This window comes from Schistocerca gregaria, chromosome 2 (genome assembly GCF_023897955.1).
Source record: "Schistocerca gregaria isolate iqSchGreg1 chromosome 2, iqSchGreg1.2, whole genome shotgun sequence".
Classification (NCBI taxonomy): Eukaryota; Metazoa; Arthropoda; class Insecta; order Orthoptera; family Acrididae; genus Schistocerca; species Schistocerca gregaria.
In genome coordinates, this window is record NC_064921.1 from 409,224,441 (window position 1) to 409,358,770 (window position 134,330).

The 134,330-nt window shown below is 42.6% G+C and overlaps 1 protein-coding gene across 1 annotated transcript; it reads right to left on the reverse strand.

Annotated features, from left to right (window-relative positions):
• Positions 1–20,213: 20,213 nt before the first annotated feature.
• Positions 20,214–67,683, reverse strand: LOC126322854 (invertebrate-type lysozyme 3-like). Its single transcript, XM_049994589.1, has 4 exons — positions 67,601–67,683; positions 47,786–47,965; positions 35,712–35,785; positions 20,214–20,507 (listed from the first exon to the last, which is right to left on the reverse strand). Exons 1-4 carry the CDS (start codon positions 67,668–67,670, stop codon positions 20,334–20,336), a joined length of 498 nt encoding a protein of 165 aa, XP_049850546.1. The 5' UTR covers positions 67,671–67,683; the 3' UTR covers positions 20,214–20,333.
• Between the last annotated feature and the right edge of the window lie 66,647 nt (positions 67,684–134,330).

Consider the following 134,330-nt stretch of genomic DNA (forward strand, 5'->3'; position numbering starts at 1 on the left):
TTGTGTCAGCAACATGTCCTATCTGTACAGTATACTTAATATAAAATAATAATACATATTTATTTAGTTTTACTTTGTTTTAGATCCGAAGGTGACCCAGAGAGGTCGAATATGTTATGCATTAAAATATGTGAAACTTAGACTGAAGAATAAATTAGAAGTAAAATGCATTCATGAGAACCGAGACATCTCAAGCGTATCGTCAGCCGCGTATGGCGCCCTTAGCGTGCAACTGCATATGGCCTTTTATACATGTAGCCTATCGGTAGTCGCCCAGCATAGAAATGGTTCATAATGCTCGTGACGTGCAGATGATGCGTTGCTGAGTCAGGGGAGATGTTATTTTACTAGATACGCCAGTTGTGAAATAAAAAGAGTTAGGGGTCAGTGGCTAAGCGCTTACTGTTAAACTACAGATCCTAAGAGCTGGGCCGCTGAATCCACTGTCAGCCTGTCAATTTTTTTCCTGTCACTTACCGCTTCTTTCACCTCTGAAAGTGATTTGTGGGCAATGACAATTGCACCGTGCCACGGAATGCACATTAATCTAGAGGTGCCCCAAGAACTGGTGGGAAAAGTCAGTTTAGAAGTGGAGGAACTGAAGGGCATTCCACCTCTAACAGGACCCTCTCAAATAAAGCACTGTTGTGCTCAAATTAACGTACAGGTTGAGGACAGCTTTCGTTTTTCAACTTTCAAACTGTTAACCTATCAGTATGTTGCTACGTAGAAAAAAATGATAATATCCTTGAAGAGCATTTATCACACACATTTAAGGAAGGCAGTTAAAAAATTGTGCCATACAGAAATTTACTCATTAGCGGCAAGAATATAGAAATGGTGGTTGGTACAGTTTAACAAAGGAGTCTCCATTTCTATTACGTTCATCCTTTCTATTGCGGCCTAAGGCCATTTGCGATTATCACAAAACGCCGAGAAAGTCGCACAGTGAGATAGTTAGTATGATCTTACTTACGAGGACAGTGGCGAATAATAAGTCACAGCTGCAAAATACTAACGCGAATTCTTTACAGACGAATGGAAAAACTGGTAGAAGCTGACCTCGGTGAAGATCAGTTTGGATTCCGTAGAAATATTGGAACATGTGAGGCAATGCTGACCTTACGACTTATCTTAGAAAATAGATTAAGGAAAGGCAAACCTACGTTTCTAGCATTTGTAGACTTAGAGAAAGCTTTTGAAAATGTTGAGTGGAATACTCACTTTCAAATTCTAAAGGTGGCAGGGGTAAAATACAGGGAGCGAAAGGCTATTTACAATTTGTACAGAAACCAGATGGCAGTTATAAGAGTCGAGGGACATGAAAGGAAAGCAGTTGTTGGGAAGGGAGAGAGACAGGATTGTAGCCTCTCCCCTGATGCTATTCAATCTGTATATTGAGCAAGCAGTAAAGGAAACGAAAGAAAAATTCGGAGTAGGTATTTAAGTCCATGGAGAAGAAATAAAAACGTTGAGGTACGCCGATGACATTGTAATTCTGTCAGAGACAGCAAAGGACTTGGAAGAGCAGTTGAATGGAATGGACAGTGTCTTGAGAGGTGTATATAAGATGAACATAAACAAAAGCAAAACGATGATAATGCAATGTGGTCGAATTAAGTCGGGTGATGCTGAGGGAATTAGATTAGGAAATGAGGCACTTAAAGTAGTAAAGGAGTTTTGCTATTTGGTGAGAAAAATAACTGAAGATGGTCGAAGTATAGAAGATATAAAATGTAGACTGGCAATGGAAAGGAAAGCGTTTCTGAAGAAGAGAAATTCGTTAACATCGAGTATGGATTTAAGTGTGAGGAAGTCGTTTCTGAAAGTATTTGTATGGAGTGTAGCCATGTATGGAGGGTGAAACATGGACGATAAATAGTTTGTGCAAGAAGAGAATAGAAGCTTTCGAAATGTTGTGCTACAGAAGAATGTTGAAGATTAGATGGCTAGATTACGTAACTAATGAGGAGGTATTGAATAGAATTGGGGAGAAGAGGAGTTTGTGGCACAACTTCACAAGAAGAAGGGACCGGTTGGTAGGACATGTTGTGAGGCATCAAGGGATCTCAAATTTAGCATTGGAGGGCAGCGTGGAGGGTAAAACTCGTAGAGGGAGACCAAGAGATGAATACACTAAGCAGGTTCAGAAGGATGTAGGTTGCAGTAAGTACTGGGAGATGAAGAAGCTTGCACAGGATAGAGTAGCATGGAGAGCTGCATCAAACCAGTCTCAGGACTGAAGACAACAACAATAACCATGACAGTGGCGAATAATGGCGCAGTGGCGCGATATAACTGTCTCCATTATTATCAAAGCACGACAAGTCTGTAGTTATCGTCGCTGTAGAAACTATAACATTTTTTTAACACTCAAGATCCCTCCCTACTCTATTTTGTATATTCAATCAGCGACATTAATTAAACTACTCCTTCAGCTTACTGCGTCACTGAGTTTCGACAGTTACTGACGACAGGATCTGCTCTCTTTCAACCCTTATGACGATTTCTCCAAACAAGGTACAGCTACCCCTATATGTAAAATATTTCCCATATGTGACATCAGATTAGCCAGTTTTCTTAGGTCACCCACCCAAATTAGTTCTGTTAGTACCAACTTTTATGAACTCTTATTTTTACTCGGATCAGCTATTTTGATAATTTTACTGTGTATTTATCTTTCAAACGTAGAATTACTGACACAGTGCTTTGTGTGTCTCCCACTTCGGGGATTAGGACGAGCCTATCACTTTGGAACTAAGGTTTATACCTTCATGCAAACTGCGTCTTATTTTCCTTTTCGCTGGAAATTTATTTACATGCCATCCCTGTAGAAGGTTTGAAAAGCCGTATTGGAACTTTCACGTGATGCAAATTGCACCCAAACATTTTTCCATGAGGGTGTTGTCCATCGTGTCTCACAGTGGGGCAAACGTGTTAATAGTTGTGGCAATTACGTTTGGAATGGTAAGTAGTTTACTTAATTCTTCCATGTCTCGTTTCCATTTGACTGTCACTTGTAGATCTATGCACACCTTAAGACAAAGCAGTGACATTTCATACCCATGACCACGCACATTACCGATTGTAATATTACAAGATTATGCAAGTTTACTTAAAGGGTAGGTTATTTTACATTAGGCTTCCAAATATGCAGCAGAAAATATCCGGTTCATTGATCAATCAACATATAACTCGGATTCTTGGTTTGAATTCTATGCAGTTATGAAGGCAGTGAAAAAGTGGAACTCATGGTTGGACAAGGCAGCCCTGTTTGCTGCTGTTCCGAGAGGCACAAGGAGAAATGGCCAGACTAGCAGCAGTGACACTGGCATGGGTGGAAATTGGATCACGTCGAAGTTCCAATGCGGCTTTTCGAACCTTCTACAAGGATGACGTGTAAATAAACTTCCAGCAAATAGGAAAATAAGACGCAGTTTGGATGAAGGAATAAGCATTGGTTCCAAAGTGATAGGTTCGTCCTAATCCCCGAAGTGGGAGACACACAAAGCACTGTGTCAGTAATTCTACGTTTGAGAGATAAATACACAGTAAAATTATCAAAATAGCTGATCTGAGTAAAAATAAGTGTTCATAAAAGTTTGTACTAGTAAAACCAATTAGGGCGAGTGACCTAACAAAACTGGCTAATCTGATGTCTTTGAAACGATTTTGTATATAACCATGCCAGCCGCTGTGGGCAAGTTATTCTAGGCGCTTCAGTCCGGAACTAAGCTGCTGCTTCGATCGCAGGTTCGAATCCTGCCTCCAGCATGGATGCGTGTGATGTCCTTAGGTTAGTTAGGTTTAAGTAGTTCTAAGTCTAAAGGACTGATGACCTCAGATGTTGAGTCCCATGGTGCTTAGAGCCATTTGAACCACATAACCATGGGTAAAAAAAATTCAGGGTGAAGCAATTACTTTGTTTCCATCTATAGACTAGAAATTCCAGTACAGTCGTTCTTTTGAACATGAACTGTACTTTCCTCGGCAAACTTTTTCACTGAGTGTCTTTGACGTAAATTATATGTTCGAATTTACAGTTTCCTGTTTTTTACATCCAGCAGTAGAGTTTAAAGCAATTCTACGTTCAGAATTACAATAGAGGCCAAAAAACTTCTGAAGAATTGATTTTTTACTGTCGTACGTCCGAGCTTTGTATCGGCACAGTGAGTATATTAATGTGTGCAATATTAGCTTACCACTTAGCGTGCAAATGGACAAAACGTTTGAACTGTCTTCTCAAGCCCAGGTTGTCAAAAAGACATTCTAAATAAATATGACCCTGGCTCTGTAAGTAAACCAATATCAGGCGTGGATTATAACAAAAATCATTAGAAATGCTGCTGTCACGTACCTAGAATTCATGAATTAATAAAAGTGAAAGTTTGGGGTCTATTCCAGAAAGACAAAATAGCTATTCCCCTTTTTATTCTAAATATAATTTATCACCTGTTGCTTTCAGGGGTCAAGCAATAAACAACAATCATGTTCAATTACTTTTGACACTCAATAACAAAATATTTAAGTAATGGACATATTGAAATGATTATTATTAAAATCGTTATCTCTACATATGAAAATTTTTATCACCAGAAAGAATGATTATTAAAAATTCTCATCATCTCATTTAACTACATTGTCGTAGCTGGTCAGTGCACTAAGTTGATGGGGAATAAATTTAATTTTTGAACCAATGAGCCGGCCGCGGTGGTCTAGCGGTTCTAGGCGCTCAGTCCGGAGCCGCGCGACTGCTACGGTCGCAGATTCGAATCCTGCCTCGGGCATGGATGTGTGTGATGTTCTTAGGTTAGTTAGGTTTAAGTAGTTCTAAGTTCTAGGGGACTGGTGACCACAGATGTTAAGTCTCATAGGCTCAGAGCCATTTGAACCATTTTTTGAACCAATGAAAAACAAAACTGATGTACTCAATGTGAGGGTAGGTTAGTATCCTAGCTTTTGATATTCAATGGCCAAAGTATATGAAAGTTGGAGTGAGAAAGTTACTGTGGCTTAATGCGCGATAGTACTTTAGCAAGTGGCATCTGCAATGGCCTTGTTTCCGTGCTGGATCTGGAATGCTAATTCCCTACTCTGGCCTTGACTGAATTCACTCAGTCGCAACGTTCTTGAGTTCCGTAGAACATTAATGTTTCTCTAGTTGAAATAATGGCTGTTGCACGCTCGCTGTGGGTTGTAGCATCGTGCACGATTTCTTTGCTCCCAAAAATTCCTCTAGGATAATTAACTACCACTTTGCTATCTGTCGCCACAATAGATGAAGCATATCGTCCTGATTTCGCAGAAAGGAAACTCTGAACGCCTTAGCGTATTACCACTCACCTCTGTGTGTGTGTGTTTGTGTGTGTGTGTGTGTGTGTGTGAGAGAGAGAGAGAGAGAGAGAGAGCCTTAAGGTCTCAAAGTGGTTTTATATAATAGGGATTTCCCTACCGTGTTGTGTCTGCCTCACCATGTATGGCTTCAGCCAATCTCCACCTCACTAATTTTTACTTTTCTTGATGCGTCACAGCCTAGCCCTGTTAATGATGTGCAGCCGCTTATCCTCAGTCCCAGCCTTATTTACGTTAAAAGGATTAGTGTATTGTTCTGGCCTTAGCCCTTTCTGTGCTGAAGCTCGCTGTTCTCTTGCTAAATGAGAGTTTTCGATATCATTAACCACCTGCTTGGTTCGTCTTCAAAATGCGTTTCACTGTAACTTGTTTGTGCATGCCAGTCCCATATATTAGAGGATATTGTTTTATTAGTTCATGAGATTAACAACAATTGCCTGGTGTTGATATAATTATTATTTTCTGAGGATCTCATACTGTACCGTCCTGTCGTAATGGATCATGCTCATGTAAGGTCCGCAAAATCCGGTCGCCTTACAGGATTCTTTTATTTTTTATTTCTTTGCGCTTTCGACACGTTTTAAATTCAATAGAACTTGCTTTGCTGTCTGTGGAAGTGTTCATTAAATATACTTTCCTTCTTCTTACTGTGGAACTGCTCTATTTTTCTGCATGAAACTTTCTCTTCGCTTACCGCTTACCTTTGTTAATTGCAGTCCTCAATTTTCCTTCAGTAATTTACCTTCTCTTTCAAGATCTTGAGAGAACTATTCCCCAAATTTAACAATGTAGTATATTGTGTATCTAGTTTTTATGCCCTGAATCTATACCCTTTTGCAACACATTCTATCTGTGCATGAATAACAACAGAATCTGGCTACTTTTAGTGAAATTTGAGGTAGTGAACCAACTTTCATAACACGCTGGGCCTTTAACTGAAGATGAATTACAATTAGGATCGTCAACTGTCCTAAACCACTTAGCAGTGTTAGTGTATCACTCCTTAGAGGAGAGACGTGCATTACAGACGTAACTGCACATGGTATGTTGTAGTATATAACTAATGGAAAATAAATCGTTTGCAGCTCGTGTCTTGAAGATCACTGCAACTCGCACTTACCTTAGTTAGCTGAAAATTACTTAGAAACAGGAAAATAACATTGCTTCTGAAGGCAGTTTCTGGAAATGCTGTCTCTGCCGAGGGCAGATCAACAAATGTTTCAAATAGATTGCACCTGAACAACCACCATTCATAAACACAGCATGAATGTACATATGTGTTAATGAAAATTAGACACTGTAAGATTGAAAAATTATTTTCTAGAAAAAGAATTCGTGGAGGTATAGAATTTAAACTTTTATTGTTCAGAAATAAGAGATAAAATCTCATGAATAAGACACAAAAAGTCCGCTTACGAGCCATGTCGCTGTACTGAATCACACTTTTATAAAGGACTAAAAAATAACTCCACATTCGTGATAATTGCCTTACTATTACTTAAAGAGTGGGAAATTAATGTGCAAAGCGACCAAGATGCTCAGATGATCCCGTGTAAAATAGATATTGATCTTCAAGTATTCTACCAAAGACATGAATCTATCAAAGAGCTGTTACGGTTCAAGCGAATTCACAATTGAAAAGTACGTCCTGTAAATGAAACTGAAAAATCATGTAACATAGAATTATGCCGATGAAGTGAGAGAGAGCAAGAGCCTCACCAAAAAATTCTAGACGACGTAGCTTTAAAATGCCTATCTCAGTTTCACAAGACAAATGTTAAAAGCCGGCACAGGCAGGGCGACGTTCATTGTTTCAGACGGAAATTAAGTGCTTTGTTTGCCCCCCATGCTGCCCTACCGAACTAGAAACTCGGCGACAAACAATACAATTGACCAGCTAGACCTTACGTTCAAAATGCTGTCTATATACACTGATCAGCTGGAACGTTATAACCTACCTACCTAATAGCCGGTTTGACCACATTTGACACGGATAACATTGGCGAGGCGTCGTGGCATGGAAGCAATGAGGCCTTGGTAGGTTGCTGGAGGGAGTTGGCACCGCATCTGCACACACACAACTCACCTTATTCCCGTAAATTCCAGGGAGGGGGCATTGAGCTCTGATGCCACGCTCAATCACATCCCAGATGGGTTCAATCGGGTACTTATCGGGCGAGTTGGGGAACCAGCACATCAACTGGAACTCGCCACTGTGTTCCACGGACAACTGCATCATACTTCTGGCCTTGTGACATGGCGCATTGTCTTGTTGAAAAATGCCATTGCCGTCGGAATACGTGATCGTCATGAAGAGTGTACGTGGTCTGGAAGCTTTGTACGATACTTCTTCGCTATCATTGTGCCTTGCACGAGCTCCAGCCCTGGATACCAACTTGACTGTTCCCAAGAGCATAAAGAAGCCACTGCCAGCAAGTGTCTATCCTGCAGTACAGGTGTCAAGGTGTTGTTGCCCTCGAAACGACGGATTCGCGGTCTCCCGTCGGCATGATAAAGTGGGTATCGGGATTCATCGGACCATGCAACACTCTTCTACTGCACCAACGTCCAATGCCGATGGTCACATGCTCATTTCAGTCGCACTCGCCAATGTTGTGATGTTGCCATTGGCACATGCATGGGTCGTCGGATGCGAAGGCCCATCTTTAGGAGTGTTCGGTGCAATTTGTGTTCAGAAACACATTTACTCTGTCCAGCATTAAAGACTGATATTAGTTCTACCACAGTAGGCTGCCCGTCCTGTTTTACCAGTCTGTCCATCCTACCACGTCCGACATCTCTAATGAGGGGTGGCTGCCCAATGCCACGACGCCTAGACGTCGTTTCACCTTGGTTTCGCCACGTGTTTAAGACACTCACCACAGCACTCCTCGAACACCCGACAAGCAGTACAGTTTCCGAAGCGCTCGTGCCGAGCCGCTGAGTCGTCACAATCTGCCCTCGGTCAAACTCAAGACAGATAGCGCGCCTTCCCCTTCTACAAGCGGACAGCTCACTCGCTGATGTTACATGCACCGCGCGTGTGTCTGATTAGCAGTCATTCCTCACCAGGTGACGCTGCTGTCGCCTGGACGGGTTATAGATAGCACGTCGGTGGTCATAATGTTCTGGCTAATCAGTATACATGCCTTGCACTACTCATCAAAGATAAGGCTGCTCAAGCAAACGAAAACATTGACTATAGAGTTTTTTTGAGTCATCACAGTGTTGTGCAACGTATTTTAACGTCACGTGCAATATCGACACCCGCAGAAATTGCCATCGACTTTGTGATGAGGGAGAAAATTAATTTTATTGCTCCCTATTTCATTCTGAGAATTTAAATTGTCCCCTTAGTTTTCCCCCTAACCTCACACTCGGAAATCGATACGTATTCGGAAATAAAGAGTCAAAGATTTGTGAGGAAGAAGAACGTTAATTTTATTGCTCTTCGTATCACTCGCAGCAATTTAAGTTACTCTCTTGGGATCCTGCCTAACCACATACTCCAAAATTGCCAAATATTTATTTCACCCTTCGTTCTCTAATCGGTCGAAAATGTAAATAACACCGAATGTTGCACAACATACATGTATTAAATTCGTAAGAAAGTCCCAGAAAGTATTAACAACGCTAAGATGAAATAAAACAAGGATATAGTACGATGCCAACCCACATAATTTAGGAGCGCTGTTGTCACAACGACATCTTATGCAGGAGAGATCGCATGCGTTTATTGGTTTCATGGAACATAGTCGCCTACTACAGTTCAGCGACAGTGTCTAGGTTCGAGTTCCGTCAGATGTGAAGAGCATCAAAGGATGACATGAAAAGTTGGAAGAGACTGGTAGTCTTGACGACAAGACCAGAAGTGGTGGACCTGTAGTGAATGACGACACAGCTGATTCCGTGCGTGTAGCATTTCAGCGCATTCCACGGAAGCCGACACGTCGTCTTTCCAGAGAAAAATGCGTACCTCAGGGCACTGTGATGAAGGTTTTGCACAAACGGATGCATTTCGATGCATACAACGTGCAACTCCTGCAATCTTTGGAGCCAGTTATGGGCCCTGACGTGCAGAATTTATATATGAACATGCTGGAACGAATCGGTGTAGACAATATAAAATTTGTTTTTTGTGATGAGACGACTTTCCATATCTCCGATAAAGTAAGTAGCCATAGTGTTTTGATATAGGTGTCGGAGAATCCACGTATCGTGGTACAGCATACAGCAGGTAAGGGACAGCCTGAAAACGAATGTGTGGTCGCGCCCGGGTCCCGGGTTCGATTCCCGGCGGGGTCAGGGATTTTCTCTGCCTCGTGATGACTGGCTGTTGTGTGATGTACTTAGGTTAGTTAGTTTTAAGTAGTTCTAAGTTCTATGGGACTGATGACCATAGATGTTAAGTCCCATAGTGCTCAGAGTCATTTGAACTATTTTTTTGAATGTGTGGTGTGGCTTAACGCATATCAAAAATACTGAAACGTTCTTTATTACTGTGCCTACTACCATTACGAGAACAGTTTTCCAGGACAAGTTGGAACTTTAGGGGTTGTGCTTCGCGTACAAGAATTTCAACCGCGATAGTATTTCGATAAGATTGTGATCCGCCACGTTGGGGTTCATTTGTTCATAAGTTCTTGGATGGATCCGTAGCGATGGTCCAATAGCCAACAGCATGGCCATCACTTTCACTAAAGATAACCGCTCCTTATTCTTTCTTATGGCTACATTACTGATAAAGTGTTAATTTACTGAATTTTCCGTCGGTAGTTGACAGAACATGATGGTAACATTAAATAGGAAACACTGCCTAATGTTCAACAAAATTATATTTATTTGTCAGACTATACACCTGTCGGCCGTCTAGTTTCCAACTTTATTTTATTTGGCAACCAGTTTCAGCGTTCTACTACGCCATCTTCAGGTCCCTGACCGACGTGTAGGTAGATTCTACCTCGTTTATGAACAAAAAGAGGGGCCAGTAATACTGCAGTTAGTAAATTTTTGCAATAGCGACCACTTCAGCCTCATCTGAACAGTCGGCAGGTGACGGACGAAGTGATCGCTATTGCCAAAATCTACTAACTCCAGTATTACTGGCCCCTCTTTTTGTTCATAAACGAGGTAGAATCTACCTACACGTCGGTCAGGGGCCTGAAGATGGCGTGGTAGAACAATGAAACTGGTTGCCCAATAAAATAGAGTTGGAAACTAGACGGCCGACAGGTGCTTAATTTGACATCCTGTATCGAACAGCCGAGTCCCGCTTCCATCTCTAAAGAAAATGGACATACAGAGACTTATATTCGTTTGATCGGCAACCGACTTCCGGCTTGTTAGACCATCTCTAGGTGACAATTGAAGGTCGCAAACACAGGTAAAATGATTTGTGACTTACATAGATGTTAAGCCCATCCGGTTAGCCGTGTGGTCTAACGCATTGCTTTCCGGGTGCGAAGGCGTGGCGGTCCCCGGCACGAATCCGCCCGGCGGATTTGTGTCGATGTCCGGACTGCCGGTCAGCCTATGGATGGTTTTCGAGGCTGTTTTTCATCTGCCTCGGCGAATGAGCGCTGGTTCCCCTTATTCCGCCTGAGTTACACTATACCTTGATTACTCTACCACGCAAAAGAGACTTTCCCGGTTGGGAAGGGGGGGGGGGGGGGGGTTCCACTGGGGGCCGAGCCGCACAAGGCGGGGACGAAGCCTCTCCGTCGTTTCTATGTCCTCAGTTCACTACAGTACTACAATACAAATACATAGATGTTATCTGCATAGAAGATACAAAGATAACGTTGAGTGTTCTCGCAAGAGAACCTTTTATTTAGGTCATCTGAACATGGCAGAAGCTGGAGATCAAGGAAGAAAGATTCTACCTTTGCCGATCGTTTGTTAACAGAAAACCACTCACTTGATGCAGAACATGAAGCTTTACATTATATTAAGAGAAGGTGAAAGATGGCGAACAAATACCCCCCTCCGCGCCCCTAGTACTGGAAACCAACAAAGATATGACAAAGAATGCCAGAAATCATCAGACTCAATTTCCTTTTTCTCCTTTGTTAAATTAAGTTTTCGTTACAAACACTAGATTATTTTGGGTAATGTAAGTATTTATATGTGACAAGAAAATGTAATTTAATGTTTTCCTTTCTAAAGAATACGTAGTTTTTTGTGTCCTCTGTACAAATTACGTCAGCGACAACGTCCGTGTAAATTGCACATCATTCTATCTGTGTTTGCGACATTAAGTTTCACCTGAAGACGCCATAAGAAGCTGAACGCCGCATCAAGACCAAGTAAATATAATTTTAATTAGGCCGTGTTTCCTATTACGAGAGGAATAACAGAAACATTCTACGGGCAGCAAATGGATCACATGTGGAAGTATGTCCATAAACTTTATGAGTCAAGCTATCATTTGCAACAAACCACCTACGTGGGTGTAACATAGTTCCTCATAAATAAATTTTTATAGTGACGGGAGCTTTACACTGACGACGTATTACTGCTATCACCTCTGTTTCGAAATTTCAGAGGGACACAACTTCTGTTCAGGTGGAGAAACCTTCAGTACAGGGACAGTAAACGCAAGCATGTCCTGTAGTGCACACAGCGACCTCTGATGGTTTATCTGTACATTACGTTCAGTACATGCAAAACAGCGAATTCGTCGGATTCTATTAGAGGAACAGCTACGCCAGCATGTACCGCCCGAAAAACTTTCATTAGCAACTGGCAATTTTCCAACAGAATTTCTAGAACGCCTTGTAATTATTAATTTGGCGTCCTATACATGCCATAGTGCGTGATTACACTTCCGGCAAAACAGTACAGAAGACAAGCTTTGACGGCCAGTAATTGTGATACGGGTGATATTTGTCTTATGGGCATTCGGCCCTGGTCAAAGGCATAAATCTCAGATTGACGTTTCGTCTTTCAGTGCTGGAGACATCATTAGAAGCTTTAACGGCGTAGAAGGCTGTTACAGACTCGAACAAGCTCACAATAGCAAGCTGACCTGTTTATATGGGGTGGTCAGAAACAGTCGGAAAAGCTTGTAAGGGTGTTGCAGGGTAGATTGTGCTGAGAATTGTTAAGAAAAAAAATTAGATACGTTGAGCCGCTTCCGAGTAAATTTTCGTTGAAGTTAGCCAGTCAGGCAGGCCGTTGCGCACACAAATTCAAACGGCCTGCCAGAGACAGTGTCGCCTAACGTGTTGTTCGTTTGGTTTCGTAAAACCGAACAAGAAAGCAATACAAGAACTGGATATGGGACGGTGGTAAGGATTGAATTCGAGCCACAGGCTGAGCAGTACGGTGCGCTTTCATCTACGCTACGAGAACGGATGACACAACTGTATCTCTTCAAAAGAATTCGCAATTTCGAGTGAGGATTACCATGAGCGGTAGAGTGGAAGGACGACAATGAAAATTTGTGTCAGACGGGGACTCGAACCCCGATTTATCACTTATCGCGTGCAGTCGCTTTACCATTCAGCTGCCCGTGCACGAGTAACGGCCCGGCCCAGTCTTCCATACGCCCCCAACCACACATCCATTATGTATATTCCCGTTCAGGTCAGACGTTGTACTTGAAAGTCGCTTGCCCGGTATCGGCAGATAAATACGATACTGCAGCGCCTGTGTTTTCTGATTACGATGCGAAGCATGCATGCAAGCATGCATATCCAAAGGAACTTTACATCGTAATCAGAATAATACAGCCCCTGCAATGTCGTAGCTAACTGAATCTGGCGATCCGCTTGAATCTGAGTGCGCAACGGCCTGATTGACTAACTTAAATGCTAATTAACTGAGAAACAGCGCAAAATATCGAATTTTTTCTTAACAGTTATTTCTCAGTACAGCATACCTTGCAACATTTTTACAAGCTTTCCAGACTGTTTGTAACCACCTTGCATATAAAAGCTGTTGCAACAGCTATTTCCATCTGACGATGTCTCGAGCGTCAGAAGACGAAATGTTAGGCAGGGAATTATGCCATGGACCACGACCTAATACCCATAATGCAAATATCAGCAACAGTGTAAGACAAGTTTGAAAGATGTGGTCTTGGCTGACGACCTAATATCTTGACATGCCATAACTTAACCATGCTCCAAAACTGGAATCCTAAATTGTTTTGAGTATGTGGACGACTGTTATCAATTAAGTCACTCCTGTATTTTCATCCACTAGGAGTAAATATGCTTCCTCAATGAAGCGCTATTTCTTAAAAAAAAAAATGGTTCAAATGGCTCTGAGCACTATGGGACAACATCTATGGTCATCAGTCCCCTAGAACTGAGAACTACTTAAACCTAAATAACTTAAGGACATCACACACATCCATGCACGAGGCAGGATTCGAACCTGCGACCGTAGCAGCAGCGCGGAAGCGCTATTTCTTTGAGATAGCATTTTCGTCGCAGTCTGTCATCTCTAAACAGATGAATAGCTATGCCAGACATATAACACGCGAAAATGTGCTTCAGGTAAGAAACAATGCTGCAGTCATCTAGTACGCTCACGCTATATTTAAGGAGTCGTGGTCCGTGTAGCTATAAAATATTCTTACTTCCAGCAGATAATTTAAATATTTAATCGCTAAATAAATACTGAGAAGTTCCTGTACCAAGGTGAGTAATTCCTATCGGAAAGAGAAAATTTCTTTCAAAATAAATGAATAAACAATAGGCTTCCAAATTGAATCCTGTTTGTGTGGGACTATTCCACATATAACGCAAGTTCATTCTTCACATTTCTGTAAGTTAGTAGCACTCACAGCTACAGATTTTACTTACCTTCTGCAAACAGTTATGTTGCTGGTGGCGATCTGTCGATTTTCCTTTCGCCACTATTTGTACTTGCTTTCGGATTATCGTGTAGAAGAGTTTAGTTTCGTGTAGTGTATTCCAAATAATGACAAAAGAAAATGATGGCACTGATCCATCTTCGTAATTTTTGCAGTTTCTGGACGAACCGCTTTTACATTACCTTGGCATCTTGGTGCCATCTGATGGAATGACATATCCCAGAAAAGAAATTTTCGGAGTACTTAACATAGACCTTTGAAGATTAATTCTCCGACGGTATATTCGCAAAACAACGGAAAATTGTCCCAAGTATTCCCTTTCTGAACCGGATGGAGTTAGAACGCTGTATATGGAGGGAAAACAGTAATATAGTCCTTGAAGTGCTTCGTTGAAAATCACTGAAAAATGCTAGGTGCATTCCGTAATCCGAAAAAGCAGGAAATGAAATTCATATAGGCCATACTGAGTTATTATTATAGATATTTGTTTATCTTCCACGGGAACGGAGTTTCATAACAAGCTTTTTAAGACAGTGTTTTTTGGCACGAAGGATTAAGTAAACAAAATGAACAGAGATATGTCAGGGTGCGATCATTTACACGACAGTAATTTCCACGAACAAGTAAACAATCGTATTATTACTGTTGTGTTTTCACGCCGAAGGCAGAGCTTCACAAGGTTGATCTCCAAGTCCTTTTGTCTGAAGCTGTTCTCTACATTTCCAAGGAGCTTACACTTCCTTTAGTTTCATCCACGATTCTTGTGTCTTCTCATTGCTTCCAATGCATTCAGCAGTCTCGTCTCAACATGTGACTAAGCTAACTCTTTTCTTTTTTTTATAACTTACAATAATTCTGCTCTATTCTTTCCAGCATCTCTTTATTAGTCACTCTCTGCACTCATCTAATTGTTACCATCCTCCTCCACTCCTAAAAACGATCTGGTTGTATAACCATATGTAGGAGATGGGCCTTCTGCGATTTAAGCAGTTCAAAGAAGTGGTCTAACAAGTATTGTAATTCTACCTTCTCATTTTTTAATTCCTGTGGGTCTAATCCACGAGGCTTGCACAAGAATGAAGGGCTGCTAGATGTTGCGACGTAATGCTTAACATCATACGATATTGCAGTGCCTCTTTTGTTCGGATGCACAATGCGATGTTCCTACGGGGGAGCCGGCCGCGGTGGTCTCGCGGTTCTAGGCGTGCAGTCCGGAACCGTGCGACTGCTACGGTCGCAGGTTCGAATCCTGCCTCGGGCATGGATGTGTGTGATGTCCTTAGGTTATTTAGGTTTAAGTAGTTCTAAGTTCTAGGGGACTAATGACCACAGCAGTTGAGTCCCATAGTTCTCAGAGCCATTTGAACCATCCTACGAGGGGGGGGGGGGGGGGGGGGGAGGATGAATAGTACTTCTGAACGACACAGGCACTACAGTATCATGTGGAAGTGTGGGTCTGGCTGTGAAGTGTGCTCGGATAGCCTAATAGCAAGGCAGCTGCTCGTGATAAACGAGAAATCCGGGTTTGAGTCCCGGTCCGGTATAAATTTTCACTGTCGCTATTCCCTTATACAGTTGATACTTACCCATATTCGCAACTGCGAATACATTTCGTGTAATGCTTAACATCAGGTTTAATGTCTTGTGGCATGACATAGAATTTGGTTAAATCTGGATTCTTTTTTAAAAAATTTCAGGAAATGAACTGTAAATATGAAAACAATTTACTGTCTCAACTGTTTCAATACATGATACACCCCCTTTCACTTTCAATTGAGTGTCATTATCAATGTCTTTTGAATTTTGGATCAATAGGAAGGGGAAATCATAAATGTAGTAGGCATCTAATATGTCTGCGACAATTATAGACATTGAAAACTTGATTTTAATCCTGATTACATCCAGTAATTTTCAATCATTACATAATCTGGGAACTATTCTTTGCAAACGGGTTGTATTCAGTGTTTTTTTTTTTAGTATTTTGTTGTTAGTTAGGCAGAGAGCTCTGCCCCACTATTTTCGAAAACTACTGCTCTGAGTTAAATCTGTGATAAACAAACGATACCGGTTGGCTGCACAGACATACATCGCTAGACTGGCAAAGATGCGTCTTTTACTGAAGCCTGAGTTTGGTGAGGTAAGATGGCGGCTTCAGCAAGTTTCTATATTCTACTACCAAGATTTTCTGAGACAAAATGACGTTGTGCCTTTACAAGGTTGTCTAATAAAGTCCTGCAGTTGAGCAAATATTTGTATACTAATTGAATCATACATTGTAGCATCCTGTTATGAGAAGAACATGGAGTTGCATGTGCATGCTTTTAAAGCAGACTATTCAAATGAATAAAGCACTTGTTCTCAGCGGCAAATAGCACGTTCTACTTATAGGAGCACTTTCATGAGGAGCATACTACTCGAAGAAAAGCCAAAGTTGGTCAGAACTGGTTAAAGACATATCATTAAGCTACATCTGTTAATAACAGATTTATGTAACACCCTAAAATGTACATAAACTATTGAATCATTGCCAGTATTTCCGATAAGACAAACTAAAATGTAATTATTTAGGATTACATGCAGCATAAAAGCAAAAATACGTAAGATATTTCTAGTTATTCTTCATTGTGACATGTTCCTTTCCTTGTATCTTCCGTCTGCTATACCAGAAATTACAACCAAGCACGACGCATGTAATAAGCATTTTGTCAAAACTCTAAAGGTAACGTAGTTATATCAGTTTATCCCCATTTCTTTATCTCAGTATATAAACTAATTTTTAAGCGTCCTTTGCGCTTGTCGCTGAGTTGCTAACCTAAAGTGATGGCTTCAGTAACGCGGATGGTACTGTATGCGGTGTTGTCAGTCTGTTAATGTAGGTCTGTGGCTGCCTATGATCATCTGCGGAAGAATATTTGGCCGCTATTATATCTGCGTCTTCTAGTTTCCGTAATCAAGCGAATCTAAACGTTGAACACTTTTTTTTTTTGCCTACAGTCTGCATCGAAAGGACTTCAGCTTCTACTGCAAGAATATGGTCATGTCTTTTTTAGATAACTTTCTCTAGTTCTTCGCTTCACACAGTAAATCGTGTAAATGGATTGCTGACACATTCATCCACCAGCTGGGGTACTCAAAGTTGCATGCCCAGTGGGTTCTCGCACCTTTTGGCATCAATCTGTTTGGACCAATGAAGGATGCAGTCCGCGGGAAGTAATACGTGGATAATGGGCAGCAAGACGTTGGCTCCGATGTCGATCAATACAATAGTACTGTGCGGCCATACAGACTCTCCCAGTTAGGTGGCGTAAAGCCGTCGCATTGAACAGAGGTTGTGCTGAAAAAATAAGGTTTTGTAGCCAAATGATTGGGGAACAATATGGCGTATTGGAATTCTGAATAAAAACAACATGCTTTCAGGAAAAAAGTGTTGCGTTATTTACTGAACGACCTTCGTACATTTTATGGATGGGCCAACATTGTAGATTGCATACAGATCCAATGCAATATGGAGAATAAATAAGTACCTTCTTTCATGTGAGATGCAGGACAGGTTTAGCAATATCACCTCTTCGCTGCAGACGGGAAACCGTGATGGTTATACTGACTTCTGTTCAGATGTAACTGTGGCCACTCATGTCGCTTAAAACGAACTTTTCGGAACCATGAAGTTCGATATTGTCAGAAAAGTCATTGTTTCTAAATTCGTGACCAATATTACTGTTATAACCCCACTATTCATTATTACCGGGAAAAGCATAGTACACTTTATTAAAATTACTTTTTTGTCACTGAGAGTAACAAATTATCTATTTTCTCTCTTCCACAGCACAGCACAATTGCTGCTGGACACTTTCTTGAAAACTAGCACTCACTTTCATAATCACGATTCTATTGAGCGTAGTATATTCTTACTGTGACTGCAAAAACTTTCCGTATGTATTAGTTAATAATATTCTTGTAGAGCTGTAGACCAGACAAGAATATTGTAGTATATTCTTGTTTACTGTGATAGTGTGATACTGGTACGCATGCACATTTGTGAGTGATTCTCTTATGTCTTGTTTCTGTCTTCTTAACTGTTATTCTTGCTGAAACCTGTCTTGTAAATGGGCAGCTGTAAATATTGAATGAGAGCTTGGGCAGTCTGGTGCTTCAGTTCCTGTTGTTTCAGTCTGCTTACGAGTCATATGACGTGCTTAGCAAGCTATAGATAGAGCTCGAGGACTCGTGTTATCTTGCACCTTGCTTAGTGAAGAAGATGAAGCGGACTTCAGCGAATAAGAATGTGACGGAGGAAAATAAATATTTTTATTGTCCTAATTTTTCCTTTTTCTGTGTCGCCTCAGTTGTGTTTATTGTTTTCAGCTTTACAAGCTATCGACTTCAAACACAACTAAGAAAGAACCCTCAACATATAAGACATAGAAATCGTTAACACGTAAAAATGGATGAATAGAAGGAAAGAGCAGAATAAAAAGTGTTTATCTTATTCATTTAGATAAAATGATATCGGTTCAATGCAAGTCGAGCAAAGTAGTATAGACATCAGTTCATTACATGAGGGCCGTGCAATAAGTAATGTAACACGTTTTTCTGAAAGCAAGTAGGTTTTATTTAGAATTGTATTACATCACATTATTCCCCAATCTACTAGCTACAAAATCCTATTTTTCAACATAATCTCCGTTCAATAGAACGGCCTTACCCACCTTGCATTGTTTTGTATTGTATATTAACTGGGGGTCTAGAAACGACGGAGAGGCTCCGTCCCCGCCACAGCCGCTGTGGTCCACAACCTCTTGATGACTACCGCAGTACACTTCACTCCTTCACCGTCCCACACCGAACCCAGGGTTATTGTGCGGTTCGGCCCCCAGTGGATCCCCCCCCAGGGAACGTCTCACACCAGACGAGTGGTAGGGTAATGTTGGTGTAGGCGTATGTGGAGAACTTGCCTGCGCCAACATAGTGTAGCTGAGGTGGAATAAGGGGAAGCAGCCCGCATTCGCCGTGGCAGATGGGTAACCGCCTAAAACCCCTCCGTAGACTGGCCGGCTTACCGGACCTCGACACAAGTCCGCCGGGCGGATTCGTGTAGGGGACCAGGCGCCCCTTCCCGCCCGGAAAGCCGCGCGTTAGATGTTGAAAAATAGGGTTTTGTAGCCAGAAGACTGGGGAATAATGTGATGTAATGGAATTCTAAATAAAACCTACTTGCTTTCAGAAAAACGTGTTACATTACTTACTGCACGGCCCTCATGTGCGTTAGACGGCACGGCTAACCGGGCGGACTACCGTACCTTATTGGGGGGTCTATGTGCCCACATGGTACCACTCTACTGGTCGACGTCGGAGCCAATCTCTTTGTGCGTCAATAACCACCCCATCATCGACATACTGCTTCCCACGGATTGCATACTTCATTGGGCCAACAGATAAAAGTCGAAAGGTGCGAGATCCGATGGGTAGATGATGAAGAACAGTCCAATGAAGTTTCTTGAGTTCCTCTCGGGTGCGCAGATGTTCAGTTGCGCAGTTCGAATGAGAGTGTTCGCATGTTCCGATATTGCATGAGTCACAGCTGTGTGTGGTCGGCCGGCACGCTGCTGGTCGAACAGGTAAGGGCGACCTAGTTGCGATGATGACAAACATGTCTGCCAACGACGAACCATGCTTTTATTCGCTGCCAGGACTCTGTAGACATAATGCAAGAACCTATGAACTTATGCGATGCTCTGGTTTTCCGCCCAAAAAAGAAAACTCAATGACGGCCCTCTACTTAGAACGCATCTCTATAACAGACGCTAGTTTGGAGTCTACGTATAATGCCGCCACCTATCGGAACTTCATGAAACTACAGGGGTAGTAGCGGGAATATTCCACGATGTTCCACAACGGATTCTGTATTTTTTCAAGTGAAGCTGGCCGAGGAAATAAAGAGTTGCATTAGCCATTGAACACCCCTCATATTAACAGGTGAGCCATTACGTTCGAATAAGTACTTCGTCGAGTCATCCACTTTTTCCTCTGTGTCGTTGTGAGCTTTCTTTGCATTGTGATAGGGTCAATATACTTTATTTTTTGTGTACATGTAATTAAAGTTAAATATTATTTCGTTACACTAATGCTACATAAGAAAAATATAATGTAGTCACTACTAATTAGGCAGTGCTTGACTAGTGCTATTGGACGACTGTTTTTTGTACGAGTCCCAGCAGGATCTGAATATACCGATTGGCCCCTGCGTTTTATCTCCATCACATCCTCCAGGTCCATACAGGTGTATTAACATGAAGTCCATACAGTCCACTTGCCCGTCACTGTTGCAGTCCTGACAAAATAAAAAAAATACATGTCATTATACCAATATTCGTGCAACATCAAAGGTAAATGATAAAATGCTGAAAACCACCCAAATAAAATCTAGGAAGTATACAGACATTGCAAAAAAAATTGCCAAAAGTCTGAAATCCAAGTTTACTAATCGGAAATACTATGGTTGGGAAAGCAGTGACAGTTGACGGAAATGGAAGTGAACTAGAAAGTACTCTTTTCACTTTCATTTAGGACCAGTGCCAGATAAATAACAGCATAGACCTTTTGGCTTTCTGTCGGCGAATCTTGGCATGTGGTGCCTTTAAGCAGTCCGAATGACTCCCAATCTGGCCACCCCCTGAAAAAGTTACGTATTTATGGACAGCGATGTGTGGAGTAGAACTAGGGGAACGTTGATGGTTTGAGTGGGACCGATAGGTGTAGACAGATGGACAAGAGGGTACTCAGTGTTCGAGAAGAGTAGGTAACAGTGATTGCGTTCAATCCCAACACATAATCGTGATTCTTGTAGACATTCATAGCAATTTTAGGAAAGTTTATATTTTGTACTTGGTCCCTGTGGCATTACACTACATCTGTCCATGTATGAAACGGCGTCTATGGGATATGGAAAGGAAGTCAAAGACGTACGTTTTATGTACGTGCAGTATAACTAAATAACTTAACATTAAGGAATTTTATTTCATTACAGTGCTAATTTACTTCTTATAGGACCGAAAACATTGATTTTAGATGTTTCTCTGAGCATGATTTTCAATGGAATGTTTGCCAAATTCGGTCTTCTCCATAAAATATCTATAAGGTACAATCTAGAGCGAGCTTAAGTGCAATGACCGTATGACACAAATAGTAGAAAAGGCAGATGCCAGGCTGAGAGTCATAAAAAAGAATCTTAAGGAAATGTAACTCATCCACTAAGGAAGTGACTTAAAAGGCGCTTGACAATTGTTCATTAATATGGTATTCTTACGAAGTAGGACTGACAGAATAGACAGAGCATCACAAGAACGCTTAGTCCGCGCGCGAGAGTTACAGAAATGCTCAACAAATACCAGTGGCAGACCTACAAGAGAGGCACCACTGTGAGGTTTACTATTGAAATTTGGAGAGAGCACGTTCCAGAAGGAGTCGGACAACATATTGGTCCCCCCCTCCCCCCCCCCCCCCTTTCCCAATATACATCTCGCAAATAACCATGACGAGAAAATTCGAGGATTACCGACAATCGTTCTTCACATGCGCCATTCGCGAGTGGAACAGGGAAGGGGGCCATCTGTTGGCGGTGCTAGAAGTATCTTCCACCACAGGGCGTTAAGTGGCTTTGGACTATGATGTTGACGTGGATTCCGCTACACTGCCAGAAGACATTAAATACGCTCTGGCAACTAGTAGACTAACTGTGTACCCATGCATTCCACTGGCTTTTGCATTACTACCATGCCCTCGAAGTCTTTTTATATGTTGTTTTTCGTCTTGATATTATATTTGTGGTTTTCAAATTCTTTTCAGAAAACGAAAATATTTGTGAAATTTCATCTTCTCCCAGGGTATCGAATGTTCAGATAACTTGCGGAAACGCAGCCGAGTAACGTCCCCGAAAACGCTGATATTTTGACAGTTAGTTAGTTTCATGTTTCCATGGATCGTTTGTACGAGAAATCTTAATGATCCGGAGCAAGTATCTTCCATTCACATCGCAACTTAATTTGTAAATATGGCTAAATACTGGAAATTTAGAAGTTTTTCTTTTCTGTTATTATTATTATCATCAATAATACATGGAAGTGACTTAGTAATTCCTACCCATTACATTTTAAACATCACAATAACAGAAATTCTTCTACGGAAAGAAGAGAGTGGTCAATGAGCAACTTCTTAAGTTTGTTTCTAAATATTACTTTACTTTCTATCAGACTTTTTATATCCCTAGGTAAGGGATAAAAATTTTAGTTGCAGCATTTTGCACCCCTTTTTGTGCCAAAGACAACAATAACTTGCAGTAACGAATGTCATGTTATCTTCTGAGACTTTAATTATGTACGTCATTTTTCCTTTTGAACTGCAGTGGGTTATTTACAATAAACTTCGTGAGGGAATAATACTGTGAAGTCACAGTTGGAATGCCCAACTTCTTAAACAGAAGTCTACAAGACGAGCGTGGCTGATCACCACATATTATTCTTGCAGCACGTTTTTGAGCAATGATGGCTTTCTTTCTTAAAGATGAGTTACTCCAGAAAATTAATCCGTAGGACATTATTCAATGAAAATGTGCAAAATATAACTGATTTGTCTTTCCTCAAGATTTGCAATGATTTTAAGTGCAAATGTGGTTGAACTAAATTTCTTAGGAGTTCCAGAATGGAATTTTTCCAGTTTAAAATCACATCAATATGGACACCCGAAAATTTTGAAGTTATTTCCTCGCCTTGTATTACACATATAGCTGGTGTAGCACCGCTAAATGTGCGGTAAGGGTGCCATGCTGTATCTTTTTAAAACTGAAAGTGAGATTATTTGCGGAAAACCATTCAATGACACTCGTAAGAACATTGTTTACCAATTTTTTTGTTGCTTACGTACGCTTGGACTGACTACGATAGTAGAGTTATCCGAAAAAATTCTAATACTGATTGTTATAAATAAGATGGAAGGCGTTAACATATACACCGAAGAGCTTACGAAACTGGTACAACTGCCTAATATCGTGCAGGAAACACAAGCACAAATTTAGTGGCATTTGCGCATTCGTTGTTAATTAATACTTCACTATCGAAAATATCTGCAGTGGTTAGAACTTCGTGTTAGCATACTCGAGTTTGACGGTTCGATTCCGGATCCAGGTATATATTTTATAATCTTAGACTGAGAGCTATGATATCTGGCTTCATCATCGTTATAGACAAATTACACCAGGTCTTATACAAAACACTTCCAATTACTTAATATTAGTACAGGAAAGCATAATATTTTTAATATTCCAATTTATAAATGAATTTTGCGTTTAAAAGTTTCCTCTTTTATTTGCAACGCGCCATACCCCTCCATTGCTTCTCTTTCCTTCAATTAACCCCTGCCCCTTAACCTAAAAAAATCCCTCTCCTTCTTCGACCATACCTTCTTCTTTTGTCCCAGGTAGTTCCCCTGCAACAATACGAATCGGAAAGCTCCAAGTGCATTCTTTCGGATTGCTTCATCAACCCAGTTTCCAGTACACTCTCCCCTGCCACTTGTTCTAACAACTAGTACCAACGTTTAACCCTTTCTTGTTCATTACAGTTCCATATGACATCACACAAACAGTATAGCTAGCAAACCGATTCCCAGGTAACTGCCAAACTCTGCTACTGAAATCACTATCATCATTATGTAACAACTAATTACGCCTTTCACCTTTCAGTCCATTAATATTGTCTACATTGATCGATACGTGGTAAGATCTTGTCTTTTAACACTGGGAAAACGGCGTAGTTGGAATCTTACACTTTTCACAAGCTGCTTCCTGGACTCAGGTAGGCGCGCCAGCCCCGGATCGAATACGTCTAGTGGATTACCGACGAGGGCTGGTGTACCGGCCAGCCTGGATGTGACTTTTAGGCGGTTTTTCACATTCCAATAGGGGAATACCGGGCTGTTCCCCAAGTCCCGCCTAATTTTCACGACTCGCAGACATTTGAAACACGTTCGCACCATTTCACGATTTACACTAGACACAGACGCCTGGGGTACACTGATTCCATCCCTGGGGGTACAGGGTGGTGGCAGGAGTGGCATCTGGCCACCCCTTCAAATTAACCATCCTAAACTGTGGGATAAAGGCGTAAGCAAAAGAAAAGAAGTTTGATTGATTAAGGCAGGACAAAAACTGTGTTTCTATTATGAAAATCTTTATATCGTTGACACTGTCAAAGAATGAGATGCTACTTGAAGTCTAGTTCGAAAAACTCGGAGTTGATCTCCATGCCGCGTGGGATTAGCCGAGCGGTCTAGGGGGCTGCAGTCATGGACTGTGCGGCTGATCCCGGCGGAGGTTCGAGTCCTCCCTCGGGCATGGGTGTGTGTGTTTGTCCTTAGGATAATTAAGGTTAATTAGTGTGTAAGCTTAGGGACTGATGACCTTAGCTGTTAAGTCCCATAAGATTTCACACACATTTGAACATTTTTGATTTTTGATCTTCATAAATCCTTATGTAAGGACCCCTGCATAAAAACCTGTAACAAAGTTTATGCGCGTTAGGAACGACGACCCGCTTCGACGAATGACGCGTTTACATGCGATTTTCCCCTGGTAGGTTATACGGTAGTGGCGAGCAAAGTAACGCGCAGTTCACATATTCTAATGTACATCAGCACACATATTTTCTTCGTGAGTTTCTCGGTAAACAGTGCAGCCGGTAATATAACATACACATAAGTACACTACTGGCCATTAAAATTGCTACACCACGAAGATGACGTGCTACAGACGCGAATTTAATCGACAGGAAGAAGATGCTGTGATATGCAAATGTTTAGCTTTTCAGAGCATTCACACTAGACTGGCGCCGGTGGCGACACTTGCAACGTGCTGACATGAGGAAAGTTTCCAGCCGATTTTTCATACACAAACAGCAGTTGACCAGCGTAGCCTGGTGAAGCGTTGTTGTGATGCCTCGTGTAAGGAGGAGAAATGCACACCATCACGTTTCCGACTTTGATAAAGATCGGATTGTAGCCTATCGCGATTGCGGTTTATCGTATGGCGACATTGCTGCTCGCGTTGGTCGAAATCCAATGACTGTTAGTAGAATATGGAATCGGTGGGTTCCCGAGGGTAATACGGAATGCCGTGTTCGATCCCAAGGGCCTCGTATCACTAGCAGTCGATATGACAGGCATCTCATCCGCATAGCTGTAACGGACCGTGCAGCCACGTCTCAATCCCTGAGTCAACAGATGGGGTCGTTTGCAAGAGAACAACCATTTGCACGAAACGTTCGACGACGCTTGCAGCAGCATGGAGTATCAACTCGGAGACTATGGCTGCAGTTACCCTTGACGCTGCATCACAGACAGGAGCGCCTGCGATGGTGCATTCAACGACGAACCTGGGTGCGCGAATAGCAAAACGTCATTTTTTCGGATGAATCCAGGTTCTGTTTGAAGCATCATGATGGTCGCATCCGTGCTTGGCGACATCGCGGTGAACGCACATTGGTTACACGTCTCGGCCACTTCTTATTCGCGTTGACGGCACTTTGAACCGTGGACGTTACATTTCAGATGTGTTACGAACGGTGGCTCTACCCTTCATTCGATCTCTGAGAAACCCTACATTTCAGCAGGATAATGCACGACCGCATGTTGCAGGTCCTGTATGGGCCTCTCTGGATACAAAAGATTTTCGACTGTTGCCCTGGGAAGCACATTCTCCAGATCTCTCACCAATTGAAAACGTCTGGTCAATGGTGGCCGAGCAACTGGCTCGTCACAATACGCCTGTCACTACTCTTGATGAACTGTGGCATTGTGTCGAAGCTGCATCGGCAGCTGTACCTGTACACGCCATCCAATCTGTTTGACTCAATGCCCAAGCGTATCAAGGCCGTTATTACGGCCAGAGGTGGTTGTTCTGGGTACTGATTTCTCAGGATCTATGCACCCAAATTGCGTGAAAATGTAATCGCATGTCAGTTCTAGTATAATATATTTGTCCAATGAATACCCGTTTGTCATCTGCATTTCTTCTTGGTGTAGCAGTTTTAACGGCCAGTAGTGTAGAATATGTACATCGACTTGGTTTCGGTCCTTTGTGCAACTGATAACAGGAATATAGTTGCTGCCCTTGAATATGCTGCCAGTATCCTGATCGGGACCATCATTGAGTAGAGGAAGCACACTAACTGGTGCACGAAGTAGCCGCACTCTGGCTGACGGATTAGCCATTCCAGAAGCTGTGCATCATGACCCCCTGCGTAGTAAACGTGAAGTAGCAAGGCATGTCTCGCAACACGAGGTCTTTGACGTGTTGCTCTATGAAGGGCTGTACGCGTTTCATTATTCATTAACGCAACATCTACATCGTGCGGTTTTGTGAGTGGTTTCAACAATAACAAAAAGCCATTGTTGACACCATAAAAATTGTAATACGGTCTGATGAAGCTGCGTGCACAAGTGAGGGTCTCTCCAATAGATAAAATGTCCGCAGTTAATATGAAATGAACCTGATCGTCCCCTGCGACCGTGGATATCAGTCCCGCGTTTGCATCAACTTACAGGAGGGAATATTGAGGGACCATGCCTTGGGTGTTCACACGTTGCCGGACCAGTTGACTGAGCAAAGATGTCACGCCGTTCTCTCAAACAATCCGCATGAAGAACTAGAAGAAATTTCTCTTCACGTTCGGTAGAGGTTGTGGTTCCACCGTGGTGATACAGTCTAATGAACACCTAGAGTCGCGACCTTCTCTGGTGCGAAAGCTATTACGTTTGGCGACTCGAGCGGCAGGGGCGCTCCAAGTGCTGAGGAAGCAGACATTCACATGCCTAGTAAGGATGCATTTGTTTTTAGTTACATTTGCACTTAAGTAACGAAGTAATTGTTATATATTGGCGGTCTAGGCATTAATAAATCAACAAGAGACATGAATTATCGCAAAATAAACATAAAAAACAGCCGAATCTCACTGATTCAATGAAAACAAAATCAACTTATTCATGAAGAAATATTTTCAAATGTGTGCGTAACCGTCTCTTACTCTCCTGACAGCAACAGAATATAAACACATATTTTAGGCAGGAGAAGCATACACTATGTGATCAAAAGTATCCGGGCACCCCCAAAAACATACGTTTTTCATATTAGGTGCATTGTGCTGCCACCTACTTCCAGGTGCTCAATATCAGCGACCTCAGTGACCGTTAGACATCATGAGAGAGCAGAATGGGGCACTCAACGGAACTTACCGACTTCGAACGTGGTCAGGTGATTGGGTGTCACTTGTGTCATACGTCTGTACGCGAGACTTCCACACTCCTAGACATCCCTAGATCCACTGTTTCCGATGTGGTAGTGAAGTGGAAACGTGAAGGGACACGTACAGCAGAAAAGTGTAGAGATCGATCTCCTGTTGACTGATATAGACCGCTGATAGTTGAAGAGGGTCGTAATGTGTAATAGGCAGACATCTATCCAGACCATCACACAGGAATTCCAAACTGCATCAGGATCCCCTGCAAGTACAAAGGCAGTTAGGTGGGAGGTGAGAAAACTTGGATTTCATGGTCGAGCGACTGCTCATAAGCCACACATCGCTCCGGTAATGCCAAACCACGCCTAGTTTGGTGTAAGGAGCGTAAACGTTGGACGATTGAACAGTGGAAAAACGTTGTGTGGAGTGACGAATCACGGTACACAATGCGGTGAAGCGATGGCAGGGCGTCGGTATGGCGAATGCCCGGTTATCTACCAGCATTTGTAGTGCCAACATAAAATTCGGAGGCGGAGGTGTTATGGTGTGGCCGTGTTTTTCATGCAGGGGTTTGAACCCCTTGCTGTTTTAGGTGGCACTATCACAGCACAGGCCAACATTGATGTTTTAAGCACCCTCTTGATTCCCACTGTTGAAGAGCAATTCGGGGATGGCGTTTGCATCTTTCAGCACAATCGAGCACCTGTTCATAAGGCACGCCTGTGGAGGAGTGGTTACACGTCAATACCATCCCTGTAATGGACTGGCATGCACAGAGTCCTGACCTGAATCCTATAGAACACCTTTGGGATGTTTTGGAATGCCGACATCGATCCAGGCCTCACCGACCGACATCGATACCTCTCCTCAGTGCACCACTCCGTGAAGAATGGGCTGCCATTCCCCAAGAAATGTTCCAGCATTTGATTGAACTTATGCCTGCTAGAGTGGCAGCTGTCGTCAAGGCTAAGGGCGGGCCAACACCATACTGAATTCCAGCACTACCGATGGAGGGCGCCACAAAGTTGTCATTCATTTTCAGCCAGGTGTCCGGATGCTTTTCATCACGTAGAGTATATTTCTTTTCTTAATATCATATGCACTTTCCTTGACATGTAATTTTTTTATGGAATCTAACTGTCGTAGCAGTGATGCAGTTCGGAATTCCTGCGTGATGGTCTTGACAGATGTCTGTCTATTACACATTACGACCCTCTCCAATTGTCGGCGGCCTCTGTCACTCAACAGATGACATCTGCTTTCTGACACACGAATATTTTTACAATACAATTATTTTTATTCCAAAAGCGAATGAGCTTAAGATTCTTGCCTTTTGTGTCTCAGATAAAGCGACAATTGTAGAAATGCTACCTTCTATGGTTGGAAACACTTTTCTTCCTTTTGAGGTTTTGTTATAGGTCTTTTTTTAGTGTTTTTCTCTTTAGGTACAGTTGTTGTGGCTTATTTGGTACGTTAAATAATGTAAACATTACGTTCTCTACATGTTTCTTACGTTGCACATTCGCTGATTTAGCTGTAAGCGTAACGAACAAAAACTGGCGTCATTGGGTAGATATAAAACAATTTTTAGATATAAGACATGTTACAGATCAATATAAGCGTTAGTATTCGAGCTCATCTGATGTCCTCTTATGTTAGACTGTGACGATGGTGAACCTATACACTTTGAAAAAAAAAGTGCGATAACACCTAAGCAGAGCCATTACCGCGAAATGGAGGTTCTATTTTATGGCATCCGCTTTCGCCTCACTTAGTCCCCCGCATTTCTTCCTGTGGGACACTTGAACCAAGGCGTTTATTCTACTACACCGAGGCATGTCGAAGATCTGGTTGAGAGTCTGTATGGTGATCTTGTAACTGTGGATTCAGTTATGGTGCGAAGAATTCAGAGAAGCATGGTCCAGCGAGCTGCGAAATGTTTGGATTTACAAGGAGGTCGCTTTGAGCATCTGCTCTGAAGACTATATACGCTTTGTGAAAAAGACGCTGTCACTGATAGTGTATTTAAAATTTTCAAGCCGCTGTTCTTACTGAATGTGGTACATACGTTTAACATCTGCACATGGATAAGTTTTATAGTTATTTCTGTACAATGAAAGATAATTTAATTTTAACTTTTCATGAACATCACTGACGTATCTGAACATTAACTGTTACGTTCCATGTTAAAAACGTTATAGCTTTAGGGTAGATATCGATTAATAAGCAGTGCATACTATAGCGTTATTGCGCAGATAAAAGATAGTAAAAATAATTACACCTATGTAGATTCAGAATTGCTAGAACAAGAGTACTGTAATGCAAATCTCTAGCCACTGCGCCAACTAGGCAGCGCTGTTACATAGCACTGAATGAAGATAGGTACAGTACTTGTGACTAGAGCGACGCCAAACAGCGTCTCTTTGGACACGCGCGGGATAAAATTTTGCTACAAACTTTTCTGTACTTTTAGTATGCATGGAATCGCGCCGTAGTGTCTGAGTGTGCCCATTTCGGTCCATGTTGTACATGCATGATGACTAATCGACGGGTACGAAGTATCAAACAATTTACGGATAATGTTGAAAAAATGGTTCAAATGGCTCTGAGCACCATGGGACTTAACAGCTTAGGTCATCAGTCCCATAGAACTTAGAACTACTTAAACCTAACTAACCTAAGGACATCACTCACACACATCCATGCCCGAGGCAGGATTCGAACCTGCGACCGTAGCAATAACGCGTTTCCTGAAATGTTGAAAGGAAGCGAAAGGCTATGTACCATTTTCCATATAACCCAATATTCATTAAGATGTCGCTACTTTTCTGTGGTTCACAAACGACATGCAGAATGACCGAATTAATTCATAAGTGAAATGATGATCTTATAAAGAATTCACCGAGCTCCTTTGTCTAAATGAAGTACGTTGGTTGCAAAATACCGATAAGTTTCGATCGTGAGTGCGCCTGTTCCAAAATCTGCGTTGTTCTTGCCACATGAAGTTACCAAAGTCGCAGCTATGTACAAGATACGTTGACATTATTTATTAACTACACTGTTGTCAATCGAAGAACTGAAGAGGTATTTTAGGCTGCAAGTTACCGATATTTTCTGCAAGGACTAATCTGTGCATTCAAAAGGCAGTCTGTATCGTGAATCAGTTGTCAGAATAACAACTGTTTCGAAGAGGTCTCTGAAAGATGCTCTAGACCATGGCCAGCAACGGCGTGACGTATCGTACGTGAGCCGCACAAGCGGGCTTTCATGGTCCTTCTCGGAAATACCCAGTACAGCGCGACATTTCATATTAGTATTGGGGTGTGGCACAACTGTCTTCCGTTCGACAAAATCGCGGTATCCGCGCTGTTTACCCTTCGCTACTTCTTCGTGGTGTGAAGGACGTTCACAGGTTCGGTGGCTGTTTGCGGTCCAGAGATCTATCAACACAAGCCATTAAAACTGAATAGGAATGACGGAAGAAAGGGATTAAAATTCTCAATAACTATTATGTAGTCGCGAAATCGACTGGTGCTGCAAATTTGCTATGAAACGACGTTATAATGCGATTTAGAAACAATTCAAAGATCTACAGCTACATGGATACTCTGCAAATCACACTTAAATGTCTGGCAGAAGCAATAATTCTCTGTTATTCCAGTCTCGAACGAATACCTATATCTTTCGTTGCGAGCTCTGAGTTCTCTTATTTTGTTATGATGATCGTTTCTCCCTTAGTAGATCGGCGTCACCAAAATATTTTCGCGTTAGCAGGAGAAATTTGATGAGTGAAATTCCATGAGAAGATTCCGCCGCAACGAAAAACGCCTTTGTTTTAATGATGTCCGACCCAAATAATCATTTCAGTGACATTCTCTGTCATATTTCTCGATAATGCAAAACGAGCTGCTCTTCTCTGAACTTCCTCGATGTACTTCGTTAATCCTGTCTGGTAAGGATTCCACATTGCGCAGCAGTACTCCAAAAGAGGACGAACAAGCACAGTGAGGCAGTCTCTTTCGTAGACCTGTTGCATCTTCTATGTGTTCTGCCAACAAAACACAGTCTTTGGTTCGCTTTCCCCACAAGATTTCCTATGAGTTCTTTCCAGTTTAAGTTGCTCGTAATTGCAATTCCCAGGTATTTAGTTAAATTTACGGCCTTTAGATTTGACTAATTTATCGTGTAACCGAAGTTTAAAGGATTCCATTTAGCGCTCATGTGGATGACCTCGGACTTTTCGTTATTCAGCATCGTTTGCCAATTTTCGAACCATACAGATATCTTCCCAAATCTTTATGCAATTTGGTTTGATCCTCTAATAACTTCACTAGACGATAAACGACAGCATCATCTGCAAACAACCTAAGACGGCTGCTCAGATTGTCCCGTTTATACGGATAAGGAACAGCAGAAGACCTGTAACACTACCTTGGGGAACGCCAGAATTAATTTCTGTTTTATTCGAGGACTTTCGGTCAGTTACTACGATCCGTAATCTCTGTGACAGGAAATCACGAAACCAATCACGTAACTGAGACGATGTTCCATAACCAGGCAATTTGACTATAAGCCACTTATGAGGTACAGTGTCAAAAGTCTTATGACAATCTAGAAATACGGAATCAATTGGAAATCCCTTGTCAATTGTACTCCACACTTCAAGTGAGTAAAGAAGTAGTCGTGTTTCAGAAGAACGATGTTTTTGAAATCCGAGTTGACTGTGTGTCAATAGACCGTTCTCTTCGCGGTAATTCATAATATGTGAACACAATATACACTGAAGGGCCAAGGAAACTATCGCACCTGCATAATATCGGGTAGAGCCCCCACCAGCACGAGTAAGTACCGCAACACGACGTAGTTTGGACTCGAATGATGTCCGAAGTAGCGCTGGAGGGAACTGACACCATGCATCCTTCATGACTTCCCGTAAATCCGTAAGACTACGAGAGGGTGGAGATTCTGAACAGCACGTTGGAAGGCATCCCAGACATGCTCAATGATGTTCATGTCTGCGGAGTTTGGTGGCCATGGGAAGTGTTTAAACTCAGAAGAGTGTCCTGCTGGAATTGTCCGTCGGAATGCACATTGGACATAAATGGAAGCAGGTGATCAGACAGGATGATTACGTACATGTCACCTGTCAGAGTCGTATCTAGGTGTACCAGAGGTCACATGTCACTCCAACTGCGCTCGCCCCACGCCGTTACGGAGCCTCTTCCAGCTTGAGCAGTCCCCTGCTGACCACGGGCTCATTAGGTTGTCTCCATAACCCGTACGGGTCCATTCGCTCGATACAATTTAAAACGAGACTCGTCCGATCAGGCAACATATTTCCAATAATAAACAGTCCAATGTCGGTGTTGATGGGCCCAGGTGAGGCGTAAAGCTTTGTGTTGTGCTGTCGTGAAGAGTACGCTAGTGGCCTTCGGCTCCGAATGCCCATATCGAAGATGATTCGTTGAATGGCTCGCACTCTGACACTTATTGATGGCCCAGCACTGAAATTTGCAGCAATGTGCGGAAGGGGTGCACTTCTATCACGTTGAACGATTCTCTTCAGTTGTCGTTGGTCCTGTTCTTGCAGGGTCTTTTTGTGGCAGCAGCGATGCCAGAGATTTGATGTCTTACCGGATTCCTGATAATCGCGGGACACTATTGAAATTGTTGTACGGGAAAATCCCCACTTCATCGCTACCTCGGAGGCTTTGTTTAGTAACTATGCTTTGGCAGCGCTGTCATCCGCAGTATTTCCATTGGTATCGCGCAGACAAGACATTGACTGTATCTTACCACTAGCATATTTTATATATGACCAGAATCTCTTTGGAATTTTTACCAGGTTTTGAGATAAAGTTTCGTTGTGGTAACTATTAGAATCATGTCACATTGAAGTCCGCGCTAAATTTCGAACTCCTGTAAAAGATCACCAGTCTTAGGGATTTTGTGTTCGTTTAAATTTGGCATGCTTTTTTAGTTGCTTCTGCAACAGTGTTCTGACCAGTTTTGTGTACTAAACGGGGTCAGCTCCGTCGTTTGTTAATTTATTTGATATAAATCTCTCACCTTCTGTCGATACTATTTCTTTGAATTCAGGCCACAGCTGGTCTACACTTACATTGTTAATTTGGAAGGAATGGAAATTGTCTACCAGGAAGTCGTCAAGTTAATTGTTATCTGCTTTTCTTAGTAGGTATAGTTTTCGTTTATTTTTGGAGGATTTGAAAGTTACCGTATTCAGTTTCGCTACTGAAGCTTGTGTTCACCAATCCGTGTATCGGTTTTGATGCTCGTTATTAGCTCAGGATTATTTGTTGCTAAGAGTTCAACTTTGATTTCGCAATCGTTTACTATTCGAATGGGCTCAAGAACTAATTGCTGAAAATAATTTTCAGAGAATGCGTTTGGCACAATTTAGGATGATGTTTTAGACGTGGCTAAGGATGTGAACATAAGAGTTCAACTTTGTTTTCGCAATCGTTTACTATTCGAGTTAGCTCAACAACTAACTGCTGAAAATAATTTCCAGAGAATGCGTTTGGCACAATTTAGGATGATGTTTTAGGCGTGGCTAAGTATGTGAACATGTATTTTTGCCAACATATGGAGGGTAAATTGAAGTCACCACAAAGTATAACTATATGACTCGAGCACGTGTTTGAAATTAGGCTCAAGTTTTCTTCGAATCTTTCAGAAATTGTATCATTTGAGTTGGGAGGTCGGTAAAAGGACCCAATTATTATCTTATCCCGATTATCGAGAATGACCCCTACCCATACTAACTCACAGGAACTATGTACTTCAATTTCGCTACAAGATGAACTACTTTTAACAGCAACAATCACGCCACCGCCAACTGTGTTTACCCTTTCCTTTCTGAACACGGTTATGTCAGTCGCAAAAATTTCGGCTAAACTTACGTCCGGCTTTAGACAGCTTTCGGTGCCCATAACGATTTGAGCATCAGTGCTTTCTATTAGCGATGGAGCTACGACAATTTGCAACTGTTATATCGATGTTCCCTGGATCTACGTTTTTATTGTGGTCGACCTGTACTCTTTGAGACTGAGACCCTTTTTATGTGTCCGTGAGACCACTAGCCTAAAAAAAAACACCCAGCTCCCTGCTACCCGTGTAACCGCCTCCTTCGTGTAGTGGGCTCCTGACCTATTTAGTTGACAATGAATGCCAAAAAGATTAAAATCGTCAGATGGGATTCGTTGTTCCGTACATCAAGAAGCATTGGTGGTACGAATAGTAAAATTTATGAACTCGCACGCATTATTCCAGTTTGTTGTAACAGTTGTCGAGGGAGCTGAATAGAGAGTATGGAGACTATATATTGCTGCAAAGTACGGTCGTGAAGTTAAGGGGCATGCGTGGAACAATTTTTCGGCTAAAAATTCGCTATTGTCGAATTTATGAAGGGAAAAGGAGTCCTGGAACGAAAATTAGAACATCCGGGATGGATTGCAAACCTTGGATTTTAAGTGGACTTGAGTGCACGCTGCCCACAGTAGGACAGTGCAGGGTGAGAAGCAACTTGTTTCTGATTTGATGGGGATACATTTAAAAACAAAACAGCATTGTACAAGGAACAAAGCCCGGCAAACACAGTCCAGTTCGCTAACCAACTGGCGTTAAATAAAACGGAGAGTTTGAAGAATTTGATGTGGCCTTGAAAGAATTACAAGAGTAGTTTTCTAAACGTTTTGAGGACGCTGCCAGTCTCACACCTGTGTTAGAGCTGTTTCCGAGACCGCTTGTGATCTTTGTTGTTGAGAAATACAATATATAAACCAAAATCGTATGCAGTGTGATTGCGTAGCCACCTAAATATCGTGAGTTCGCGGTTCCCCCCTCTTGCCCCAGCACGCACTCAGTGTGGTGTGGCGGTAATGTGCAGACAGGCTGAGAGGTATGGCATGTGAGCCAGGGCACATGTTTGAATGCTTCAGATTTTCACTGCCTGATATTGTGTCATCAACGTGGAATAGATGCATTCTGCTTTCTATCATGCAGAGAAGATAAAATCCATGAAGCTGCTGTTATCCACACTATTTTAGATTTGAATCAAGAATGTCAAGAACGAAATTTTCCCTCTGCAACGGAGTGGGGCTCATATGAAACTTCCTGGCAGATTACGTCTGTGTGCTAGACCAGGATTCGAACCCTGTCAAAAGAGTTAGGCACGTGCTATGATTATATCAGCATTAACGAATCTTACAAATTAAGATACCACCTACCTTTTGGTATCTCGTCATGTAAGCTTCTACGGCCTGGGCAGAACAAAATGGATCATCAGCACACCTTTCAAATGCTGTAAAGACAAAAATAACAATTGACATCACAAACAAAATAGAAATTTAAGGAAGAAATTTACGAAGAAGTGCGGAGAGAGCAAAGTATGAGGATTTCGTTATCAAGTAAACGAAAGTGGCCTGTAATTAATAGGGATTAAGTATGTGAGAAGACTTTGAAGTATTAAAGGAAAACAGGAAAAGAAAGAAACAAAAAACAGAAGAAGAAGAAAACCTACGACTGTTTTTTTTTCTTTTTTGGGGAATGCTACTTTCTCTCTTATTACTATATGAGTTACCACAATAAGCTCGGCCCTACATAAATATTTTAGCTACAGCAGGGAATATTAAAGTGCGAATCCATACAGAGTCACTACCACTTGGAATTTATGGAATGAGCATCAGTTAACTTGTTTAAGCGTGCCTTCGTAGAATGTATTAACAACATTCTGCAACTAAGCTAGTAATGAATTTTTAAAGGGTACTATAATGATGGAGCGCCAAACAGTACCGTCGCTCCCTCCTCCCATTCCCCTCGAAGGTCAGACATCCATGGACGTGGAACAGCGTCAAAGATATCTCTCTGGATTAATATAAAACTGCTCATCCTCTAATTACGTAGTAACGGAAAAAGGTTCTCGGTATAGCAGGAAAAGACTGAATTTATGGTCAGAAATGCAGTTGTGTTTCGGAGTATGTCCCTTTCAGATGACATTTTATCCAATGTTGCTGCTGAAAGTGAGTAAGTGTTTAAGGTGACCAAACAGCTGAGGTAATCAGTAGTGTACACAATCTGACTACATTCAGAGTAGTTCTTTGTACAAATTTGAGAAAGTTTTTTAAATGTTTGTGTAAGTTGTATCTGACGCGGAACGAGAACGAGCCCGGTATTCACTTAGTGGAATGAAGGAAACCACCTGACAACCACACTCGAGCTGGCCGGCACGCTGACCCCTCGTCCGTTAATCATCGAAGAGAGGGTGGGGGCGGGGTGTTCAATCCGGGGCGAGCATACTTCCCTATCCCAGAAGCAGTCATGTTAACACCCACGGCTACCTGCTGCAGCTTCTGACCATTTTTTCTCCCGCTGTATATCGAAGAAGTAAGTGAATGAAGTGAAGACAGTTTAGGAAGGGCACGAAAAATACTGAAACTAAGGATCACAGAGGACGTAGCGTGTCTGGGGTGATGCGGGGAAGACGTGTTGAATGGAAAGCACAGAATATGGATCAATTGTAAACAAAACAAACACGAAAAGTCGTACAGAGCGTAGTAACTATTTGCGTAACATTAAAACTAGAAATGAAACAGTATTAGAAGAAGAGAAGCAATCGCTTAACTCCGGGGCCGGAATGGTTCATCTGAATATGAAAAGACTTTCACCACACTTCCCCAATTCAAAATTTTTCTCTGTCACTACTGATCTAAACGCTAACCTTCCTTTCTTCCACCAAGCTCTTCATTTGAGTTAATATCGGTAATCTGGTATAACTGCAAAAGCCAAGCGAAAGCAACTAAAAAAAAACAACTGATATGCCAGTATAGATTTTGCTGCGAGTGCATCATGGGTCCAAAGAGTATGCGCCCGGTCCAGAAGAGGTACAAGAGTGGTGGGCTCTTAAGCAGTCCAGATCGCTAGATCGCTGAGAGGGGCTCTCTAGGAGGTCTCAGAGCGAAGGGAAGAGAGCGCTGATCGGGAACTGTGTGGATGGTCATCACTGTGACAGTTGCAAAGGAGACACCTGTACAACGTGAGGGGGGCAGACTATACTCGACTGATGGGCCACTCGGTAGAAATGTTGCTATCTGGCGGAGGCACAACGCGACCTGCTTTGACCCAGGTGGTGTCTGAACTCCCTTTTCTGGTGGCCAGACCGGTCGTTTAAATAGTGGCGGGTTTGGACTGTTAAACTGTCGGACCATTTGATAGAATTATCCGGTGCCATGCGCGTCTGCTGATGAGGTGAACCTTCTTCTGTAATGTACTGGGGTTTAGGTAACACGGTTGCTTTAATATGTGCCATGGTTAATATGTACCATGTCGCCGGCTTGAGATTTGCAGTTAACGAAAGATGTTGTCGACATTTCATCCCTAATTGACGTCGTCCAGCGTTACTGTCAGCTTAGCAAATTTGTATGCCTAGAAGCTGGCCCCTCGGCAGTCGGAGAACCCTCAATTGGCATATTATTAACTGGACATTTTTCTATTGTAGAAATTTACACGTGGAGTTGATGTAACACTGGTCTTCACGGGAGACTACGCAGGCGTGGGCCGGGTTCGGATCCTTCAGTCGTGTACAACGTACCAGCCGAGAAGCAGAGACCGTGTAGCTTCAGCCCCAGGGCAGCTCCAGAACACTACTGTACAAGTAGTAAGAACAGGCGGGTAAAAATATTAATCTGTTAATTAAATTCAAGTTGTTCTAGTGTGTGTTTCATAATGATGTGTGACTGTCTTCCACACACAATTGAGAGAATAGTTTGACGTATGAACTGGTTGAATTCTTGGGTTTTGATTTGTATCACGCATGCAGCCTGGTAAGAAACTGTAGCTATTATCTATAGAGGGTTTTTTTTTGTGTAGCGTGGGTCGACTTGCAACTGATGTTCGCGATGCTGCGGTAGCCGGCCGGAGTGGGCGAGCGCTTCTTGGCGCTTCAGTCTGGAACCGCACTACCGCTACGGTCGCAGCTTCGAATCCTGCCTCGGGCATGGATGTGTGTGATGTCCTTAGGTTAGTTAGGATTAAGTAGTTCTAAGTTCTACGGGACTGATGACCTCAGATGTTAAGTCCCTTAGTGCTCAGAGCCATTTGAATCATTTTTGATGCTACAGTGCCCGAAGTCTAGGTTACTGGTGCTATTCTCCAAGGACAAACTTGTCTGTTAAACTGATTGGGCTTGGTATAATACTTTCAAGAAAATTATGGAAGAGGGATTTCAGGGTACTGAGATATTTTCCAAATGTCAATTAAAGTTGGTTAGTGTCTTCACCTTATATATGTTGTTGTGTGGTCTTCAGTCCTAAGACTGGTTTGATGCAGCTCTCCATGCTACTCTATCCTGTGCAAGCTTCTTCATCTTCCAGTACGTACTGCAGCCTACATCCCTCTGAATCTGCTTAGTGTATTGATCTCTTGGTCTCCCTCTACGATTTCCACCCTCCACGCTGCCCTCCAATACTAAATTGGTGATCCCTTGATGTCTCAGAACATGTCCTACCAACCGATCCATTCTTCTGGTCAAGTTGTCCCACAAACTTCTCCTCTCTCCAATCCTATTCAGTACTTCCTCATTAGCTATGTCATCTACCCATCTAATCTTCAGCATTCTTCTGTAGCACAACATTTCGAAAACTTCTACTCTCTTCTTGTCCAAACTATTTATCGTCCAGGTTTCACTTCCATACATGGCTACACTCCATATAGATACTTTCAGAAGCGACTTCCTCACACTTAAATCCATACTCGATGTTAACAAATTTCTCTTCTTCAGAAACGCTTTCCTTGCCATTGCCAGTATACATTTTATATCCTTTCTACTTCGACCATCATCAGTTATTTTGCTCCCCAAATAGTAAAATTCCTTTACTACATTAAGTGTCTCATTTCCTAATCTAATTCCCTCAGCATCACCCGACTTAATTCGACTACATTCCATTATACTCGTTTAGCTTTTGTTGATGTTCATCTTATATCCTCCTTTCAATACACTATCCATTCCATTCAACTGCTCTTCCAAGTCCTTTGCTGTCTCTGACAGAATTACGATGTCATCGGCGTACCTCAAAGTTTTTATTTCTTCTCCATGGATTTTAATACCTACTCTGAATTTTCCTTTTCTTTCCTTCACTGCTTGCTCAATATACAGATTGAATAACATCGTGGAGAGACTACAACCCTGTCTCACTCCCTTCCCAACCACTGCTTCCCTTTCATGTCCCTCGACTCTTATAACTGCCATCTGGTTTCTGTACAAATTGTAAATATCCTTTCGCTCCCTGTATTTTACCCCTGCCACCATTAGAATTTGAAAGAGAGTATTCCAGTCAACATTGTCAAAAGCTTTCTCTAAGTCTACAAATGCTAGAAACGTAGGTTTGCCTTTCCTTAATCTATTTTCTGAGATAAGTCGTAAGGTCAGCATTGCCTCACGTGTTCCAATATTTCTACGGAATCCAAACTGATATTCGCCGAGGTCAGCTTCTACCAGTTTTTCCATTAGTCTGTAAATAATTCGCGTTAGTATTTTGCAGCTGTGACTTATTAAACTGATAGTCGGTAATTTTCACATCTGTCAACACCTGCTTTCTTTGGCATTGGAATTATTATATTCTTCTTGAAGTCTGAGGGTATTTCGCCTATCTCATACCTCTTGCTCACCAGATGGTAGAGTTTTGTCAGGACTGGCTCTCCCAAGGCCGTCAATAGTTCCAATGGAATGTTGTCTACTTCGGGGGCCTTGTTTCGTCTCAGGTCTTTGAGTGCTCTGTCAAACTATTCACGCAGTATATTATCTCCCATTTCATCTTCATCTACCTCCTTTTCCATTTCCATAATATTGTCCTCAAGTACATCGTCCTTGTATAGACCCTCTATATACTCCTTCCACCTTTCTGCTTTCCCTTCTTTGCTTAGAACTGGTTTTCCATCTGAGCTCTTGATGTTCATACAAGTGGTTCTCTTATCTCCAAAGGTCTCTTCAATTTTCCTGTAGGCAGTATCTATCTTAACCCTAGTGAGAGAAGCCTCTACATCCTTACATTTGTCCTCTAGCCATCCCTGCTTAGCCATTTTACACTTCCTGTCGATCTCATTCTTGAGACGTCTGTATTCCTTTTTGTCTGCTTCATATACCGCATTTTTATATTTTCTCCTTTCATCAATTAAATTCAATATTTCTTCTGTTACCCAAGGAGTTCTACTAGCCCTCGTCTTTTTACCTACTTGATCCTTTGCTGCCTTCAATACTTCATCCCTCAAAGCTACCCATTCTTCTTCTACTGTATTTCTTTCCCCCATTCCTGTCAATTGTTCCCTTATGCTCTCCCTGAAACTCTGTACAAGCTCTGGTTCTTTGAGTTTATGCAGGTCCCATCTCCTTAATTTCCCACCTTTTTGCAGTTTCTTCAGTTTTAATCTACAGTTCATAACAAATATATTGTGGTCATATTCCACATAGTCACATACAGCCTTCTTTTATGATTCTTGAACCAAGTGTTAGCTGTGATTAAGTTATGCTCTGTGCAAAATTCTACCAGGCGGCTTCCTCTTTCATTTCGTTGCCCCAGTCCATATTCACCTACTACGTTTCGTTCTCTCCCTTTTCCTGGTATCGAATTCCAGTCACCAATGACTATTAAATTTTCGTCACCCTTCACTATCTGAATAATTTCTTTTATTTGATCATACATTTCTTCAATTTTTTCGTCATCTGCAGAGCTAGTTGACATACAAACTTGTACTACGGTAGTAGGTGTGGGCTTCGTATCTATCTTGGCCACAATAATGCGTTCACTGTGCTGTTTGTAGTAGCTTGCCCGCACTCCTATTTTCCTATTCATTATTAAACCTACTCCTGCATTACTCCTATTTGGTTTTGTGTTGATAATCCTGTAGTAACCTGACCAGAAGTCTTGTTCCTCCTGCCACCGAACTTCATTAAGTCCCACTATATCTAACTTCAATCTACCCATTTCCTTTTTTAAATTTTCTAATCTACCTGCCTGATTAAGAGATCTGACATTCCACGCTCCGATCCGTAGAGCGCCAGTTTTCTTTCTCCTGATATCGACGTCCTCTTGAGTAGTCCTCGCCCGGAGATCCGAATGGGGGACTATTTTACCTCCGGAATATTTTACCCAAGAGGACGCCATCATCATTTAATCATACAGTAAAGCTGCATGCCCACGGGAAAAATTAGGGCCGTAGTTTCCCCTTGCTTTCAGCCGTTCGGAGTACCAGCACAGCAAGGCCGTTTTGGTTATTGTTACAAGGCCAGATCAGTCAATCATCCCGACTGTTGCCCCTGCAACTACTGAAAAGGCTGCTGCCCCTCTTCAGGAACCACACGTTTGACTGTCCTCTCAACATATACCCCTCCGTTGTGGTTGCACCGAGGCACGCAAGCCTCCCCACCAACGGCAAGGTCCATGGTTCATGGGAGGAGGCACCTTATAAATAATATCTGATATTGGTTATGGTCTGTATCTCTAGCCCTTCAAGTTAAACTGATGTTTGGAATGTCTGATTCGAGCAAAAATTACAATGCTGTGTGTGTTTAATGTACTGAAATTTATGAGCCTTATCAGGTGAACTAAGTTAGAGTTTAAAGAGTTTAAAAAAAATTATATTACAACTATCTTGCTGGACCGTAAAGCTTTACTTTACGAAACTGGAGTGGGTTATCTAATGTGTTTTAAGATTTAAAGCAGATCCATGTTTTCTTTTTTTGAGTCATCAGTCTTCTGACTGGTTTGCGATAAGCCACGAATTCCTCTCCTGTGACAACCTCATCATCTCAGAGTAGCACCTGCAGTGTACGATCTCAATTATTTGCTGGATGGGTTCCAATCTCAGTCTTCCTCTACAGTTTTTTCCCTCTACAGCTCCCTCCAGTACCATGGAAGACATTCCCTGATGTCTTAGGAGATGTCTTATCATTTGGTCCCTTCTCCTTGTCAGTGTTTCCCATATGTTTCTTTCCTCTCCGATTTCTGCGCAGAACTTCATCATTCCTTGCCTTATCAGTCTACCTAACTTTCAAAATTCGTCTGCAGCACCATATCTCAAATGCTTAGATTCTCTTGTGTTCCGGTTTTTCTACAGTTCAAGTTTCACTACTATACAACCCTGTGCACCAGGTGTACATTCCTAGAAATTTCTTCCTGAAATTAAGACGTATGTCTATATTTGATTCTAGTATACTTTTCTTGGCCTGGAATGTCCTTTTTGCCAGTGTTGTTCTGCTCCATCCGCCATTATTTTGCAACCTAGCAGCAGAACTCCTTCATCCCCTTCGTGATCACCAATCCTGATATTAAGTTCCTCACTATTCTTATTTCTTCTTTCTCTCATTACTTCTGTCTTTTATCATTTACTCCTAATCCATGTTCCGTACTCAGCTGAGTGCTCAATCCATTCAGTGAACCATTTACTTCTTCCCTTCACCGAGGATAGCAATGTCATCAGCGAATCTTGTCATCCATATCCTAATACCACGAATTTTAATTCCGCTCTTGAACCTTTGTTTTATTTCCTTCATTGTTTCTTCGATATATATATATATATATATATATATATATATATATATATATATATATATATATATATATATATATATATATATGTGTGTGTGTGTGTGTGTGTGATATATTAAAAACTGGAAAGTGTGTAATATTTAATATTTTAGACAAACTGTTTAAAATGTTTAAATCGACGATCTAACTTTTTACTTTGAATAGTTTTTGCCTTCCTTCTACATGGATTATTTGGAATGAAATTTTCGCTATGCAGCGGAGTGTGCACTGATATGAAACTTTCTGAGAATTTCTCGTATGTTTGAGCCACAATTATGAATTGTGAGATTTTGCGAGATATGTTGAAGAATGATGTAGTTTGACTGTTAACGAACTATGGGTAATGCTATATTTCTTAATATTTTTTGTATTATTGTTTTGGATATTATTGTTATTGATTGTGAATCAATTAAATTTTTCTTGTAATTATTGTGCTGGTTTAAAATAATTTGTGTGGGACAATTTTCTTAACGTTCCAGTGACTGTGTCTGATAGCAGTATTGTTAATAAGTGGTATCTCAGCTGTATTATAGCTTTGTCTTCACAATAGCCAGTCATGTCCACTTCACAGCCTGTGTTGGTGCTAAATTCCATTTCCACTGCACCTATCTTTATAGATTTTGGTTTAGTTCTTCTTAAATAATATTATATTTTATACTAAATGTACTAATTTATAAAGGATGCAAAATATAGTTGGAATCAGCTATCCGAACTATTATTCTCCACTTCAATACCCTCTCCTAATTTCCTTCTCCATAATTCTTCTAACATCTGTAGTTTCTAATTGTTTCCAACTGAAACATTTGTGCTGTACAGTCTTCCTCCTGTTTTAACTTATAACATTTTATCTGCTTTATGTTTGTGTTCTATAACTTTATGATGAATCTGTGAAATTAGCATAATTTTTCTTCTAATTTAGTTCCCAGGCCACAGTAATTATAACCAGAAATAAGCATTCAGAAGCAAGTTTATTGGTCAAGTAATTAAATAATTGTTTATCATGTTTCTTTGCTTTCCAAAGTGTGTATGGAAACTTATTTAAAAATGTAATCAAATATGATATTGATAATGAATTCACTGAAACTGATCGTTAAAATTTTAGTCATTCTCACCTTTTCATCCAGGTTATTTTTATTTCTATCTGTTCATTCTCCATCAATAAGCATAAATTTATCGATTAAATATCTAACATCATTCATCCAAACAGATTCAATTCTTATTTGTCCACACATTTTGACAAATTCTTCTCGTTTCTTCAGTCTACGCAATTAATTATCGGATGTCTATTTGAGTCTACTTACTTTTGGACTGCATTACTCAATACTTTCTATTAATAAAATTTCGTTTTTACCACCTTTACTAGACTTAATTCTGCTGGCGATTTTTTTTCAGAACACACTGGACCTGATTTGAGTAATTTACTTATATAATTTGATAAACCACAAGGGTTATGTTGGGTTGTTTGGGGGAGGAGACCAAACAGTGAGGTCATTAGTCTCATCGGATTAGGGAAGGATGGGGAAGGAAGTTGGCCATATCCTTTCAAAGGAACCATGCCGGCAAACCACAAGCACCAGATTTTATATACAGGTCATGCATGCCATCCATCAATCGAATATTGGTTTGAAACAATACTCTACCAGTTGTTAATTTATCTCTATTGAGTTTTATTGGTATATAACAAACGTATTTAAAGTATCTCTTACGACTTGCTTCATGATTTTAAATGCACCAGAGAGCTGACAAGGCATGTTCATGTGCATTTGATCACTAATTTTACTATTTGTATTTGTAATTCATAGGAAGAGCGTTTCATGAGCCAACAAAAGACTATGAAACTATGTGCTTTTTCCAATAATAATATATCTGATACATTATTTTAAATAATTGTGTATGAAAAACAAAACTTCTTTTACAATTCACAATACAGGATATTTACTGAAAATTTTTAAGTAAATAAATGAATAAAATTATTCTTCATTTCGTATGTTGAGAAAAATAAAAGTGAATGTAAAAGTAAAAATAAGTCCTCTATAACTACTGCCCAGTATGAAAAAGGATGTCTACTAAGCTAAATAACATATGAGTTTGTAAAACAAATGAACATGACTTAAAAAATAATATGAAGCTACCAACTTGAATGTAGGCAGTACAAATTATATTAAGATGGCAAATTATATTTTGGATTATGGGTATAATATTTCACAGTGTGACACATACATTTACGGTTTTTCAGTAAATGTGCTCTGTAGACGATTAATGCTAAAGAAAATATTTCATTTCTATACAAAGGATTGAAAGAAATATAAAAATGAAAACTCAAAATACGAACTTCAATATGTTAGCATGAAAGGTAATTTAAGGGTAACCTATGCTTTTCTCATTTTTTAAAACATGTGGGGTTTTTTATAAACTGTTAGATTTTAGTAGTACTTTCTCCTCCTGATTATTTCTTGAAGATTTTTGAGAAATATGTAGCTAAAATACATTTTTAGGTTTGTTAATAGTGAATATTTAGTTCAGGCAGATTTTTGAAGATTTTTGAAAAATATACATCACTTCAATGATTTTGTACATATTTTGATGTACTTCTTTTTCAATTTGTGAATATATTGTTCAGATTAATTTAAAAAATCAATTAAGTCTTTAAAAATATTGGTAGCTAGATGAAATATATTAGTTGCACGCTTTCGAAAGAAATTAAGAAAAATACTTCCGTGTACCAGAACTAGCTAGATGAAATATATTAGTTGCACGCTTTCGAAAGAAATTAAGAAAAATACTTTCGTGTACCAGAACTCCCATTTTATATACAGGGTGAGTCACTAACTATTGACACCTAGAATAACTCCAAAAGTATAATAGTAGCCAAAAAGTTTGTGGGACAAATGTTCCATGAGACAACGGGGACCATAATATGACGTTGATTTTTTGTTGCTAGGTTGGATCGCGTCAGAGATATATTTTTTATGGCATGCTATAGTTTGGTACTTATTTTCTGATAGCGGCTATCGAGACGAATCCACGATGTAAGGTCTTTGAAGGTCAACGATGGTCAAAAAGGTGTCATTAACGTCCATTTACAGAAGGTGTTCGAATTGATGAACATTGGTATCAGTGCAGTACTGCAATGGATTGAGTGATATTCCTTATCACTTCGGTACTTATCGAAGCACATGGTCTGACAATTCTCTCTCGTATACCGTGAAAATAGTAAATATTCGTCGAATATGGCGTATCTAGCTAATGTGCCATTGACACGTAAACACCATTCGGAGGTTTCGCAATACAACACTGATGAGAACGGTAAGTAGTATCGTCAAATCAAGCGAATGTGAATGATGTATTTCTTCGAAGAACAAGTCGATATACTTCTCATTTACGGAGAATGTCAAGGAAACGGAAATTAGACTCTTGGCCACTGTGGTTCGAGATCCTGGGGTTAGTTCGCGTCAAATCGCAAGGGTGTCTGGCACGAGCCAGAGTAGTGTTCGTCTTCTGCATCGCCATAAATATCATCCTTACCATATGAGTCTCCACCAAGAATTAACCTGTACGGATTGTATGCGTCCCATTGAATTTAGCCGATGGGCTCAATTTCAGACTCAGAGGAATGGCACATACATTAATTTGACTTTATTTACGACAAAACTACATTCACGTAACTTGGAAACGTTAATTTGCGTAATTGGGCAACTGAAAATCCATGTTGGCTGCGGCAATCTGCACACCAAAAACCGTGGTCATTGAATGTATGGTTTGGGATTCTGGAGGACAGAATTATAGTCCTCTGCCTCATCGAAGGAAATCTTAATGGTAGGAAGGACGCCCATTCTTGCAAGAAACCTTAGGCCTGTTATTGGAAGAAATACGTTTAGGAACAAGGAACAGAACGTGTGTCAACACGATAGGTGTCCGGCACATTTTTCGTTGATGACTAGAAATGAGGTGCAGAGACAATTATCAAATCGTTCGGATTGGAAGCGGAGGAGATGTGTCGTGGCCGGCTCGTTCGCCAGAGTTGCCGCCTCTGTATTTTTTCTTGTGAGGATTCGTTAAAGACATTGTTTATAAAGACGTTCCAACTACATCTGATGATATGCAAGAGAGAATTGTCAGAGCATGTGCTTCGATAAGTGCCGATGTAATAAGGAATACCTCTCAATCCATGATTGCAGCACTGCATTGATACCAATGGTCATCACTTCGGACATCTTCCGTAAATGGACGTTCATGGAACCTTTGTGACCTTCGTTGACCTTCAAAGATCTTACTGTTAAACATCATTGGATTTGTCTCGATAGACGCTATCAGAAAATGAGTACCAAATTATAGCAACTTGTTTAAAAAAACAGAGATGACCTTCATATCTCTGACGCGACCCCACCTAGAAAAAAAAAACATGTTATGATAGTTTCAATTAATTCAATTACTGTTTCTCCGTTTTAAATTTGCTTGCGTAGGTGAAGCTTGTTGTTTAAATTGATATTTCTCTTGTCTTAAAGACTGCTTATGTAAGAGAAACTTGCTGTTCATTATTATATATCATGCAGAAGGGAAGACTGTGGTTTTTAATTATCGTTATGATTGTGGGCATATTTTAAAGTAAATGTGTAATTTCTTAGGGAAAAATGATGTGCTCAGCCTGGGTTCGCCCTTCCACGTCTCCTATCCTTTTTTCCGTTCTATGTTCGGCCATTTCAAAGAAAATAAGTTATACGTACCCCACAGATCTGTATGTAGATCACCCGGGATGACAGGCTGATGTCCGTCCAGCCAGAAGGGCCTCGAGATCTGGAAGGGGCCGCAACTTATCGCTGCTTCCGTGCACACCTTTTCCATATCGCAGCCTTGGGCCAAGCATATGCACTGAAGGCACTCAGCACTCACCAGCGGCTTCTCACCTTCAACAAAAGAAACAGGCACTGTGCAACAAATGGTAAAAAAAACCACAGGTTCCTGTCATACAGGTCCTACTCTCGAAGAACTAGAACCACAATATACAGTTCTAAATCGTTTCGTAATTTTACTAAAAGTAGAAACTATTGGAATTTCCTGTACTTCGAGAACCAATGTATTTGTTGCCCTTCTGGCGTCCGCCGGGCTGCCCCTTGCATATTTCGGCCACCCCACTTCGGTGTGTGTTCCGCGGGTCAGGTATGGATCCTGCATCACCTAGTAGGTTATTTGTAAATGTAAGAGGCTAGGTGTTGTGTACAGCCAAGCCGCCACAGCGTCCGGTGGGCGCCAGTCTCCACACTATGTGACGTGTAAGTCGCAGCACACATCGCTGCAGTTCCCGGGACATATTTACGTCCGCGCGGTCACGTGCTCATGTGATACCATGCAATCATCGTTCTGCAGGCGTGTACTCGGGTCGGAGCTCTATCTAAGGAGAGCCAGTTACGTCGTGAGCTCCAGAGTAGCCAAGAGCCGCCTCAAGTCAAGTCTGTGTTAAGCCTCTCCGCTACAGACTCTGCCTATCGCTGCAGCACGAGGCTACAGAACGTAGTTAAACTGATTAGTCGGTGAGTAACTCACAACAGTGCTAATAGCTTTGATACAAAGCAGAGCAATGGCAACGATAAACAAAGCAAGCACTGCATTATATCTGCAACAGTTGTTGCCGAAGTTCGTTAGAAAGTAACTCAAGGAGTTTCGCAGAGTGAGAAACAAGTGGCAGATGAAATATTACCGTTCCTGGAAGATGAGTCATTGGAAGGTGTGGTGTCGTGTACACTCAACTTTGCGGTCGACGTACTTGAGGAGTACAGTGATGACATAACTGCTTAACAAGTATAACTGATAATGAAAAGGGAGTAGAGCCATGCAGTTAATCATCCTTGTCGGACAAGGAGCCACAAATCCCGTCTCCAGCGAAACGCAGTAAGGCACAATTATTATCCAAGGAGCGAGTACTAAACATACTAACGTACATGGTAGATCACTCGCATCATCGTAAAGAAACAGTTATAAACAGATGCGAATACGTCCGCAGAAATATGACTGTGTAGTGGATAAGAGGAGTTACGGATATTCATGGGAAGACAAGACACACTAGTTACAAATATTGGTATTTGAGCGCTTAAAGGATGCTCTATATTGTTTACAGGGTGAGAGCATGATAGTAGCCTATTACGTTATGCACATCAAATTGCGGGCGACCCAGATTATAGTGATGTCAAGGGAAGCAGTCGGTGCTTGCAATAACTTCACACAGGGCTACAGAATTGGAAGACGTAAGATAACGAAATTTCAAACAAAGCGTCAACTTGACAATGCACTGCAAACTACGGAATCGGCTAGAAAATTTGTAAATCAGAGAAACAAACGTACACCATCTTTCAGTAAGGAATTTGTTTTCAGTGCCCAGCAATCGGGATTTGAAGAACAAATGCATATGAAAGGAACCCTGGAAATTAGAGGTACAGAAAGAGTTGTATCAAGACCAGCTAACATCATTGTCTTAATGCATTCTTATACAATTACGCCGACTGTTAATCTCGATGGTAAATTGGGTGGAAATTGGAGGTGCTCTGTCCCATACGATTCATTCTCGTGTTCGTGATATTGCGAGGGCACGGGGGAATATTTAGGTCAAAGCAAGCAAGAGTGGGAAAATGCGCATAAGAGAACTCAAACTATGGTATGAGCACTGCCTGTGGTCAATAACTGGTCGAAAAAACTTGCGTTTGTTTGATTGCTGGTCTGCGTATAAAAATCATTCACCTTCAGTCTCCTCTTGAAAAGTGTCTTACATTGCATTTCACACCACCTGGAACCACTTGACAAATTCAGCCTCTGGATGTTTGTTTATTTCCTTGCCTATAAAACATATTATCGCGCTATCTGCAGCTACGTGTTAAAGGATAGCCAATTTCACGATAAGCTCCACGACAGACTGTTTCGCTTTCTGTTGCAAGCCATCTCATTCTGTCAGTTCTCATCACCCCGTTACACCAATATGATTTTATATGCATGCATTTTTTACGAGTGGATATCTAGCTGAACGTTGGGAGTTGGCCCTCGATCTTGACGGTGCGAACTTTGTGATCACTGTGGCGCGCAATGTTTCATTCAGGTGCAAGCTAATGGTTTGAACTGAACATTTCTTGAATGTCTGCGATGTCCACTTTGTGAAGTGTAATACACTCTGGAAATTGAAATAAGAACACCGTGAATTCATTGTCCCAGGAAGGGGAAACTTTATTGACACATTCCTGGGGTCAGATACATCACATGCTCACACAGACAGAACCACAGGCACATACACAGGCAACACAGCATGCACAATGTCGGCACTAGTACAGTGTATATCCACCTTTCGCAGCAATGCAGGCTGCTATTCTCCCATGGAGACGATCGTAGAGATGCTGGATGTAGTCCTGTGGAATGGCTTGCCATGCCATTTCCACCTGACGCCTCAGTTGGACCAGCGTTCGTGCTGGACGTGCAGACCGCGTGAGACGACGCTTCATCCAGTCCCAAACATGCTCAATGGGGGACAGATCCGGAGATCTTGCTGGCCAGGGTAGTTGACTTACTCCTTCTAGAGCACGTTGGGTGGCACGGGATACATGCGGACGTGCATTGTCCTGTTGGAACAGCAAGTTCCCCTGCCGGTCTAGGAATGGTAGAACGATGGGTTCGATGACGGTTTGGATGTACCGTGCACTATTCAGTGTTCCCTCGACGATCACCAGAGGTGTACGGCCAGTGTAGGAGATCGCTCCCCACAACATGATGCCGGGTGTTGGCCCTGTGTGCCTCGGTCGTATGCAGTCCTGATTGTGGCGCTCACCTGCACGGCGCCAAACACGCATACGACCATCATTGGCACCAAGGCAGAAGCGACTCTCATCGCTGAAGACGACACGTCTCCATTCGTCCCTCCATTCACGCCTGTCGCGACACCACTGGAGGCGGGCTGCACGATGTTGGGGCGTGAGCGGAAGACGGCCTAACGGTGTGCGGGACCGTAGCCCAGCTTCATGGAGACGGTTGCGAATGGTCCTCGCCGATACCCCAGGAGCAACAGTGTCCCTAATTTGCTGGGAAGTGGCGGTGCGGTCCCCTACGGCACTGCGTAGGATCCTACGGATTTGGCGTGCATCCGTGCGTCGCTGCGGTCCGGTCCCAGGTCGACGGGCACGTGCACCTTCCGCCGACCACTGGCGACAACATCGATGTACTGTGGAGACCTCACGCCAGACGTGTTGAGCAATTCGGCGGTACGTCCACCCGGCCTCCCGCATGCCCACTATACGCCCTCGCTCAAAGTCCGTCAACTGCACATACGGTTCACGTCCACGCTGTCGCGGCATGCTACCAGTGTTAAAGACTGCGATGGAGCGCCGTATGCCACGGCAAACTGGCTGACACTGACGGCGGCGGTGCACAAATGCTGCGCAGCTAGCGCCATTCGACGGCCAACACCGCGGTTCCTGGTGTGTGCGCTGTGCCGTGCGTGTGATCATTGCTTGTACAGCCCTCTCGCAGTGTCCGGAGCAAGTATGGTGGGTCTGACACACCGGTGTCAATGTGTTCTTTTTTCCATTTCCAGGAGTGTACATACATCCCATATAAGGTTGATCTCTGCATCTCTCGGACCCTCATTTTCTGTCTGCACATGTTGAATCAATACCAGTTAATATTTTTCTGTCATAATTATTAACACAACACTTTCAAATGAACCTAACTAAAGATTCCTTGTTAGTCTCAGTTCCGATGTACTTAACAGACCTTCTGGCATTCTTAGAAAGTGTTACACCATTTCTAGATCAATTATTTGGGTCATTGTCACATTACTTATTTTGTTTATGGTTTTAGAAATAAATCACAAACGTTACTCGTTCAACAGTCAGCAATTGTCGCAAAACAAAACGAAGTTTTAAACTAGAATGGAATTAAAAAATTGTTCCAATGCACGTGTTGACATAGCATTTAAACGAGTTAGCAAACGAACGAAACTGTTATTGCGAAATTGTAGAAAGGAAGCAAGAAGGACAACAGGAACGTACCTACAACTTTTTCATGGGGGGAGGGGGGATCCAACACTATTATTTAGGAAGGTAAACCTGTCTTCGCCCACCACGTAAAAAGGTTTTGCTGTTAACACCAATAGAGTCAATCAAGCAGAAATTAAAAAAAACAAAACACAAATACATTAGCATCCATATTACATGCGGGTAAAACTGTATAGAAACACTAATTGATCCAAACATCTTCAAATAAAACATATATATTGTACCTGTTGAGGTATTTATTTATGAAAAAATCAACTAATTGTAAGCTAACGTTGGAGGTAATTATGAATTTTTGAATATCATTATTAATCATTTACATTAAGAAATAATATTATTATATTACTCTTTGTATTTAAATTGTGACACTTTGGCATTTTGCTATAACTTTAGGTCGTAAGTTAAATTAAAAATAAACATTAATTGCTTTAATTTAAAGTATTATATTTAGACTTTTACGTGTTGCTGCTAACTTACTAAAAATTTTTCACATTCTGGTTGCATCGCCAGAACACGATGAACACTCATTGGAGCAAGACCAGTAAGTCAACTCCCATTTTATTCCTTATGTAAGTTTTTAGCCTCTTCATAGTCGGGAAACATCTTTTAGGGGTCGCCGTTGACACTGGGAATATGGCTAATATGATAAGAAGCTTTTTTATCGAATATTTTGATCACCTTCAATTCTCAGAAAATAATTGATACGTTTTTCAAAATTACGGAAGTGGTCCTCCGTAATTGTGTACGAAATATAATAATGATCAATAACGGTTCTTGTTTTGGATGTCTAGTCATGCTTTCAACAAGTCACTTAACGTTTCTGCGAGTAGCTTAATAAGTCTTTTAGTTTTAATGTCTGTCATCATGGAGAAGGACTGTTCGGTATCTGCATTCCTGTGCATATATTACATGTTTTGTACTTGGCAATGAAAATTTACGAGGGTTTTACATTTCGCCAAAGAAAGTCGAATTCCGCTCCATTTTTTAACAATTTCAGAATTTCGCCGCTACGGCACGAAGGCCAAAAAACACCAATACGCTTAGCGGAATTCCGCTACGGTTGGCAAGTTCGCACTCACTTCCGTTGCACACATAGTGAGGGTGGGGGTAGACACCCCGCCGCAGGGCACAGCTGTTTTTTGCAGCCTCATTCCTCCATGGCTTGTCACTACGTCAACCAAGCGCAGTGCGCGACTACATTTCAAATTCGGGTATTCTTCTAATATAGGCGTTTTTTGTGTAAACTAAGGAAGGGGAGCCAGGGGTTCCGGACCCCCCAATTATATATGCCCGTGAAGGGCAAACAAATAGGAGAATGTGAAACAGACAGAGGCAAACAGAGACGCGCGGCGCTGTACAAAGGATGGTCAGCGGTGAATATTGACCCCGCCCGCAACTGTCATAGACTGATAGCCGAGCTAGTCTTATCTTACTGCGGTAAGTACGTAGATAATAGGTATTTGACAGCTGCAGCGCAAGCGATTTGGCAATGATAGCGGAACAAGGTTGAAATACGTGATAGAGACTGTTCCAGAGGGACATTTAAAATTATGCCGGAAATACTGGACGTCCCGGAAAGACGGACGTCTGGCAACATTAGTCTCAACTAAAGGATTCGTCGACTCTGTGACGGTCTTGGATGTAGATTTCTAGACCTGAGTTACCGGTTGGGTTTTATAGGACGCCCCTTGACTAATCATGGGTACACTAAACAAAGAACGTAGCTACTTGGATAGCACAGTACTTACGGAATGCACATGAGTGTTTTTTAGGTGAGGCGGTAGTTACAACTAATCTGATGAACAGTCGCCAGTCGATTCACGGCAAGGAAAGTCAGACCGCATTCAGAGCAAAGACAATTCGACATCAAAATTTTATAACTGTCGAAGCATTCGTAACGGTCGTGAATTTTGTGCCTTCCAGGAAAGTTATCACTCTCAAATTATTCTCGGAGCCGAGAGCTGGCTGAAACCCAAAAAGGAAAGCTCTGAGAAATTTGCTAAGTCATGGAAAATATATCGCAAAGACAGATTAGAGGTCATAGGAGGGGGAGTGTTCACTGTAGTTGACAAAAAAATTGTCTTTATTGAGGTCGAAGTTGTGTGAGACTGAGAAGTAACCTGGTCGCTTATAACAGCCCTAGGTGAAGTCGAATTAATCGTTGGATGTTTTAGCGGCCAACCGATTTTGCTGTGACAGTTCTAGAGTCATTCAATGCCCTGCTCATTTGTTATTAGTAGGAGGCCACTTTACGTGCCAAGTATAGACGGGAATGTCTACCGATTCATTGCAGGGGGTACAGGCAGAAAGTCATGCGAAGTACTTCTTAACACATTTACACATTTTCTGAAAATTGTATTTAGTTCGGCAGCCCACACGCTATGGTTATACCTTAGATATCACAGCTACAAAAGGGGCCCGGACCTTATCGAGAACATCAGTATAGAAACAGGGATTAGCGATCATGCTGTCATTTAGTAACTACAGTTACTAAAGTTAATAAATCAGTTAAGAAGGCTAGGAGAGTGTTTCTGCTACAAAGAGTAGGTAAACAGTTGTTAGCATCTCACTTAGACTGAATTGGCATCTCCTAGTTCCACTAAGATGAAGGTATAGGAATTACGGACAAAGTTTAAGCAGAATGTAAATCATGGTATAGAGAATTATGTACCTAGTAAGTGGATTAAGGGCGGAAGAGACCCATCATGATTTAACAACGATTTTCGGAAACTGCTGAGGAACCAGAGGCTGTTGCGCTCCCGGTTCAATAGAGAACACGCAAATGATGACAAGCAAAGGTTAGCAGAGATTCGTACGTCTGTGAAAAGACCTATCTGCGAAGAATACAACTAGTATCACTGTCATAACTTAGCAAAAGATCTGGTAGAGAACCATAGGCGCCGCGTTTTGAAAATCTTGGGGGTATGCTTATCATTTTACACTTTAAAACTCGTACCTACCCTCTGTATAATTATAGTAAATGTGAATGCTACAAAAGTAACTTTAAATACATGAATACTCACCTAAACAGGCGGGAGACTGTAGCGTGCTCCTCCTGATAGTTGTTTTGCTGATGAATTCGTTTATAAGAGGTTTCAGGTTCAGTTCCCTTGCGAGATCAGAATGGATGTTCAGTGATGCTACGTGGTTTAACCGGTCTTGGTTTATGGTGACTGTGGTTAAGTTTAGAGTCTTCAGTGAGTAGAAAAGAACGTTTTGCCGTATACTTGGATACAGATATCGTTAAAAAGAAGTCGCAATAATTTTACATATTCTGCTATCATGTTCTCCAGAGCTACACACTTGTCATCCTCTGTCCTATTCAAGTATTGTACTACACTTTCAAAGCTCTCTAGGATAGACTTATGCTGTTCTACCATATCCAACAAAACATATCTACGAAGAGTCAATATTACACAGTCGAAATCGTCACCGAAAAAAGATGTAACGTCTACTATCTTCTTTGTCTAATGAAGGAGTGGTAGTGTTTAGGGCGGAAGTATGATTTTAAATATGCTTACTGTTTGATCCACTATCCCAAAAAATAAAATTAGAGATTTTTCTTGAATATCTGATGAATTATGCTTTTCTCCATTTCCTATTTCTAATGGAAATTTTCTAGGGCGCGAAACAATGGGGATACTTAATTACAGTGCAACACACTTAACTTTAGCATGTACCCAAAGTGATAGAAATTTGTATTTCTGGCTCCTTTTATTGAAGACAAAAAAATCTACAGAACTGCGAGCAAGGATGAAATTCAATGACACTTTTTGAAGTACTGCATGAAGTTCATCTATTCTTTGGAATACAAAAATTAGGCTCTTGATATAAAACAGAGTTTCAAATTTTTGCAGACATTTTATAAATCCTTCAGCTTTTGCACCAGCGTCATTCTTTTATCTTACGTATCATTAATAAACTGCAAAATAGTTCCATAATTATTACCTACAGGGTGTTTCAAATATTTGAAACGGCAATACAAACTAAACGAGCAGCGATAGAAATACACCGTTTGTTGCAATATGCTTGGGACAACAGTACATTTTCAGACAGACAAACTTTCGAAATTACAGTAGTTACAATTGTCAACATCAGATGGCGCTACGGTCTGGGAAACTCTATAGTACGATATTTTCCACATATCCACCATGCGTAGCAATAATATGGCGCAGTCTCTGAATGAAATTACCCGAAACCTTTGACAACGTGTCTGGCGGAATGGCTTCACATGCAGATGAGATGTACTACTTCAGCTGTTCAATTGTTTCTGGATTCTGGCGGTACACCTGGTATTTCAAGTGTCCCCACAGAAAGAAGTCACAGGGGTTCATGTCTGGAGAATAGGGAGGCCAATCCACGCCGCCTCCTGTATGTTTCGGATAGCCCAAAGCAGTCACACGATCAGCGAAATATTCATTCAGGAAATTAAAGACGTAGGCCGTGCGATGTGGCCGGGCACCATCTTGCATAAATCACGAGGAGTTCGCAGTGTCGTCTAAGGCAGTTTGTACCGCCACAAATTCACGAAGAATGTCCAGATAGCGTGATGCAGTAATCGTTTCGGGTCTGAAAATGGGCCAATGATTGCTTTGAAAGACATGGCGGCCCAGACCAGTACTTTTTGAGGATGTAGGGACGATGGGACTGCAACATGGGGCTTTTCGGTTCCCCATATGCGCCAGTTCTGTTTATTGGCGAAGCCGTCCAGGTAAAAATAAGCTTCGTCAGTAAACCAAATGCTGCCCACATGCATATCGCCGTCATCAATCCTGTGCACTATATCGTTAGCGAATGTCTCTCGTGCAGCAATGGTAGCGGCGCTGAGGGGTTGCCGCGTTTGAATTTTGTATGGATAGAGGTGTAAGCTCTGGCGCATGAGACGATACGTGGACGTTGGCGTCATTTGGACTGCAGCTGCAAGACGGCGTACGGAAACCCGAGGCCGCTGTTGGATCACCTGCTGCACTAGCTGCGAGTTGCCCTCTGTGGTTGCCGTACGCTGTCGCCCTACCTTTCCAGCACGTTCATCCGTCACGTTCCCACTCTGTTGAAATTTTTCAAACAGATCCTTTATTGTATCGCTTTTCGGTCCTTTGGTTACATTAAACCTCCGTTGAAAACTTCGTCTTGTTGCAACAACACTGTGTTATAGGCGGTGGAATTCCAACACCAGAAAAATCCTCTGTTCTAAGGAATAAACCATGTTGTCCACAGCACACTTGCACGTCGTGAACAGCACACGCTTACAGCAGAAAGACGACGTACAGAATGACGCACCCACAGACTGCGTTGTCTTCTATATCTTTCAGTCACTTGCAGCGCCATCTGTTGTTGAAAAGTGTAACTACTGTAATTTCGAAAGTTTGTCCCCCTGAAAATGTACTGTTGTCCCAAGCATATTGCAACAAACGGTGTATTTCTATAGCTGCTCGTTTAGTTTTTATTGCCGTTTCAAATATACCGGTCATTTTTGAAACACCCTGTATGTACAACAGAGTTACAACACGTATGCACCATCTTGTAAGACAGAACGATCTTAAACCTGGACCTGCTTCAAATTCGTGAGAATCTGGAAGCAACTGCACAAGATTTCAGCATTTTCCTAGCCTCTTGGGTGAACCATGAATAAATGAAGACAAATCTTTGAGAACTGACAGAATATCTCTTAACACTGGAATTTTTGTTGTCTTGAATAACAAAATTTGGAGAATGAGCCAAGCAATGAATGTAAACAGCCCTGGGTTCAATTTGTTTTATCCGCGGCTGAACTCTTGTAGACAACCTATGACCTAACAAAGGTCATAGCATTGCCCACGACAATTGTTCACAGAAACAGAATATCTTAACAATATATCCTTCACAAATTTAAACAGGGTATCTGAATCAGTTAAGGGGAGCTCATAAAAAACACAAAACAACTCATGACCAGCAAAAATTTGGTCTACATCACGAAAACAAAACAGATATCCGCTACCTAACTGATATATCGGATGTCTGGTCCAACATTAATGTATATAAATGATGTTTTCTTTTATAGAATGAAAGTTTTCTGAAGAGACATGTTTCTCAATGTTATAATTTCATTAATTAATGTCATGAGACATCCACTTGTAACTAATCTGTTTAAACAATAGTTTCAGTTCGGATACAATCCTTAGCAAACCAAGAACAATTTTGAAGTAAAAATGTTTCTTAAACGAACAGTAGCGGCCTGCATTTCTTTTGCTGCGTGAATGACTAACTGATGGCAGAATATTTACACCTTCTTTCTTAGAATTAGTCATACTAACAACACATATGCAAATTACTTTTTTCATGAGATTTGAATCGTTTTAGAGCAACAGTCCAGTTCTTGAACTATGCAATTAACGAATCCATTATAGGTATCTTTGTTCGCAGTAACTGTTTTTGGAGGCAATTTCTTGTTATCACACACAGACCACTAAAAAAAAACTATGACATCCTTTTCGTCACACTGAATCAATGTATACGTTTTTACCCAATTTTTTTTGGAAAGGCTAGCCTCTGCGGCTGCCACTTTCAGTACCAGTATCATTTTTCGTGGAATTATCAGAAACAGTAACTGGGATTTCTTTGTCACGAGATGCCGAAGACTGATCAGCTTTATGCTACAACCTTTTGATTCGATATCACCATCACGATTATTATTAGTCGACGTCCTTTTGTATTTCACTATATACTTACCCTTTTTAACGATTTTAACACGCAAGACATGAAGACGTAATATAATTCGAAGTGCACGTAACACAGGTCACATTAACGTCTAGCGGTTTACATTTTCTGACTACTTCGATTTTCTTTCAATTGCTGAAGTTTGGAAATTCAAGTTCAATAGATATTACACTATATCCACCATGATTTCAGAAGAAAAATATCTCTCGCTGTCTGTTGCCTTTCGTAATTGTTACAGAGCTGCCAATTAAAGCACAAAGTACTTCGCCAAATTGTTATAACTACTGTCCATTTACTGAATGTTTTAGTTAGAAGGGATGGGGAACTTTTCGCAGCAGGTTATGTCGGCTCACTGGTAACGTATGTCACTGCACCTACATGTCTACATGGATTTTAATTCCTACGAATTCAGTTACCTGTTTGTTTTAAGATAACCATTTTACGGCGGTGTATTACAAAAAGCCAGCCGCCCACAAATGCGAGAGGTTAGTCGATTTTAATTATGATCAGGAATCAAGCCGTTATAGTGCCGATTGGGTAAGATGAAAACTTAAAGAGTAGTAACGTAACGACAAGACAATGCGGTACTACAGTTTTCAAGGAGGCATGCTGTGTACAGCGACTCACAATTTGGGGTTTGCTTGAGCTACCGATCATACCCATAGTCGGTGCCTATGCAGAGGACCCGACAAAATTTTGATCCTATATAAAATCGCTCAGTGGGTCTAAGGCTTCCATCCAGTCACTTGTTGATCAGTCTAGTATGGCAGTTGAAGCCACGAAACCGAAAGCTGAAGTTTTAAATTTCTAATTCATAAAATCGTTGAGCAGTAAAATCGTACAAACATACCATCGTTTGACCTCCAGTATGGAATACATAGTAATAATAAGTATCCCTGGCGTAGACAAAGGACTGAAGTAGTTGAAAACTAATAAGTCAACAGGTTCTGATGGATTCCCAATTCGGGGTTTCGACGGGTATTCTACGGCATTGGACCCTTGCTTAGCTTGTATTTATCGCGGTTCCACCGTCCAGGGCAAAGTACCAAGCGACTGGAAAAAAAAGAAGTTGACTCCTGTGTGCAAGAAGGGTGGAAGAACGGACCCGCCAGATATCCCTAACTTAGATTTGCGCGAAATTCAGTTTGCTCTTTTCTCATATGATTTACTGCAAACTATTGACGATAGGCAACAGGTAGATTCCATATCTCTAGAATCCATGAAAGTATTGGACATGATGCCCCACTGCAGTCTGTTCAAGAACGTACAAGCATATCGAATAGGTCCACAGATACGTGACTCGAAGACTTCTGAAGGTAGAGAACCCAGTATGTTGTCCTCGACTGCGAGTGTTCATCACAAACATTGGTATTGTCAGGAGCGCTCCAGAGAAGCGTGATAGGACCGCAACTATTCTCTATATACGTAAATGACTTGGTGGATAGGATGGGTAGCAATCTGCGGTTGTTTGCTGATGATACTGTGGTGTACGGTAAGATGCCGTAGCTGAGTGACTGTAGAAATATGCAAGATTACTTATACAAAATTTCTAGTTAGTGTGGTGAATCTCAACTAGCTCTAAATGTAGAAAAATGTAAGTTACTGCGGATGAGTAGAAAAAACAAATCAGTTATGTTTGGATACAGCAATAGTAGGGTCCTGCTTGACACAGTCAGGCCGTTTAAGTTACTGGGAGTAACATTACAAAGCGATATGAATTGCAACGAGCATGTAAGGATTGTGTTAGGAAAGACGAATGGTTGACTTCGGTATATTGGGAGAATTCTAGGGAAGCGTGGGTCATTTGTAAATGAGACCGCATATGGGATGTTAATGCGGCGTATTATTGAATACTGCTCGGGTGTTTAGGATCCGTACTAGGTCGGATTAAAGGAATACATCGAAGAATTCAGAGGCGGGCAGCTAGATTTGTTACTTGTGGGTTCGAACAACACGCAAGTGTTAACGGACATGTTTCGGGAATTATAATGGGAATCCTTGGAGGGAAGGCGACGTTCTTTTCGAGAAACACTATTGAGAAAATTAAGAGAACAGGCATTTGAAGCTGACTGCAGACCGATTCTGCTGCCTCTAAAATGCCCTGCGCGTAAGGACTACGAAGATAAGATACGAGAAACTATGGCTCATATGGAGGCAAATAGATAGTCGTTTTCACTCGTTTTGTTTGCGAGTGGAACAGGAAAGGAAATAACCCTCCACCACGCGCCATAAGGTGGATTGCAGAGTATCGATGTAGATGTAAATGTGACGATATCAACAGACTAATCTCTCGTTGAGAGAAATGTGTTCGCCGCCAGGGTGACTTTGTTGAGAAATAAATATGCAGAGTTGAAGAATAAATATGTATAATGTTAGTAAAGGTTGTTTGATTTAAAGAGCTTTAAGAGTTTTCGGATAAAAACTTCGGAGGCATTACATTTCAGCGCGCCCTCGTAATTTTAGGAATACCCCAAGGAAACGTGACAGGGTCGGTACTGCTTTACATACGGGGTGTTGTAAAGTCTCTCCACAGTGCCGTATGAGTGTCAGCCGCACGTGCCGTATGGTTGTTCGCCTGCCTGGGTTACTTCCCTTCAAGTGGACTCTCCCAACATTCCACTGTTTCGCTTATCTCAGCCAGCGTCAGTAGCATAGTTGCTGTGTGTCGTCACGTGTCGACGACAACGTTTAAGTTTAGTTCTTTTGTTCGTTTGTTTCGTTTTTGTCACTGTTAAAATGCTAACCATTGAAGAACGTGCTTTTTTAGTCGAACAAGTGTTCAAAGCTAGCGGTAAATACACATTTTCAGTTCGTCAAACATTTAATTCTGTTTTTCCGGAGACAATACTCCCATATCGTGATACTGTGCGAGATTTGACTAACAAATTTAGAAGTACGGGTTCAGCGACAGATGCATCGAGAAGTGGTCGTTCTAGCGTTTTGTCTGAGGATAAACTACTCCATATTTCCGATAAAATGTTCATGAGTCCGAACAAGTCAGTAAGAAAACTCTCTCAGGTAAACGATGTTAGTGTAGGAACGGCCCACGCAACTGTAAGGAAAAAATTAGTACTTTTCCCATACAAAGTGACAGTCGTGCAAGAACTGAAAAATGACGATCATGGTAAGAGACTGCATTATTGTCAGTGGTTCAGAAATTTCGTTCAACAAAATGAAAGGAATATTCTTAATGAAACGTTTTTCATTGATGCGTGGTTTCATTTATCCGGGTACATGATCTCGCAAAATTTTCGTATGTGGAGTATTGCAAATCCATTCTGTATTCATGAGGAACCACTTCATTCTGTGAAAACGGGAGTTTGGATTGCAATTTATAGACGTCGGATTGTGTATCCCATATTTTTCAACGAAACAATGAACGTATAACGATACTGTAGGCATATTCTGTACCCATTCATAGCAGAATTTGTGTTAAGTGAAATACTGAACGGACATTTTCAATAAGATGATGCAACCGCGCAGACAGCTGGTGTTTCAATGTCACTGTTTGCTGATGTTTCTGATGATCTCATAATTTCACAGAGACTTTGGCCTCCACGATCGCCTGACCTAACACCACCTGACTTTTTCTTCTGGGGTGCAGCGAAAGCAACTGTCTATAAAAACCGTCCAAAATCATCGATGAACTGAAAATTGCAATATCCTCTTTCACTGCTTCTGTTACAGAAGAAATGTTACGGCTTGTGTTTGGAAACATGATTAGACGAATTGAATTGTGTATCCAACAACAGGGGGAACACGTTCAACATTTGATGTTAAAATTTTTAAGTAAAAAAGAATATTCAATAAATTAATAACTCGTATTTCACCGAGTTTCATTTCGGTATACGGCACGCGCGGCTAACAATCAGACGGCACTGCGGAGAGACTTTTTGAACACCCCGTACTATGAGTTGGGTTTGTGTAGCTCAGTCAGTAGAGCACTTGCCTGTGAAAGGTAAAGTCCTGAGTTTGATACTCGGCCTTGTATACAGTCATCAGGAAGTTAACATAGTTATGACCGTCAGTTGTAAAATATACATATGAGAAATGAAACATTTGCAAACAAAAAGGGCTGAGTGGGAGTATCTTCTATGACAAGAGGCCTCTACAATTTAGACAGCAGGCTGACATGACCCGTCAGTGGCGGCGCACCTACTGGATAAGGCATCCACATTCTGCCACGTACGACTCTTTGCCAGCCGTGGGTGGGTCTTGCACATATCTACTGATTGTGGCGCTTGTCAGCCAGAATTACAGAGCACTCTATTAACTCAGGGCTGGTCTCCGTGACGGCGCAGACGTACGGTGTGGTGTGAGGTTCACAAAAAACTGCGTGCATGGAAATTGCTAGAAATGTGTTTGCTCATTTTCGAGACATTTCAACCGATAAATACTAAATTTTGTAGATGTCACATAAAACTTATTACATCTCAGGGAATTGTTGGTTATCCCACTCAATACATAAAGATACCAACGCTGTACTCAAGATTCCACAGGGCGCCTGTGGGCATGACAGTGGATGTTTTGCACTTTGCACTTTTTAAGCAAATAAGCCCATTGCGCTTGTGGCCTTGGCAATTGAATTCTCTAAACATATATAAAGTTTCACTTTTTCTGTTACTATTTTGTGAAAATGCTCAACACCAATGTCCTTTGCGAGATGGTAGCTACTTGCCGCTGGAAGTTCTTTCCTAGACCAAAAGATGACGGGCCAGAAGTAGATGAATCTGTGGCGTTTGGACGGACATTTGCAGCGAATTGTTGCACGTGCTGATATCTGCGCAGACCGATAGTTGCGTTTGGGCCGGCCTTTACGTATCTTGGCGAAGTCTTGTGTGTGCGAAATTCTGAAATAAATAACGTAACAACTGTGTTTGTACATAAGCGTCTGTATCAAGTGCATTCGGCAAATGTTTTTACTTCTGTCGTAATTTATACGGTAACTGCTGATTGGAACTACTAGCTCCCTGTTGCGTCTGCCCTGCACCCCCCCCCCCCCCTCCCTCTTATAGGTCCTCGACCTCCATCGGCTCCTTTGCCTCCCTTCCCCCCCCCCCCCCCCCCTTCGTTTTTCCTCTCCTTACCCCCTTTTTGTTTTCCCATCATCTGTCCAGGTTCCCCCCCCCCCCCCCCCTCCCCACCTGCCCTTGGCTGTGGTATGTCCATATGTGCCAACTTTTCAGTGCAGTGTTCAAGTGAATGTTCAGTGTTGTTCGTCTTTCCAAAGTGTTGCGAACAGAAATCATGCTGTCGCTGAGTGTGAATTTTATGTCTCTTGCGAACAGAAACCAGACTGTCGCCGTGTTTTCTGATTGGAACTAGGCGCGTAAACACGCCAGTGTTCCGCAGCTCAGTTCCAGAAATTTTTGGTGCTTGCAAGCACAACGGCAAGTAACGTCCTCCAGCCTGTCATCAAACCCAAACCATGCCATCGGATTCCCGCAGGAAATAACGTGATGGATCACTGCAGGTCATTCGTTTCCAGTTATCCATTGTTCAGTGGTGTCTCTGTTTACACCATCTCAAGCGTCACTTACCATTGGCTACAGAAATGTGTTGCCTATGAGGAGCTGCTCGATCATTGTACCTTTTCCTGTTTAGCTCCCTGTGCACAATCAGTCTGCTAGCTGGACTGCTGAAAGCACTTTGGAACTTACGAGTGATTGCTTCCACTGATTTCATGCGGTTTCTTATAACCACCCTCCTGATTGTTCAACGGTTCCCGCCCGTCAGTATTTAAGGTCGGCGTTTGTTATTTCACGTTTCCATTTCTCAGTCCCAACACCAACAGTCGACTTGAGCGTCTTTCGAAGGGTTGAAATGTCTCTAATGGAAACGCTACTTTTTCTGTTACTATTTTGTTCAGAATAAAGAATTGTCGCAGCGGTCTTGTTTATTCAAATCAAGTCTCCCATGGACTATGAGTCATGTGACATCCAGGGAATAGTCCAGGCTTTAAACTGTGCTCTTGTGACCGACCCATTCTGCTGCTGATGACAACACAGCGCTCCCCGCCTCCTTTTACACTGGTGAGTCTGCCACTAGTGGCATCTAGTGGTCAATTCTGCTTTAAATAGGCGTCAGGGTATTTTAGATGAGATAGTGTAGACCCTCTGTCAGAAAGTAACTAAGACTTGTTGGCAAGAACAAATAGCAAACATTAAAACCCAATGCACAGCATATGTGTTGAGGGTAAAAAAGTGAAGACAAAGACAATGGAAACTCGTAGCAAGGATAACTTGGCTTGTTTAACTTCAACGTTAGGAATGACACACTGAGGGAAGAAGTCGTGGAATTCCCCTACATAGGAACTGAGGATGGTTGAAGGATAGAAGAAATATGTCAAAAGCAGACTGTCACAGGCGAAGAAACTTTTTAAGTGAATAGATATCTACTTTTATTAGGTACTGGTATTGAAATGAGGAAGAGGTGCCCTGAAATCTTAGCTCTGTTGCAGAGGGAAGATAACCGTGTACCACTGCAAAACCGTAGGAGAGAAAACAGAGATCACTTTTCACATAGTGCTGCCGAAGAATATTCAAGTTAAGAGGACAGACAAATAACGGGAAATGCAGAACGGAATAGACGATAAAGGAAGCTACATGTTAATGGGGCTTCCATTAGTGCTTAACTTACGAAATTTTAATAGTCGGAACGAACCTCATCAACTATACCTCCCACTCCCATCCTTTCGCAACGCAGACATAAAAATCATAAGTTGAGTTTTTAAAACTTGTGATAAAATTTACAGTGCGAAATTTTTTTTACAAAATATTGTTCTGAATTTTGGGTTTTTATAACATAATTTTTTACAATCAAAACAATAAAAACACAAAACTTAATATAACGAACAGGTGCCGACGTCTTTCCTCGTACGGTGTAGTATGGTCACTTTGCTTCCTTGTTCTGCTCGATAAATATCCGCGCACCTCGGTAGCCATCGTGACTATGACGTCATATTTTCAACTGCTGCCAGACGCTACGTTCAAACAGTTGCACTGTAGCTGCTGTGTGAAGCGGAATTTTCGGGTGCACACTTGTATTCCTTGGTTTTAGAAAAGCTCACCAAGAATTTTATGGAAACTTTAACTCTCTGATTGAACTATTTCATTATACAACATATTATTGCAGTTACACATTACCTTTTCCCACGCCCTTAGCCGTTGCATGACGTTGATCTCCACTTTCACGTTCGCAGTGCAGACTTCGGATATCAATCTGAAGGATGGAATTCCACGCACATTGCACTTGGTCGGTTAATACAGGGGCAGTTAATGCTGGTTGTGGATGATACTGGAGTTGTCATCCGATGATTTCCCATACGTGCTCGATTGGTGACGGATCTGGTGATCGAGCAGGCCAAGGCAACATGTTGACACGCTGTAGAGCACGTTTGTTTACAACAGCGGTATTTGGGTGAGTGTTGTCCTGTAGGAAAACAGTTCTTGGAATCTGTTCATGAATGGCAACACAACGGATAGAATCACCAGAGTGACGTACAAATGTGCGGTCATGATGCGTGGGTCAATTACGAGAACGTTTCTGCTGCCATACGAAATCGCACCTCAGACCTTAACTCCAGGTGGCGGTCCAGTCCGCCTAACACGCAGGCAGGGGCAGACAGGGTGGTTGAAAGCCCTCAAGTGGCCTTCTTCTAACCAACACACGGCCATCACTGACACAGAGGCAAAACAAACCTTCATCAGGAAACACAACAGACCTCCAGCTTGCCCTCCTAAGTGGCGGTGGTTTGGCGTCAGTGAAATGCACGCTACTGTCCTTGAAGTAATCGATCTGTATCAGTTCGTTGTGTCACTTTGGTGCCAACTGCTGCTCACGTTGCTGCTGCAGATGTAGTACGATGTGATAGAGCTATATACCGAACACGGTGGGCTTTCCTCCCGGTAGTGCCACGTGGCTGTCTGAGGCCCGGTCTTCTTGTGACTGTATGTTCCCGTGGTCACCGCTGCCAGCCATCATGTACAGCGGCTACATTCCTGCCAAGTCTCTCTGCGATATCTCAGAAGGAACACCCAGTTTCTCGTAGTCCTGCGACCTCTTTCAAATTCAGTGAGGTGTTGATAATGGTGTCTTCGTCAAAAAAAAAAAAAAAATAATGTTCAAATGTTTGTGAAATCTTATGGGACTTAACTGCTAAGGTCATCAGTCCCTAAGCTTACACACTACTTAACCTAAATTGTTCTAAGGACAAATACACACATCCATGCCCGAGGGAGGACTCGAACCTCCGCCGGGGCCAGCCACACAGTCCAGCGTCTTTGTCGCCTTAAAGGCATTCTTGACTAACATCAACTCACCAGCAAAGGTAATTAACGCTCACGAGCTTAACAGCGGGTATTTAAAGCTAACCTGATTTGTAAAAAAAAAAATGGTTCTGAGCAATACGGGACTTAACTTCTGAGGTCATCAGTCCCCTAGAACTTAGAACTACTTAAACCTAACTAACCTAAGGACAGCACACACATCCATGCCCGAGGCAGGATTCGAACCTGCGACCGTAGCGGTCTCGCGGTTCCAGACTGTAGCGCCTAGAACCGCTCGGCCACTCTGGCCGGCCCTGATTTGTATCCTCATAGTGGCGCTACTAGAGCTATTATTATACGACTGGCGCTAAATTTTAATAGATATCATCTTCCAGATGTAGAAACACGTCTACCAACTTTCGTTCATGTCGCACAACTCCTTCTTGGTGTTGGGATTTGTTTTCCGTCAGCGTGTTTCCAGACAGCAACTGTGATTTCACGACACTCGTCGTTTAAGCGGAATCTATGTTATGTAGTTTGTTAATTAACCTACCGTGCGTGGCGGCGAGAGCTGAGAGAAGCAGCAGCAGCAGCGGTGGCGTATGGCGTGCTGTGGTCTTCATGTCCTTCCTGCATACTGACAGACGCTGTCAGAAGCGAAAACGCAGGCCACGGTTCCTGCCTGACACTTGCCCGCATCCTGCTTCCTGCATCCAAGAGGTAGAGATAAATCCCCGCGACGAATTATTTTTCCTGCTATGCCAAGCGTGTCAGTTCTTTTCAGTCTGCTTTATATTTGCGGTATAAGACTAAACGAAAGTTGATCATCACCCACTGAAGCACATTCGTCATTTATTCGGATTACCTGACGTAACGCTGGTTTTTAAGTACCTCGTACCTCATTGCTGGATGGCTGACGCGCGGTGGACATGCTATAACTGATCAGAGGATCTGGTTAACCGGCGAATATGTCAGACTTGTGACTAGTGCGCACCGCCAGGCTATCTCCGCTACTATCGTTAAGAGCGAACGAGTATTAGTCGCTCTGTCATAGCGAACAAGAGGGGTTCGGCCATTCCACAGAGCCACTGTTGGTTATTGGATCCGGTAGACTGGCGCGAAAATCGCAGCTTCTGACTAGTGCACTGTCTGCTGTTATGTACAGTATTGTCATAGGAGGTGACGGGGAAACAGATGGGGCCATATGGCTAAAGGCTGCGGAAGAAAAGTAACACTGTGCGTTTTAAAAAATGGTTCAAATGGCTCTAAGCACTATGGGACGTAACATCTGAGGTCAACTGTCACCTCGACGTAGAACTACTTAAACCTAACTAACCTAAAGACATCACACACATCCGTTGAAAGTCGCGAGCTCTTTCTTCTTATCTCGTGTTTTCTACTGAAAATCCAGTGCTTGTACTCTTGTTAACTTTACTATTACAGAGATCACCTAAACTTATTTTTTTTTAATTGGTCCTGTCCGCAACAAATAACTTACTTCGTATTTCTGCTGCCACTGCTGGATCTGCTGCGTTCCATTATTTAACAAAAACATGAAAAAACTATTATTCATGCTGAGTGCAATGCATGTTCTGTATGGCGCCTGCTGTATGCTGTATGCTGCGGCTGCTGCTGCTTACTACAACTACATATAATTCAAGAGAAAGGGTTTGGTCAAATCTAGACTCGATTTTTTTAGAAAACTATATTCTGAAAGCGATTCTTTCTCATTGAATTAACAAAACGCTAGAAGCTCTTGGAATAATCGCTTCGTATGTAAATCTGCCTCCAGTGGCATTAAAACAATATTACAAATTAATCAAACTCTTGAGACAGACTGAAATACTTCTCAATTAAATACATAGTGAAACAATTCCCTGACAATTACAAAAGAAATCAATGACAAAAATCAATACTTAATCTAACAATGGTTTCCCTGAAGAATTCAACTCCTATCATTATCAAAATTACCGTCTGCTGCTACGCACATACACAAACCCTTTTCTTTAAATTAATAAGGGCGCTGCAAATTATAAAAATATCAACTCAATACCAAATCCTGTGTCCCTGCTGGCGGACACAGCAGTACGGCAGCTCGGCGACGACCCATTGCCCAACACACGTGCGCACCACAGCAGGCAGGCTCCTACACTGGCTTCAAAACTGCCGCTAGTTAATCCGTGCGCTACGAAGCGCGGCAACAATATCTCAGATTCCAGAGCTTGTGTATACGCGCTGTAGCCACCCTTTAAATCCTAAGAGAGTATTGCCAACTATCACCATGCCCGAGACAGGATTCGAACCTGCGACTGTAGCAGAAGCGCGGTTCCGGACTCAAGCACCTAGGACCGCTAGGCCACACCGTGTCATCCAGAGAATCAAGTCTACTGATGTTTATATGTGTCTGTGGATTATTGTAAAAGTGCGTTATCTGGAAGTGTTATTACAACCCCGAAAAGTAAATGTTTTCCGGTGGGAGTTATGTCATGACAGGGATCAGGTATGTGCAGTTTTGGAAAGAGCGGAGAAGAAATACCATAACATGTGCTGTCCCAGGCCATATGTCGAAGAATGTATTATGCCACAAGGATTATTAACTATGAGATGTCAATTAGGCAACTTAAAATGGTATAGACCACATTCTCTTTATGACAAAATATTAAATATACTCTATGCTGTGGAACCACATACACTGATGAACTAAAGAAACTGGTACACCTAATATCGTATAGGGCCCCCGCCAACACGCAGAAGTACCGCAGAAGTACCTAATAGTGCCGTTGATTGTGGAGGATACAGATGAGAAAACAGTGAAGCCCATGACACACAAATAAGCATACTTTACTTGTCCAATATTTGAGATTGAGAGTACTTAGAGACTTCCAACGAACATTAGGCAAAGTTTCAAACGTTTGCCAAAGTTCTTCTCAGTGACAACCCCCAACATAGTGATGAAAGGAAAAGTGATCGCTTACTGTATTTTTGCTGTTCACGCAGTAAAACTGCCGCATGAAGAGTGACGTTTTAATATACTATTACTAGCCCTATTCACAACACTTTTGCAGGAAGCATTCACATACACCGCTGAGTACACCAGCAAAATTGTATCACAGTACAACACATATTTCAGGAGATATGACGTCATAAACACTGAAACTCGTGAAAACTGCCGTATCATGCATGCCGTTTGAATTTATTACTTCTTTACTACCAACTCTGTTCGCAACAAATTTCGCATACAGTATACATATATGCCGCTGCAAGTATCGACAAAATATATGTGTATAGTTCTAGAGATACACTGAGCTTAGTGAAAATGAAACTGCAGTGCGCGATTCGCTGGAGGCACAGGAAAAATATGTGCACAAATACGCTTGAAATATTTTAAAACCATGTGAACTATATCTGATAATGTGCGCCGCGGACAAAGCCTTGGGTAAAAAGTTCACCTTAACCCTTGGAACGATTTCAGCCAAATTTGGTACACATATTAGTTATGGAGTGGAAAGATATGTTGTGGAGGTGAATGAAACGATCGTACGGCATTGTTGGCCGGGAGACCACATGCAGGGTGGTCGCCCGCCGAAATTGCAAGTCCTTTTTAGCTGACGCCACTTCGGCGACTTGCGAGTCAATGATGAGGGAATGGTGATGAGAGACACACAACACACAGTCATCCCGAGCAGCTAAGCCGGGAGCCCGTGCGCGGGAAGCGAGAACGCTACCGCAAGACCACGAGCAGCGGATATTGTGGAGGTAAGAATCACCTGCGTCATTTTGGGATGTGGGAGTTTCCTGTAGAGAGAGGGGAGAGGAGGAGGAGAGCAGACGGAGAGGGAGGAAGAGTAGATGGACACAGATAAAGTGGGAGGAGGCAATGGCCAGCCAGGGGGTAGGGGGTAGGAGGAGATGGACAGGGGGGCGGGGTAGGGGGGGATAGTCAAAGAAATGAGGAGAAGGAGATGGACACAGAGTGGGAGGAGAAGGACTAATGTGTTGTTGTTGTGGTCTTCAGTCCTGAGACTGGTTTGATGCAGCTCTCGATGCTACTCTATCCTGTGCAAGCTTCTTCATCTCCCAGTACCTACTGCAACCTACATCCTTCTGAATCTGTTTAGTGTTTTCATCTCTTGGCCTCCCTCTACGATTTTTACCCTGCACGCAGCCCTCCAATACTAAATTGGTGATCCCTTGCTGCCTCACAACATGTCCTACCAACCGATCCCTTCTTCTAGTCTAGTTGTGCCACAAACTTCTCTTCTCCCCAATCCTATTCAATACCTCCTCATTAGTTATATGATCTACCCATCTAATCTTCAGCATTCTTCTGTAGCACCACATTTCGAAAGCTTCTATTCTCTTCTTGTCCAAACTAGTTATCGTCCATGTTTCACTTCCATACATGGCTACACTACATACAAATGCTTTCAGAAACGACTTCCTGACACTTAAATCTATATTCGATGTTAACAAATTTCTCTTCTTCAGAAACGCTTTCCTGGCCATTGCCAGTCTACATTTTATATCCTCTCTACTTCGACCATCATCAGTTATTTTACTACCTAAATAGCAATACTCCTTTACTACTTTAAGTGTCTCATTTCCTAATTGAATTCCCTCAGCATCACCTGACTTAATTCGACTACATTCCATTATACTCGCTTTTCTTTTGTTGATGTTCATCTTATATCCTCCTTTCATGACACTGTCCATTCCGTTCAACAACTCTTCCAAGTACTTTCCTGTCTCTGACAGAACTACAATGTCATCGGCGAACCTCAAAGTTTTTATTTCTTCTCCGTGGGTTTTAATACCTACTCCGAATTTTTTGTTTTGTTTCCTTCACTGATTACTCAATATACAGATTGAATAAAGTAGGGGATAGGCTACAACCTTGTCTCACTCCCTTCCCAACCACTGCTTCCCTTTCATTCCCCTCGACTCTTATAACTGCCATCTGGTTTCTGCATAAATTGTAAATAGCCTTTCGCTCCCTGTTTTTTTCCCCTGTCACCTTCAGAATTTGAAAGAGAGTATTCCAGTCAACGTTGTCAAAAGCTTTCTCTAAGTCAACAAACTCTAGAAACGTAGGTTTTTCCTTTCCTTAATCTAGCTTCTAAGATAGGGTCAGTATTGCCTCACGTGTTCCAATATTTCTACGGAATCCAAACTGATCTTCCCCGAGCTCAGCTTCTACCAGTTTTTCCATTCATCTGTAAAGAAATCGCTTTAGTATTTTGCAGCTGTGACTTATTAAACTGATAGTTCGGTAATTTTCACATGTGTCAGCACCTGCTTTCTTTGGGATTGGAATTATTATATTCTTCTTGAATTCTGAGGGTATTTCGCCTGTCTCATACATCTTGCTCACCAGATGGTAGAGTTTTGTCAGGACTGGCTCTCCCAAGGCCGTCAGTAGTTCCAATGGAATGTTGCATACTTCGGGGGCCTTGTTTCGACTCAGGTCTTTCAGTGCTATGTCAAACTCTTCACGCAGTATCTTATCTCCCATTTCATCTTCATCTACATCCTCTTCCATTTCCATAATATTGTCCTCGAGTACATCGCTCTTGTATAGACCCTCTATTTACTCCTTCCACTTTTCTGTTTTCCCTTCTTTGCTTAGAACTGCGTTTCCATCTGAGCTATTGATATTCATACAAGTGGTTCTCTTATCTCCAAAGGTCTCTTTAATTTTCCTGTAGGCAATATCTATCTTACCCCTAATGAGATAAGCCTCTACATCCTTACATTTGTCCTCTAGCCATCCCTGCTTAACCATTTTGCACTTCCTGTCGATCTCATTTTTGAGACGTTTGTATTCCTTCTTGCCTGCTTCATTTACTGCATTTTTATGTTTTATCCTTTCATCAATTAAATTCAATATTTCTTCTGTTACCCAAGGATTTCTACTAGCCCTCGTCATTTTACCAACTAGATCCTCAGCTGCCTTCACTACTTCATCACTCAAAGCTACCCATTCTTCTTCTACTGTAATTCTTTCTCCCATTCCTGTCAATTGTTCCCATATTCTCTCCCTGAAACTCTGTACAATCTCTGGTTCTTTCAGTTTATTCAGGTCCCATCTCCTTAAATTCCCACCTTTTTGCAGTTTCTTCAGTTTTAATATACAGTTCATAACAAATATATTGTGGTCATAGTCCACATCTGCCCCTGGAAATGTCTTGCAATTTAAAACCTGGTTCCTAAATCTCTGTCTTACCATTATATAATCTATATGAAACCTGTCAATATCTCCAGGCTTCTTACATGTATACAGTCTTCTTTTATGATTCTTGAACCAAGTGTTAGCTATGATTAAGTTGTGCTCTGTGCAAAATTCTACTAGGCGGCTTCCTCTTTCATTTCTTTAACCCAGTCCATATTCACCTACTACGTTTCCTTCTCTCCCTTTTCCTACTATCGAATTTCAATCACCCATGACTATTAAATTTTCGTCACCCTTCTCTATTTGAATAATTTCTTTTATTTGATCATACATTTCTTCAATTTCTTCGTCATCTGCGGAGCTAGTTGGCATATAAACTTGTACTACTGTAGTAGGCGTGGGCTGCGTGTCTATCTTGGACACAATAATGCGTTCACTATGCTGTTTGCAATAGTTTACCCGGACTCCTATTTTTTTATTCATTATTAAACCTACTCCTGCATGACCCCTATTTGATTTTGTATTTATAACCCTGTATTCGCCTGACCAAAAGTCTTGTTCCTCCTGCCACCGAACTTCACCAATTCAAACTATATCTAACTTTAACCTATCCATTTCCGTTTTTAAATTTTCTAACCTACCTGCTCGATTAAGTGATCTGACATTCCACGCTCCGATCAGATGACTGGAATACATGCCCAGGCAACACTTGCTGCTAAGCTAATACATGTGCAAAATCATTCCCAACAAAACATTAGTCGCACCCAGGAGACATCACTTCAATATGTATAACCGCTCTAGCTTTGATAGTAGACTCATCACGCGAAACGACGAGGAAGAGTGTCCACAATGTTGTTTGAAAATGCCACATCCAGATGAAGAGACTCAGTGATCCCCTACTGATTAAAATAGTGAGTCTGATAATCTAGTGTTGAATGTGAAGGACCGAAACCCGGCTGAACCAAGGAAATTTTCAGTCTGCTTTTGTTCTAGCCTTCACCTCTCAGCCATGTGAGGAGTCGCCAGGACCAACACGTGGTTCAGATTCTAAGTTAAACTGTAGATCCTCTACTCCCAGTTGGATAAGTGAGATAGGGGAAGGACACACAAGTCTCCGAATTGGAGTCCGTTTAAAAGACTTGTAGCCCGCCATGGAGCCACATAAAATTATTACTGAAACTGACATCTTAGTATACTACGATTTTTATTATTTGCGAATTGCACAATTTTACATCTCTGTAAATTTGCTGGCTATTTGGCAGAGCAGGTAAAACGCACTAATTAATATATGTTTATTTAAAAAGCCTGGTGAAACGTTGTTGTGATGCCTCGTGTAAGGAGGAGCCGCGCGGGAGTAACCGAGCGGTCTCGGGCGCTGCAGTCATGGACTATGGGGCTGGTCCCGGTGGAGGTTCAATCCCTCCCTCGGGCATGGATGTGTGTGTTTGTCTTCAGCATTATTTAGGTTAAGTAGTGTGTAAGCTTAAGGACTGATGACCTTAGCAGTTAAGTCCCATAAGATTTCACACACATTTGAACCCTTTTTTGAAAAATGTCAATAAAATTAGTAGCAGCAATAATCTGCAGGGCAGTAATATAGAGGACAACTCTCTGATTTAATTAAAGCTACCTACATTAGCACTCATCTAAATATAGATCTACTACCACTCACATTGCCAACTAGTGACAATCTACCAATGAAGATTTCTCTGTATAGGTTTTTCAGTAGAATATGACATATATAACAGATCACTCTTACCGTGTAAAATAACGAGATAGTTTTCGATACAATGGCTTCAACACCAGTCAGGTTCACAGTATACTAATATCACCTTCTGTACAATGACACATACAAAATAAGTCGCTCCTACTGCATAAAAAATAAAGAAAACAATACACCTTTCGCTTAGAGAAAATATCTGCGTTCCGAGCGTGTCATAAGGCGCAACGATAACCACCATACGGACCTTCCGTGGTTACAGATCTCCCAGTACCCTCAATGTACATCCTTTCCACCATGTTGCATTACTCTACTGACAACAACACTGCAGTTGCAGCAAGAGAAGTATCCACAAGTATCCACAAGGGCAGTGCGATGACATTTGGAGTTCATGGACTGCCAGCCTGGTGACAATTGTTGCGACTTCCCTTGACGCGGCAAAAGAGAGAGGCAGTCTGATAGTGGTGCGTCCAAGGAAAACAATGGACACAAGAATGGCGCCACGTCGTCTTTTTTGACATCGCGCTTACGCACACGCCATAAAGATGGACATGTCCGTGAATGGCGATCCGAGGAGAACAATCATTTCCAGATTGATTTCGTCATCGTCATATGGGCTCAGCACTTGTCCTTAGTGTGCATGGGATACGACTGGGACACAACATGACCAACTCTGGTTCACAGAGACGGTAATTTGGACGGAAGCTGCTACATTTCTGTTGTGTTAAGCCATTTTTTTCGAGGTCTCCCTGTCGCAACCCTTCAACAAGGTACTGGAAGTTCTATTGTTGCCTGTGCCGCGCTAACCTGTCTCGATACTGATGGTGCACAACTGTTATCCTGATCGGCGCATTCTCGACATCTCTCACCCATTGAAAACCATGGGCAAGGTTTGCCGAGAGACTGGCGCAGCGCCAGTCATCGACCACTATGATCGATGAACTCTGAAGTAGACGTGAACCAGCGTGGAGTGCTCTGCCGGTATCTGTCATCGAAGCTCAGGTCGGCTCCCTTAGACGAGCCAGGAGCGAGCCATTGTTGCTGCCAGAGATGGCAACTACTTACATCGTATGAAGGGCGTTCAGTAACTAATGCAACACTTTTTTATATGAAAGCAGCTTCGTTTTATTCAAGATTCCCATACACGATATTATTTCTCACTCTTTTAGCTACAGGATGATATTTTTCAACATAATCTTCATTTAATTTGACGGCCTTAAGCCACCTTACGAGGAATGCTTGTATGCCCACAGGGTACCTCACTACTGGTCGCTTTCGGAGCCAACGCTCTTGGTGCGTCAATAAATTTCTCGTCATTCGCGTACTGTTTCCCATGGAGTTCATTTTTCATTGTGCCAAACAGATGGTAGATCTTTATGGTCTTCAGTTAGGCAGCGAGAAACCCAGAGGGCACGTGCCATTGGGTACCCTTACTGGTGGATGACTATGAGCACTACCAACAGGGACGCCCAGCTAAGTAGCGAGGTGTTTGATTTTGATGCGTCGATCACCTTGAATGAGAGTGTCCGCACGTTCCAACACTGCAGGAGTCACAGCTGTGTGTGGCCTGACGGTACACGCGAGATCGGACAGGTTTGCGCGACCTTGTTGCGGCAATGACGTACGCCTCATCGAACGACTCAGTGTGCTCTTTTTTTTCACTGCCCGGTCTCCGTATACATTCTGCAAGCGTCTATGAATGTCTGCGATGCTCTGGTTTTACGCACTCCACAGACGCGACGTTTAGCGTCGCTGCCTATTGGAACTCTATGAAGCTATAGGGGCTGAAGCGTGAATAGTCCACCATGTTCAAAATTCCTCAATTTTTCAACCCAAATTGCCCGAGAAAAAACTGTGTTGCATTACTTGCTGAATACCCCTCTTATATTCTTCCTACTATACTACTCGCGACAAGGAGAACTTGGTTACTTATACACTCCTGGAAATTGAAATAAGAACACCGTGAATTCATTGTCCCAGGAAGGGGAAACTTTATTGACACATTCCTGGGGTCAGATACATCACATGATCACACTGACAGAACCACAGGCACATAGACACAGGCAACAGAGCATGCACAATGTCGGCACTAGTACAGTGTATATCCACCTTTCGCAGCAATGCAGGCTGCTATTCTCCCATGGAGACGATCGTAGAGATGCTGGATGTAGTCCTGTGGAACGGGTTGCCATGCCATTTCCACCTGGCGCCTCAGTTGGACCAGCGTTCGTGCTGGACGTGCAGACCGCGTGAGACGACGCTTCATCCAGTCCCAAACATGCTCAATGGGGGACAGAACCGGAGATCTTGCTGGCCAGGGCAGTTGACCTACACCTTCTAGATCACGTTGGGTGGCACGGGATACATGCGGACGTGCATTGTACTGTTGGAACAGCAAGTTCCCTTGCCGGTCTAGGAATGGTAGAACGATGGGTTCGATGACGGTTTGGATGTACCGTGCACTATTCAGTGTCCCCTCGACGATCACCAGAGGTGTACGGCCAGTGTAGGAGATCGCTCCCCACACCATGATGCCGGGTGTTGGCCCTGTGTGCCTAGGTCGTATGCAGTCTTGGTTGTGGCGCTCACCTGCACGGCACCAAACACGCATATGACCATCATTGGCACCAAGGCAGAAGCGACTCTCATCGCTGAAGACGATACGTCTCCATTCGTCCCTCCATTCACGCCTGTCGCGACACCACTGGAGGCGGGCTGCACGATGTTGGGGCGTGAGCGGAAGACGGCCTAACGGTGTGCGGGACCGTAGCCCAGCTTCATGGAGACGGTTGCGAATGGTCCTCGCCGATACCCCAGGAGCAACAGTGTCCCTAATTTGCTGGGAAGTGGCGGAGCGGTCCCCTTCGGCACTGCGTAGGATCCTACGGTCTTGGCGTGCATCCGTGCGTCGCTGCGGTCCGGTCCCAGGTCGACGGGCACGTGCACCTTCCGCCGACCACTGGCGACAACATCGATGTACTGTGGAGACCTCACGCCCCAGGTGTTGAGCAATTCGGCGGTACGTCCACCCGGCCTCTCGCATGCCCACTATACGCCATCGCTCAAAGTCCGTCAACTGCACATACGGTTCACGTCCACGCTGTCGTGGCATGCTACCAGTGTTAAAGACTACGATGGAGCTCCGTATGCCACGGCAAACTGGCTGACACTGACGGCGGCGGTGCACAAATGCTGCGCAGCTAGCGCCATTCGACGGCCAACACCGCGGTTCCTGGTGTGTCCGCTGTGCCGTGCGTGTGATCATTGCTTGTACAGCCCTCTCGCAGTGTCCGGAGCAAGTATGTTGGGTCTGACACACCGGTGTAAATGTGTTCTTTTTTCCATTTCCAGGAGTGTATCTTTCCTGATGTTGCAGTGAACGATTATTAATCATTCTGCCCAGCTGAGAATTTGCAGTTCTAATAATATTGTTACTTAATTCTTTGCACAATAGCTTCGCAGAGTAGCTGATTGTCAAACATCCAACACAGCATTATTAACACCATCACTTTGCCTTCATTGCTTCAATATTTGATCAAATTGTTTTTCTACCAGCTTTACACTCGTGCGCTAGCGAAAACACACGCAACTGGGCGCTTCTATGACTCAATGCGACTGCCTGTAAACTCCAGCAGCTGATGATCACGGCCTCGCGCACTTGATGGACAACTAATGCCTCTGAAGTCAGCGATACTAGACACTACTTGCAAACGGTCTTCCGATCCTCTCCTAGTTCTGTCTACACAGTCTTAGAAATTATCTCTAGATGAAACAAAACTAATAAGAGTGAAAACGTAACGAAATCATCTACGAAAAATGTTAGTTTTGTTAGCATTTTTGTAAATCAATTTCTCATAACGTAACGTTTCTATTGAATGGGCGTAATGTCATTCTAACAAGAAAACGTGGTAGCAGCAACGAAAGCATAAGATCTGGATTGTCAATTAATTGGTTTGGAAATCGAGAATTAACAGGCAAGTGTTTTCATAAGTGATAACAAAAAAACAAACTTTATGGAGACGGATAGAAAAGGGAATGAGACAGTGTACAGACGAGGTAATTGGGAGAATATTGACATCTGGATCGGTTTTCTGGTTGACCCTATAGTGCTTAAGAGGACAGGTAGGTTATACCGAGAGGGAAGCTACGCCCATGATAACATGAAAACCCGGCCGGAGTGGCCTAGCGGTTCTAGGCGCTGCAGCCTGGAACCGCGAGACCTTTACGGTCGCAGGCTCGAATCCTTCCTCGGGAATGGATGTGTGTGATGTCCTTAGGTTAGTTAGGTTTAAGTAGTTCTAAGTTCTAGGAGACTGATGACCTCAGAAGTTAAGTCCCATAGTGCTCAGAGCCATTTGAACCAATAACATGAAAAGCTCTTGCCTCCTCTCGAAAGCAGCGTGGTTATGGATCAGACGTAGGATACTGATTCTTTACCGGAAACGTAAGGCTGCAATCGAGTATAAGATGTATAAGGATTTAGTCATGCATAGGGATGGCTCTGACAAAGTTGGCAATTACCAACCTTCTGCTCCACGGGGGAATGGATTGGAGGAAAACCGTAATACATGGCGCAATAAAATGTCATTCCCTCCAATTTTTTGAGTCATCTGCCTTCTGAGTGGTTTGGTGCGGTCCGCCATGATTTCTCTCCTGCACCGACCTCTTCCTCAATTATTTGTTAGATGTATTCCATTCTTTGTTTTCCCCTTAAATTTTTACCCTCTGCAGCTCCTTCTAATACCATGAAAGTTATTCCTTGATGGCATAACTTGTGTCCTACCATACTACCCTTCTTATCAGTGTTTTCTACATGTTCCACTCCACCTTCTGTGGTGAACGTACCCATTTCTTACCTTATCAGTCCGCCTAATTTTCAACAAATTCCCTATAAAACAATATCTCAAATGCATCAATTTTCTCGTTTTCCAGGTTTTCTACAGTCCGTGATTCACTTCCACACAGTGCTGAGATCCACACTCACATTCTCAAAAATGTCTCCCCCAGATTACAGCACATGATCCATGTCAGCGAAAAAGTCTGCATTGCCTGTGCTGGTCTACTCTTTTAACTTCTCCTTGCTTCGCCAGTGGTGTTATTTTGCTTCCAAGGTAGCAGAATCCGTTCACTTCATCTACGTCATGGTCCCTAGTTTTGAGTATAAGTTTCTTGAAACAAAAAGCTGCCTGGATCGACTGTTTTTCTATTACAATGTTTTTAATTTGTTTACTACTAAATTATTTCATTATAAGTTTTTGGTAATCTTATTTATACTGGCCCCCATCACGTTCAATACCACAGAATTTAAGGTGATCTTCAGAGTATAAACAGTTACAGACGTGGATCTAAGTAGTCATGCGGTTTATACATGATATGCCACTAGTGCATTTCCTTCGTTGTCTGTATTGACATTTATAGTGTGTGCGGCTATCATGATAGTCTGTAGCGGCCCTGTGGCCTGATTAGCACTGATTGGACTTCACGCCAGGCGAAAAAAGGGGAGGGGAAGGGAAGGGCACGTACATAGCATTTCGTTTGATCTCCTCTGATGAACATTGTGGCTGACGTGTGACGTCACATAACTCCTGCGTGTTATAGGATGTAGAGGGTGTTTCACAATTCCTATTCCATCCTTGTATGGTTCTGGAGGGGACATCATGTCCGGAAATGTGTCGCCTGGATGTACAATTTTTGAGGATCGGATCACTTTCAGTTTCACGTTCATAGTACGCACACAATCTGAGAAGCGGATGCTGTCGTCAGTTATATACCGGTTTCGTCCGAAAATCGTACGTACGCAAGTAGGAGAATGCTCAGGAAGCAAAGACAGTTGCACTTGCGGTGCAAGAAAGATCGGGAGAATGAGGACAGGCAAAAGTTAGTAGAGATTCGTGCTGCTGTAAAAAGAGCGATGCGCGAAGCATACAACCACTACCACCGTTATAACTTAGCAAAAGATCCTGCTGGAAACCCAAGGAAATTCTGGTCTTACGTAAAATCGGTAAGCGGGTCGAAGGCTTCCATCCAGTCACTCACTGATCAGTCTGGCCTGGCAACGGAAGACAGCAAAACGAAAGCTGAAATTTTAAATTTAGCATTTGAGAAATATTTCACGCAGGAGGATCGTACAAACATTCCGCCATTTGAGTCTCGTACAGATTCCCGTATGGAGGACATAGTGATAAACATCTCTGGGGTTGTGAAGCAGCTGAATGCGTTGAAAATAAATAAATCGCCAGATCCTGATGGGATTCCAATTCGGTTTTATAGAGAGTATTCTACTGCATTGGCTCCTTACTTAGCTTGCATTTATCGCGAAACTCTTGCCCAACGTAAAGTCCCGAGCGACTGGAAAAAAGCACAGGTGACGCCTGTATATAAGAAGGGTAGAAGGACGGATTCTCAAAATTACAGACCAATATCCTTAACATCGGTTTGTTGCAGGATTCTCGAACATATTCTCAGTTCGAATATAATGAATTTCCTTGAGACAGAGAAGTTGCTGTCCATGCATCAGCACGGCTTTAGAAAGCATCGCTCCTGCGAAACGCAACTCGCCTTTTTTCATAAGATATCTTGCGAACCATGGATGAAGGGTAACAGACGGATGCCATATTCTACATCTAAATCTACATGCCTACTCTGCAATTCATATTTAAGTGCTTGGCAGAGGGTTCATCGAACCACAATCATACTATCTCTCTACTATTCCACTTCCGAACAGCGCGCGGGAAAAACGAACACCTAAACCTTTCTGTTCGAGCTCTGATTTCTCTTATTTTATTTTGATGATCATTCCTACCTATGTAGGTTGGGCTCAACAAAATATTTTCGCATTCGGAAGAGAAAGTTGGTGACTGAAATTTCGTAAAAAGGTCTCGCCGCGACGAAAAACGTCTTTGCTGTAGTGACTTCCATCCCAACTCGTGTATCATATCTGACACACTCTCTCCCCTATTACGTGATAATACAAAACGAACTGCCCTTTTTTGCACCCTTTCGATGTCCTCCGTCAATCCCACCTGGTAAGGATCCCACACCGCGCAGCAATATTCTAACAGAGGACGAACGAGTGTAGTGTAAGCTGTCTCTTTAGTGGACTTGTTGCATCTTCTAAGTGTCCTGCCAATGAAACGCAAGCTTTGGCTCGCCTTCCCCACAATATTATCTATGTGGTCCTTCCAACTGAAGTTGTTCGTAATTTTAACACCCACGTACTTAGTTGAATTGACAGCCTTGAGAATTGTACTATTTATCGAGTAATCGAATTCCAACGGATTTCTTTTGGAACTCATGTGGATCATCTCACACTTTTCGTTATTTAGCGTCAACTGCCACCTGACACACCATACAGCAATCTTTTCTAAATCGCTTTGCAACTGATACTGGTCTTCGGATGACCTTACTAGACGGTAAATTACAGCATCATCTGCGAACAGTCTAAGAGAACTGCTCAGATTGTCACCCAGGTCATTTATATAGATCAGGAACAGTAGAGGTCCCAGGACGCTTCCCTGGGGAACACCTGATATCACTTCAGTTTTACTCGATGATTTGCCGTCTATTACTACGAACTGCGACCTTCCTGATAGGAAATCACGAATCCAGTCGCACAACTGAGACGATACCCCATAGCTCCGCAGCTTGATTAGAAGTCGCTTATGAGGAACGGTGTCAAAAGCTTTCCGGAAATCTAGAAATACGGAATCAACTTGAGATCCCCTGTCGATAGCGGCCATTACTTCGTGCGAATAAAGAGCTAGCTGGTGTTGCACAAGAGCGATGTTTTCTGAAGCCATGCTGATTACGTGTCAATAGATCGTTCCCTTCGAGGTGATTCATAATGTTTGAATACAGTATATGCTCCAAAACCCTACTGCAAACCGACGTCAATGATATAGGTCTGTAGTTAAATGGATTACTCCTACTACCCTTCTTAAACACTGGTGCGACCTGCGCAATTTTCCAATCTGTAGGTACAGATCTATCGGTGAACGAGCGGTTGTATATGAGTGCTAAGTAGGGAGCTATAGTATCAGCGCAATCTGAAAGGAACCTAATCGGTATACAATCTGGACCTGAAGACTTGCCCGTATCAAGCGATTTGAGTTGCTTCGCAACCCCTAAGGTATCTACTTCTAAGAAACTCATGCTAGTAGAAGTTCGTGTTTCAAATTCTGGAATATTCCATTCGTCTTCCCTGGTGAAGGAATTTCGGAAAACTGCATTCAATAACTCCACTTTAGCGGCACAGTCGTCGGTAACAGTACCATCGGCACTGCGCAGCGAAGGTATTGACTGCGTCTTGCCGCTTGTGTACTTTACATACGACCAAAATTTCTTCGGAAATCTACCAAATTTCGAGACAATGTTTCGTTGTGGAACCTATTAAAGGCATCTCGCATCGAAGTCCGTGCCAAATTTCGCGCGTCTGTAAATTTTAGCCCATCTTCGGGATTTCGCGTTCTTCCTTGACTTCCGGAAAGCGTTTGACTCAGTGCCCCACTGCAGACTCCTAACTAAGGTACGAGCATATGGGATTGGTTCCCAAATGTGTGAGTGGGTCGAAGACTTCTTAAGTAGTAGAACCCAGTACGTTGTCCTCGATGGTAAGTGTTCATCGGAGGTGAGGGTATCATCTGGAGTGCCCCAGGGAAGTGTGGTAGGTTCGCTGTTGTTTTCTATCTATATAAATAATCTTTTAGATAAGGTGGATAGCAATGTGCGGCTGTTTGCTGATGATGTTGTGGTGTACGGGAAGGTGTCGTCGTCGAGTGACTGTAGGAGGATAGAATATGACTTGGACAGGATTTGTGATTGGTGTAAAGAATGGCAGCTAACTCTAAATATAGATAAATGTAAATTAATGCAGGTGAATAGGAAAAAGAATCCCGTAATGTTTGAATACTCCATTAGTAGTGTAACGCTTGACACAGTCACGTCGATTAAATATTTGGGCGTAACATTGCAGAGCGATATGAAGTGGGACAAGCATGTAATGGCAGTTGTGGGGAAGGCAGATAGTCGTTTTCGGTTCATTGGTAGAATTTTGGGAAGATGTGGTTCATCTGTAAAGGAGACCGCTTATAAAACACTAATACGACCTATTCTTGAGTACTGCTCGAGCTCCTGAGATCCCTATCAGGTCGGAATGAGGGAGGACATAGAAGCAATTCAGAGGCGGGCTGCTAGATTTGTTATTGGTAGGTTTGATCATCATGCGAGTGTTACGGAAATGCTTCAGGAAGTCGGATGGGAGTCTCTAGAGGAAAGGAGGCGTTCTTTTCGTGAATCGCTACTGAAGAAATTTAGAGAATCAGCATTTGAGGCTGCCTGAAGTACAATTTTACTGTCGCCAACTTATATTTCGCGGAAAGACCACAAAGATAAGATAAGAAATATTAGGGCTCGTACAGAGTCATATAGGCAGTCATTTTACCCTCATTCTGCTTGGGAGTGGAACAGGGAGAGAAGATGCTAGTTGTGGTAGGAGGTACCCTCCGCCACGCACCGTATGGTGGATTGCGGAGTACGCATGTAGATGTAGATGTGGATGTAGGAGGGTTGACTTTGGTGCTCCGCGAAAACGCTGCATCTCGACTTTGAAAACGACGTCCTTCATAACTTACAAGAGGCGGCCACTACGTTGGGATCACTGATTAACTTTGAACTTAGTACACGTTTAGTAGGCCATTAAAACAACATAATGTGCAAGTAGTAAGGTCCTGACAATTTCGAGAAAATCTCAAGAGAAGTTTTATGCGTGTTTTATTTGTCTTTTGTATCTGTACGAAAGAGTCTGCGAAGGAAGTCATTGTGCTTCAGTCAGTTGACCGTCAGCGACGGAGCGGCGAGGAAGAGTGCTTGCCGTCCCGCCGGTCAAGTGGCGAATGCGAGTTTGTTAATTTCGCGCGTGCGCGAGACGCTTATTACAAGCTCACTCCAGTGGCATGGCGAACTCCTTTATGAAGAACACAATCAAAATTTCGTTCTAACTTAATACTCGAGACCGTAAGCATATAAGGCAGCAAACTTCTTGCGTGATGAACTATGATCCACAGGGCATAACTGGTATTCGCTTTTCGATCACGGCCAGTGTAGTCAATGTTAAGATGATTAACGAAGCAGCGTGCACGAAGGTGGTTGCCGGCGCTGCCGGCAAACCGCAGTTTAGGAACTCAGATGGACATATCGGCGATGTTACCGTTGAACATGCAGGCCTAGGCATGAGGACCTTTCGGGTATTGGAGCTACCTTTTGTGGTACCCGCTGGGTCTGTTATCTCCGCTCTTAAGCCGTACGGGACTGTCATTAGCCACGTGGCTGGTAAGTGGGAGACTTTTACAACGTTTCCCGGACTCAACGGAGTAAGACAGGTCAAAATCGAGCTAACGAAGCATAACCAAAATATGGTGTCACCGCTAGACACCACACTTGCTAGGTGATAGCCTTTAAATCGGCCGCGGTCCCTTAGTCGTCGAGCAGATGCGCAAAACTGTAGACCTATATCACTGACGTCGATCTGTTGTAGAATTTTAGAACATGTTTTTTGCTCGAGTATCATGTCGTTTTTGGAAACCTAGAATCTACTCTGTAGGAATCAACATGGAAGACTTTTAGTAGGGAAGCTGCAGCATATAGGCACAGCTCTAGAGAGTTCTACTACGCCATCTCCACGGAGCGTTCCGGAAACAGCGATCGTATGAGACCCAACTCGTTTTATTTGTTCGCGAGACCCAGAAAATATTAGGTACAGGCTCCCAGGTAGATGCTATTTTTCTTGACTTCCGGAAGGCGTTCGTTACAGTTCCACACTGTCGCCCGATAAACAAAGTAAGAGCCTACGGAATATCAGACCAGCTGTGAGGCTGAATTGAAGAGTTTTTAGCAAACAGAACACAGCATGTTGTTATCAATGGAGAGACGTCTACAGACGTTCTGTTATGCCCCATCACCGGAACGCCAGATGGCTGTCAAAAGCAAAGATTCTGAATTTGACTCGTCAACACCTGGAAGGGACCATTATTCGTACACAACAGACGGTCGGAATCGCCAACGAACGGCACTCCATGTGCCATATAGACATGGAAAAAAACCGCAGACACAGGGCATTGATCTGTGAGATGACGACAGAAGATGGCGTCCGTCTCCTCATTCAAAGATTGGTTGGTTGGTTTAAAGATTAAAGGGACCAAACTACAAAGGTCATCGGTCCCTTGTTTCATAAACACACAGAGCATATTGAAACCATCCTACAGTCTGGCTAAGCACTAAAAACAAAATTCCGGGGGAAGAAAAGGCCCAAGGTCAATGGTAAGCCAACAGGGAAAATGGAACACAGCAACAAAAACAACATATAGAAAAAAGGCAGAAAGAATTAAAACTGTACAGCAGAGGACCGTGGCTGGCTGATCACGAAAATAAAAGGGTAAGCCAGCTACTCTGCAACACGTTAAAACCTCCAGCCTAAAAGATTAGGGTGGTGTCGAATTACAACACGAAACTAAGTAAAATATACAGCAGAAAAGAGGGTGATGCAATAAAATTAGATGGACCTACAAGAGCCGCTTGCGCGAAGAAAACTTAAAACTCGATCTGCCATAGAGACATTCTCACCTAAAAAAGATGATAAATCACCTACGAGATTAAAAGTTCGCCTGAGGGCGGTTAAAAGAGGACATTCCAACAACATATGGGCCACCGTCATGTTTTCACCACAGCGACAGTGAGGGTGGTCCTCTCGACGCAGCAGATGACCATGCGTCAGCCGAGAGTGACCAATGCGGAGCCTACGGAGAACAACAGAATCCCTGCGAGAGGCCCGCATGCAGGAACCCCACACGGTCGTGGTGTCCTTTATCCGCAGCAGCTTGTTGGGTGCAGACAGAGTGCCCCATTCGTCTCCCCACATCCCAAAGACCCGACGGCGCAACACCCACCGATCGGAGATCAGTTGCCGGGAGGCCGATCTCCAGCGTCAGTTTGCGGGTAGCCTCTTTGGCTAACTTGTCGCGAGTTCGTTTCCTGCTGTCTCAACGTCTCATTCAAAGAGACAAAAGCGATGCACACTTTCCCCATTATTCTCAACTGTACGCGGAGAAGAGATCTGACCCATTGATCATTACTGCTGTCGCTGGTTTGACGCACGCAACGCTTACTCCGGAACTCTAATATGAACTTCTAGAACCGGTGACGAAGAAGAAGTGTTGGCTGCCGTAGGACAAGGGGCTCCCAATGAATCACCAGGACCGGATGGGTTACCCTTAGGGATTTTATAGGACGTTCCAGAGACTATTGGTGCCCTATTGGACTATTACATGTCAAGAGGTCGTGACATCAGAGGTACAACTTCCGACTGCCTTTGTGGAAGGTTCATCATTCCAATACGTAAGTCTCGCGGCGGTTCACATATTACAGATTACCGACCAATAACTTTTTTGAACTGTGATATGAAAATCTTCACACGTCTACTGGCAGCTCGAATTCGTCGTACGACATCCAATGTGCCACCAGTGGATCAGACATCGATGGGTGGGACGCACAATATCGGCTCCGCCCTGTGCCGCTTCAGGGACTTGATTGCCCTCGCTAAGGTGCGTCGCGTACTGGGAGCTCTGTCTGTGATAGGCTTCAGTCAAGCATTTTGATAGCGTCAGCCGTATGTACTTAACTGCTGTTCTTCAGAACATGCATTACCCAGGAGCTTTTGTCGAGGTGCTACTCCGTCTCCTACGTGGCGCAACATAGAAAGTGCTTGTCAACGACAGATTGTCGAACACGTTGCAAATTCGCCAGTCTGTTGGACAGGGATGCCAATTATCCACAATACTGTACGCTTTAGCAATAGAACCTTTGTTGTGCGAGCTGCGACAACACCTCATGGGTTTGTCTCTTGGCGGCTTCGTTTCTAGGTGAACTGCGTATGCTGATGATCTGATGTTAACCCTTCGTGACGAACATGATGCTCGAAGCGCCTTGGATTGGCTAGGCACTTATGGTGAAGCTTCAGGGAGCTGTATAAATGTACATAAATCGATGGGTTTGAAGATTGGCACTCGGATGACAACTACAAGCATCGCCCCACTCAGACTATGCGATAAAATTCGCTGTCTTGGTATCGATTTGACGAAAGACGTCTCACGCAAGACGACCATTAATTATCGGAGCCTGTTGCAACACATCGGGGCTGGACATGTGGATAATTGTTCAAAAGGTTCAAATGGCTCTAAGCGCTATGGGACTTAACATCTGAGGTCATCAGTCCCCTAGACTTAGAACTACTTAAACCTAACTAACCTAAGGACATCACACACATCCAAGCCTGAGCCAGGATTCGAACCTGCGAGCGTAGGAGCAGCGCGATTCCGGACTGAAGCGCATAGAACCGCTCGGCCACAGTGGATCAATGTTTTCGTGCATTAGACCTTCATCAACGGACCGAATTTGTTAACGTCTGCCAGGCATCACGATTTCCACATACAGCGCAAACACTACCGATGCCTAAACATATAGATCGGAGCATCATGGCGGCATTCGGTTCCTTTGTCAGAAGTAGAATGCTGTTTAAGGTTCAGTACGACTCCCTCACTCTTCCTAAAGAACGAGGCGGACTTGGCCATGTCAATGTTCATGATCGAGTTGTATCTCGATACGTTAGTATGCACCTCAAGCTTTGGTTACGAAGCCCGCCCAGCCTCACTGGCCTACTGATTGAGTCACTGGCACCATATTCCCTTGACCCTTACCGACTTCCTTGACTTACCGAGATACCAGCGCCCTTCTACTTTGGTATGTTTGATCTGGACTATAGCTACCTACTGGACGTTCTCCCCGTTTCTCGCTTACCAACGGCCTGTGACATCTACCGAACATTAGTTCGCTGCTGGTCGCCTAATGTCGTCGAACTGACATGCCCTACCGTACGTTGGAACATAGTATGACACACTGCCAACGGTAACACTCGATTCAAGTGTACGTTCGATCTGGTACTTGACGGTGAACAGAAAATAAATTACTCGAGAGAGACTCCGTTGGTTCCATCTTGCAGATTCGCCTTTATGTGTGAAATGCAACGTCCAGGATACAGATGAACACCGGCTACATTGCGAGCCGGTAGAAGAGATCTGGTAGTTTGTGCGTCAAATTTTGGCTCTCTTTTTACGAATGTGCCCCTCTTATGTCGATTCCCTCATTCTACTCTACCCGGACGATGTTTATTACCCGAGGACGAAACACAACTCTGTCACGTGGATCAGAGGTCACGCAATGCATTATTTATTTGGAAATGGTGTTACAGAACTGATGGACTTTTGGAACTATTCAAACGATCGTCATTGTGCTATTTTGAAGAACCATAAGTACAGTCAATACTTTTCGAACTTCTTGCAGAGCATCTTCCACGATCCGCCCCGTAGCTGGATTATTCATCGCAGGGGATAAATTTGATACATAAACTCAAGGAGATGAACAGATCAGTACCTACACAACATCACAAGAAGACATGCCACGAAAATGGGGCGGCGGCGTCCGTGGAGTATCAACGCCGCGTGTGCGTGTTGCAGAAGTGTAGCTTTTTGTTTATTTTTCTTTCTTTAAGAGAAGAGTTATGGAAAAGGCGAGAGTACTCTCCTATGGCCAGTTACCTTTCCATATAATCCTGTTCGGTGACGGAGACATCGTGGCCAGGCCTCGTGGAATGACCCCTGCCCACTTTGCCCCCAATACCATTCCATTTCTTAAAAAAATTAAAAAAAAGTGGTTAGCGTTTACGACCAATAAGAATGATGGACGAGGCCACGGTTCGATTGCCAGTAACACACTTATTAATCAATATTTGTTTCATGACTAGTCACGTCATTTAATTTATGCGACATTTGAGAAGTAGTATAATGAAAAAACACCACGTGCATTTTTGTGAAGTTGTAGTGAATTTCGTATGTTATTTGACTATATACTATTTGTAATTAAATTTTCAAGTGCGAGGGACAGGCTTGGAAAGGCTGAATCAAACCTCGATAAATGATGCTGCGATTGATATTATTCACAATAAGCAATGTAGTAAGTCACAATGTGCCACACCACATGAGTCATGTACAATTACTCGTCAGTTGTGCTCTCGACATCACACGTTGCAGGATGGTATTTCTGATAATAGACATGGAAAACATAAAAAGAAACTTGATGCAAATACACGTGTTTTTTTCATTCTCTTACGTCTCTATTGTCATTAATTAAATAATATGACCAGTGATGAAAAAATAGATTACTAATTAAGTTTGAGCATGGGTCGAACATCGCCTAAGACACGTTCGTCTTACAAAGCTCGAACGCCAATCACTTGACCACCAGGAACTCTTAACTGCCAGCACCTACACACACATACATAAGCCAGATAACAGACGCGCAAAACTTTTCTTGGTTTTTTTTTTTTTTTTTGGAATTTCCAGAGTAGTGCACCTTACTACTTGCACATTACGTTGTTTTAATGGCCGACTAAAGGCGTACAGAGTTTTAAGTAAATCTGTGTTCCCGATGATGCGGCCTCCCCTTGTTAGATGAATACACTACTGGACATTAAAATTGCTACACCACGAAAATGACGTGCTACAGACGCGAAATTTAACCGACAGGAAGAAGATGCTGTGATATGCAAATGAGTAGCTTTTCAGAGCATTCACACAAGATTGGAGCCGGTGGCGGCACCTACAACGTGCTGACACGAGGAAAGTTTCCAACCGTTTTCTCATACACAAACAGCAGTTGACCGGCGTTGCCTGGTGAAACGTTGTTGTAATGCGTCGTGTAAGGAGGAGAAATGCGTACCATCACGTTTCCGACTTTGATAAAGGTCGGATTGTAGCCTATCGCGATTGCGGTTTATCGTATCGCGACATTGCTGCTCGCGTTGGTCGAGATCCAATGACTGTTAGCAGAAAATGGAATCGGTGGGTTAAGGAGGGTACTACGGAACGCCGTGGACATCCCAACGACCTCGTATCACTAGCAGTCGAGATGACAGGCATCTTATCAGCATGGCTGTAACGGATCGTGCAGCCACGTCTCGATCCCTGAGTCAACAGATGGGGACGTTCGCAGGACAACAAGCATTTGCACGAACAGTTCGACGACGTTTGCAGCAGCATGGACTATCAGCTCGGAGACCATGGTTGCGGTTATCCTTGACGCTGCATCACAGACAGGAGCGCCTGCGATGGTGCACGAATGGCAAAATGTCATTTTTTTTTTGGACGAATCCAGGGTCTGTTTACAGCATCATGATGGTCGCATCCGCGTTTGGCCACATCGCGGTGAACACACATTGGAAGCGTGTATTCGTCATCGCCATACTGGCGTATCACCCGGCGTGATGGTATGGGGTGCCATTGGGCCATTGGTTACACGTCTCGGTGACCTCTTGTTCGCATTGACGGCACTTTGAACAGTGGACGTTACATTTCAGATGTGTTACGACCCATGGCTCTACCCTTCATTCGATCCCTGCGAATCCCTACATTTCAGCAGTATAATGCACGACCGCATGTTGCAGGTCCTATACGGGCCTTTCTGGATGCAGAAAATGTTAGACTGCTGCCCTGGCCAGCACATTCTCCAGATCTCACACCGATTGAGAACGTCTGGTCAATGGTGGTCAAGCAACTGCCTCGTCAAAATACGCCAGTCACTACTCTTGATGAACTGTGGTATCGTGTTGAAGCTGCATGGGCAGCTGTACCTGTACACCCCATCCAAGCTCTGTTTGACTCAATATCCAGGCGTATCAAGACCGCTGTTACGGCAAGAGGTGGTTGTTCTGGGTATTGATTTCTCAGGATATATGCTCTCAAATTACGTGAAAATGTAATCACATGTCAGTTCTAGTATAATATATTTGTCCAATGAATACCCATTTATCATCTGCATTTCTTCTTGGTGTAGCAATTTTAATGGCCAGTAGTGTACTTTAAAGATTGCTTATGCCATGGGCTGCTGTGGAGCACACAGGTCACAGCTCATTGTTTCCGAGGAAGAAGGAGGTTGGAAAGTGATACGATGTTCGAACTTATTTTACATCCGATGGTGTATGTCTACATATGAGTCCCTTACCAAAACCTTACCTACCAAGTTCCCTACACAATCCCTAGAAGCCCGTAATAGAAATTGCGAAACAACCTGTGTAACGCGATTGGACTTCTAGAGATATTAGCCTGAGATTAACTGTCTTGGGACGTATGTTGATACGACTTTTTCTTCCTTTCTGTGTCCTAGCAACAGTGTCCGTAAGTGGACACCGCTGACGCCCAGTGTTGTGTCTGTGTATTTTTTGCGCTCTAGTAGTAGTAGGTGGGATTCCACGTGGGGCGCGAGGTCAGAGTCTGACTGATGCCCAAAGCGGAGCTGCAGCAGGCCGTACCCGCGATGATATCAACAGGCGGACCGCCGGCCACGGCTCTTCTTGCGGCCGCGTGGGCGTGGGAAAGAGTGCGGGAGGCTCTGTCGGCAGCCCACTGTGCCATCATCACCCTGCCGACGACGGCTGACGTCAGTCACTGTAGAGCGTCGGGACCGGCCGCTAAGTGCTGCGTCTCAAGGGTTTTCCCTCTTTTTCCTTCAGAGTTTAACGTCCTGTTAACAAGGTCAGTCGAAGAAGTGCCCTTTCTTCAGACTGGAATGACAGACTGAAGTTTGATCGAGATTTGTGCAAGGAGCCACTAAAGGGATGAGATGGAAAAACGGCAAGTGGGTTAATCCTTTAAGGGGACAAGACGGTTACATCTGTTCGTGGCCTGCTCGTTCTCAGTGCGTTCCACGGATGTATTTGTCCACATTTTTCTCTTGCTTGCCATGACTTCCACGCCGATAGGCATTGTGATGTTATTGGTTAATGCCTACTCCACTAGATGCTACGTCTCGTCGTACACTCGTTCCGGAGCAGTTACAACGTTCATTATTGTATATACTGGACACGAAATATGGCAGTCATTATACTGCAGAGAAAATAACTTCGGGAATTGTTGTGAAGTTTGCTCAGGTGAAGAGCTAGATCCGATTCCACTCGTCCCCTTCGACCCATGTCGTTCTGTATGACGTCATTTAAGCGACCTGTTATGAAATGATATTTGTGCTTTTTCAATTTCTCGTATAATCTATGATGTTCGTAAACAGAAAGCGTAGCTTAAATTGACGACAGAGAAATAAGTAGCGTTTATATTTTTATTTCTATTACACAAATACTTGGCTTTTTAATTCTGAATTGGGCATGATTTCTGAGGGTAAGGTTATTGTAGAAACGTATTGCTGAGAGTGAAACGATTAGTGTGTGTAACTTCCTGGCAGATTAAAACTGTGTGCCGGACCGAGACTTGAACTCGGGACCTTTGCCTTTCGCGGGCAAGTGCTCTACCAACTGAGCTACCCAAGCACGACTGACGTTCCGTCCTCACAGCTTTACTTCTGCCAGTATCTCGTCTCCTACCTTCCAATCTTTACAGAAGCTGTGAGGACGGGGCGTGAGTCGTGCTTGGGTAGCTCAGTTGGTAGAGCAATTACCCGCGAAAGGCAAAGGTCCCGAGCTCGAGTCTCGGTCCGGCACACAGTTTAATCTGCCAGGAAGTTTCATTTCAGAGCACTCTCCGCTGCAGAGTGAAAATCTCATTCTGATTAGTGTGCGTGTGTAATTTTTTGACTGACTTTGTAATGTAAAAAGTTTTTAAAGGATGAGGTTAGCCAGGAATATAAGTGCATTGTTCATATCGTCGAGAGCGAAATTAGTTTTGTTGCTATTCATAATTGTGGTATTTTTCTATAATTTTCTTTTCTTCTAAATGTGACTTACAGAGAATGTGTATATTTGGTGGTGTGGTTTGTAATAATGATTTAGTTAAGTGGGATGGAATCTTTGGTAGAACCTTCTTTAAGGTTAGTGACTTGTTAATTTTCGTGTGTGCTGCGATTTCAATCTCGTTATATCTATTTTCTTCCTCACAAGCTGTTTATCGTAGAAGAATTTGTTTTCATTTCCGATTAATTCGTTTTTTTATGGAATTGTGTGGGGTATCCTTGTTTCCGGTTGACCTATATACTTCAAGTGAAGAATGAGATTGGAGTTATGTTATTTTTTCGGTTTACTATACAGGCACTCGTTTGTGTAGTTTTTTGTTTACGTGGTTTCTTATGTAGGTTGGTGGGGGGGGGGGGGGGGGCGAAGGGAGGGAGGTGATGTTAGTGCTGTCTTCCATTCAGAGGTATATGTTTAACTACGTTGCGACTATCCCTGTGGGTTTATTTTTATTTTCGCTTGCTTTTGTTTGGAGAAATTGTTGTGTATTGTTACTCGATTTTTCATTGCTTTGTGGCTGTTTGTGGTATCCCCGTCTTCGTTTGACGTATATAGGTCGAGTGAAATATTCGATTTACGTTACATTTTTCGGGTTATTCTGGTGGAATTTGATTTGTTGTTTCTCGATTATGTGACTCCCTTACGGTGGCGTTGTCTGGTATTATTATCTCCGTTTGAGTTACATCTGTGCGGAGTATTCTGCGATTCGAATTTTTCTTCTACTTTTACAGTTTTATTATAGACGAATTATTTTCTGTTATTATTTGAATAAGTTGTTGGTTGTTTACTGCGGACGTGTCTGGCATCGCTGTCATCGTTTGAGCTATAGAGGTGAAGCGAGGATTTCGATTTGAATTGTGCAGTTTTTGTGTTTCTGGTTGGGTTAATTTATTGGCATTCGTGTGTGCAATTTCTCGCTTTTTTGAGGGAATGAGGCGGCGGGGGTGTGCTATCACTGTCTTTGCTTGAGGAAGCTGAGATTCCACTTGCTGGCATTTTGTGGCGTGTATGGTACACTTGTTTCTGTTTGAGCTATATAGTTCAAGGAAAAAATTTAGTTCCAACTGTGTGATTTGCATTTTTACGTTTGGTTTGTTTTAGACAAAATCGTGTCTGTAATTTCTCAATTATCTTGTCGTTTTGGTGAGGAGAGCGTCTAGTATCTGTCCCTTAATTTGAGCTATGTACGTCAAGTGAATTATTCGATTCCAGTTTTGTATTTTCTTTGTATTTTTGATCTGTTTGTTCGAGAAGAATCAGTGCGTCGTTTCTTTCGACGTCTTTGTTGCTGTGGAATGATCTTATCTTCATTAACCTTTTTAAGATTATCCCCTTCTCAAACCCTCTCATTCCAGTGGTTTCCCCTTTAATTTCTCTTTTCTGATTGAAATACTTTTATGTGTCTATTACGTTTATTGTCGAACATAACGCACTGTGTTGCCGTCGCCATCTTAAAGAATGTAATCGGCCTGTTATAAAATATTATCTATGGTTGTGTTAGCAACTAAGGAAAACAATCGTATTTACGCGTAATATGAAGTCATCTGTCAAATCAGACGAGTTGAGTCGGACGCTACTCTATTCCCGTTTACTCATGATTTGTTTGGAAATGGTTACTGTATGATTATGTTGAGAAAAAACAGAGTACCTTGTACGACTAAGGACAGGACAATCATATTCACAGGACATGTCCTGTGGATAAGAAAGTCCGTTTATTTTGACAAATGGTACGATAATCCCGGTTTGGTTGTTAAACTAACAAGGCAGAACACCGATGTTGTCGACAAAAAGAATCAAAGCAGAAAGCAGATCCCAGACATCACGAAAAATAACAAAACTGTAGAAGGGCAAATACGTAACGGCGTGCAGAATAAGCAGATGTTGATGAAACGGAAGGACAAGAGAGATGTCTTCAAGGTCAGGATGTTCCGTATTTCAAGACGTAAATTAAACGAGGTATCGTGCAAAAGCCATGTGTTTTCATGGGTTGCAAGAAGAATATGAGATCCGTTGACAGGTACGGTTCCCAGTCGGAAAGTTACCAAATCACCAGGAGCAAAACTGAAAAAAATATTGCCAAAGAACTTTTTATCGTTTATTGGGTGTCGCATGATACAGTGCTTAGGGCTCTGTACAATAAAAGACGGCGAAGAAAGCAGGTTATAGTTTATGATTAGTCTCGGTGAACATTTAACCGTACCTTCTCCACAAAAAGAGGACTCCCACCTCAAACGCCCACAGAGACTCGTCTTACAGGCAGACATTTTCCAGAATTCTTGCCATGCACAACGAAGAAAACGCCAACAAGCATGCGTGGAGTAACCAGGAGAAGAGACCCTGCAACAGTGTCATTTTACTGGTACTTAGGATGCGAGGTTTCTCTCCGTGCAGTAGCTTACTAAAGTTTTAAATAACACTTTAAGAGGAGAAAAAACCACGCGCCGCGGAGGAATAATCCGAATGGGACAGATATCGGTAGACGTGATGTACATGTACAGGCAGATGATTACAGTTTCAGGAAATCTCGATGATTTATTCAAGAGAAAGGGATTCACAAAATGAGCAAGTCAGTAACGCGTTGGTCCAAGTGTAGCCTTCATACAAGCAATTATTCTGCATGGCATTGATTAACAGAGCTGTTGGATGTTATCCTGAGGAACATCGTGCCAGACTTTGTGCAACTGGCACGTTAGACCATCAAAATCCTTAGACGGTTGCAGGGCCTTGCCCATATATATATATATATATATATATATATATATATATATATATATATATATATATATATATATAAAGACAATTTAAATAAAAAATAAATCAATTTATATTTGGACATTTATTTTAACATTGATCATTGTACCGTTAATTGTACTTTATTTAGGATTGTGAAAATGTAAGTTTGTAATCTTACGGAACACATCAAATAGGGAGCCAAGATTGGGAGACTACATCCAACACTGCATTCATAGAATAACACACGAAGAACGTTGAAACATATCCAAGAGGAAATCAGCCACAACCAACCGATTCAATTTTCATCCAAAGAAGTTACTTTCGTAGCGCAATCCTGTCCGTCATGAAATTACCACACACTGGTATACTAAATTCATACTAACTCTCTGTGAGATTTTCCCGAAAAGAATAGCTGAGGGCTACTTTGATGCTTACACCACATGCTTCACGTGGTCAACTTGGTTTACACAAAGAGTGTAACTCCAAAATAATTTTGATAATTAAAATAAATTACATCGAAACGCAATTTACAAAAGAAAAACCTCGAACTGGTTACTATCATCTTACTATTAACCTGATGGGTCAAACAATTGTATAAGAACATGGTACTGATCTCACAAAGTACACCCCACGTGGGTTGAACATAAAGAAAAGTTGCTATATTGAAAAATATTGTCAAGACGAGACGTTATAATTTCACGCACATTCGCATTTAAGATTGATGATCTTAGAGTTACTGACCAACACGTGGTTCCACTTTACTCACAAAGTAGTGACAAAGCAACTACCGGAAGATATTCTGAACTTCACACTCGAATTACACTGCGTCGCAATTTAAGATAACATTAGATATTTTAGATCTAAACCTGAAATAAAGGTGATTAAATTTTCAGTTAGGCTTTATGTTCAACTTAAGCGGACCCGCGCTTAGCCGGAGATCTTACCACTTCAGACGTTCGCCGCGGACAGACTGACCAGGGCCCCTACCGAGAGTGCTTAACAGATACAAACGGAAGTGACCAGAGAGGCAGCTTCCTATACCAACAAGACAAGCGACGGACAGGAACACACTAAGAATAGAAACCTCTCTGCTTTTAGAAAGTGTAGCTACCTATTCCAACGTTGGTCCTACTGTTCTCTAGCAGACAGGCTTGTCTGCTACCATCAAACATGCAATTAGAAATACATTTGCTCATTCATCCTCTCACACAAAAGGGAAAGGGGGATGACAGTATCTTATCATATACAGTATATAAAAGAAAGCGCGTGTAGGTTCTGTATGAGACTGTGTGACATGAATTACATATAAATTGTGTTTTAAAGTGTAGTAATGTGACAGATTGTTCTTGTTTATGTGTAAAAGTAACACCGTTTCACTGCTCAGTCTCCTCCCAGGTAGTCATAATCACCACAGTAAATTCAAAAGAGGAATTTATGAGGCAAATGACAACAGATTTAAGAAATTAACATGAAAGGTATCCAACAGAGACCTTTCAAACGATACTAACCGGAGATCTGTCTAACTTCATTACAAAATATAAAACTTAACTGTATGGGGTCATTAGTCTAAACTGTACATTAACATGACAGCACCTTTACAATAATAGCCACAAATTCGTAATGGTGGTGGTGATGATAATTCCCTGTGGGAATAAACTACTGAGGTCGTCGGTCGCTATTCTCAAACACTACTTAATCTAAGTGAAACTAGCTTACGCTAAGGACAACACACACGCCCATGCCCGAGGATGGACTCGAACCTCCGACGGGGGAGGGGAGAGGGGGGGGGGGGGGGCAGCTGCGCAAACCGTGGCAAGGTGCCCGAGACCGCGCTGTTTCCTCACGTGGTTTTTTGTAATGTATTTGTATACGTAAGGATACTTAGGAAAAGGTCCTCAAATCACAGAGTTCTCTTTTCTAAAGACGAATAAAATAATTTTATTTACAGTTAAAAGAATGCCATGGCATGCTCCAACATAGTGGAATTTTTCATTCCGTTTAGTTCACACAGATCTGCGAGCCTTAATTGTTGAATTCTTTCAACACGTACTCGATGAAGTTTCAAACTGGGATAATCAAAGAGTAATTGCAGCTCAAGGATTTTTGAAATATATGACTAGCTCCAAAACAACGTTTTTGTTACAGGCTGTCAGCACCATTTTTCTTCAGTGATGTACTTCTTAGTATTCTTCAGTCCTGACACCTCGATATGCTGTGTTCAAAGAAGATTCAAGAGAGCAAAAGGGAAATATTGAACCTCAGAAACTAGAACGATTTGATTTGAAGTGAGAGACACAACGTGCTGATGCTATAGATGAATCTCCTGTGAAACGGTAACGTTGTAATCCATTTTAAGCGTTTCTCTGTTAAGCAATATTTTTGACAATATAGTTGTGCAAATTAAAGAAAGGTTTGAATCGTTGCATTAACTTGTATTCATATGGTTGCTGGTCCCAAAAATGTATGAAACGTACAAAACAAATTTTACTACATGTGCATCTGAAAAACTGAAAGAAAACCAGAAGGATGTGTTCTATTTCATATACCGTGTTGTATGCCTGCGGAGACTTTACTAATGAACACCCATATGTGTATGTGAGTTCACTGAAGAGCAGGCAATTAGATCAGCTTCCGGAAGTATATAAGCTAGGTGTACTTATTGTTACTCTCACAAGAACAATTGTTTCAGTAGGAAGATCGTTCTCTGCACTAAGAAGAATTACGTCACACCACAGGTGTACAAAGAGTCAACGGTGTCTTTCGGGTTCGGCACTTCTGTCCATAAAAGCGGATGTTTTCATACAAATAATAATTAATATTAATAATATGTGTTTCAATAAATATGTTATCTTTGAGTAACAGAATTTTACAGCGATACCTCGGGTACAGCGTCACAAACCTCACAACTTATTCTCCATAACCTGGATTGTTCAGGGCGTCCTGGAAGTAGGACGAATATTAAAGTGCTGTAGAGTATACAGAATTTATTGAAAATGTATTTTTTTTACAATCACACTAAGTAATATCTCGATTTTACGTATGAAACATTATATCTTCCGTATGACCACCCAAGGCCGCGTGGGACGAGCAATGCGTTCATTGAAGTTCTCGATGATGCGTTCACAGACATCTGCTGGGATGCCGTTAATAACCCTTTTAATTTCATCCTTCAATGGGTGTGTTGTTTGTGGTTTGTCTAGGTACGCTTTTGATTTCACAGATCCCCACAGAAAAAGTCACAAGACGTAAGATCGCACGATCTGGCAGGTCATTTCTGGTCGTCACTCAAAGAGATAATTTTTTGAGGAAACTTTTCATTCAGCAGAGCAATCGTTTCACGGGATGTGTGACATTTCACACCATCTTGTTGAAACAAAAAATCGTCATTTTCATCAATGAGACGCAAAAACCGATCAGAGAGCATGTTTAGGTAACGGTCGCCGTTCACAGTGATGGCACCTCCCTCATCGTTTTCAAAAAAGCACAGATCAATAACTCCTCCTGCCCACCCACAAACCCACACCATAAATCCGTGCGATGCGGATGTATATCTTCCACAGTCATTCGCGAGTTTTCGTTACCCCAAATTCTGCAGTTCTGCTTAGTGACGTACCCCAAGGAGGTGGAAGTGGGCCTTATCTGAAAAAAATATTCTTCTTGTGAAGTTCTCGTTCTTCGCTTGTCGAGCCAAGCCCTATTGAGCAACTCGATGTCTCTTTCCATGATCTGTGTAAGTAGAATCTTGTACGCATGCATTTTCGGATATTTTGAAAGGATTTCATGTAATGAACTTGGTGGCAGTCTCAGACCACTTTCTCTTGTGTTCGAACAGAACGCGGTCGTCATGCTTCTTTTGTGGTAAGTTTCCATGGGACCAAACTGCTGAGGTCATCGGTCCATAGGCTTACACACTACTTAATCTAACTTAAACTAACTTACTCAATGGACATCACACACACACGCACACACACACACACACACACACACACACACACACACACACACACACGCTAGGGGCTCGAACCTCCGACGGGGGAACCGCGAGAACCGCGGCAAGGAGCCTTACACCACGCGGCTACCCCACGCTCCCGTCATGTTTTCTTAACGTTTAAAACAGAACCCGTGGTCTCAAACTTCCGTATCAACTTCCGAACTGCTGATTCGTTTGGAGCAGATTACTATGGAGTGTCGCACCCAATTTACGAAATGATGCCGCGGGACTTTCACTGTTTTTGTAATAAATTTTTACCACTTGGCTACGTTGCTCACTTGTCATCTGCTCCATGAGGAAAATAAACATCAAACAACAATGTTCACCACACGATAGCTATCATGCTACTAATGGGAAGGAACGCAGATAACAAACTTGAAAAACCACGGCTGCAGAGCTTCATATGACAAAGTGGCCCAAAATTTACATTCGTCCTTAACTTCCTGGACACCCGTTATATCTCCGAACGTCCCTAAAAAATTGCAAATATATTTCGCAACGGACCTGCGCTTGGCAGTTCGCACATGCGTCTAAGACAAGAATGCGCTCGCCGCCGCGGTAAGAGACGCGAGCACGAAATGGCCCGATATTGCTCGGGTTAATTTGAACAAGAGTGGCTGGGTAACTACACTATACGAGAATATGGTTTGGAACAATAACGCGCGCGCACTCTTGTCTACGACGCACATGCTTGACTTGTTAGTGAGCCGATTACTTTCGCTTCTTTAGTATTTGTGAGATCGAGTTCCGGAAAAATAGTGAGTTTTCTCAACCAGGATCATCGTTATATTGTTCCGTCCTACCCTCAACCCTATTATTTTATTTCTAGGTAGTGGTTTTTCTACAGTGGAAATCCAGAATTCTATTGATTAGCTTTCTAACTAGTTGACAGTTACACCCTCAGGTAATAACTTTCGGTGCATCGTTTTTGTTTGATCCTATTTCGACATGCTGTTTAACTTCATAACCTTGGTTGTTAGATGGCATTTTATTGTAGGTCTTACTATTAATTGGGGACAACGTCGTTACGTGCAGCTTTTATTTTCGACATATGCTTCCTTAGCGGGTTAGTTTTATTCTAAATTGACGACGAATGTTCGGTCTTCCACATATCCCCAGTGTTTATCATCTTATGGCGTGAGGTATGTGAATCCTTCTATTACAACCACGTTTAAGATTATTTGCTTATAATATAGGGCAAAAATACTAGTGATGTGTTTCTATGTAGATGATCATCTGAGTATGAGGTTGTAATGCCACGAAACCGGTCGTGATTCCAATAAAATGGGTTTTCAAACAGGTGAAGCGGTCTGCTAATTTCCAGAATGTAAGTTAACTCTGAAATTTGTAGAAATTACTTTACTGTCAGGCAGATAATGTTCTGTTATATGAGAATATATACAATATTCACATTGTCTTTAATTCTTGACTTGGGGCTGAGAAAAAACAATGCGAATTGAAAGAACAACGCCGCGCCAAGCTTTACGAATACATAGCTACCTGGAAAATCCAAAATCACACAGCTATAATTTTCATTTCATAGGAAACAAATGGCAAACGACGAAATACGCTGCTTGCTACAACTTTGAGTACCATTAAGCGGACGTATAACAAACTTCAAACTAAAGTAAAATATGCTACATGCTCTGTTATGCTAATGATTAGCATTGCAGCGCAACCACGCAAGTTCGGTAGGAGTAATGCCATATTCATTGCTTTGTAAAAAAAGATTATGTAGCGGATTTCTCATTAAGATATCGCATTTGAATGTTCGCTATTTGTGAGGGTCATTTTCCTACATATGTAGGAAGGAGAAAAGTGTCAGAATTTTTAAAGCGGTAAGATGCTATCGAGACTGCGATCTATCGTACCGTGATACTGCTGTTCGTGTTAAACTGGATCCCACGAGTCATGCCAATATGGAATCGATGGGTTCAGGATGGCCGTTCTTGTGACCATGCGGGATCTCAAATGCCCAATGCGATTTTCGCCAGAGAGGAAAGACATCGTTCGCTCTGCCATGCTGTATAGCACAAACGCCTCACGTACGAGAAGTAGCACAGGGACAGTGCGACAACTTGTGGAGCACCACGGACCATTATTGCTGCTTGCACGACAGCAGACTGGCGTGCCGGCAATGGCGCGACAACACTGGATGCACGAGTGACGCCACGTCATATGTCTAGACGTCCTGTTTCCTGCACACAGCGTCACGACAGACTTATCTGTGTGTGGGCAATGATGCCTGATTACATCTGTCGTCATCATTTCAAGTTCGGCTACACTACAAATCTTAGACTAACAAGGGGAAGGCCTCAGAGACAGCCAACCGATTCGGTTCAGGTTTGGCACGTCGCTTGTGTACAACCTGAAACGAAGGAATCTAAGATATTTTGGGTCAACACTCCCGCGTTTTTGAGAAAATCACCCCTAAAGTTTATGACGAGCGATCGACTCAAAAGTTGGCGGGATCGAATGATAATTGTAAATAGAGCATTTTTCATCGTCAGGTATGGGGTCCGAAAACGCATACTTTTCCAGAAATCGAGGTAAGAAACTTTTACAACTGTCACGTCTGTACCCACATGGTTAACGCCTCTCGCCGACAGCGCCGATAGCACTGTAATTAAAAAAACCTGAGTGAATGGATCAATAACGAACTTCAACGGGTGTTAGGGGACGTCCGCCACGAACAATTGCAACGAACTATAACGAACAAAATGAGATTAAAAAAAAAATAGCGCAACGGCCAAGGTAACTGGCTGGAAATCGGAAAACCCGAGTTCGAATCTCGAAGAAACCTAGCGGATGTTATTCTTTTGGTTTGTATTTTTCCATATCTCAGTTGATAGGGATAGGAGGGTTAACAAGGTAAGTAAATCAATAAGGAATGATAATAATAAGGTAGGCAAACTAATTTCCCAAACGCCGTGAGTTAGTAAAGTATTAAACTTTTAAGCCTTGTCACATGAAAACACCTCCGAGTAAAAGTGCTGCGACTTCCTCACGAGGGATCACATATAGCCAACCGTGCGACGCTTGTTTACAGCGAGGCACGGGACAGAATGCACGCGGGGAGAGTTACGTTGTCCCGGTTGCCTCTTCGCCATATCATAGGGAAGGAACAGTGTAGCTGTCGAAAGATTGCATTCATAAGATGCTCTTGGTGCCGTGAGCATATTTGTTTCGAATGTTTATATGACAAGTACCATCCATCTAGTTGTTCGAAGAAAAGTGAGGACACGTAACAGCGACTGGAAAAGCCATTGTAACGTGACCTGGAGTAACATTTTAGTTGTTTACTATCCCAAGAGGTTTGAGAAATTTATTTGCCTACCTTATTATCATTCCTTGTTGATTTACTTTCCTTATTAACCTTCCTATCCCTATCAATTGAGATATGGAAAAACACAAACCAAAAGAATGAGATCCACTACGTTTCTTGGAGGTTCGCAGCGAGTTACCTTGGCCGTTGCGTTATCTGTGCTCTCGGCGAAAGGCGTTCACCATGTGGGTTCAGAAGCAGCAGTTGTAAAAGTTTCTTACTTCGATTTATGAGAAAGTATGCGTTTTCGGACCCCATACCTGACGATGAAAAATGCTCTATTTACAATTATCTATCGATCCCGCCAACTTTAAGTCGATCGCTCGTCATAACCTTTAGGGGTGATTTTCTCAAAAACGCGGGGGTGTTGACCCAAAATATCTTAGATTCCTTCGTTTTAGGCTGTACACAAGCGACCTGCCAAATCTGAGCCGAATCGGTTGGGCGTCTCTGAGGCCTTCCCCTTGTAAGACCTGAGTGCAACGAGGCTGGGAGCGGGCAGAACGCTGGATGACTTCAGAACGCTGGATGACTTCAGAACACTCGATGACTTCAGAAAGCTCGATGACTTCAGAACGCGAGCCGACGCTGTAGTGTCTTGAGTAGCAATTCTTTCATCAGCAGTGTGCAGTAGCTTTCTGCACAGATCAGGTAAAATATACACTCATGCTCATAAATTAAGGATAATGCTGATACATGGTGAAACAACGCTCTTGTGGGCGGTTTGCGGGTTAAATCACCTCGGGATATGACCAAGCGATGCATCTGGTCTGAGGACGTCGTACGGAAGCGCTGGCAGCAGTCCACATACGCAGAGGTATGTTGGTACATATCATAGTACGATGCAGCGAGTGAGTGTGCAGACGTTTTCAGACGTACTAATGGTGACTATGTGCTGAAAATGACTCAAAGAACACACATTGATGACGTTATGAGGGGTAGAATACTAGGGCCAAAGGAGGCTGGTCAAACACAGCAGAACGTAGCACAGGCCCTCTGTGTGCCACAAAGTATGATCTCAAGATTATGGCAACGATTCCAGCAGACAGGAAATGTGTCCAGGCTCTACAGTGCGAGACGTCCACAGTGTACAACACCACAAGAAGATCGATATCTCACCATCAGTTCCCGCAGACTGCTACGGACTACTACAGGTAGTCTTGCTCTGGACCTTACCGCAACCACTGGAACAGTTGTCTCCAGACGCACTGCTACAAACAACTAAACAGACATTGTTTATTCGGCCGGAGACCTGCAAGGTACATTTCACTGACCCCTGGTCACAGGAGAGCCCGTAAAGCCTGGTGTCAAGAACAGAGTACATGGTCATTGGAACAGAGGTCCCAGGTTATGTTCACGGTCCAGGTATAGTCTGAACAGTGATTTTCGCCGAGTTTTCATCTGGCGTGAACCAAGAACCAGATACCAACACCTTAATGTCCTTGAAAGGAACCTGTATGGAGGTCGTAGTTTGATGGTGTGGGGTGAGATTATGACTGGAGCACTGGTGCGTGTCTTTGACAGAGGAACTGTAACAGGTCAGGTGTATCGGGACGTGATTCTACACCAGTATGTACGCCTTTTCAGGGGTGCAGTGAGTCCCACCTTCCTCCGAGCTGCCATCGTGGAGGAGTACCTTGAAACAGAAGATATCAGGTGAATGGAGTGGCCTGCCCGTTACTCAGACCTAAACCCCATCGAGAACGTCTGGGATGCTCTCGGTCGACGTATCGCTGCACGTCTTCAAACCCCTTCGACACCTCATGAGCCCCGACAGGCACTGGTGCAAGAGTGGGAGGCTATGTCCGAGCTGCTGCTCGACCACCTGATCCAGAGTATGCCAACCCGTTGTGCAGCCTATGTAGGTGTGCATGGTGATAATATCCCATACTGATGTTGGGGTACATGTGCAGGAAACGGTGGAGTTTTGTAGCACATGTGTTTCGGAACGGTTTTCTCATCTTATCACCGTGGACTTTCAGATCTGTGTCGTGTGTGTTCCCTATGTGCCTATGCTATTAGCGCCAGTTTTGTACAGTGCCACGTTGAATGTCGCCACATTCTGCAATTATCCTTAATTTATGAGCATGATTGTAGAATCGGACACATTGCTATTCGGTCTGATACTGGAAGGGCGTACATTTCTGAAAGTATATGTATATAAAGGCTGTACGGGTCACAAATGACATTAGTTTTGCTGAAGATGAGGGCTATTAAGGAGGTGGAGTTTAAGATGGAAGATAACAAAATATATACAATGTTTGCATGGAATTACGCCTACCGTGCCTCACGAATTGGGTTATGGGAGCAGGGGGCGCGTGACCGTGTCCGCTTCCAAATATATATTGCTCACATGTCCAAAATTATATCTCCTGTGCTTCCAGAAAACCACAGTCATAGCATGTGGTTAAAACTGTACACTGTCAAAACGAGAACGGGGCTGAGAAAAAAAGAACGCAGAGGTTGTGAGGTAAAAATTCATTTATTTCTCAAAGTAATTTCACATTTTCATAAGCAGAAACAGCAACAATATTTTCATACATCTTCTTCTTCTCTTCTTCTTCTTGAATCGATGGAGAAAAGGACATCCGTAGTATTCCACTTCTTGAATAGCAGCAAACTTGAAGATTCGACGCACCCATTAGATCTTCTCCTTCCCCTTCTCGTAGATGATGGCCGAATAACTGAAATGACGTCACCAAATTTTTATAGGGTTTTCCAAGATCATCCCAGTTAATTTCATGGTAGAAATGTGCTAACCATTTTGCACTCTTCAGTGTTTTATTAAGCCTCACATACTTGAAAGACCTCGGTGACGCAATGCTTGCTGAGAATGTCTCTACTATTCTGGCATCTTCTGTATATGCAACATCTTTAAATAGGATCTGACTACGTTCATCATCTTAGATACCATGAAGTAAAAAATAGGTCATTAAAAAGCAATGTCATCTTACTTGGCTACAGAATAGACATTATTTAATTGATCTCTCCAGCTTTACACCAAATACAATACATTTTAATTGATGGTAGTCCATTAGAGTGACATTGCGCATTCGAGTCATAGTGCTTAAAGTGGGATTCGTACATTGAAATACGTCGCGTAGCAAATAAAACGGATGTCACATAATAATGGTACAAGTTGTGTAGGGAACATGCAGTAATCAGTTTCACATAAATACCCGAGAGCACATTACACATATTTCTTGATTTCACCCACACAAACACTCTGTAAGCAGTAATATTCTCTTTTCCCTTCGGGTCTGTAGTACTCAAGGTTAATTATCGTAACATATTGAGGAAGTAAGAAGTGTACAATATTTTTTTGAATTGGGGGGGGGGGGGGGGGGGCCTTGAGCTCTGTTCTTGAAAAAGCAGAGCTGCGCAGTCGCTATCCCCCTTTAACAGCGATAACTAAAACATGACAATACTTTGCACAATACACTCACCACCACTCCTCAAATTCACTATTAGAACTGCGGCAATACCTTACTCACAGACATCCTGCACACACTTGAAGTTGGTTAACTGAATGACGGAGGATTCATACTGACTATTCAGTTACATAAAGTCTGTACGCTGAAAGAGACAAAAACAGAAGTCTATTGCACGCGTGCAATAAATCATTCTTTGCATTCAGGCCTATAGGAGGTTTCAACATAACGTGATATTCCTTTTTGAAAATTCTGGTACCGCACAGACATGTTACAGGATCTAAACAGGTCTGTGTCAATAAGTCACACTACTCGCACATGTAACAAACAAAATCTTTTCATGACAGTCTAAGAGTCTATTTTGCTTTTCTGGTAACAAACTCAATTTTGCCAGCTGAAACAACAGATTAGTCTTGCGGTGATCCTCCTCCTGCTCCAAAGTTTTAGACAGGTATGGTGCTTAGCAACAGAAACTTAAAAATGTGCTGAGAGTACATCAGTTCTGCGGTTTCTCCGCCCATCTAGTCGGATCTGGGTGGTGGTCGCTATGCATCGAACGTACTGACAGAGACCCAGACTTGGCGACCTGAATATGTAAAACACACCACTGTGTGTCGGCTTGATTTACAAGAGTAGAAAATATGACGAGGTTCCGTGGAAGTGATGAACACGATAAAGCGAAAAGACGCTAGGACTATTCTAAATTGTAGTTGCATCTTTTTTTGCAATGCGAGAACGACTCCCAGCTGGTGCGAGTTCGGACGTATCATAATTTATTTACATACCTTTAATTGATAGTCAGAAGTGTTATGCTGCTGCTTGAACACAAAGGTACCGTACTTATGTTCCGACATATCACCAGATGTTTGTGGGAAGTAATCAAACTATTGTTCACTTTAAAACAAAAAAACTGAAAAAAGTATTGCTAGTCATAAGGGAAGGATAGATTTGGCATGGTGAATTAAGATTTCAACGCATTCAGGAGTGTATCCGAACGTAAGGGGTGATAGATTCATTTCGTAAACAGCTGCACAATATCAATGCAAGGGCTCAACTGACCCTGCTATAGTGTACAAACAGGACAGGCAGTACAGCTGTAAATAAATGTCCCCTCATCGGCGCCCCTAAGCATATCCTCGCGTTTTCGTTGTTGCACCATCGACAATCATGTTGATTGCAGTACACCAACCAATTTTGGTGACATCTTTCCAACCCTTTGTCCGCAGGAGCGTTGTTGATTATCACATAGAGCCAGACACCTGTGCTTTGTAACACTTGTTTTAGAGAATCTTGGCAGAATGCAGCACCTTCCAGAAGCACTGACAGGAAAACTTAAATGATAGATACTTTCCTAGGATTGAAGAGAATCGCGACACATAGCTGGTGTGAGTGTAGGCAAACCATAATTTTTTCGGGCACTGTACACATATAAACGATAACTGCACTGTTTGTCTGAGCTGCTTATATGTCACAGTGTAAAGTTACAGTGGCATGTCCAGAGAAAATGACTGTGTGCCCTATCTTGAGGGAGGTATATATTCAGTACATCGATAGCTATAAGGGGAATGAAATATGTTTTCTTTTTACATGGAAAATTATGTGCGCTATAGATATTGAGATTCGTTCCAGAACCATGACCATCAAGAAGAGTCATTTCCAGTACTTTGCTTCTTGTGAGAGTGCAGCAGTAATACTAATTTTTAGTTGTATTTACATTAATAAATATGTGCTTGTTTCCCAATATTCTTGTGAGTCTGGAGATGGCCGTGGAAAGCACAGAAGCTAGCAAGTAGGTTAGTTCGATGATCTGTAGACCAATTTTGTGGCGTTTAACTGTCAGTACAATATGGCGATCTGTACAAAATAGTTTTGCCAGTGAAAGTCTCATCTGCACAAAACAGTGGTGGATGGTGCTCCCACACCGGCAGCAGCAGCAGCATGGTGGGTAAATTCAGTAAGAGCCAGTCAGAATGCTCCATTCATTCACAAGAAATTCTTTGTGCTAGGACATAGGAGCCTCTATAAACCGTTTAGAACGATATGGGATTAAGGTATCTATGGAATGTTCTGAGAGTTCTGTTTGTGTAATTGTTCTGATTTTCCGCTCTGTGCTTAGGCAGTGCTCTCTTCCCAGACAACAAGAATTCTGTTATGATTAACGGCGTTTCTTCAAGCGGGCACAGACATGATGAAGCTTTTAGCCATGAGAACGTTTACCATTTCTGAATCTTATGTGGAAAGCAGGACATTACACACGCAGGACGAGCTGTCCCATTAGGACCATCAGGAGGAATGCCTTCGGCATTATTCTCGGCTATTTTCATATACTGGTTCTGCTAGGACAGGAATTTCCATTCAGACAAGTTGAGACATCACGAAAGCTACAACAAAAGCGATGATTAATTATTTCTGCAGCACTTTACTATTTCTGAGAAGGAGCTGAAAAGTAATGGATGGGCTGTCCCATTACATATCTCTCAGCACTGGACCCACAGCTGTGCGTCATCATGCCAGTAGCGGTGCCTGGGTGAAGGTATTTCTCGTGTGTCATGTATCAAAGGGATGATGCCGCATCATCCTTGCAGGGCCCAAAGTGACACGTGCACTTTTTTCGGCAGCTGACGGCGGCCATGTCGCCACTTCACGGGGTTGCCGGTACATTCCGACTCTTGGCAGTGTGTGCGGTCCAGTGGGCAGGTGACGGCAGGCGGTGCGTGCTTCGCCATCGATTTTTAAATGTCAATTATGTGTGATGTGTGTTGCATGATGGTATTCCTTGTGCGATCGGAATGAAAAGGACGATCGATTTAATTACTTCTTACAAGATCTGATCTTTCCAAACAGCAAAGAATGATGAAGAAGAGAAATCCAACTCCTGCAAACTGATTATTTATATATGTAAACAATATACCCTTAAATCCCTTCATCAGATCCTTCCTCTTAACCACAGAGCTGCCAATTTCCAGGTAGGGGAGAGGGCAACGGGGGTGGGGATGGAGCGGTGAAGGTGGTGATCGATTTCCTGAAAAATTCTTTAAATACATAAATAATCTATATTTCATGCATTGCTATGAATCACCTAAATTGTTTAAATAAACAGTATTCCACACATTTTCTAAATTGTTTAAACAACATTTCATACAGCGCTTCTTCAATAAAATAACTAAACTATATGCCACACATTGCCATAAATAATTAAACAATATTTTGTATGTTGTCTAAATTGTTTAAACGGTGTTCAGTACACTGCAGTCAAATTCCCTCCAAATATCCGATAAACTGAGTCTTTTTCCCACCAGTTTCCGAGAGGGAGGGTGGGGGGAGGGTGTTTACCAGAGGGTAGGTTAATTAATTGATCAGTATAATTAAGTAGTCAATCAAAATGATAAGAGTGACAGAGGCTATTCCAATAACTCAGACCTGAAAGTGGACCTGTAGCAGCGAGGGGTGGAGGTATACTGTGGGGTGAGGGAGGCAGAGGGGACAAGGAACAATACGTTAATGACCTGTCAGTCAGAAGGAAGGATCTTTTAAGAAGAACAATAGGTTAAGGACTTGTCAATAAAAGGAGAACAATAGGTTAATGACATGCCAATCAAAGGAGAACAATAGGTTTGCCCCTCAGTGCATCCCTGCCCCTCTTGTAGCCAACCCGCAGTAACAAAATACACCAGAACATAGCTTGTCCCACTACTGTTACTGCTGTGGCTGCACAAAGGCAATCGTTTGAAGCAGTAGAATGGAAACTAATGCGGACTCTCGAAGTCTCCAGCTTCGAAAGAAAGGTGCACATAAACAACTGAAAGTGATGTGACATGTTCAGGAGATGAGCCACTATAACTCACCAAAATATTTTTGTTTCTGACTCAACAGGATTTTGACATTTCGAAAGTACTATCAAAACATTAAGGGAAAAGTATGTGCTACAAATACTATCATCAGAAAACTCACCAGCACGAAATGGGTAGGTCATCCTCAACCTCCAAGAACATCGGCTTCTACACAAAGTTTCTCTGCAGCAGAATACACAGCACATGTCTGCTATAACTCTGCACACACTTAATGTGTCGACATCGCAGTTAATGAGACAGTGCGCCTAGTGTCTGCTTGCCTAAAACCAACACCAGTTCAACTAATTTACTCCATTGTCGGCATAGATCCGCCCAGAACCAGAAGGCAAGTTGTAGGCTAGTCGGAAAGAATATAGTCTGATGATCAAGGGTTCAAAATGGTTCAGATGGCTCTAAGCACTTGGGACTTAACGCATGAGGTCATCAGTCCCCAGACTTAGAACTACTTAAACCTAACTAACCTTGGGACATCACACACGTCCATGCCCAAGGCGGGCTTCGAACCTGCAACCGTAGCAGCAGCGCGGTTCCGGACTGAAGCGCCTAGAACCGCTTGGCCACAGCTGCCGGCGATGATCAAGGGCACCCATTATATGCCTACAATATACAAAACAACCGATTGAAGTCCCAGGGAAGTTGTACATGAATGACCAACCCTATAGACGAGCCGCGTGATATAAGGAGAGAAAATATATAGCAAAACTGTATACATCAGATGTTAACAAAGCCTAAAGAACAGCTCGCTGCTGGGAATCATTTACCGTTTCCGGCATGGAGGGAGCTTAACCGCTGAAGAATTAGTGTCACACAGAGCAATACCAACTGAGAAAATGTATATAGTATAACGGGAAAGCCCTCTATGAGTGTGGTGTAATACAAGAACATCAACATCTAATTCGGTTTGATACCCAGTCGGTATAGAGCCATTGTTGCTGCCATACAGTGTAGTCTTGTGTTCTAAACTCGCAACCTGTGTACCTTCAATCACCTATGCAGACTTAACCTTCATGTGCTCGTGCGGGCGTTTAGGTGACCGTGTTCTTACAATTTCTCCCTACACTAACTCTCCTCCGAGAGATCCTGCTCAAAGTTCACTGAAATCACTCCTCTCTGCCTCTCAGTACAAGTCTGAACAGGTCGGGCCTTGCGAGCTCACACAACACAGAAACTAAAGTCAGTTCACTGCCTTGCGAGCGCTTACGATTTTTTTTTCTATTTCAGAATGAAAGTATTTATTTTTGTCATACCGCCACAATTTCTCACTTTTGCAGATTCTTTCTGTTCTCTAATGTCTGTGCATTGCTTTACATAAATATTTTGTTTCACAAATTCTATTTTCTTCCTGCTTTTGCACATTTTCATTCAAAGAACTTTCCGTTGTCACAAGTAACAATTGTTATTATTTTTTAAAGGGAAAGAGGATGCCTTATGTCTGATGACGTACATCGAATTTTGGATGAATTCGATAGGGAGGAAGCAGAGGGGAACTCCACGATGAATACATAGACGGTGATATTTCCGATGACCCAGCTTATGAACAAGAGAGGATTGAAGAGTATATAGGCCTACATCTAAGTGTCTCAAAGATTGATTTGGAAATCGGTGAAGCAGAAGACACAGGTCAATAAGACTTAACAGCAAATGTTTTGAGATTTTATATGGGTAAGGATATGGAGACTATTTGGGCGAGCAGTGCCAGTTTTGCTGATTCAAAAACGAAGCAGAAAATATAGTCAAAACATTACAAGCCAGACAATGTAAAACTCGGACGGAATGTTCTCCCGAAATGGTAGAACGGATCCCAAGATATACGAATATTTATACTGAAAGGAAAAAAAATGGCACGCCAACCCTAGTCGAAGGAAGCAATAACATTGAGGTACGCGATTGGGATTATAGGCCAGCAATAATGGCTGAAGTTTTAACATTATTTGGTGCTTTGTCTATGATTGCCGTGAGAAGGGGAAAACGCGCCAATTTTTCCGAATATTTATGTACTAATGTCACAGGTCTGACGATTTTGCGAGCCAATTTCAGCCTAAATTGATTCAGATTTTTGCTACGGGCTCTGAGATTTGATGATCTAACCACGGGGTTGGAACCTCAAGTAACGAACAAACTTGCTCTTATTTGAGACGTGTCCTCTTCTTTTATTGCAAACAGACGTAGATTGTTCAGTTTAGGGAATCTGTTACTATTGGTGACATGTTGGCCGCGTGTAGAGGACACTTCATTCATCCAGCATATGTCTAAAAAACCAGCCAAATACGGGTTAAAAAGTATGTATTGTGTGACACACGCATTTTGTAGATATAATTCAGAAGTGTAAACAAATTCCAGACCCTAACGTACTATCCAACAAACCGCATGACATGGTGGCTAGATTGGTTGAATGTATAGATGAGACAAATAGAAATATAACAACCGATAAGTATTTTTCGAGTTACTCGTTGTCTGAATACCTCCTTAGTAAGGACCCAACTTTTTTAGGTACAATAAGAAAAAATAAAAACGGAATTCCCCCGAATTTGCGACAGTACATAGATATGCAGTGGCAGGAGACTACATGTTCGGATGTCAAGATGACAAAACTCTAGTTTCTATGATTATTAAAAAAACAGAAAGCTGTTGTAGTCCTCTCAACCATGCATGATACGCACTCCATTGATGAAGTTACCAAAAAGCCTGTACAAATCACTGACTATAATTCATCTACATCTACATCTACATTTAAACTCCGCAAGCCACCCAACGGTGTGTGGCGGAGGGCACTTTACGTGCCACTGTCATTACCTCCCTTTTCTGTTCCAGTCACGTATGGTTCGCGGGAAGAACGACTGTCTGAAAGCCTCCGTGCGCGCTCGAATCTCTCTAATTATACACTCGTGATCTCCTCGGGAGGTATAAGTAGGGGGAAGCAATATATTCGATACCTCATCTAGAAACGCACCCTCTCGAAACCTGGCGAGCAAGCTACACCGCGATGCAGAGCGCCTCTCTTGCAGAGTCTGCCACTTGAGTTTGCTAAACATCTCCGTAACGCTATCATGGTTACCAAATAACCCTGTGACGAAACGCGCCGCTCTTGTTTGGATCTTCTCTATCTCTTCCGTCAACCCGATCTGGTACGGATCAAACACTGACGAGCAATAGTCAAGTATAGGTCGAACGAGTGTTTTGTAAGCCACCTCCTTTGTTGATGGACTACATTTTCTAAGGACTCTCCCAATGAATCTCAACCTGGTACCCGCCTTACCAACAATTAATTTTATATGATCATTCCACTTCAAATCGTTTCGCACGCATACTCCCAGATATTTTACAGAAGTAAATGCTACCAGTGTTTGTTCCGCTATCATATAATCATACAATAAAGGATCCTTCTTTCTATGTATTCGCAATACATTACATTTGTCTATGTTAAGGGTCAGTTGCCACTCCCTGCACCAAGTGCCTATCCGCTGCAGATCTTCCTGCATTTCGCTACAATTTTCTAATGCTGCAACTTCTCTGTATACTACAGCATCATCCGCGAAAAGCCGCATGGAACTTCCGACACTATCTACTAGGTCATATGTATATATTGTGAAAAGCAATAGTCCCATAACACTCCCCTGTGGCACGTCAGAGGTTACTTTAACGTCTGTAGACGTCTCTCCATTGATAACAACATGCTGTGTTCTGTTTGCTAAAAACTCTTCCATCCAGCTACACAGCTGGTCTTATATTCCGTAGGCTCTTACTTTGTTTATCAGGCTACAGTGCGGAACTGTATCGAACGCCTTCCGGAAGACAAGAAAAATACCATCTACCTGGGAGCCTGTATCTAATATTTTCTGGGTCTCATGAACAAATAAAGCGAGTTGGGTCTCACACGATCGCTGTTTCCGGAATCCATGTTGATTCCTATAGAGTAGATTCTGGGTTTCCAAAAACGACATGATACTCGAGTAAAAAACATGTTCTAAAATTCTACAACAGATCGACGTCAGATATAGGTCTATAGTTTCGCGCATCTGCTCGACGACCCTTCTTGAAGACTGGGAATACCTGTGCTCTTTTCCAATCATTTGGAACCTTACGTTCCTCTAGAGACTTGCGATACACGGCTGTTAGAAGGGGGGCAAGTTCTTTCGCGTACTCTGTGTAGAATCAAATTGGTATCCCTTCAGGTCCAGTGGACTGTTGAGTGATTCCAGTTGCTTTTCTATTCCTTGGACACTTATTTCGATGTCAGCCATTTTTTTCGTTCGTGCGAGGATTTAGAGAAGGAACTGCAGTGTGGTCTTCCTCTGTGAAACAGCTTTGGAAAAATGTGTTTAGTATTTCGGCTTTACGCGTGTCATCCTCTGTCTCAATGCCATCATCATCCCGGAGTGTCTGGATATGCTGTTTCGAGCCACTTACTGACTTAACGTAAGACCAGAACTTCCTAGGATTTTCTGTCTAGTCGGTACATAGAATTTTACTTTCGAATTCACTGAACGCTTCACGCATAGCCCTCCTTACGCTAACTTTGACATCGTTTAGCTTCTGTTTGTCTGAGAGGTTTTGGCTGCGTTTAAACTTGCAGTGAAGCTCTATTTGCTTTCGCAGTTGTTTCCTAACTTTGTTGTTGAACCACGGTGGGTTTTTCCCGTCCCTCACAGTTTTACTCTGCACGTACCTGTCTAAAACGCATTTTACAATTGACTTAAACTTTTTCCATAAACACTCAACATTGTCAGTGTCGGAACGGAAATTTTCGTTTTGATCTGTTAGGTAGTCTGAAATCTGCCTTCTATTACTCTTGCTAAACAGATAAACCTTCCTCCCTTTTTTTTATATTCCTATTAACTTCCATATTTCGGGATGCTGCAACGGCCTTATGATCACTGATTCCCTGTTCTGCACTTACAGAATCGAAAAGTTCAGGTCTGTTTGTTATCAGTAGGTCCAAGATGTTATCTTCTCTGTTTAATTGCTTGAGGTAGTTTTCGGATAGTGCACTCAGTATAATGTCACTCGATGCTGTGTCCCTACCACCCGTCCTAAGCATCTGAGTGTCCCAGTCTATATCTGGTAAATTGAAATCTCCACCTAAGACTATAATATGTTGAGAAAATTTATGTGCAATGTATTCCAAATTTTCTCTCAGTTTTTCTGCCACTAATGCTGCTGAGTCGGGAGGTCGGTAAAAGGAGCCAATTATTAACCTAGCTTCAACTTCACCACAGGATAAACTACTACTAACAGCAACAAACACGCCACCACCGGTTGCATGCAATCTATCCTTTTAAAACACCGTCTGTGCCATTGTAAAAATTTCGGCCGAATTTATCTCTGGCTTCAGCCAGCTTTCTGTACCTATCTGCAGCAAAGGTGGGGTTGATGCTGTCAACCTCGTGTGTTCTCGAATTTCCACATTAAGAAAGACGCAAAGGTGGCCTGCGTCCTTACTGGACGTGACAGGAATAAAGTTGTTACAGATATTTCAATACAACACACATAATGCTAAAGACATAACGAGAAGGCCATTCTTAAACGAGTTAACTTTGGAATTTATGAGCGAAAACCTGACAGAAAGAACTAAATTGAAACATCTAGACTCCCTCTAGCGCGAACCCATGAGGGTTAATCAAGCCCTCTTCCTGTCATATTGAATACACGTAATAAATAAAGTTTAGTTATTTATTATTTTTCTTGAGGTCGCAATTTTGTTGGCAAACAGTTCCGTGTAGTTATTGGGTTTCTAAGAGAAATGACCTTGGGTATAGTTGCTACTAGTCACTATCTTGCTTTCGCCCAGCTAATCTTGAAGACCTCGGGGAAGATCAGTTTGGATTTCGTAGAAATACTGAAACACGTGAGGCAACACTAACCCTACGACTTATCTTAGAAGAAAGATTAAGGAAAGGCAAACCTACGTTTCAAGCATTTGTAGACTTAAAGAAAACTTTTGACAATGTTGACTGGAATACTCTCTTTCAAATTCTGAAGGTGGTAGGGGTAAAATACAGGTAGCGAAAGGCTATTTACAATTTGTACAGAAACCAGATGGCAGTTATAAGAGTCGAGGGACATGAAAGAGAAGCAGTGGTTGGGAAGGGAGTGAGACAGGGTTTTAGCCTCTCCCCGATGCTATTCAATCTGTATATTGAGCAAGCAGTAAAGGAAGAAAAAGAAAAGTTCGGAGTAGGTATTAAAATTCATGGAGAAGAAATAAGAACTTCGAGTTTTGCCGATGACATTGTAATTCTATCAGAGACAGCAAAGGACTTGGAAGAGCAGTTGAACGGAATGGACGGTGTCTTTCTGAAAGTATCTGTATGGAAGTGAAACATCGACGATAAATAGTTTAGACAAGAAGAGAATAGAAGCTTTCGAAATGTGGTGCTACAGAAGAATGCTGAAGATTAGATGGGTAGATCACATAACTAATGAGGAAGCATTGAATAGAATTGGGGAGAAGAAGAGTTTGTGGCACAACTTGACTAGAAGAAGGGATCGGTTGGTAGGAGATGTTCTGAGGCATCAAGGGATCACCAATTTGGTACTGGAGGGCAGTCTGGAGGGTAAAAATCATAGAGGGAGACCAAGAGATGAATACACTAAGCAGATTCAGAAGGATGTAGGCTGCAGTAGGTACTGGGAGATGAAGAAGCTTTGCACAGTATAGAGTAGCATGGAGAGCTGCATGAAACCAGTCTCAGGACTGAAGACGACAACATCAGCAACAATCTGGAATCGACACGTCAGCCTGTGTGGTAGTAGAGGCGGCGGTGGTTCGTGTTTGTGCGGGGGGGGGCGGGGGGTGGCGGGGGTGGAGGGGGTGGAGGGGAGGAGGATGGCAAGCCTTTACCTGCGCCTCGCAGAATACGTCCTTGAATCTCTAAAAGTGTATCGGCAGAGTCTGAAACAACCTTGCAGAGACAAGAAAGAAGAAAATGGAATGAGAGACAGCAACCGGAAGAGAAAGTGTTCTTTATTTAGGCAGGGGCTGGTGTGAAATCACGGTGTGCCCTGCGAATAGGCGCTTGCGCAACATCCATTGCTGCAGTCTTGCGACTGCGGCTTGTTAAGGTCGTTGCCAGAGGAGTAACGGCAGAGATGACGTCACGCACAGTCACGTGACAAACGAGAGCAGTGCCTTTTATCTGGTGTGTGTTTTCCTCGCTGGGGGTCAAGGTGAGAGCTGTGCGCTAAGATTAGCAAATCAGTGCTGTGCAAATCAAATTGGCTGTTAGCGTTTTTAGTAGCGGTGACCCAAATCTTTACCCGGCAGACTGATTTACATCTACATTCGTACAGTAAAGATCAGTCTTAAACGCATGGCAAAGGAAAGAATGACTGTGTGTACGTCTCTATACGCCAGGGCCGGTTTAATGCCCAAGCGACATAATATGCCACTTCGTGCGCCAAGCTAAAGGGGGCGACGCGATGCCAAATTGTAAGGTTTGACCACAGTAGGGAAAATTGACGCGGATGAAAGTGTACATGCGAAAAGGGGGGAGGCTGCACCAAATGACAAGTCACTTGTGTAGACAAATGTTATCCAACCGGCCCTGCTGGTAGCGCTGTAATTAATCTAATCTTGTCCGCAAAATTCCTACGGGTGCGATACCTAGGTGATTTAGTATATTTTAAAACTGACTCTTGAAACTTTGTAAGTTGACTTCCTATGGATGGATTGCGTCCACAAATGTCTCCTAGTTCAATTTCTTTAACTCCCAAGGGTCAAACCAACCTGTGAACATTCGTGCTGTCCCTATCTAAGTACGTTTATTATCCTCTGTTAATCCTATTTGGTACAGGTCCCACTCTTGAACGATATTCTAGGAAGAGTCGCTCCTTTGTGGACTGACTGCATTTCTCTAGTTTTACATCAACAAACCAAAGTCTGCACCTTCTTTACCTAAGACTGAGCTTATGTGATCAACCCAATTGATATTCGTTGAAATTTTTACGCCCAGGTATGAGCCGACCGATTCCAGTAGCGACTCATTGATATTGTAGTGGGAAATTACTTTGTTTGATTTTTGCAGTACTTAGGTTGACATTTCGAAATATTTAAAACAAGTTGCCAAACTAAGCACCATATGGAAATCTTATCAAGATCCGACTGCACATCTGTGCAGCTTTTTTAAGACTGCACTCCATTATACACTCCTGGAAATTGAAATAAGAACACCGTGAATTCATTGCCCCAGGAAGGGGAAACTTTATTGACACATTCCTGGGGTCAGATACATCACATGATCACACTGACAGAACCACAGGCACATAGACACAGGCAACAGAGCATGCACAATGTCGGCACTAGTACAGTGTATATCCACCTTTCGCAGCAATGCAGGCTGCTATTCTCCCATGGACACGATCGTAGAGATGCTGGATGTAGTCCTGTGGAACGGCTTGCCATGCCATTTCCACCTGGCGCCTCAGTTGGACCAGCGTTCGTGCTGGACGTGCAGATCGCGTGAGACGACGCTTCATCCAGTCCCAAACATGCTCAATGGGGGACAGATCCGGAGATCTTGCTGGCCAGGGTAGTTGACTTACACCTTCTAGAGCACGTTGGGTGGCACGGGATACATGCGGACGTGCATTGTCCTGTTGGAACAGCATGTTCCCTTACCGGTCAAGGAATGGTAGAACGATGGGTTCGATGACGGTTTGGATGTACCGTGCACTATTCAGTGTCCCCTCGACGATCACCAGAGGTGTACGGCCAGTGTAGGAGATCGCTCCCCACACCATGATGGCGGGTATTGGCCTTGTGTGCCTCGGTCGTATGCAGTCCTGATTGTGGCGCTCACCTGCACGGCGCCAAACACGCATACGACCATCATTGGCACCAAGGCAGAAGCGACTCTCATCGCTGAAGACGACACGTCTCCATTCGTCCCTCCATTCACGCCTGTCGCGACACCACTGGAGGCGGGCTGCACGATGTTGGGGCGTGAGCGGAAGACGGCCTAACGGTGTGCGGGACCGCAGCCCAGCTTCGTGGAGACGGTTGCGAATGGTCCTCGCCGATACCCCAAGAGCAACAGTGTCCCTAATTTGCTGGGAAGTGGCGGTGCGATCCCCTACGGCACTGCGTAGGATCCTACGGTCTTGGCGTGCATCCGTGCGTTGCTGCGGTCCGGTCCCAGGTCGACGGGCACGTGCACCTTCCGCCGACCACTGGCGACAACATCGATGTACTGTGGAGACCTCACGCCCCACGTGTTGAGCAATTCGGCGGTACGTCCACCCGGCCTCCCGCATGCCCACTATACGCCCTCGCTCAAAGTCCGTCAACTGCACATACGGTTCACGTCCACGCTGTCGCGGCATGCTACCAGTGTTAAAGACTGCGATGGAGCTCCGTATGCCACGGCAAACTGGCTGACACTGACGGCGGCGGTGCACAAATGCTGCGAAGCTAGCGCCATTCGACGGACATCACTGCGGTTCCTGGTGTGTCCGCTGTGCCGTGCTTGTGATCATTGCTTGTACAGCCCTCTCGCAGTGTCCGGAGCAAGTATGGTGGGTCTGACACACCGGTGTCAATGTGTTCTTTTTTCCATTTCCTGGAGTGTAGATACCTGCATCATTAGCGAAATCTGAGGTTACTATTAATATTGTTCGCAAGGTCATTAATATATAAAATGAACAGCAAGGATCCCAACACACCTCACTGGGGCACACTTGAAGTTACTTCTACATGTGTCGATCACTCTCCTCCCAACTAAGAAATCCTCAGTCACGTCATAAATTTCGCTTGATATTCCATACGATCGTAATTTGTGTTATAAACCTCAGCTTGGTAATGTGTCAAACGTTTTTTCCAGAACTCGAGAAATACTGCATCTGCCTGTCTACCTTGAGCCTTGGCTTTCAGGATGCCACACAATGTTGTGAGTCGGGTTTCACATGGTCGATATTTTTGGTATCGTTGCTGTTTGGCGTACAGGAGGTCATTTTGTTCGAGATACCTCATTAAGTTTGAGCTGAGAATATTTCCTTAGATTCTGCAACAAATGGATCGGAAGGGTATCGCATGATAGTTTTGTGGATCACTTCTGCTACCCTTCTTGTAGAAGGGAGTGCCCTATGCTTTCTTCTAAATACTGGATACTCTTTTTTGTTCGAGTAATCTACGGTAGAGTAACTTAGCAACAAACTCGGTGTAGTATCTGATGGGGATTTCATCGGGCTCTTAAGATTTGTTAAGTTTTAGCAATGTCAGATGTTTCTCGACACCACTGACAATGAAACCTGTATTGATAAAGATGGGAGACGTGTGAGAATTAAATTGAGGCAATGCCCCTAGATTTTCATTTGTAAAGGAATATTTGAAACTGGAGTTCGTGGTTTCCGATGTTGCTTTGTTACCATCGATTGCAATGCCTGTCTCGTCCATGAGTGTCTGAACATTAGCTCTGGTACCTCTAGCAGCATTTATAAATGACTGGAATTTCTTTGGATTTTGTGATACATTCTTAGTACGGTAGTAGTTGAAGGCTTCAGATGAATATCTTGACAGCGAAAGCTACAGCTTCTCTTTACCTGTGGCCCTGTGATTTGTTGTTCACCGGTAAGATTCTTAGAGTGTCTACATACGACGGAGGTTCTCTAGTATAATGAACTGTTCTATTAGGTATAACTCAAGTTCATGATCAACTATTCTTGTAAATATGATACATAGTTCTTCTATATGCTCCCCTCCATGCCGAATGTTTTGATTTCCTTGCTGAGAGCCGGCCGGCGTAGCCGAGCGGTTGTAGGCGCTACAGTCTGGAACCGCGCGACCGCTACGATCGCAGGTTCGAATACTGCCTCGGGCATGGATGTGTGTGATGTCCTTAGGTTAGTTAGGTTTAAGTAGTTCTAAGTTCTAGGGGACTGGTGACCTCAGAAGTTAAGTCCCATAGTGCTCAGAGCCATTTGAACCATTTGCTGCCTCTTGATGTACTTTGCTGAACTTATAAACTCTGTCTCTTTTAGTTTCCCTTTGTACTTCAGTAATCATTGTTGCTACAACTGCCTTAGAGCCACATACCAGATTCAATGCAGACATTCTCAAAGAGAGCAGGTCTGTTAGTTGCTATTTATGGAACTGATTCGAAGACAGTCACATTGTTCAAAGACTAACAGTTAATAGTAATGAAGTAACATTTTCATTTAATTAATGAAGAAACTTTTTTATTTTAAACCAACATAAGTTATTAACATTTCATTACACAACAAGAAATAAGAAATTGATTTTGTGACGTGTCTTACCGACTGTGAATTTTTGCTGTTAGAGAGCTGGCTGATAACGACCGGAGTTCCCACAAGCTCACCTAAATGTTCATTAGTTAGTTCAGATCAATATTTCGATTTAATGAACTGCAGTACTGAGCTCAGAGAGTCATATACTGGTGCTCCCAGAATTTGAAGTAACTTGGCAGAATCTTTTGTTATTGAGTGCTTTTCTACTGGAACCTAATTCAAAAGTTCAGTACCAGGACAACTGTTTTATTTCAGTGCCGTCGCCGCATAAATTGTAGTTCCTTTAGTTCCAACTCTACAGTTACTGAATGCTTTATAACTGACAATGAAACGAGACAATCATCTGCTACAACGTCAACATCAAATATTTAAGTGTCTTCACATCGCTGACCGCGCTTAAGAAATAAATTGTAGATTTAGACCTTTTACACAAGTAAACCTCCGCTTGCCCGCCCGGTTAGCCCCGTGGTCCAACGCACGGCTTTCCGGTTTAGGAAGGGGCGCCTGGTTCCCAGCACAAATCCGCCCGGCGGACTTGTGTCGAGGTCTGGTGAGCCGGCCAATCTGTGGATGGTTTTTACGCGGTTATCCATCTGCCTCAGCGAATGCGAGCTGGTTCACCTTATTCCGCCTCAGCTACACTATGTCGCCAGTTGCTGCGCAAACAAGTTCTCCACTTTCGCATACACCACCATACTCTACCACGCAAACATAGGGGTTACAGGCGTCTGGTGTGAGACATCCCTGGGGGGGTGGGGGGTGGGGAGGGGGGGGGCACTGGGGGGCCGAACCGCACAATAACCTTGAACGAGTGGTTGAGTGTGGGGCGGCGGAGGGGTGAAGTGGACTGCGATAGTCGTCGTGGGATTGTGGGTCACTGTGGCTGCGGCGGGGACGGAGCCTCTCCGTCGTTTCTAGGCCCCCAGTTAACATGCAGTACAATACAATACAATCCTCCGCTAAAACTTAAATTTGCTTTACACATTTGAGATAAGCATATGTTTTAGTCTAACAGCCTTTCCGAAACAGTCTCAAGTTTGTCATGGAAGCTAAACACACACTGCGCTAAATCAAAAATACCTTTCCCACTCCCTTATAATTACGCACACGCCTAGCGTTATTAATGAACAGCTTCTGAACTAAGAGCCATATCTAAATATCTGACAGTCATTGCAGTTCATCATGCTGATTCCCAGCCGGGTCATCATTTCACCATCATTGATGAAAGTGGCTTATTTGGACTGAGCACTGGTTGGGAATTTCTACGGGCGCTGATAACCGCGCAGTTGAGCGCCCCACAAACCAAACATCATCATCGTCAGGCTGAGGGAAACGTTTACCTTTTTTCCGTCTTTTATGCGGCCAGCCAGAAAGCGATGGAGAACATACTGACAATAGTTTCCAGTCTGCAAGTCCACATTCTTCTTGGGATCACTTAAAGAATCGTTTCCACTCTCTGTTTACACAGCGGCATCAGAAACTATGATTATGAATAAAAGATTTGAGTTCTAACTGATTCATACAGGTATATTCAGCAAACGTTCACACGCATAAACATACACTCCTGGAAATTGAAAAAAGAACACATTGACACCGGTGTGTCAGACCAACCATACTTGCTCCGGACACTGCGAGAGGGCTGTACAAGCAATGATCACACGCACGGCACAGCGGACACACCAGGAACCGCGGTGTTGGCCGTCGAATGGCGCTAGCTTCGCAGCATTTGTGCACCGCCGCCGTCAGTGTCAGCCAGTTTGCCGTGGCATACGGAGCTCCATCGCAGTCTTTAACACTGGTAGCATGCCGCGACAACGTGGACGTGAACCGTATGTGCAGTTGACGGACTTTGAGCGAGGGCGTATAGTGGGCATGCGGGAGGCCGGGTGGACCTACCGCCGAATTGATCAACACGTGGGGCGTGAGGTCTCCACAGTACATCGATGTTGTCGCCAGTGGTTGGCGGAAGGTGCACGTGCCCGTCGACCTGGGACCGGACCGCAGCGACGCACGGATGCACGCCAAGACCGTAGGATCCTACGCAGTGCCGTAGGGGACCGCACCGCCACTTCCAAGCAAATTATGGCCACTGTTGCTCTTGGGGTATCGGCGAGGACCATTCGCAACCGTCTCCACGAAGCTGGGCTGCGGTCCCGCACACCGTTAGGCCGTCTTCCGCTCACGCCCCAACATCGTGCAGCAGGCCTCCAGTGGTGTCGCGACAGGCGTGAATGGAGGGACGAATGGAGACGTGTCGTCTTCAGCGATGAGAGTCGCTTCTGCCTTGGTGCCAATGATGGTCGTATGCGTGTTTGGCGCCGTGCAGGTGAGCGCCACAATCAGGACTGCATACTACCGAGGCACACAGGGCCAACACCCGGCATCATGGTGTGGGGAGCGATCTCCTACACTGGCCGTACACCTCTGGTGATCGTCGAGGGGACACTGAATAGTGCACGGTACATCCAAACCGTCATCGAACCCATCGTTCTACCATTCCTAGACCGGCAAGGGAACTTGCTGTTCCAACAGGACAATGCACGTCCGCATGTATCCCGTGCCACCCAACGTGCTCTAGTAGGTGTAAGTCAACTACCCTGGCCAGCAAGATCTCCGGATCTGTCCCCCATTGAGCATGTTTGGGACTGGATGAAGCGTCGTCTCACGCGGTGTGCACGTCCAGCACGATCGCTGGTCCAACTGAGGCGCCAGGTGGAAATGGCATGGCGAGCCGTTCCACAGGACTACATCCAGCATCTCTACGATCGTGTCCATGGGAGAATAGCAGCCTGCATTGCTGCGAAAGGTGGATATACACTGTACTAGTGCCGAGATTGTGCATGCTCTGTTGCCTGTGTCTATGTGCCCGTGGTTCTGTCAGTGTGATCATGTGATGTATCTGACCCCAGGAATGTGTCAATAAAGTTTCCCCTTCCTGGGACAATGAATTCACGGTGTTCTTATTTCAATTCCCAGGAGTGTAGTTATATTCCTTATAATAATAATTCCTTATAATAATAATAATAATAATAATAATAGTAATAATAATAATAAATATAATAATAACAAACTCCGTGGGGGCCCGGGAAAAGTAACAGGCCTACGGTATATTCTGCCAGTCGTAAAAGGCGACGAAAAGAACAAACCAATAATAGGGCTAACCCCCCTTTTAGTGTGATTAGTTGGTTCAGGACAGAACTAATGAAGCCTCGGACAAGCGCTGTCATGGTCGGGGACGACGCTTGAACCCTATGCCCGTCCACAATGGTAATGACACTGCTAGCCACACGGAAAATGATTTAGATCCAAATAGAGGTGTTTTGCAGGATATGCTTCCTGCAACCACTCTAGAAGGAAAACAAAGACAGAGGATGAGATGGTCAGATGAAGTTAACAGACACCTCATGTTCTGTTATTACCAAGCAACAAACTTAGGAACCAACACAACTGGATACAGATCAAAAGTGCACACAACATTTATTACCAGATACCCAGAATTAAAATTTTTAACAGAACAATGTCTAGCTGATCAGATCCATGTAATAATAAAAAATAACAGGATACCCCAGTCAGAATTAGAAAACATCAAACAACAAGTACTACAAATACTGGAACAAAATAATGTGCAATTAGAAGAAGAAAATACAGTAATGGACTCAAACATCCCAGAGCAAACAAACAAAGAATAACACGCATCAATTAAACAATCAGAGGAAAGCAAAATCTTAAGACAGCCACCAGAACAAGCACAAATAGAACACGAAGTAACACACATGTTATTGAAGAAAAATTTCAGCTGACATATATAGAATACAAAGACACAAATACAGACATTAGACCATTCTTGCATAGACAACCAAATAACCCACAAGTAGAAACAACAATAATACATATCAACACAATCATACACAACAAAATAAATTAAAATACATCTATGTAAGAGTTACAACAACTGCTTTATATAGGAGCTACTCTAAATATACACACTAGGCAGAGATCAGAACCAAACAACACACAGAAAAAACCCACAAAAACAGCACGGCAACACAGGCTTCAGATCAGAATAGAAAAACTGAGAAATGACATCGGACAGCTAACACAATTTATAAGAAATGAAATATCAGACAAAAAACGAAAAAGGTTAGGAAAAATCTCACAACAAGAACCGATAGAGCAATTAGATGAGGAGAAGAAAAAATTACAAGCATTGTCCAAACGACTTAGAAGAAACAAAAAAAGTGAAAATAGAAGGAAACAAAACCAAACATTCAACACAAACCAAAAGAAATTTTACCAGATAATAGATAACACACACATTAAAATAGACAATCCACCAAACATAACAGACATGGAACACTTCTGGAGCAACATATGGTCAAACCCGGTACAAAATAACAGACATGCACAGTGGATACAAGCAGAAACAGACACATACAAGATGATACCACAAATGCCTGAAGTGATAATTTTGCAACATGAAGTCACCCGAGCAAGTAATTCTATGCATAATTGGAAAGCCCCTGGAAAAGATAAAACTGCAAATTTCTGGTTAAAGAAGGTCACCTCAACACATTCACATCTAACTAAATTATTTAACAGTTACATTGCAGACCCATAAACAGTCCCTGATCTACTTACACAAGGAATAACTTATCTGAAACCTAAAGGTCAAGCAAACACAGCAATCCCAGCAAAATATCGCCCCATAACATGCCTACCAACAATATAGAAAATATTAACTTCAGTAATTACACAGAAATTAATGACACATACAACACAGAACAAAATTGTAAATGAAGAACGAAAAGGCTGCTGCAAAGGAGCAAGAGGATGTAAAGAGCAACTGATAATAGATGCAGAGGTCACATATCAAGCTAAAACTAAACAAAGGTCACTACACTACGCTTACATTGATTACCAAAAAGCTTTTGATAGCGTACCCCACTCATGGTTACTACAAAGATTGGAAATATACAAAGTAGATTCTAAATTGATACTGTTCCTAAGGATAGTAATGAAAAATTGGAAAATCACACTTAATATCCAAACAAATTCAAATAATATCACATTACAGCCAGTACAGATTAAGCGTGGAATATACCAAGGAGACTTTCTGGTTCTTCCTTGCTCTGAACCCTCTATCCAACATGCTAAATAATACGAATTATGGATATAATATTACTGGAACATACCAACACAAAATCACACATTTGCTATACATGGATGATCTAAAACTACTGGCAGCAAAAAATTAACAACTCAACCAATTACTAAAGATAACAGAAGTATTCCGCAATGATATAAATATGGCTTTTGGAACAGACAAATGTAAGAAAAATAGCATAGTCAAGGGAAAACACACTAAACAAGAAGATTACTTATTGAATAACCACGGCGACTGCATAGAAGCGATGGAAAAACAAATGCCTATAAATATGTAGGATACAGGCAAAAAGTAGGAATAGATAATAAAAATATTAAAGAAGAACTAAAAGAAAAATATAGACAGACTAACAAAAATACTGAAAACAGAATTGACAGCAAGAAACAAGACAAAAGCTATAAATACTTATGCTATTCCAATATTGACCTACTCATTTGGAGTAGTGAAATGGAGGAACACAGACCTAGAAGCACTCAATACACTTACACGATCGCAATGCCACAAATACAGAATGCATCACAACCATTCAGCAACAGAAAGATTCACATTAAGCAGAAAGGAAGGAGGAAGGGGATTTATCGACATAAAAAACCTACATTATGGACAGGTAGACAATTTAAGAAAATTCTTTATAGAACGAGCAAGAAACTAGCAAAATACTCAAAGCAATCACTCATATAAATACATCGGCTACATCATTGTAATTTTATAACCACTTCTACACCCCTTTAGATCATATAACATCAGCAGATATGAAGAAAGTAAATTGGAAAAAGAAAACACTACATGGCCAGCACCCATATCATCTAACACAGCCACACATCGATCAAGACGCACCCAACACATGGCTAACAAAAGGCAATATATACAGTGAGACGGAGGGATTCATGATTGCAATACAGGATCAAAGAATAAACGCCGGATGTTACAGCAAGCATATTATTAAAGATCCCAATACCACAACAGATAAATGCAGACTTTGCAAACAACAAATAGAAACAGTAGATCACATCACAAGCGGATGTAAAATACTAGCAAGTACAGAATAAACCAAAAGACATGAGAATGCAGCCAAAATAATACTTCGTCTTTCCATACAACATACACTAATACAACAACACGTTTCCGCATACAAGTATGCACCACAAAATGTACTGGAGAATGATGAATACAAATTATACTGGAACATAATCATTATAACAGATAAAACAACACAACATAACAAACCTGACATCATACTCACCAATAAAAAGAAGAAATTAACACAACTAATCGAAATATCCACACCCAATACAACAAATAAACAAAAGAAAACAGGAGAAAAAATTGAAAACTACATCCAACTGGCTGAGGAAATCAAGGACATGTGGCATCAGGATAAAGTTGACATTATACCAATTATACTATCAATTACAGGAGTCATACCACACAATATCCACCAGTACATCAAAGCAAAACAGCTACATCCAAACGTATATATACAACTACAGAAGTCTGTAATTATTGATACATGTTCAATTACCCGGAAGTTCCTAAATACAATGTAACATATACCGTACAGTTAAAAGGAAGTCACGCTTGATCAAGGTCCGCGTCACTTTCCATTTTTAAACAGACATAACGTCTGAGAAAGGAAAGAAATAATAATAATATTAATAATATCCCCAGCCGGCCGAGGTGGCCGAGCGGTTCTAGGCGCTACAGTCTGGAACTGCGCGACCGCTACGGTCGCAGGTTAGATTCCTGCCTCGGGCATGGGTGTGTGTGATGTCTTTAGGTTAGTTAGGTTTAAGTAGTTATAGGGGACTGATGACCTCAGAAGTTAAGTCCCATAGTGTTCAGAGCCATTTGAATTCCCTATCATTATCAACACTGTGAGCAGTTCAGAACGACCTTTACACTAAGTTACAACAGTCTCTGACTTCTAATCGTCAAATTCAATTGTGCGCCATAAAAGTGAAAAATAATCTCACTACATGCCAAGCGGTATTCTTAACATTACGGGCGGCACGCAAATAGTTACTTCCGTCAAAATCCAATGGATCCAGGACAGTGTACAGTCCTCGCGAGTTCACTTCCTATTTGTATCGAAAACAGCAGACTGACTGTGGCGTCCTCCGAGGCAGCGCGTAAGCCGGCGTTTGACTGACGAGGACCGATTGATAGCTGGGTGCGGAGCGTGTCTTTCACTGCCTCTCAGACCATATTTATAACATAATATACACCCATGCTCATAAATTAAGGATAATGCTAATATATGGTGAAAAACGCTCTGGTGGGCGGTTTGTGGGTTTAAATCACCTCGGGGTATGACCATGCGGTGCATTTGACCTGTGGTCGTCGCACGGTGGCGCTGGCAGCAGTCCACATGCGCAAAGGTGTGTTGGTATACGTCAGAGCATGGTGCAGCAAGTAAGTGTGCATACGTTTTCAGACGTGCTAATGGTAACTGTGTGTTGAAAATGGCTCAAAGAACACATACTGATGACGTTGTGAGGAGTAGAGTACTAGGGCGACTGGAGGCTGGTCAAACGCAGCAGGTTGTAGCATGGGCACTCCGTGTGCCACAAAGTGTGATCTCAAGATTATGACAACGATTCCAGCACACAGGAAACGTGTCCCGGCGCTAAATTACGCGACCTCCACAGCGTACACCACAAGAAGACCGATATCTCAACAAAAGTGCCCGCAGACGGCCATGGAGTACTGCAGGTAGCCTTGCTCGAGACCTTACCGCAGCCACTGGAACAGTTGTCTCCTGATACACAGTCTACAGATGACTGAACAAACATGGTTTTTTCGCCCAGAGATCTGTAAGGTGCATTCCACTGATACCTGGTCACAGTATAGGCCATAAAGCCTGGTGTTAAGAACACAGTACATAGTCATTGGAACAGCGGTCTCAGGTTATGTTGAAGGACGAGTCCAGGTAGATTCTGAACAGTGATTCTCGCCGTGTTTTCATCTGGCGTCAACCAGGAATCAGATACCAACCTCTTAAGGTCCTTGAAACGGACCTGTATAGTGGTCGTAGTTTGATGGATGGGATTATGATTGGTACACGTACACTACTGCATGTCTTTGACAGAGGAACTGTAACAGGTCAGGTGTATCTGGACATCATTTTGTACCAGTATGTCCTGGATAAACTGAAAGAACCAGAGGTTGTACAGAGTTTCAGGGAGAGCATAAGGGAACAATTGACAGGAATTGGGGAAAGAAATACAGTAGAAGAAGAATGGGTAGCTTTGAGGGATGAAGTAGTGAAGGCAGCAGAGGATCAAGTAGGTAAAATGACGAGGGCTAGTAGAAATCCTTGGGTAACAGGAGAAATACTGAATTTAACTGATGAAAGGAGAAAATATAAAAATGCAATAAATGAAGCAGGCAAAAAGGAATACAAACGTCTCAAAAATAAGATCGATAGGAAGTGCAAAATGGCTAAGCAGGGAAGGCTAGAGGACAAATGTAAGGATGTAGAGGCTTTTCTCACTAGGGGTAAGATAGTTACAGGAAAATTAAAGAGACCTTTGGAGATAAGAGATAAGAGAACATCAAGAGCTCAGATGGAAACCCAGTTCTAAGCAAAGAAGGGAAAGCAGAAAGTTGGAAGGAGTATATAGAGGGTCTATACAAGGGCGATGTACTTGAGGACAATATTATGGAAATGGAAGAGGATGTAGATGAAGATGAAATGGGAGATACGATACTGCGTGAAGAGTTTGACAGAGCACTGAAAGACCTGAGTCGAAACAAGGCCCCAGAGTAGACAACATTCTATTGGAACTACTGACGGCCTTGGGAGAGCCAGTCCTGACAAAACTCTACCATCTGGTGAGCAAGATGTATGAAACAGGCGAAATACCCTCAGACTTCAAGAAGAATATAATAATTCCAATCCCAAAAAAGCAGGTGTTGACAGATGTGAAAATTACCGAAGTATCAGTTTAATAAGTCACAGCTGCAAAATACTAACACGAATTCTTTACAGACGAATGGAAAAACTAGTAGAAGCCGACCTCGGGGAAGATCAGTTTGGATTTCGTAGAAATACTGGAACACGTGAGGCAATACTAACCCTACGACTTATCTTAGAAGAAAGATTAAGGAAAGGCAAACCTACGTTTCTAGCATTTGTAGACTTAAAGAAAACTTTTGACAATGTTGACTGGAATACTCTCTTTCAAATTCTGAAGGTGGCAGGGATAAAATATAGGTAGCGAAAATCTATTTACAATTTGTACAGAAACCAGATGGCAGTTATAAGAGTCGAGGGACATGAAAGGGAAGCAGTGGTTGGGAAGGGAGTGAGACAGGGTTGTAGCCTCTCACCGGTGTTATTCAATTTGTATATTGAGCAAGCAGTAAAGGAAACAAAAGAAAAATTTGGAGTAGGTATTAAAATTCATGGATAAGAAATAAAAACTTTGAGGTTCGCCGATGACATTGTAATTCTGTCGGATACAGCAAAGGACTTCGAAGAGCAGTTGAATAGAATGGACAGTGTCTTGAGAGGAGTATATAAGATGAACATCAACAAAAGCAAAACGAGGATAATGGAATGTAGTCGAATTAAGTCGGGTGATACTGAGGGAATTAGATTAGGAAATGAGACACTTAAGGTAGTGGGAGTTTTGCTATTTGGGGAGCAAAATAACTGATGATGGTCGAAGTAGAGAGGATATAAAATGTAGACTGGCAATGACAAGGAAAGCGTTTCTGAAGAAGAGAAATTTGTTAACATCGAGCATAGATTTAAGTGTCAGGAAGTCTTTTCTGAAAGTATTTGTATGGAGTGTAGCCATGTATGGAAGTGAAACATGGACGATAAATAGTTTGGACAAGAAGAGAATAGAAGCTTTCGAAATGTGGTGCTACAGAAGAATGCTGAAGATTAGATGGGTAGATCTCATAACTAATGAGGAAGTATTGAATAGGATTGAGGAGAAGAGAAGTTTGTGGCACAACTTGACGAGAAGAAGGGATCAGTTGGTAGGACATGTTCTGAGGCATCAAGGGATCACCAATTTAGTACTGGAGGGCAGCGTGGATGGTAAAAATTGTAGAGGGAGACTAAGAGATGAATACACCAAGCAGATTCAGAAGGATGTAGATTGCAGTAGGTACTGCGATATGAAGAAGCTTGCACAGGATAGAGTAGCATGGAGAGCTGCATCAAACGTGTCTCAGGACTGAAGACCACAACAACAACAACAATGTCCTTTTTAGGGGTGCACTGGGTCCCACCATCCTCCTGATGGATGATAACGTACGGCCCCACCGAGCTGCCGTCGTGGAGGAGTACCTTGAAACAGAAGATATAAGGCGACTGGAGTGGCCTGCCTGTTCTCCAGACCTAAACCCCATCGAGCACGTCTGGAATGCTCTCGGTCGACGTATCGCTACACGTCATCAAACCCCTAGGACACTTCAGGAGCTCCGACAGGCACTGGTGCAAGAATGGGAGGCTATACTCCAGGAGCTGCACGACCACCTGATCCAGATTACGCCAACCCGTTGTGCGGCCTGCGTACGTGTGCATGGTGATCATATCCCATATTGATGTCGGAGTACAGGCGCAGGAAACAGTGGCGTTTTGTAGCACATGTGTTTCGGGATGGTTTTCCCAACTTATCACCAAATCATGGACTTACAGATCTGTGTCGTGTATGTTGCCTATGTACCTATGCTATTAGCGCCAGTTTTGTGTAGTGCCACGTTGTGTGGCACCACATTCTGCAACTATCCTTAATTTAAGAACATTAGTTTATATGGGTGCAGCGGACGGCCGAAAGGAACACCTGCTGTCACCTGCTCTACGCCCCGGTAGCAGCATCTAAATGGCCGCTTTCTCGGACACATTTTATAACACTATTATCATGTCACAATCTACGTAATTTTTATATGAATGGATTGAAGATGGATTTAATTACAGAAAAACGTTTAGTTCGATTGCATTTAAATTTTTCCGGCTAGAATTTTTAGAACGGAAACGACGGTAGAACATGGCTTCTGAACTACTTCTTTAATAGTCCTTGTATTGTTATTTACATCCAAGTCTTGAAACTCGTCATATCTTTTTTATTTAATGGAGGTGATCAAGTGCTATAATCGGAACTTTGTATCATTGATATAAATGGTACTTAATCTATACAAATAAGGACGTTTTTTGTTCCAAATTTAGTTTTTAGTAAATTACTTTAAAACTGTTAGAGGTAGCTTAATGAGGTCACAAAGTTAAGGTTCTCATATCAAACTGAAGCTTCATACCAATTTTCACGTTTCTAAGTGTAATACTTAGCACCTTAAGCTTTTCGTTAAAACACCGTATTTGACCGTAATATTCTTCCGAGCAAGTTGAGACGTGTACCAATTAATTGTGGGATACTTTTGCACATTCTGAACAATTTTTGAATTTGAGATTTATTATTTAGCGCTACCTTTTTTTCTTTAAACAACGTATTTAGTGAAATCTATTCATCTGATCATTCTGAGATTTAACAATTTTAACATTAATATACTGAAGCATTTGTTGGCAAAGTTTCGAAAAACTTTTTCACTTTTTAATTTCATTCTTAGATTATGGCGCAATACGTGGTATGTTACGTACAGGCGCGTTATAATGACGTGGTGCTGGTGGCAGCGAACTGGGGTAAGTCCCGGCACACTCGCTCGTCTCTGTATCTCTAAAATGATACAGCACTTGTTTCGCAACAGTTTGGGCTCAGTAACAGGAAAATTCCACCTACAGCATGTCTATTGATATCTGTCTGACTAAGCAATACTCAGAAATGTCACGAAGCGCGTCATTGTGTATTTATTC

What these genes read in the sequence shown, in the direction of transcription:
- LOC126322854 (XM_049994589.1), bottom strand. Translation starts at nt 67,670, where the DNA reads ATGAAGACCACAGCACGCCATACGCCACCGCTGCTGCTGCTGCTTCTC. An exon ending in TCTACATACAGATCTGTGGG is followed by an intron (nt 35,786 to 47,785) that starts GTACGTATAACT and finishes TTGTCTTTACAG; the next exon opens with CATTTGAAAGGTGTGCTGAT. An exon ending in ACATGACGAGATACCAAAAG is followed by an intron (nt 20,508 to 35,711) that starts GTAGGTGGTATC and finishes TTATTTTGTCAG; the next exon opens with GACTGCAACAGTGACGGGCA.